This window comes from Elephas maximus, chromosome 20, assembly GCF_024166365.1.
Source record: "Elephas maximus indicus isolate mEleMax1 chromosome 20, mEleMax1 primary haplotype, whole genome shotgun sequence".
Classification (NCBI taxonomy): Eukaryota; Metazoa; Chordata; class Mammalia; order Proboscidea; family Elephantidae; genus Elephas; species Elephas maximus.
Window position 1 is genome coordinate 53,170,007 of NC_064838.1, and position 119,700 is coordinate 53,289,706.

At 51.3% G+C, this 119,700-nt stretch overlaps 5 protein-coding genes across 16 annotated transcripts; all 5 read right to left on the reverse strand.

Moving 5' to 3' along the window:
- Positions 1-9,083: 9,083 nt before the first annotated feature.
- Positions 9,084-10,048, reverse strand: TMEM89 (transmembrane protein 89). The gene is made up of 2 exons (XM_049862050.1): positions 9,752-10,048; positions 9,084-9,269 (listed from the first exon to the last, which is right to left on the reverse strand). Exons 1-2 carry the CDS (start codon positions 10,046-10,048, stop codon positions 9,084-9,086), a joined length of 483 nt encoding a protein of 160 aa, XP_049718007.1.
- Positions 10,049-12,571: 2,523 nt separating this feature from the next.
- On the reverse strand, positions 12,572-23,525 carry SLC26A6 (solute carrier family 26 member 6). 5 transcript variants are annotated; one of them, XM_049862822.1, is made up of 22 exons: positions 23,415-23,497; positions 23,071-23,233; positions 21,309-21,467; positions 21,082-21,221; positions 20,755-20,865; positions 20,004-20,167; positions 19,647-19,811; positions 19,415-19,567; positions 18,964-19,046; positions 18,731-18,878; positions 18,389-18,502; positions 17,389-17,466; positions 16,957-17,052; positions 16,758-16,864; positions 16,507-16,576; positions 15,474-15,566; positions 15,288-15,389; positions 14,717-14,809; positions 13,768-13,947; positions 13,529-13,583; positions 13,114-13,250; positions 12,572-12,856 (listed from the first exon to the last, which is right to left on the reverse strand). In XM_049862822.1, exons 3-22 carry the CDS (start codon positions 21,434-21,436, stop codon positions 12,842-12,844), a joined length of 2,232 nt encoding a protein of 743 aa, XP_049718779.1. In that variant the 5' UTR covers positions 21,437-21,467; positions 23,071-23,233; positions 23,415-23,497; the 3' UTR covers positions 12,572-12,841. The 5 variants fall into 5 exon arrangements, with proteins under 5 accessions (XP_049718779.1, XP_049718778.1, XP_049718777.1 ...); XM_049862821.1 differs by lacking the exon at positions 23,071-23,233 and having other exon boundaries at positions 13,768-13,944; positions 23,415-23,525; XM_049862820.1 differs by lacking the exon at positions 23,071-23,233 and having other exon boundaries at positions 23,415-23,525.
- A 2,449-nt stretch (positions 23,526-25,974) lies between these two features.
- Positions 25,975-51,947, reverse strand: CELSR3 (cadherin EGF LAG seven-pass G-type receptor 3). Of its 2 annotated transcripts, none has more exons than XM_049862819.1 (35): positions 48,203-51,947; positions 46,043-46,693; positions 45,357-45,582; positions 44,963-45,078; positions 44,505-44,593; positions 44,237-44,394; positions 43,501-43,664; positions 43,085-43,210; positions 42,825-42,994; positions 42,219-42,404; positions 41,583-41,699; positions 41,015-41,186; positions 40,703-40,844; positions 40,489-40,609; positions 40,025-40,208; positions 39,578-39,679; positions 38,134-38,228; positions 37,763-37,972; positions 37,317-37,512; positions 36,901-37,056; positions 36,352-36,526; positions 35,562-35,729; positions 35,225-35,351; positions 34,924-35,130; positions 34,534-34,708; positions 34,206-34,318; positions 33,708-33,787; positions 33,073-33,196; positions 31,992-32,108; positions 31,729-31,877; positions 30,956-31,071; positions 30,453-30,605; positions 29,682-29,882; positions 27,520-28,405; positions 25,975-26,139 (listed from the first exon to the last, which is right to left on the reverse strand). In XM_049862819.1, exons 1-35 carry the CDS (start codon positions 51,945-51,947, stop codon positions 26,112-26,114), a joined length of 9,945 nt encoding a protein of 3,314 aa, XP_049718776.1. In that variant the 3' UTR covers positions 25,975-26,111. The 2 variants fall into 2 exon arrangements, with proteins under 2 accessions (XP_049718776.1, XP_049718775.1); XM_049862818.1 differs by having other exon boundaries at positions 33,073-33,199.
- A 6,441-nt stretch (positions 51,948-58,388) lies between these two features.
- Positions 58,389-69,211, reverse strand: NCKIPSD (NCK interacting protein with SH3 domain). Of its 5 annotated transcripts, none has more exons than XM_049863059.1 (13): positions 68,938-69,211; positions 66,278-66,387; positions 65,933-66,137; positions 65,700-65,790; positions 64,951-65,441; positions 63,484-63,654; positions 63,228-63,314; positions 63,015-63,153; positions 62,851-62,931; positions 62,535-62,663; positions 62,352-62,444; positions 62,051-62,223; positions 58,389-59,290 (listed from the first exon to the last, which is right to left on the reverse strand). In XM_049863059.1, the coding sequence occupies exons 1-13, from the start codon at positions 69,106-69,108 to the stop codon at positions 59,087-59,089; spliced, it is 2,145 nt and encodes a 714-aa protein (XP_049719016.1). In that variant the 5' UTR covers positions 69,109-69,211; the 3' UTR covers positions 58,389-59,086. The 5 variants fall into 5 exon arrangements, 4 of the variants coding, with proteins under 4 accessions (XP_049719016.1, XP_049719017.1, XP_049719015.1 ...); XM_049863060.1 differs by having other exon boundaries at positions 59,081-59,290; positions 61,942-62,223; positions 65,727-65,790; XM_049863058.1 differs by having other exon boundaries at positions 59,081-59,290; positions 61,942-62,223.
- A 2,256-nt stretch (positions 69,212-71,467) lies between these two features.
- On the reverse strand, positions 71,468-109,709 carry IP6K2 (inositol hexakisphosphate kinase 2). Of its 3 annotated transcripts, none has more exons than XM_049862497.1 (6): positions 109,633-109,709; positions 78,670-79,002; positions 76,570-76,792; positions 75,502-75,677; positions 72,691-72,866; positions 71,468-72,213 (listed from the first exon to the last, which is right to left on the reverse strand). In XM_049862497.1, exons 2-6 carry the CDS (start codon positions 78,869-78,871, stop codon positions 71,713-71,715), a joined length of 1,278 nt encoding a protein of 425 aa, XP_049718454.1. In that variant the 5' UTR covers positions 78,872-79,002; positions 109,633-109,709; the 3' UTR covers positions 71,468-71,712. The 3 variants fall into 3 exon arrangements, with proteins under 3 accessions (XP_049718454.1, XP_049718452.1, XP_049718455.1); XM_049862495.1 differs by having other exon boundaries at positions 78,670-79,078; positions 109,633-109,691; XM_049862498.1 differs by lacking the exon at positions 109,633-109,709 and adding an exon at positions 82,309-83,263.
- Between the last annotated feature and the right edge of the window lie 9,991 nt (positions 109,710-119,700).

Sequence of the window (119,700 nt, forward strand, 5' to 3'; positions counted from 1 at the left end):
TTTTTAGTGGAGCACCATACTCACAAGTAATGCCCTTTATTTTATGTGCCAATCTGTTATTTCACTAAAAGGTGACCTCAGAGAATAGTTTCAGTTCAAGGTTTAAAGACTGTCTCACGGCAATAGTCTCAGAGAGTCCCCTAGTTTCAACTGGTCCACAAAGTCCAGACTTTTTAAGAGTTTTAGTTATGTTCCGTGTTATTCTCCCATTCCATCAGGGTCCATCTATTGTGGCCCTGATCAGAATGATCAGTAGTGGTAGCTGGGCACCATCTAGTTCTTCTGGTCTCAGGGTAGATGAGACCATGGCTCTTGTAGGCTGTTAGCTCTGTTTTAGACTAGTTTCTTCTCTGAGACTTTGGTTTCCTTCTTTCTCTTTTGTTCCTGATAAGTGGAGACCAATAGTTGTATCTTAAGTGGCTGCTTGTAAGCTTTTAAGACCCCATACACTACTCATTTCACTAGGATGCATAACATGCTCCCTGTGAACTATATGAGACTAAGGTCCTAAACCTTCAAATCCAGAAAACTAATCTCACGAAGTATTTGGTTATGTCTGAGAAGTATCTGAAAATGTGTCTTCTATGAATATATATATGTGCACACACATAGCTGTATATACATGTACCTATAGATACTTTGATCTGCACACATATGTGCATATTCGTACCTACCCAAAAGTGCCCTGGTAGCACAGTGGTTAAGTGCTCAACTGCTAACCAAAAGGTTGGCGGTTCAAACTCACCAGCCACTCCAAGGAAGAAAGATTTACAGACTTGGAAGCCCACTGGGGCATTTCTACTCTGTCCTACAGGGCTGTTAAGAGTCAGAATCAGCTCAACGACAGTGGGTTTGGTTGGTTTGGGTACCTGCTCATACACATATATGCCTATATACATACATATGTGTCCATACACTGATTTTTTGGTTGTTTTTGGTGTCTCTTCATTCATTCTGACAACAATTATTTGCTGAGCACCTGCTATGTTCTGGGCATGTTCTAGGCACCAGGGATGCAGGGCACCCACAGGAGGAACAAGTGAAAGATACGTATATAATAATATTTCAGATAGTGAGAGGGCTCTGAGGAAAAATAGAGCAGTGTAAGCATGAAAGGATCAGGGGGTCTCTCTGAGAAGGCCATGTTTGAGCCAAGGCCTGATTGATGAGGGTCACATGAATATATGGGGAAAAACAATCCAAGCAGAGGGAACAGCAAGTACAAAAGCTCTGAGGTGGGAACAAGCTTGGAGTTTTCAAGACTGAAGAAGGACTTGTGTGGCTGGAGCACAGTGAGCAGCAGGGATGGATGGGCAATGATGGATGTAGCCAGAGGGGCAGTCAGGGGCTGGATCCTCAGGACTTTATAGGCCATGGTCTGTGGCTGGGCTTCATCCTACAGGCAGTGGGGGGACCACTGGAGCTTTTAAGTGGGGGAGTGATGGGCTCTGGTTTATGTTTTAAATCAATCCCTTTTTTCTCTAGTGTAGAAAAGCTAGATAACATCAACCACATGAAAATGAAAAATGTGAGGAAAAACACCAGTTACATACACTGGGAAAAACATTTGTAAGTTATATCACAAAGGACCTCGTTCCCTAATGTATTAAGACCTCTTACAAACCCATAATAATGGCCTTCAATCCAATAAAGAAAAATCCAAACACATGACAAAGAGTTCACCGACAAGGAAATTTGAATAGCTCCTAAACGTTTGAAAATGTGCTCAGTCTCACCCCCAATAAGAGAAATGGAAATTAAAACTCACTGAGGAAAAGAGGATAAGCAAATGACCAATCAACACGTGAAAAGGCACACAACAGCATTAGTCATCAGGGAGATGGAAATCAAACCACGAGGAGATACCATTGCATGCCCACCACAGGGTAAAGAGACCAGCCATACCAAGTTTTAGCCAGGACATGGAGCGACTGGAACTCTCATACACTTCAGGTTGGGAGTAAATGGTATAACCACTTGGGAAAACCTTTTTAGCAGAATCTGCTAAAACTGAACATACAATATGTACAGCCAACGCACAAGTCTACTCATAGGTATGCACCTTAAAGAAATGTGTGAACGCTGGCACCAAGAGTCTTGTGCAGAAATGTTCATAGTAGCTTTATTTGTAACAATCCCAAACTGGACATAACCCAAATGTCCACCAACAGGAGAGTAGAACCATACATTGTGTTATATTCATACAGTGAAAAACATCTGTACTGAGAATGAATGAACTACTGCTGCATGTAGCAACCTGGGTGATGCTCAGAAACATAATGGGGGGCAAAGGGAGCCACAGACAAAATCACTCATACTGTATGATTCCAATTCTATAAAATTCAAAAATAGGCAAAGCTAACTTACGGAAGGACAAGTTGTTGTTGGGTGCCGTCGAGTCGGCTCCGACTCATAGCGACCCTATGCACAACAGAACCAAACACTGCCCGGTCCTGAGCCATCCTTACCATCGTCGTTACGCTTGAGCTCATTGTTGCAGCCGCTGTGTCAATCCACCCCGTTGAGGGTCTTCCTCTTTTCTGCTGACCCTGTACTCTGCCAAGCATGATGTCCTCCAGGGACTGATCCCTCCTGACAACATGTCCAAAGTATGTAAGACAGTCTCGCCATCCTTGCCTCTAAGGAGCATTCTGGTTGTACTTGTAAGACCGATTTGTTTGTTCTCTTGGCAGTCCACGGTATATTCAATATTCTTCGCCAACACCATAATTCAAAGGCGTCAATTCTTCGGTCTTCCCTATTCATTGTCCAGCTTTCACATGCATATGATGTGATTGAAAATACCATGGCTTGGGTCAGGCGCACCTTAGTCTTCAAGGTGACATCTTTGCTCTTCAACACTTTAAAGAGGTCCTTTGCAGCAGATTTACCTAATGTAACGCGTCTTTTGATTTCTTAACTGCTGCTTCCATGGTTGTTGATTGCGGATCCAAGTAAAATGAAATCCTTGACAACTTCAATCTTTTCTCCGTTTATCATGATGTTGCTCATTGGTCCAGTTGTGAGGATTTTTGTTTTCTTTATGTTGAGGTGCAATCCATACTGAAGGCTGTGGTCTCTGATCTTCATTAGTAAGTGCTTCAAGTCCTCTTCACTTTCAGCAACCAAGGTTGTGTCATCTGCATAACACAGGTTGTTAATAAGTCTTCCTGCAATCCTGATGCCCCATTCTTCTTCATATAGTCCAGCTTCTCGTATTATTTGCTCAGCATACAGATTGAATAGGTACGGGGAAAGAATACAACCCTGGCGCACACCTTCCCTGACTTTAGACCAATCAATATCCCCTTGTTCTGTCCACACAGCTGCCTCTTGATCTATGTAAAGGTTCCTCATGAGCACAATTAAGTGTTCCGGAATTCCCATTCTTCACAATGTTATCCATAATTTGTTATGATCCACACAGTCCGATGCCTTTGCATAGTCAATAAAACACAGGTAAACATCCTTCTGGTGTTCTCTGCTTTCAGCCAGGATCCATCTGACATCAGCAATGATATCCCTGGTTCCACCTCCTCTTCTGAAACCAGCCTGAATTTCTAGCAGTTCCCTGTCGATATACTGCTGCAGCTGTTTGTGAATGATCTTCAGCAAAATTTTGCATGCGTGTGATATTAATGATATTGTTCTATAATTTCCACATTTGGTTGGATCACCTTTCTTGGGAATAGGCATAAATATGGATCTCTTCCAGTCAGTTGGCCAGGAAGCTGTCTTCCATATTTCTTGGCATAGATGAGTGAGCACCTCCAGCGCTGCCTCCGTTTGTTGAAACATCTCAATTGATATTCCATCAATTCCTGGAGCCTTGTTTTTTGCCAATGCCTTCAGAGCAGCTTGGACTTCTTCCTTCAGTACCATCGGTTCCTGATCACATGCCACCTCTTGAAATGGTTGAACATCAACTAATTCTTTTTGGTATAATGACTCTGTGTATTCCTTCCATCTTCTTTTGATGCTTCCCGTGTCATTTAACATTTTCCCCATAGAATCCTTCACTATTGCAACTCGAGGCTTGAATTTTTCTTCAGTTCTTTCAGCTTGAGAAACACCGAGCATGTTCTTCCCTTTTGGTTTTCCATCCCCAGCTCTTTGCACACGTTATTATAATACTTTACTTTGTCTTCTCGAGAAGCCCTTTGAAATCTTCTGTTCAGTTCTTTTGCTTCATGAATTCTTCCTTTTGCTTTAGCTGCTTGACTTCGAGAGCAAGTTTCAGAGTCTCCTCTGCCATCCATCTTGGTCTTTTCTTTCTTTCCTGTCTTTTCAATGACCTCTTGCGTTTTTCATGTATGATGTCCTTGATGTCATTCCATAACTCGTCTGGTCTTTGGTCACCAGTGTTCAATGCATCAAATCCATTCTTCAGATGGTCTCTAAATTCAGGTCAGATATACTCAAGGTCATATTTTGGCTCTCGTGGACTTTCTCTGATTTTCTTTAGTTTCAGCTTCAACTTGCATATGAGCAACTGATGGTCTGGTCAGCCCCTGGCCTTGTTCTGACTGATATCGAAGTTTTCCATCGTCTCTTTCCACAGATGTAGTCAATTTGATTTCTGTGTGTTCCATCTGGTGAGGTCCATGTGTATAGTCGCCATATATGTTGGTGAAAGAAGATATTTGCAATGAAGAAGTTGTTGGTCTTGCAAAATTCTATCATTCGATCTCTGGCATTGTTTCTATCACCAAGGCCATATTTTCCAACTACTGATCCTTCTTTGATTCCAACTTTTGCATTCCAATCACCAGTAATTATCAATGCATCTTGATTGCATGTCTGATCAATTTCAGACTGCAGCAGCTGATAAAAATCTTCTATTTCTTCATCTTTGGTCCTAGTGGTTGGTGAGTAAATTTGAGTAATAGTCGTATTAACTGGTCTTCCTTGTAGGCGTATGGATATTATCCTATCACTGACAGTGTTGTACTTCAGGATAGATCTTGAAACTTTCTTTTTGATGATGCATGCAACACCATTCCTCTTCAAGTTGTCATTCCCAGCATAGTAGACTATATGATTGTCTGATTCAAAATGGCCAATACTTCTGAAAAGCATTAGCCAGTGAAAACCTTATGAATAGCAGCGGAACATTGTCTGATATAGTCCTGGAAGATGAGGCCCCCCAGGTTGGAAGGCACTCAAAAGATGACTGGGGAAGAGCTGCCCCCTCAAAGTAGAGTTGACCTTAATGACATGGATAGAGTAAAGCTTTCGGGACCTTCATTTGCTGATGTGGCGCGACTCAAAATGAGAAGAAAGAGCTCCAAACATCCATTAATAATAGGAACCTGGAATGTACGAGGTATGAATCTAGGAAAACTGGAAATCGTCAGAAATGAAATGGAAGGACAAATTACAGAGGAGCAAAGATAAGAATTATAGCAAACTTCTCCTCAGAAACTCAGCAAACCAAGAAATGATGGAGAGGCATCTTCAAAATGCTGAAGGAAAACTTGCCTACAGTATTAGGAGTGAAAGATCGTGGTTGTCTTTGGGGAGAAGAGAGTCATGACTGGGAGGGGCATGAACTCAGTGAGGGTAGGGCTTCTTGACTCAGTTGTCACCCAGGTGAGTTCACTTTGTGGAAACTTGAGCTACAGGTTTATGATATGGGCACTGAGCTTCCTGCTAGCTATAGTACCTTGGCAAAATTACCTGACTTCTCTGTATTTCAGTTTACTCATCTCCAAAATTATACCCCATGGAGTTGTGAGGCATTAGATTATAATAGGTATAAAGAACAGAACCTAGCATAGAGTAACTGTTACATAACTATCAGCAATAAAGCCAAATCCATTGCTGTTGAGTCAATTCTGACTTACAGCAACCCTGTAGGACAGAGTAAAACTGCCCCATATGGTTTCCAAGAAGTGAACAGTGGATCCGAACTGCTGACCTTTTGATTAGCAGCTAAACTCTTAACTGTTGAGCCAACAGGGCTCCATCAGAAATAATAATTATTATTATTGTTAAATGAAAAAAAGAAAGATGTGTAAGTATATGTATATGGTAAGTGCCATGTGTGGGCAAAAGGGGGATGAAAATAAATACACCTGTTTGCTTATATGTGCCAGGCCCTCCTGGGATGCCAGCTACCTTTGGGGTGGCAACCTGGGTCCTGGTGCCCTGCAGCCCACCTTGCTCGATCGTCCAAAGCCTGTGCTCCTGCAGAATTTACAGCAAAAGCTGTGAACCTCCCGTCATTAAAACACTCTCCCTTGGCCCCACGCCTCTCGCATTGACCACCCCATTCTATACCCTCCTTCTAGCCAAGCTCCCCCAAAGAGGTGGCCATGCTCACTGCCTTGAATTCCTCTCCTCCCATCCTCTCTTAAATCCTCTCCACTCCAGCCCCCCTACCCCACTCCACTCCACTGCCTGGCCATTCCCAGCTTCTAGAAAAAAAATTTTTTTTTTTTTTAGAGGCCACCTGAATTTCCTGGCTCATGGCCTCCTTCTATCATCTTCAAAGGCAGCAGCAGAAGGTGGAGTTCATCTCAAACTTTCAATCTGTCCAGCCAACTCTTTTGCCTACCTCTTCTGTTTTTGAGGGCTCATGTGATTACTTTGGGCTCACTCAAATAAGCCGGGATAATCTCCCTATTTTAAGGCCCTTAACCTTAACTCCATCTGCAAAGTTCCTTTTGCCACATAATGTAACATATTCACAGGTTCCAGGGATTAGGACGTAGACATCTTTGGGGGTTTTGCCTGCCACGCCATTGTCAGGAGTCACCCAACTCTTGCCTCTCCCCAGCCTACTTCCTTCTGCCCTCCAGAGCCCCTTTTCTGAAGTCCTGAGCACCTCACAGTTCCTGGAACTGGTCAAGGTCTGCCCTCCCCCCAGGCACTCACACTGACTGGATACTCTTCCCCTCCTCCAGTCACCCACTCATTCTATAGGCCCCAGCAGTCAGCCAGGCCCTGCCCCACCCAGGCTGGGCCAGTGTGCTTCTGCATAATAATTGCCTTTTTGAGTCTGTTTCACCACCTCCATCCCCCTCCCACAGGGCATCTGAGTGGATGAAGAAGCTAAGTCTGTCTGTACATAGGTGGGCCCTGGCATTCACAACAGTGCCAGCAAACGGTAGGCACTCAATAAACCTTGCAGAATAAGAATGCAGAGGCTGAAGCTTGACCTTCAGTGCACTTCTCTCCCAGGCCTTGGGAGGGGCCCCAGCAGTGTGTCCACTGGGTCAGATGTTTTTGAAAAATTTGCAAAATTAAGATATATTTACCCTTTTCCACTCAGACTCTCTCCCACTTCCCCTCACGTGGGGGATGTCAGAGAGGCTGGGGCATTTTCGGAATCCAGCCAAGAGGAAGATGGGTTGGGGACTGTCCCAGGTTGGGCCTCTGGGAATCAGACTGTGAGAGGGTGACCAGAGTGCGGAGTGCTTACCAGGAAGCCTGCTATGGTCCGCCCCTGATGGAGGGAGGGAAGGAAACAGTTGGGCAAAGGGTGAAGATTAGTCTCAAGAGGGTGCTCTGCAGCTGAGGCAGGCCTGTCTGATGGCCATTTGTCCAATGGCTGGCAGCAGCTGGTCTTCCTTGAAGGGGGACCTGACGGCACATCTCCAAGTCTACCGCAAGGATATATTTGGATTAAGTTTAAAACCAAACCAGTTGCCGTTGATTCCGTCGACTCCTGGTGAGCCCACGTGTGTCAGAGTAGAACTGTGCTCCACAGGGTTATCTTGGCTGTGATCTTTCAGAAGCAAATCACCAAGCCTTTCTTCTGAGGTGCCTTTGCATGGGTTCAAATGGCCAATCTTTCAGCTAACAGCTGAGTGCTTAACTGTTTGTGCCACCCAGGGACACCTGGTTTTAGTTTAGAGGGGCATATTTATAATGGTTTGCTCTATTCCTGTGTATGGTTAGATTCCTTTGCTGGTGCTAGAATGGTCTCCAGGAACCTCCTGCTAGGTCAGAGCTTCCTGCTCAGGACAGAAGGGCAAGGTCCTAGGAACCTGCCCACAGCACCCAGCACTGGAAAACTCATGGTCCATGGAGGGAAGACAAATTTGAAACGTGTGAAGCCAAAAGTTCATCTGGGAAAATTCTTCCAAATCTTACAGCTCATATATGAGAAGAAGTTGATGGCAGTTTCCCAAATCTGACAATCCAGAACTTATACATGACACTCTTGATAACAGGTTGGAAAATGAAAAAACTTTTTTAAACTATCAATATTGGAACCTCCATAAAGGTGAAGGCAACTCAGGCTGCCTACCTGGTTCTAGGCTGGGACTAGTGGGCCTTGAAGAAGGAGAGCGGGTAGGAGTCAAGGGGCCAGGAAGTGGCTGCCATTGGAAACTCCAAGCAGTGATTCCCCCAACTCCTTCTTCCCTGTGGGGCTAGGGAAGAAGGAAACCAGAGCCAGCTGCTCTTCACTGGCAGGATGAAAGCCATTAGGACAGCTCCTGCTGCCTCTCTGAGGTGGTGTCAGGTGAGTGAAGCAAGGGAGCAGGTGTGACTCCACAGTGACTGGAGGTCCAGAGCACTCAGCCTCCCATTAGAGCCCCTCAGGGTCTGGTTCCAGCCTCACCATTGCCCCCATCCTCCTCAGCTAACCCGGTCCCTCTTCCTGGACTCCCCCTGCACATGCGAGAAGCACCATCTCTCGCCTGGCACTGGGTGCTGTCCACCTGGCCAGTGTGTGTGGAGTACCAGGACTTAGCCAGGCTGTCACCTCCTCAGGGCAGCCTTCCCTATATTGCCCTGATGCTCATGTCTTCTTCCACCACACTGGGGGGCTAGAGACCAGTCAGGCCAGAGGAGCTGTGGTGAGTGCTTGGAGGTGGAGTCCTTAGGGAGGAGGGGTCAGCTGGTGGGGATGATGAGCCAGCCTGGGCCTCAGCAACCCACCCACCCATCCTGGGTACTGAAGCCCAATCCTTCACCAGTATCTCAATAAGTCAGCTGGCTCTAAAAGTAGACAAGGGAAAGTAGGACCCAGACAGACGCAGGGAGAACTGACACACAGGCCCAAGCCCTGGTCTAGGAACTCAGGCCATACGTACCAGCTGGTCATCAGGCAGAGAGAGGCATGTGTTGGATCACCCACTCTGGGAGGGAGTCCCTTTTATTTGGCTATGCGGTTGGGTGGCTAGACGCTGCAGGTGGCCCTCTATATGAACCAGGAGGGCATCCATCATATGCAGAACCCCCAGGAGTAGGGCACGGTCTGAGATCGGGGCCCGCCGCTTCCACGGTCCACAGGGGTCAGTGGTCATCTGTGTATGCTGAGGCTGGGACCAAGAGGCAGGAGTGAGAGGGAGCACAAGGACAGGTTGGGGGTGCAGTGAGAAGCAGCAGTGGAGCTAGGATGCAGGAGTTGGGTGGGGGACAGTGTCTGAAGGGGATGGAGACTCAAGGCAATGGAAGATCAGTGAGGGCCTGTTATGGGCTAGTGGTGGTCGTGGGGCCCATGTAGGCTGGGTGAGAAGCAGGAGTACCAAATGGAGACAAATGGGTGCAGGCTACTGGCTATGGGGCATGGTCAGGGGCTGATGAGTGGATGGATATGGACTCAGTGGAGATGTGTGGACAGATGTAAGGACCATGGGATGTGATTTGGGGCAGGCAGAAGGCCTACAAGGCATGGATGGGCAGATGGGGAGGGTTGGATGGGTGGGGAGATGGGAAGGGTTGGGTGGAGGCTACAGGCACATTGGATACGAGTGAAGGCAGGAGGCCAGAGAGGACAGAGCAGTGCTGTGCTCACCTCACCCTTGGTGGTCAGTGAACGCCGCCTTTGCAGCATCACTCGGCTAATAACCAGCATCATGGTGGTAGTGACGGTGATGCCAGCCACAGGGTAGATATGATCCGACATGCCTAGGCCCATCCAATGGCCAGGACACCCCAGGCCACCCCCGCATCCTTCCAGGCCGTTCGGCTGGCACCCCCAAGGCTGCAAGTCCAGCCCCACCTGGTACCAGAGGGGACGTGACCAGGCGAGGGCAGAGGTGGGCATCGCCAGCAGGAGCAGTAAGGGCAGTAAGGACAGTGCGTGCAGCATGGCCGAGGCAAGTGTCTGGGGCCGGAACCTGGGTGCCTGGCAACCAGCAAACGCCCCTCCCCCAGGGGTAGCCCTGGCTCCAGCTCTGAGGGAGAGGTTCCAGCTGGGCCCACGGCCAGAAGACAGGGGTGGTGGTTGGGAGTGAAGTGGAGCTAGGTTCCAGGGCTGGAGGAGGGTGGCAGCCTTGGGGCTGTGGGTCTTACCCTCCCAGCTGGTGGGCTGACCCAAGACTGAAGGTGTGTCTCTTTTCCCTCCTTCTCTCCAGACCTCCTTCCTTTCTTCCTCCAGATACCCTCAACCCCTGCATCCCCTAAAGCTGCTGTTCTCCCCTCCTCCCCCACCCCAGCCCTACAGTCTACACTGCAGCCCCCCACCTCAGCCCTACAGTCTACACTACAGCCCCCTACCTCAGCCCCACAGTCTACACTGCAGCAGAGTGAGTGCTTAAAAATGTGGGTCAGACTGAGTCAGGCCCTTAATCAAAACCCACCAGTGGCCCTCCCCTCAGAATAAAGCCTGAAGACCTCATCCTGGCCTGAGAGATATGGTCTTTCCCATCAACAGGCATTCTAGCTGCTTTGGGCACACACATCTCCCTCATGTTCCCGGAACACACCTGCTGCTCCCAATGCCAGGAATGCTGCTCCCCATTCCTGGGAGGACACCTTCATACAGGTGGAGTCTCAGTCCAGGTGTCACCTCCTCCTGGGGCTTCCTCTGGTGACCATCTTGGGCAACACAGGCCTCTCACATGACGCTGTCTTACTCAAGGCATTTCCAACTACCCGAGATTTCTTGTTTGAGGTCTGTCTCCCACCCCAGCATATCAGCTTCTTTCAACCAATATTTACCAAGCACCTGCCATGTGCCAGACAGCATTCCTGGTACCAGGACATGGCCATGACAGGGTGGACAAAAAATCTCACCCTTCCTAGACTAAGAATCTGGGCGAGGGTGGGGGAGGAGGATGGTACATAATATAAGTAGATCTGGGCAAGGGGTACCTGAGTGACTTGGAAGGCAAGGGAACCTCTGTCCACTCTTGGGTCTGTGCACAGCACCCAGCACAGAGCCTGGCACCTGGCTGATACCTGATGAGTGGCAAAACTCATGTGTTTTGAGCAGGTGACTATTTTAAGCATTTTGTGGAGTTGATGCATTTAACCAAAACCCTAACCCTGATTATAACTATAACCCTATCCTAACACTAAACCTTGACCTAGATCTAACCCTAACCCTGAACCTAGTCCTAACCCTGATCCTATTCCGAACACTAGATCCTACACTAACCCTAACCTTAAGCCTAGATATAGACCTACCATTAATGCAAACTCTAACCCTAACCCTAACCTTAAACATAAATCTAACAATAACCCTTATCCTAACCCAACATCTAACCCTAACCTTTTCCCTAACAAACCACTAAACATATCCCCAACACTAATCCTAACCCCACCCCTAGCCCTAACTCTAGATTTAACCCTAAACCTAACCATGACCCTAACTCTAACCCTGAACTTACCTCTTACCCTACATATAACCCTAACCATAACACTAGATCTAAACCAGACCCCAACACTAACCCTAACTATAACCCTCACCCTAAACCTAACTCTAGATCTAACCATAACCCTAAACATAATCCTAACCCTAACATTAGATCTAATCCTAATCCAAAACCTAACCCTAATCCCAGTTTTAACCTATTGCTAACCCTAATCCTAGATTTAACCCTAACTGTACTTGTACCCTAGATCTAACACTAACACTAATCCTAACCATAAACTCTTACCCTATCTTGACACTCACTTAGCAACCCCATGGGGCAGGTACTCTTACCATTCCCATTCTACTGATGAGGAGTACAACAGAGGCCCAGGAAGATTCTAGTGACTTCCCCCTCCCATCACTCAGACCTGTTAGCACTGGGGTCTGACTACTACCCACTGTGCCACATGCCTGAATATTGGCATTTTATGTTAAAAACTAGCACATGCTTCCTGGCTGTCAGTGGTCTGCAAAGTCCAGGCAACCTAATGACACAGACAGGCATTTTTCCCAGAGCAAACGCACCAAGCTTGTTCTTATTTTTAAATATGACCAGTAGTACCTGTGAACATCTGAGCTTCCCAAGCTGGTTCAGTTATTCACCCTGAACCTTCAAGGGACTGCCCAGTGGCACCCACCCTACCCCACACCTTATTCAGTGTCCCTGAGAACGATTATTTCCTGAGAAGCAGCTCTGATTTCAACCACATTACAGCTGAGGACACAGGCTCCGAAGGCTGTGCGTGGTTGGGGGAACTTGAACTTGGGGATGCCTGGCCCCACAGCTCTCCACCTTGCTTTGTACTTTTCCTGCCTGATGCTGCACCCCCTCCACCCCGCCCAGATCTTCCCCCCAACCTCTGACCCCAGTTCCCTCTTTGGGGCATAAGAAGGATCAGGGCCCAGGGCTGAGGACTCTCCCTCCCACTCCCAGCCAAGCCCCAGCTAAGTCACGGCACAGCCTCGAGTTAGTAAACGACTCTTTATTCTTCAGGCAAAAAACAGGCATCGGCCTTTCTCCCTGCCCCAGCCAGTGCCAACCTGCCTCCAGGACCCCATCCCAGGCCTGGAATACTGAACGTGGAATCCCAGGACCTCCATCCCTGAGTGTGTGTGTGTGTGTGTGTGTGTGCACGGAGGGGACTCCTGGGTGGCACCTGGAGGCGGCCTAGGGGTGGGGGCATTTCAAGGGCTCTCTGTCACACCCTCCAGAGGTGGGCAGTCTCAGGCGTGGTAGCAGCATGGTCAGAGCTTGGTGGCCTGAGCAGGCAAAGGAGGGGAGGCTCTGATTGGTTTCCAAAGGATTCTTCCCCCAAGCCATACCAAGCCCCTCTCCCAGGATAGCAAACCCTGCTCCGAGGAGCCGCTTTCTCCAAAGGTGGAAGGGAAGGAAGGGGGTCCACTGGAGGCAGAGCCATGGGCCACAGGATGGGTTCCCAGAGTCAGGGTCAGGGTGGGGACAAACCATAAATAAACAAAAAAGGGCTCAGCGGGCCAGAGATCAGGGGTCAGCTCACCAAAGCAGGGCCGATGGAGCCGGACCTCGGATGTTGGAGGGCAAAGACGACAGCATCATGGACAGTGGCAAAGAGACGCTGCTTAGTGATGGACGCGTCAAAGAAGTGCCCAACCTCAAGCTGGGCGACCACAGGGGCTGTAGGCAAGGAGTGTGTCACCCTCAACTCAGAACCACCAGGACACCCCAACTCCCAGGCACCAAGAGAATGCCCTGACCTGTTACCCCCAACCTCTACCTCTGAGACTACAGCTAATCCCCCTCAGTCACTCTTGACCCTTGACCCCTGCCTCCCAGGACACCTCTGACCTTTGGTTTCAGAGAAAGACTTTTTCCTTGAGCCACCTGGCAGACCCCTTGGCCAGAAGCGCCCCACCGCTTCCCCAGACCACTCCAGCTGTCCCCACCCCACGCACTGTGGCAGGCAGCCATGTACACCTCCACCTCGATCTCCCGGAAGTCACGGAAAATCTGCAGCAGAAAAGGAAAGAATCAGGCTGGCTTGGGGGAAGGGGCTTGAGGGGGGAGCTCAGAGGGTTTGGGGAGAGCAGAAGGCTCAGAGGGCTCTCAGAGCAAGTTATGGGGTCAGGGTGGAGGCTTGAGGAGCCTTGTCCTGTCCCCTGGGTCCTTTATTGGGAGTGCCCCAGCCCCTCACATTCTTCAGGGTCTTGAGGCACACAGTGTCCACAAAGGAAAGGGCACTCAGGTCCAGGATGAGGCTGTGGAAGTCCGGCTGAGGCAGGCCCAAAGCCTTCAGCGTGGACACGTCTGGGGCCTTGGCACCTTCTGGATCGCTGGCCACTGTACCATCCAGTTTATCCTCTGTGCTCGCCTGCTGGGGGATGGGACATGCTGTGAGAGCTGCCCGTGATGAAGCAAGGGCAGGGACACACAGGGTCAGGCATGGAGCATGTGCCCAGTGTAAACACCCACATACACAGGGGACACTGGGGACACATAGAGGTCACGGACAGGGGCAGCTGCACACGCATTCACTGACAGGAGGGACACACAGGATCACAGAGGAGAGACCACGGACTTGAGGAGCACTCAGACATGGTAGAGCACATGCCGCTTTGCTACCCACCAGGCCCAAGCTTAGCAAGGACACTTGTGAAGAGAAGGTGCTGGGAGACCATGCCCAATCCTCAGCCAGCCAGAGTGGATAGGGTGGGGGTCCCAGGGACAGAGCAGAAGTGGCAGGGAGCCGAGCTTGGCACCGAAGCATGTGCATGTGTGCACACACTCACATGCAAACACATCACGCCCCGCTGCACTCTCCAGTTGAGCTTGGTGTCCCCTTTGATGCCTAGATTTGTTCCCATACATCCAATTCCTTCCCTCTACCCAAGAACACAGATTGTGGGGTCTGGTGGCATTTATACATTCCAAGTCTTCATCTAGGCCTCAGATTACAGACAAGAGAGCCACAAGCAGAGTTCTGTGGCTGAGTGAGCCTGTCCACCACCCTATTCCTCTGGCCACTGGCACCACAGCCTTGAACCCACAGCTGGTGGTCCATGGCTTCCCTCCCAGGACACATGTACAGCAGCCACACCTCTGCAGCTCATGGCTGGCTCCTCTTCTCCCACCTCCAGCCTCACCTTGACCTTGGAGTCCTCTACATTGTTGATGTCAGTATCTCCAAGGCCGGTGTTGACACTGATGGAGAATGAGGTGCCCCTGGAGGAGGCAGCCTAGGCCAGAAAGAGGGAGGATGGGAAAGAGCTGTCCCAGCTGCCACATGACAGCCTTGCCAGGCAGGCCTGGTGTCATTCCCTGGCTTTGGGTAGGGAGATAGGCCAGGACCCGAAGCTTGTGGAACTCAGGGCTCTGCTCAGTCAGGAGCCAGCCTGAAGGCTGCAGAGGAAGACTGTGGCAGTTCACACTGTCACTGGGTCAGGAGATGGGAAGAAAAACAAAATACCACCTGGAGACCTGACTTGCCTGGGGAGTGAGGGCAGGGTCCCTGGGGGCATCAGGGAGAAAGGAGGGTCATGGTGGGAGGTCAGGAGGTCAGGAGCCCAGGAGGCCGGGAGAAAGGCCAGAGTGGGGTCAGCAGTAGGGCAGGGGCAGGGTCAATAACAGGGTAGGGTTACGAGTCAGGGGAAAAGTTGGGTGGGGTCAACAGCAGAGGTCAGAGGTCAGGAGTCACTGGGTGAAAGGGGTCCCTGCCTGTTTCTGGGACTGCTGCTTCTGCAGTTGCTTCAGCTTTAGCTCCTGCTTCCTGAGCAACTTTTTCTTCCGGGAGATGAGATGGTCAACGTCCACACCACACTAGGGGCAAATGTCAGAAAAGGAGATGTGGGTGCTCCAGGGAGGGAGGGGCCTCTGACACCCACTAGGGACCCCACACCTTACCCTCTGCTTCAGTGCATCACTGTAGAGCTCAGCATTGGCAAAGTACATGGTGACAGAGGAACGGAAGATCTTCACACCGGGGACCTCCCTAGCCTGGGACAGGTTGGAGTTGGGGGTAGCTAAGTGTGAGCGTGTCCCTCCTTCGGCTGCATCTTGTTTTCCCACTTTTCCTCCCTAGAGTGCCCCAGTGCCTGCTGTCCCCAACCCTCTGCCCCATTGTCTCCCAGGTGCTTAGGCTCCATTGTCTCCTAGATGCTTAGGCTAGAGGCCTGGTGGTCACTACCCAGAGGCCAGGCTTTGGCAGCTCTTATCCCTCCTCTTGGGTCTCTGCCCTGGGCCGGTGGCCTGTTCTCTATATACAGCCTGAGACCCTCCTAAGCTGCCACCTCAACCAGGCCATCCCTAGCTCCCTGCCCTATTCAGGACACAGCCCACATCTCTGCTCAGCATCCTGGCCTGCACAGTGTGCCCCGTCCCAGTTCCCTTTCCATCCAGCTGGGCTGCTCCCTCCTGCCCTCCCCACATCTCAGAACCCTAGGTTTCTCCTCCACTCTGCCTAATTGAGCTTGCCCAGCCTTCAAGGCTCCATGTCAGGGGGAACAGGCTTATCCCAGAGCCCTCCACCTATGTCCCCAGCACCTGGTATGAGGCCTCTCAGGAGATGGACGATTGGGGATTTAGTGACCCCACTGACCAGATCAGGAAGCAGCTCCCTGTACCCTGGTGCCCCAGGATTCTGCCCCTCTGGCACCCCTGTCCCAGGGCTACTCCATAGGATGGGGCTTGTGCTATTGGCATTAAGACCGTCTCCCCCATGGGGCCCCAGACCCACCTCTGTATACTTTTCCTCTGTCCCCTGAGACCCCAGGTGAGTCATAGACCCAGACCTCTCCCTTGAAATTCCAAGAACCAAAGCCAAAATGTCCTCAGCTTCTAAAGTCATTGCCAGGTGTGGAAGGGACTGACAAAGGCCTGTCCTGCCTCTGCCCCGCCCCACCCACAACATCCCCCTTTCTCAGCCCCTGCCACTCACCTCTGAGTACTCGGCTACATCTCTGTAAACATCCGTGTCTGGCACCTGCCCCAGGACAGAGTAGTTGGGCCTGTGAAGGGGAAAGTGAGCTTGAGACGAGATGGTATGAGATGAGGAAGCAAAGAAAGGGGCAACGGGGGGTTTTAGGAGGCTGGGGTCCACCCAGAGATGTGGGGAGGGCTGGGGGGAGCCAGCGTCACCTCACTCCCTCCCTACCTGGAATGGGGGGTGCCCAAAAGGGGTTCACTCACAGCTGTGTGCGGACCACCACGAGCAGCAAGGAGAAGGCCAACGCAACTGCCAGGCCAAGGTCCAGGTTTAGCAGGATAGTGGCCACAAAAGTCACCAGCCAGATGAGCTGAGAATAGAAGAGCAGCAATCAACAGAGTCTACAGGGGCCACAGCGCTGAAGGCCCCCCAGTCCCACCCCTGGGCTCCCAGGCTTCTCACCAGATCCACTCGATTTGCTTTCCAGAGGGAGCATATGTCCTTGAACTGCATCAACATGCCCTTCAAGTTCACAATAATGGTGGCTGCCAGGACTGCCTGGGGGTGGGGGTGGGGGTGGGGATGGGTATTACTGAGAGATAACAGATACTGACAACACCAGACATCACGGCATGACCCAGCCTGACCCCAAGCACCGGGGCATAACCTCGGCTAACACCGACCACCATCCGCCTGTCCCTAGCAACTTGGCTCTGACTCTAAAAGGCTCTAACCCCTGACCCTTGACTCCAAGTTTCACCCCAAAGACCTCAACCTTGGAAAATAGGACATGACCTTGTATCTCAGCCCTCACCTGGGGCCTGACTGGTCTGGACCCCTGGCCAGGCCAAGGCCCCCAAGCCCAGCTGGGTGGGGGTGAAGGTGGGAGCTCACCTTGGGCAGGTCCTGGAAGAGTTCTCCAAGTTTGACAATGATGGCAAGGATGAAGAGGGAGGAGACAGCTCCAGCCACCTACACGGTGAAGGTGAGCATGGAGGGATGGGGTGAGCAAGGAGAGGTAGGGGTGAGCAAGGAGGGGAGGGGGTGAGCAAGGAGAGGTGGGGGGAGCAAGGAGGAGTAGAGGGGAGCAAGGAGGGGTAGGGGTGAGCAAGGAGGGGAGGGGTGAGCAAGGAGAGGTGGGGGGAGCAAGGAGGAGTAGAGGGGAGCAAGGAGGGGTAAGGGTGAGCAAGGAAGGGTGGGGTGAGCAAGGAGGGGTGGGGGGAGCAAGGAGGAGTAGAGGGGAGCAAGGAGGGGTAAGAGTGAGCAAGGAGGGGTGGGGGAACAAGGAGGGGTAGGGGTGAGCAAGGAGGGGTCGGGGGAGCAAGGAGGAGTAGAGGGGAGCAAGGAGGGGTAAGGGTGAGCAAGGAGGGGTGGGGTGAGCAAGGAGGGGTGGGGGGACCAAGGAGGGGTAGGGGAGCAAGGAGGGGTGGGGGAGCAAGGAGGGGTGGGGGGAGCAAGGAGGGGTGGAGGGGACCAAGGAGGGGCGGAGGGGAGCAAGGAGCGGTAAGGGTGAGCAAGGAAGGGTGGTGGGGGTCAAGGAGGGGTGGGGGAAGCAAGGAGGCGTGGGGGTGAGCAAGGAGGGGTGGAGGGAACAAGGAGGGGTGGGGTGAGCAAGGAGGGGTGAGGGTGAGCAAGGAGGGGTGGGGGTGAGCAAGGAGAGGTAGAGGGAACAAGAAGGGGTCGAAGGAATGGGGGTGGGGGTGAGCAGGGAGGGGTGGAGGGGAGCAGAGAGGGGTGGGGGAGCAGGAGTGGCTGTGAGAGGGGCTGAGCAGGGGTGAGCAGGAGGTGGGCAAGGGTGAGTGAGGAGCAGGGGATGAGCGGGTAGACAAAGGGAGGACGACCCTGGCAAAGCACCGTGTGGATGCACAGATGCAGACACACACCCGCACCCCACCTGCGTGTTCCCACCGGTGCTCTCCTGTACCAGGCTCCGAGACATGGAGCAGCTGATGGGGAAACACTGGAAGATGCCTCCGATGAGGTTACTAAGGCCAAGGGCCACCAGCTCCTGAGGGGAGGGGTGCAGGCATGAGCAGACTTTCTTAGCAGTGCCTGGTCATCATCCCACTGTGTCTGGGCCTACACATCCCCACCCCCCATCCCCAGTCAATGGCACCCAAAGACTTGGCTGCTATCCCCATGCGTCCCCCACACAGCCCCGGCACACCTGTGTCCCACCTGATCCTCCATCCCCCCAGTCCCTGGCTGTCCCCTACTTATCTCATGTCCCCCAGACCTGGTTGCTGTCCACCCGGTAACCATGCCTCAGGGCGAAGATCTTCCCCAGTGAGATGGCAATGGCAAACCCAACCACAGCGATGGCGAAGGCATTTCCCACAAGCTTTGCAAACAGCTCGGGGCTGGGAGGCACTGGGGGCACCAGCCTGTGGGAGGCATTTGTGAGGCCAAAGGAAGGTCTTGGCCTTAGCCACCTAACCCTCTTTGACCTGATAGGGAACCAGCACTCACCCTGCAGGGATGCTGCCTACAACGTCCACCCCAAATCTGTGCTTCAGGCCCACACCGTAGGAGATGCCTGTGGCTCCTATGAGCTGAGGGGAGAGGGCAGGGTCAAGGGAGGGACAGGGCAGAGACAGGGGAGGGAGGTGCTGGCATCATCCACCTGCAGGGGGAATGGATAAGCCACTCTGTGGATGAGGAGGGAGACGCTGGAGAACAGCGGATTGGGGAGAAGTGGTTCATAGACTGAGACAGACATGACCATTTTGGGGAGGCAGAAATGCTGTCAGGAGCACAGGCAAATACCAACACGGGGGCATTCTGCTGTGGTGCCCCTCAACCCCCAGAAGCCCTGGCAGGGCCCACCCCAGCTGGCCCTCAAATACCTGAGAGCTGCCCACATGGCAGGGATATACCCTCACGTGCCCTTCTCCCGGCCACCACTCCCTGGCCCCCTAACCGTGAGCAGTTCCCCAGGCAGCGGTAGGGGCAGGTGCCGCTGCAGCTTGTCATTCAACAGCTTCACCACCACAAGCACCACACCCGCCACAGCCGCAGTGACGACAGTGCCCACCACACTCTGGGGCAGCTTCCAGCAGACCTCCAGCACCGTCTGATGGAGAGGCTGGGGTCACAGCCAGCACTCAAGGTCATGGGCACACCCACCCATCCTGTCTCCCACCCTCACTCACATAGATGAGGGACAGTGGCCCAGAGCGGCTGCTCAGTTGAAGGCCAAACACATACTTGAGCTGCGATACAAAGACCTGCACAGATGCAGCCGTGGTATAGCCACGGACCAGAGGCTCTGACAGATAGGTGACCACAAAGCCGAAGTGGACCAGGCCCAGCCCAACCTGTAGGGAGCAAGAGACAGTAAAGTGGATGGGGTGCTCAGGGTGGCTAAAGTAGAGCCCAGGGCAGGTGGGATCAGAGGGGTATGAGGGAACAGCAAGAGTGACAGTCAGACACCAAGGGAACTGGAGGGAGGTAGGGACAGAGGGGGTGGCGGGACGACTAGGGTTGACTCACTCCTGACTGCCCTGTACCTGGAAGAGGCCAACCAGGACACTGAGTGTGGAGGCCAGCTGCACCCGGGCAGCGTCTCTGGCCGCCTCGTTGACTGTGGTGTTTGGGGTCTGAAGGAAGTCCTCATCTGGGGCCAGAGATTCTGTCACACTGCCCACCATCACAGACATGATGGCAAAGGTCCCTGCAGGAACAGGGCAGGGCAGGTCTGAAGGGGAGGGGACACTGCCCTGCCCTTGGTCTTAAGGGAGAGCCCAGGAGACATCCAGCTTTAGGACCAATATCCTCAGACTATGGCTGTGTGCAAATAGGGGGAGTGCTGGTGGTCAGGTACGGCCAGGAACAGGAGTGGACCTTGAACTCAAGGGCTCTTGAGGATGGCCAGGAATGTTGGTCCTAAACACAGGGGGCAGTGCCCCTTGGCCCACTTGTATCCATTGGCCCAGGGACCGCTCCTCTTGTGAAGGGTAGAATAGGGAAGGGGACATGACCTGCCTCATGTTGGTCAGGCCTTTGCCAGGGTCTTGGCCCCTAGAACTGCCCCACCCCCCCACATCTTCCTGGAGCCAGGGCCTCGAGGTACCCTAAATCTGTGGCCCCATGGTCAGTGGACCAGTTCCACCTGGGGATGACCCTTGGGCTAACCTTCTAGCCACCCAGCACCGATGCCACCGTCTTCCCCCAGCTCCCTGCCCTGCTCAGCCCTACTTTACCCTGTCTTCCATGGTAGATGTGGGCATCCCCCTACAGGGCCTGGCCTGCTCCACTCACCCACAGAGATGTGCCGGGAAGTGCCAAACAGGAAGTAGATGAAGACTGGGTAGAAGGAGCTGTAGAGGCCAAACACAGGAGGCAGTCCAGCCAGGAGGGCATAGGCCAGGCCTGGGGTGAAATGGTGGCAATGTAGGCTTGGAGGTCAGGGCCTTGAAAGGTTGGAGGATCCCATCCCTGGGTCAGGGGCCATAGTTCTAGAGGCAGGGGTCTGGACTCCAGAGTTACTGGGTCACAGACCACAGGGCTTGCAGACTTGGGCCTTGAAGGGTTGGGTTCACCACCTAAGGGTCAAGGGTTAGAGCTTCTAGGTCAGGGGTGGCTCACCCTGTGGTAACTGCATGATGGCCACACTCAGGCCAGACAGCAGGTCACCCAGGAGCCAGTCACGCACGGGATATCGGGGTAGCCAGGCCAAAACCGGGAGGTACTGGAACAGTAGGGCACGGGCCCGAGCGTAGGAGCACCTGGGGACATGAACTGTAGGTATCAGGAACTGGAGCTACCTGACAATACCAGAGCCCCTAGCCCTCAGCCCCCATCCTTGGCCTTACTGAAACCAGCTCCGCCACTGGCGGGTTGGGGGTGCTGAGCCCCAGTGCCCCAGCTCCTCCAGCTGCTCCTGGTTCAGCAGTGTCCGCTCCACGTGGTAGTCACGCCTCCGGAGCTCCATTGTCTGCATTGCAGACAGCAGTGCCTGCGTGTCCCTCGGTCTAGGGGGTGGCAAGACAAGAAACACTATGAGGCACTCCTGGCCCAGCCTCCCTGCACACCTCCACCTGGGACCAGGGAAGGGCCCACCTGACTTTTGTACACCCTGAGGTACAAACAGATCCGGGCCTCAGCTACCCTCTGTGGGCCTTGTGCCCACACCCAAGCAGGAGCAGTGCCTGGACTTTGGCTGGTAGAAGTCTCTTTCTGGGCCAAAGTCTCCAAAGAAGAGACGGCAGGATGTGTATGAACCGCACTCCCAGTCCAGGTGTGACTGCCGAGCCCTGAGTGCTCTATCAGTCCAGGGCTGGGGCTGACTGCCTCTCCCAACCCATTCCTTCCCCCAGCCAATCCCTGGCCAGTGTCTGAGTCTTTATCCATCTGCCCCATGAGCCCAGTGCTGGCTGGCTGAGAGTACACTGAGGGAAGGGATCCAAGTCCGGGGTGCAGTTCTTCAGACAACCCCCTCTCCAAGTCTCAACCCTCCATGAGACTCTCTTCTCTAAGGAAAGGAAAATGCTGGAGTCCAGGTTAGTATACAAGCTCAGGCCTAGTGTGGGAAAGCCAGGGGATGGATAGCTCTCACCTTCGGGGAGCTCTGGGAAGGAGGAGGAATCTCACACATAGAAGGGGAAGCTCTCATCTGCACGGAGAGGCTCCTATCTGAAGGGGGAGGGGATCTCACCTGCGGGGAAGCTCTCATCTACTCCAAGGCTCCTGGCTAATCGGGAGGCTGCCACCTGGAGAAGGAGGCTCCCTTGAAGTAGGGGAATGATCTCATTTGGGAATAGGAGACCTGGTGGGGAGGGGAATCTTACCTGGGCGGAAGCTCTCACCTGGAGGAAGAGGCTCCCACCCAGAAAAAAAAATAAGGGAGAAATCTCACGCGGGAATAGGAGATTTCAGTGGGGGGATTTACTTTGGAGAAGCTCTCACCTGATGGGAAATCTTTCACTTGCCAGGAAAGTTCTGATCTGGGGGGAAGCTCTCACCTGGGCTTTGAAAGCTCTCTGGGGAACAGATCTTTCCAGGAATAAAAGATCTCAGAGGGGGGATCTTACCTTGGGGGAAGCTCTCATCTGCTGGGAAATTTTCAACTGCCAGGAAAGTCCTGACTTGGGGGGACTCTCATCTGAGAGGAATCTCTCTCACCTGGGTGATTTTCACCTGGGGGAAGCTCTCACCCTGCTGGGGAAGCTTTCAGTTGCCAGGCAAGTTCTGACCTGGGGGGAAGCTCTTTCTTGGGGGGAGGCTTCCACCTGAGGGGCAGCAACTCACCTGGAAACGGACCCTAACCTGGATGCCCCGTTTGGAAGAGGGAGTGCAGCGGGTGCAAAGAAGATCCTCAGAGACTCCTGGCACCGCCGTCTCCCGGAGATCTTTGAGCCCCCTCGCCCCTCCTCCGTGAGTCACTCAGGTCTCCTAAAAGCGCTCCCTCCCCCCGCCGCAGAACCTGCGCTTGAGGGGAGGAGCCTAGGTCTCTGGCCCCTACTCCTAGGAGGGACCCGAGGGGCTGGCACGCTCAGTCCCGGGTCAGTAGGGCCGCTAGTTGAACTCCGGCCCCCGCCTAGGACTTCTTGCAGGGATCTCCCGCCCCCAACGCACCCCAGCCGGAGCACTTCCTGGGCCAGGGCTCCTCCGTACGCAGCCGCCTCCCTGCGGCCCCCGGCCAGCCCTCTCGCGGCGCTCGAGCGGCTTTCCGCACAGCCCACAGGGGCTGGGGCCGCGCCGGCTCCCGCTCCATCCCTCGCCGCGGAGGGGCAGCCGCCTGGAGAAAATCGGCAAAACGGTAAACCGAGGCCCTGCAGGCGGAAAGCCCTGGTCCGGACTTGGTGACCCCCTTCTGAGCTGACCCGGGTGGGCGCCGGCGCGGGGGCCACAGGGAGGTCAGCGCCTTGTGGACACATGCAAATGCGGACACGCGGGACCGGGGCCGCGCCCGCACTCACCCCGACGTTTCTGACAGCCCCATGGCGAGCTAGCGGCCCGGCGGCGGCCGGTCCTTCGGCTCCGGGAAGAGGCCGCTACAGATCGGAAGGCGGTGGGGCCAGCGGCGCGCTCCCGGCAGCCAATCCCCGTGCAGGACGCGGAAGGCTTGGGCCAATCAGCGTGCTGGAGCCGGACCCACGTGAGGCACGCTGGGCGGGTTAACCCCTTCCTCTCCGTGTCCTGGCTCGTATTCCGCCGGTGACTCGCGGAGCCGGGTGGGACCGCAGAGCTGACTGAGGCCCCTAGCTCAATGTAGTAGCCGCGCCTCACGAAGAAGGGCCCCCGTGGAGTGAGGAGGGGAAACCCGTGTGTGGGCAGGAGGCCTGGGGACGCGGCTGGCTCCTGGAGTTTTAGCTCTCCGGAGGAGACCTGGATACGTGGTGGCCTCTTAACGCCTCTAGCTGAGGGTGCCACCCCCAGGCTTTCCCTCTGAACGAGGCACATCTTTGAGATCGCGTGCCGGCGTTCCCCAAGTCCTCCCTCCAACTCTTGGCCACCCAGGCCAGAAATGACGCTGGGATGTCCCCTCCCTACACCAAACACAGCTGGGGCCTTGTGCCAAAGGAGACATCCTGGGCAGCAGCGAGGAGCCGGCCAGCTCCTAGTCAGAAGGGATGTTGGGGCAGAGGTGTAAGAGGGCTGCAAGAACGGTTCTAGGGTTGGTTTGACCCCTGGCCGGGGCTTCAGGCCCTGGGGTTCAGGAAGTCCTCATGCCACTGCCTTGACCAAGCAGATTTCCCTTGGCACACTACTCTCAGCACCTGTGCTCACACTTCTTAATCACAAGGCGAGGGCCCAGAATTCACAGTCAAAGAGATGGAAACCCAGTTCAAATCTCTGATGAAATGGGCTAAAAATAAGTCGATATTGGGAGTGGGAGGAGCCTCAGAATCCTCCTAAAGGTCAGCCTGGTCTGAATCATTCAGTGCCACTCTCCTTAATCCCCCAAACAGAAAAAGGCAGCAAACATTTTCTATAGAAGTTTATTCCCAAAACAGAGCACGGCTCCACGGAACAATTTACACAGCCAGGGAAGGAGGCCGCTGAGCTGGAGAGGGGGGAGACCCCCAGAGAGGGGCATCTACAGAACCTAGGACATAGCAAAAACACTCTACCCCCCCCAGCAGACCCCTCGGCCCTTCAAGCGCTGGGGTCATTCTGGGTAGAGAGCCGGGGTCATGGCTGGTGGGATTTGGCACCAGTCAGGGAAGTTGAACTTCTAATCTCCTTGGAAACTGCCTCCCAAGAATATGTGTGTGTGTGGGGCAGGGGGGGAAGGGATGTCTGCACAGACCACTCCCCAACCCTGCACCACCATTTCTGTTGGTAAGAGAACACCCACTCTCCAGGCCTTTCTGTCTGCTGTTTTCATAAGGGACTCAGGCTGGCCTGAGGGAGCTGGGGGTTAGAAGCCCCCTTGATATGGCCAGGTCCAGGGTCCTCACAGGTGGCTCCTCCAAGCCCCTCTCCCACTTTCCCTACCTTTCTTTCGTAAACAAAGGAAAAAAAACATTCTCAACTGTAAACTAAGTGTAAAAGTTTCAAGTTGTAAACAAAGTAAAAAAAAAATTAAATCTTGATTTGTAAACAAGTAACAAAATTTAAAAGTCCCCAGTTCTGCATCAGACAAAGTAACAAAAGTGAGAGTTTTGTGAACAGGGTCCTAACAGTCATTTTCCCCTTTTTAAGGGAACTAAGGAGGGGGGGTGGAACTGAGTCACTTCCGCCAGCCCGGGTGCCCAGGGCCAGGGAGGTTCCTGTAAACATGGGAAGTGTAGCACCTACATTCTGAGTCTTAAATTCCCTTGTTTCTGCTCCCTTTACTCTCATTTCTATCCCATCCACCCAGAATAAATTCTAGCAGGGGGCAATGTTAGGGAATGAAATGGCACCACAGACAACTTTTGCTCACAGCAGGGGCAGGGGTAGGTAAGTGGTGCCCTCTGCCCACCCTCTGCAGGAATGTCTGAATAAAGGCCTGAGCCCCTCTCTGAGGGAGGAAGGGAAGCCCTGCTCTGTAAACACGACCACAGCATCCGTCCTAGGTCATAAGGCAGTAAGTGGCAGGGACCCCATGTAATAAACACACACGTCCACAGGGAGGGGCACACAAGAGGTCAGCAGATTCCCATCTCCAAGAGCAACCCTAAGCCCCACAAGTTTGGCCCTTGGGACGTTTAAGAAAAAGCAAAGATCACACGACGGGGCCCTGACAATATTTAGATCAACCTGGGGGAGGGTGGGCACTACCCCTGCTGTTTGACTCCACCCTAGTGAGATGAGAGAAAAGGGTGCATGGTTTGCCCGGGACCCAAATGAGGCCAAGCTCTGCACCTCTCTCCCTCTGTCTCCCCCACACCAGCCCAGCCTCAGACTCCCGGGGGGGGTGGGGGCAGGGGGGACAGAAAAGTTGAAAAATAACATAAGCATATCTCTCTGGTTACAAAGATACAAAAACGTATAAAAGTCCTCCCTTCTGTTCCCCACCCACACCTGTTGCACGCATGCTCACAGCTGCGTGGACCCTCAGTGCTGCCACCATAGGGAGAGCTGGGGCAGGGCACTGCCTGGGGATCAGCCCCTGGCTCCTAGAGTCTCTTCCATCAGCTCAAATCCTCCATTGCCCTTGGCTCTTCATCGTCTGTGCCATCTGCTCTTCAGGAGTGACCCTCACTTCTGGGAACTCTGCAGAGTTGAATGGGGACAGCAAAGGTCATTGCTGAGAGAACTCAGTCAGATGGCTCTGGTTTGTCCCAGCCCAGACCCAGCCTGGTCCTCACCCATTCTGGACCCCCAGACTCATCAGCAAGGGTCTTCAGCCACTTAGGTCTTTTCTCTAAGCACTTAGCAAGCACCTACTATGTATAGATACTCCGTTAAGTACTTGACAGACACTGACTCATAAATCTCCATTTTATAGCTGAGGAAACTGAGGCTCAGAGAAGTCAAGTAACCTGCCCAAGATCACACAGCTAATGAGATGAGAGGCAGAACTCAAACTCAGACTGTGTGACTCCGGAACCTGAACCCCTGCCTAGCCCTCAGTCCACCTCCCACACAGCCAGACCCCAAGGATAGGCTGCAGGGGTCCCAGGTGATAGGCCAGCTTCCTTTCATCCCTACTCTCTGGAATCCCTCCAGAGCCCCAGGCACTAAGCCCCCTGCTCCTCCCTCCTCCTTTTGTCCTCACCCAATCCTGGGTCCTGCTCAGGTTTTGTTGGCTTCCCCTGCCCCACTCCAAGGGGCCCCTTCCCTCCAAAGATTTCTCTCAACTCTAGATCCCCACAGCCTGAACCAGTTTGTTCTTCCGTCTTGAAACTCAACTCTCCTTTTGGCTTCTAAGACCTGGCAACTCCTGATTCCTCCCTGCTCTCCTGTCATTTCTTCCCTGACTCCTTCAGGGGTACCCCCATCTCTTAAACATTGGTGCGCTTGTCCTCCCTGGGGCACTCCTGAAGACAATCTCTCCTGAGCCCAGGCCTATGTATCCACCTGCTTCCCGGGTATGTCTGCCCACAGGCACCTGAGATACACTAGGCCCCAACTCAATTCTGGGTACCCCACCCCACAGCATCCACAGGCAGGAAGAATTTACTGTTGACTAAATAACAATGAATGGATGATTTACCTTCTGACAAAGCTGAACTCTTCAGCCAGGCATATGAGCCATCCATATCTTGGCACCACTTCTGGCCCCTTCTTATCCCATACTACCTTCTAAGCAAAGCCTCCCAAGCCAAGCTTCTTCCTCCCTGCCCCCGGCATGTACCAGGCTACCTCCCACTTCTGGGCCTCGGCTCCTGCCCTCCTCCTCAACTAACTTAAGCCGTTTGGAAGGCACCAATCTCTCTTCCCTTGTCCAAGAAGTCCAGCAAGTCCCTGCTGGTCACAACCCTATTCCCTGCCAGATTTCTGCCCCTAGCCTGTGACTCCCTGACCGTGCTGAGGCTGGGGAGCTCACACTTGCCTGCCAACCCCCGCCTGCTCTGTGTGGAACACAGAGCAGGATATATGGGAGGTTGCCCTAAACATGAGGGTATGAGCAGCTGACAGGACCCTGCTTACTCTGAGTCCGGTGACAGCTCTGAGATGCTGTGGGACGTGGCAGAGCGTGGGGTAGAGGGCCCAAGAGCAGAGGTGGTGGCAGAAGGCGTGGCAGTGGTGTGGGGACCCGAGGGTGTGCTTGAGGACTGCACAGAGGAGAGGGCTGAGGAGTTGAAGGAGGCGAGGATGGAGGAGAGAATGTCCAGCTGTTCTGTGGAGGGGCCATGGCTAGGGCCAGAGGCTGGGTCCTCCCTGGCTCGGAGTAGCTGTGGGGGTGGCCCGAGGCCTTCCCGTGAGGGGTGCCGGCTAGGCACCTGGTCCAGGCTTTCCCGTGAGTTCAATCTCCTGGACAAAGAGTCCAGGGGCCGAGATGGCAAGAGGGGGTCCCTTGAGAGTTGCCGCTGGGGAGACAAGGGCAGAGGTGGGGGCTGTGGGTCAGGGTCCCGGGCACCACGGGGAGGGGGCAGTGTGCTCAACCACTCTCGGGGTGCTCCTAGGTCCAGCGCATCCCGCGAGCCAAACCGGCCGGCCATGGCACCAGGGTAGTCCCGAGGCGGCTGCCTCCTCGGCAGAGTGCTGCCCCGGTCCCTGGGCTCCAGGCGGCCTGGCGCAGAGTCCAGGCGTTCCTGGGAACCTGGCCGGCTCAGGGGACGCAGAATGGGGGCAGGGGCCTCCTCCAGTCGTTCACGGCTCAGTTGCCGCCGAAGGAGCAGGTCCAGTTGTTCTCGGGAGGAGTAGCGGCTGGCTGGCTGTGAAAGGCTGCCTGTGCCTCCACCAGCATAGATGCGGCCATAGGAGGCAGCTGGCACAGCACGGTGGCCCAAGGTGGCTGCACGGCACCAGGACAGCTCAGGAACGCCTCGGGTCTGTGGAACCAGTGGGTATTGCAGCCGGTTCTTCAGGATGCCTGTGGGAGGAACAAGTGGGGACAGTGTGTGTGTGTGGGGGGGGCAGGAATTCCCTGGGCCTTTAACAAGGCAGCAGCCCAAGGGATGGGGGGAGAAACTGCTCAGGGAGGAGCAGAGGCAGCCTCTGGGGGTCCCCGAGAGGTTAGAGATGCAGGAGGCTCCCAGGTCAGGACAAGGGTGGCTCCTGCAGTGCAGGGGTAGGGGCAAGACACCTCTGAGGTCAGAGGTCCCAACAATGCAGGCTGGGAGCAGAGGAGCAAGAATCCCCTAGGCTGAGGCAGGAGCAGTCCCTGGGGTTCCTGTGATACAGCGCTGGGGGCAGAAACCCCTTGAGTTGGAGCAGTGACAATTATTGGGGGTCCCTGTAAACCAGCATAGGTATAGACACCTTCCAGGTCAGAGCAGAGGCTCTGGGGCCTAGGGGGCAACAGCTCCCAGGGTCCCTGCAAAGCAAGCTGGGGTTGGAAGGGAAATCCCCTGGGTTGGGCCTGAAGCAGCCCCTGAGACCCTCGCAGTGCAGGCCAGGTACTGGGGTCGGCGTACGGGAGAGTACAAGAACCTCCCGGGGCAGGAGGCCTGTGAAACAGGGTAGAGGAGCAGAAGCCTTCAGATCAGAGCAGGAGCAACTCTCAGGATCCCTGTGAAGCAGTCTAGGATTAAACCTATTGCCTTCAAGTTGATTCTGATTCATAGCGACCCTGTAGGACAGAGTAGAACTGCCCCATATGGTTTCCAAGGCTGTAAATCTTTACAGAAGCAGGCTGCCACATCTTTCTCCCACAGAGTGGCTGGTGGGTTTGAACCACCAACCTTTTGGTTAGCAGCTGAGTGCTTAACCACTGCACTGCCAGTGCTCCTTGCAGTCTAGGATAAATAAAAAAAAACCAAACCCGTTGCTGTCGAGTAGATTCCGACTCATAAGGGCCCTATAGGACAGAGTAGAACCGCCCCATAGCGCTTCCAAGGAGCACTTGGTGGATCTGCACTGTCAACGTTTTGGTTAGTGGCTCTTAACCACTATGCCACCAGGGTCTAAGATTAAACAAACAAACAAAAAAACCCACTGCCGTTGAGTCAATTCCGACTCATAGCGACCCTATAGGACAGAGTAGAACTGCCCCGTAGAGTTTCCAAAAAGCGCCTGGTGGATTCGAACTGCCGACCTCTTGTTTATCAGCCCTAGCACTTGATCGCTACGCCACCAGGGCTTCCGGTTCCAGGATTAGGAGGGGGAAATCCCCTGAGTCAGGGCATGGTGGCCCACAGGGCCAATACCTTTCCTCTGGTGCTGGGTCCGGCCCAGGGAGGTTTCATCCCCACTGGTCAGGGCCAGGTCAGGCTGGTTGTTGTTGGCTGCATCCTTGCTGGTGTCCAGCCCCAGGCGCCTCTCGGAGCCCCAGGTCTGCAGGGCACAGGGGGCTGCCTCGTACTCCCCCAGTGCTGGCCAGTAGGACAGGAGGTCATTGCCATCCACATCTGTGGAGTCAAGGCAGATTACTGGAGCCTCTGGGTTGACCCCAGTGCCCCATGACCCCTGTGGCCCAGACTCAGTGACCCCTGACCCCAATGACCCTTGAAGCCCTGGCTGTTCTCACTAAGCAGAGGCAGGAATGTGAGGATATCTCCTGAGAGATTAATGGATCCAGCAGGGAGAGGGTTACTGATAAGCCCCCTAGCCTGAGCTGGAGGTGGACAGAGACCAGGGGTGGGAGGACCTGATGACTGAGGGCTCAGGGAGACCCGGCTGAACCCAGTCCCCAGAGAATATGAGCGGATGAAGGGGAGACAGATCACTCCGTAATATCCTTGACTCATTACTGTTGTCCAGGTAGTTCCTGGTCTCTAGCCAGCAATGTACTGTGGGCGGGCTGGATGGGGAAATATGTGTGGGGGTCCCAACAATGACCCCAGGACAGGGGTCCCCAGAGGTTCCCAGTGAGTCAGACTCAGACATCCTCAGGGCGCCAGCAGGGCCCCTCAGTTACATGTAAGTAGACAGTGGGGTGTCTCTTGGCCACCCACGGGGTCAGAGGGTCCCATCATCACCTTTGGGGTGGGTGAGGAGCCTCTCACTCTGGGCTGCCCGGCGGAGTGGACGCTGGAAACGCCCCCGCGTCCGGCCGTTGTCCTCACTCTCCGAAGACGGGATGGACAGACTCCTTTCTTCCTCCAAGGACAGGTCACTGTCTGAGTCAGAATCTACACCTGGGGTTAGGAAAGCCGGAGGGAGGAGCAGTGGCTTGGGGAGGATTTGGGGGCTCAGGAAAGAGCCTGGGTTGAAGGGTCTTGAGAGTAGGTACAGCGAAGGGCTTGGGGCTGGGGAGAGCCTGAAGTGGAGGCAGAAGCGGAAGGGCTGGGACTTATTGGGGCGTGGGCCAGGTCAGGAATGAATCTGGGGAACTGGGCTGAGTGGGTGGTTGGCTCCTGGGACAGAAACCCAGGGGGGAGCTCACCCCATCCCAGTCAGCCACTGCTCCGAGTTTGGGGCAGGAGAAAGAGGGATAAGAGAGAGCTCCCCTGTGTCCCTCCTCCCTGGCCCAGGCCCCCACCTCCGCCAGCATCTCGGTGGAACATGGCCACATCCAGGTCAGTGGGGCCAGTGTGGGCCTGGAGGCTGTGGTCAGTGTGGTCAGCAGCTGAGCCATGTTGAACCAGGACATTTTCCCTGGAAATGCAGGAGCCATTAAATAGAGTTCTTTGCAGGTTGGTGTGTCTGAGTGCAGAGCGAGCTGAACGTGCCCTGTGTGTGGCAGGAGGAGCTGGGGCACAGGCAGCAGCAGGGGCCTGGTTCTGGCATGAGGAGCCAGAAGGCCAAGATGGTGGATCCACCAGTCTGAGGACCTCATGATACTAACTGCTCAAAATGTGGGGACGGCTGGCTGGACAGAGGTTCAGGCCCTGCCTCCCAGGGGAGAAAGTGACCAGGGCCTGGCCCCACGGGGGTGGGGGTGAGAGTGACCGTGAGATAAGAAAGAAGGCCCTGGGGCCAGCTGCTATGACTCCTACCCTAGCACATCTGGAAGATCTCTGACCCCAGCCCAGACTTGAGTATTTTGCTGTTGGGTGTGTTTTCCCCACACCCTGGGAACCCACAGCACAGATACTCCCACAGACAAGCTTGCTCTACCTCCCAGGTTCCCTGCCTCAGCAAATGCCACCTCTACCCCCAACCCACACCCAGACCTGCAATGCCCCCCTCTCAGCCTCACAGTGCTGGTCACCAGTTCCTGTTGGCAGAGAGATAGGTCAGTCAGGCCCTTCTCACTGCCCCCTTCCACCCTGCCCTGCAGTGTCCCCCTCACAAGGAGGTGCCTCCACCCACCTGAGGTAGCTGCAGCCCCGCTGGCTATCCTGGTCCTGGGTCCGGCCTGAGCGGGCACTGCTCACTGAAGAGACAGTGGAGGCACCAAGAGTGATGCGGATGAGGCCGCTCTCCTCGAAGAGGGCCGTGTTGTTGTAGGCCCCAGGCCCCTGGGAGGTGGGGTGTGGATAAAAGTGTGAGCCAGCCCTGGAGCCCTGGCCCCCGAGGCCCCCTCTGGCCCCCCAGGCCCCCCTCTGGCCCCCCCAACTCTGGCAGCCCCTCACCGTCCCAGGCGCTGGCCTCGCCTCCTCGGGTGCTGCCTTCCTGCCCAGGCAGGCTGCTGTCCACGTGGCCCGAGCATCTGCATCCAGGACACAGAAGAGCAGCAGGACTGCCAGGCCCTGTAAGTCAGCAAGGGTCAGTGTGGGGTCAGAACAGGGTAAAAGAAGGTCAGGGGAGAGCCACCAGGGGTCAGTCAGGGGCTGGCATAAGCCCTGCGGGTCAGCAAGGAGCCTAAGGGAGCTCAGTAAAGGAGTCAGGGGAAGTCAGCAGGGACAGTGAGAGAGCAGTGTGGCAAAGCGGCTGGAGTCAGTGAAGGTCTGTGTTATGGACTGAACTGTGTCCCCCAAAAATATGTGTTGGAATCCTGACCCCTGTACCTGTGGATATAATCCCATTTGGGACTAGAGGCCATATCAGTGTAGGGTGTGTCTCAAATTTAATGGCTGTTGAGATATACAAAGAACATATTAGACACAGAGAGAAAAAAACCCCACTTCCATCAAGTAGATTCTGACTCAGTGATCCTGTGAAACAGAGTAGAACTGCCCCATAGGGTTTTCAAGGCTATCAATTTTTATGGAAGTAGACTGCCACATCTTTCTCCCTAGGAGGAGCTGGTGGGTTTGAACTGCCAACCCTTTGGTTAGCAGCTGAGCGCTTAACCACTGTGTCACCAGGCTCCTGACACAGAGAGAAGCAAGCACAAATGAGGGAAGATAGATGCCACATGGAGATAGCCTAGGAAACAAGGAAGTCCAGGGCTGGAGCTGAGACAAGGATTTTCCCCCAGAGAAACAGAAAGAAAGCCTCCCCCTAAGCCCATGCCCTGAATTGGGACTTCCAGGCTCCTAAACTGTGAGAAAATAAATCTCTGTTCATTAAAGTCACCACTAGTGATGTTTCTCTTACAGCAGCATTAGATAACTGAGACAGTGTGGATCAGCAAGGGGCCAGATGCCTCAGTGTTGGTGAGGGTCAGTCCAAGGTCAGCACCCCGCCTGGGGTCACTGCCCTGCCTGGGGTTAGATCCAGCCTGCTGAAGCCCCACCTAGGTCTGGAGTGTGTGAGGACCACCACAGTTACCTGGAGGCCACAGAGTCCAGCATGGAGGTAGTGGAAGGCCAGGATGCTGTGGTTGACCGCCAGGAGGCCAAAGAGCCAGGAGGCACTGACCAGCAGAAGTAGCAGAAAGGAGCTGCGGAAGGTTCTGCTGTGAGATATGGGAGGACACAGAAGGACACACAGGGGTCACATACCAGACATATGGGGGACATGGGAGCACACACACGGGACACAGGACATGCAAGGTCATGCAGGGGACATGGAAGATAGGAACTCACACAGGAAAATGGGAGGTCTCGGGAGGACACTAGGCCACACAAAGAACCACAAGCGGACATGGAAAGAACATACAGGAGTGTAGGGCCACCAGATGAAGCATGGAACACGAGGGTCAGGGGCAAAATGAGCCACCCAGGACACGGGAGACACTGGGGAGACCCAGGGGGAAGAGAGACAACAGGGTGAAAGCAGGTGTGGGGCCAGAGTACGGCGAGGGCACCAGAGAGGGATCAAAGGCCAGGGCTGTGTGACTGCATTCCCTCTGCCCAGAATCCGGAGCCCAGCCTGCACCAGGGATGCTCAGGGGACGCCAGGCCCCACCCAGGAGGGGTTGGCCATCCGGAGAATCCCCCTCCACCACCAACCAGCCAACTCACAGCACAGAGGTCTTCTTGGCCTCCCTCTGCCCAGTGGAGCAAGACGTGCGGGCAGCGAGGAGAAACATGGTCCCATTCATCTGGATAGAGAGAGTGAGAGCCAGAGAGAGCCGGAGATGCGGACAGAGAAATAGGACTCAAGGAGAGAAAGCGAGCTAGTGAGAAAGACACACACACACACACACACACACAGAGATCAGAAACAAAGCTGGAGGGGGCCTTACGATCACAAAAAAGGTCAGAGATAAGTGGACAAGGACTGAGACACTGTGAGATGGAGATGGAGAGAAAGACTCGAGAGACAGAGGTGGGAGAAGGTGTCTGCGTTTCTGTCCCCATGCCCCATCTCCACGCCAGTTGAGTGGGGAGTGGTTGCTCAGTGACCAGAGAAGAGAAATGGAAGCGGAGCCCAGGAAGCCTGTGGACTACCTACTGGCACACCTGCTGCAGGGTCTCCGTGAGGGAAGCACGGGGCAAAGCCAAGTGCAGGGCACTCACCATGATGACTAGGATGACAGGGCCTGCAAAGCTCCAGATGAGGGGTTCATGGACAGAGATCCAGCAGAAATCGGGGTTCCCGTAGCCCTCAGGGTCCAGGCCAACAGCAAGGCCTGGGAAGATGGACAAAGGGAGGTCCGAAGGGGTGTGTTCTAAGCTGCTGACACTCCCATGGGTGGGGATAAGCTTGGGGTGTAGGTGGAGCAGGCTTCTCCCCTGAGTAGATGGCATACGGGGCGGGAGTTGGGGACAGGGTCAAAGGTCAGGCTGTGATAGATGGAGGTTGGGGGGTCACAAGCCTGGGTGGCCCAGGGGGCGGAGCCCTTACCCAGCAGCACGGCAGGCACACCCCAGCCCAGGGCGTGGTAGAAGCGCATGGCGCCGCGGTCAACGTTGCGTGGCTCAGCCTGCATGCGGTAGAGGTGCAGCCCCTGCACGAGGAGCCACGCGAACGTGCTGAGGAAGAAGTAGTGCAGGAGGATGGCGAAGGCGGTGCACACCAGCTGGGGGTGGGGGCGGCGGTCAGGACCCCTCCTGCCCAGCCCACCTCTGACCCCCATCCCAGGCATCTGCTTCTCACCTCTGACCCTTAAACCACAGCATCTTACCCCAGCATCTGCCCCCAACTCTGGTCCCAACCTGAGCATCCCTGACCTCTCTCTGTTTTGACCCCAGGCCCTCTGGGGCCAGGTGGGGCCCCCTGGCCCTGACCCTGCACCTGGTTGTTGGTCCTCCAGATGCCCAGCAGGAAAAGGAGCTCTGCCACACCCAGGGCAGCTGCCACGTTGGCGTGGATCCCACGCATGTTGGACTTGAGGCTCCGCAGGCTCAGGAGGACGGCCGCGGTCAGCAGCAAGGCAGCCACAGACACGGCCATGAGCACGTGGGTGAACACAGCCAGCAGCTCCAGGTCGCCCTCCAGGCGCTGTGGAGGCATGGATGGTCAGTGGGGTTTCGAGTAGAGTCCCTCTGCCCTCCTTGGACTTTCAACTCCCTCAGGACTCTGAACACAGCCCCACCTCACGGGGGGAGGCATCCATGAGGACCCCAAAGGTGCCGGTCCGACTGCAGCGACACCGTGCATGGGACCCATTCCTGTGTACCAGCTCACAGTCCCTCGCTGTCCACATGCCGCGTTGCTCCGCCCTATGGCCACAGAGCAGTTAGACCTACTGTACCCTCCGTGGAGTGCCCACTGCCAGGCTGGGTTTGTAAGAGGTCACGGGAGAGCCTGAGGGTGCCCAAGTAGGGGAGCAACCCTCCTCATAAGTCTGGTCGAACCAGGACATCAGTGGGGGCCCTGGCTTCCCAGGGGCTAGCAACAGGACCAAGGGTTCCTGAAATGGGGATCCTCACGGGCCAGGTGGGTCCCACTGCACGCAGATCGCCTTGCTCCGATTCGCCGTCTGTAGCAGGCGGAACTCGAGGCTGATCGGAGACTCCAGGAGACCCCTCAGGAAACTGCGCCCATGGAACACAGCCACGCTGACCACCGGGGAGTTCATGACGGGGTTCTGGGGCAGCCTGAGGAGACACCCCACTTGGGCTTGAACACTGCTGACCTCCCTGCACTCTGACCACCTACCTTACCCTGTCCTCATGCCGATCCTCAGGGTACTGCCACTTCTGAGAGCCCCTCCAGTCCCTGCTGGGCGAGGCTGACTCAAGACTAGGGGTCCAGAGGTTAGAATCCTACAGAAATGGAGGGCTCCCTGCAGCAAAGGAGCCTCTGGACCTACTGCCCAGACTGGAGTCTGAGGCACAAGCAGCTCCAGATGACTTGCCTCTAACTGTCCTGCGCCCACCCCCATCTGACTCCCATCAGCTGGCCTGTCTTTGTGTTCTGGATCAGCCAGCTTGCCTGTGTGTACCTGGTTCCTGTACCTCTCCTGTATGCAACTGCCCCCGTCTGTGCCCCTGTGTCTGTCAGCCTGCAGTTCTATCACTTTGCACAACTCTAGGGAACACGATTCACATGGAGCCCAGGATGGACAAGGCTCCCTGGAGCTGTGCACAAAACCATCTCTGTCTGGTTGGGTACTAGCTCATCTGTCCATCAGAGAAAAAAAGGGAGTGCTGGGCTGGGCAGAAGCTCATAGGAAAGGCTGAAGGCTGAGGAGCCTTGGAGTAGCCTCATCTGTGGTACCTGGCACCCCGGCGCTCGGCCTGGAACTGAGCAGGGAGCAGGCCCCCCAAGGTGCGGTACACAAGGAGGATGACAATGGAGATTCCAGGCTCAGGCTCGGGCTCCAGAGGGGCTGGTGGGGGGGCCACACTTGAGGCGGTGGCATTTTCTGTGCTGCTGCTGCTGGAAGGCAAAACTGCCAAAGGAGAGGGAGGAGCCACTGTCAGTGACCTCCAACCCCAAGCACCCACCAAGCCAGCTCTGAACAAGCGTGAGGGACTCTTTCTGGTAGGTGCAGAGCTCGGAGATGTGGGAAGCAGGAGCTCCATGAAGGGGACATGGGCTCCCCAGGGTTGGCCCCTGAATGCTCAAGCTCTTGCAGGGTCACCTGTGATGATGAGAAACGACCTGGCGGGGCGAGGCCTGTAGGAAGGGGTGTGTGGTGGAGGCTGGACGTGGGAGGGTCTCACGAGTATGACATGGGGGAGGGGAAGAGTTGTCAAGAGGACAATGTGGTGTCTGGCTTGAAAGGGACAGGACCTGACCCAAGGGTCACTCCAGGGTTCTCACCTTCGGGCGGGAATGGCCGTGGAGACTGGGAAGGCAGCAGCACATGGGTGTGAGGGTCCCAGGCATCCTGGCCCCTGAAGAGGTTGCTGTGGTAGCGGGGGTAGCGACGGGCCCCCCGGGTTGGACTGGGGTGCTCCATGCGGTCAATGCTGAGCACTACCCGGGAGGTAGAAGGGTGAGACCCCTCAAGAGCCTCCTCCCTCTGCCAAGGGTCATGCGCCCTCCTACCCCCTTCCTGTACCCAAGTCCCACAATCCACAGCCTCCTTGCCATCAGCGCAGTCATTTCCTGCAAAGCACTGAAGGTGGCGGCCCAGCCTCCTGCCCACCCTGCATGAATAACCCCCAGTCTCTTGACCTTCCAGGTCCCTGCCCTTTTACAGCCCTGTGCCCGGCCCCATCCCACCCGCCACGCACTGATATTGGGCGTCACCAGCCCCACGGGATTCAGGTACGTGAGTTCCATATTCCTTGCGAGTGTGGCTGCATACTCCTCCAGATGCCGTACCAGCCCTGCGCTGCCTGGGGAGCCCCCAGGGGCCCGCTGCCCCAGCGCTGCCCACAAATCCTCGGTCTCTGGAGCAAGCAGTGCAGAGCCAGCCCATAGCAGATTCTGGAGGAGGGAGATGGAGTTGGACTCAGCCAGGTAGGGAGGGTGTGTGCGGGGACAGGGCAGCCTGAGGGATCTGGCCAGGTATTCAGAGGGACCCCAACAGGCAAGGGGGCAGGGCTAGAAAAGACAAGGGAAGAAGAGCCTGGAGAGGGAGCTGATGTGGGGATCAGCTCTGGGGGGCTAGGGAGCAAGGGGGCATGGAGCTGTTGGGCCAGAGCCAGGGGACCGGAAGCAGAAGGTGCAGCCCCACCTCGTTGAAGTGGGCGTCCTGTGTGGCTGTCAGCCCAAAGCCTTGCTGATGGCTCTCAAAGGCCAGTAGGTGAGCCAGCAGGCGGGCAGTGACTCGGACATCCTGGCTAAAGTAGTGGTCAGTGTGGCTGGTCACTTCCCGTAGCCGCTGAGCCAGCTTCTTGGCCTCCATGGTATCCAGTGCTGTCTTATTCAGCTCTAGACCATCCAGCTGCCGAGACAAGGATGGAGGTGGGCATTCTATAGTTCATCAGGTCTTCACAGGGGGAAACGGGCACAGCTCAGGAGGCCAAGGGCTAGGCCATGCTATCTAGGGCCCACCACAAGCCTGGGGGAGCTGGGGCCCTGGAGAAGATGCGAGTGGAGTCTCACCAGCAGACTGAGTTCTCGGAAGGCAGGGGAGGTGCAGTTGAAGAGGTCAGGTTCCAGCCAGCCCTGGTCCTCATCACACAGCCGCACGGCAGCCCCTGGGGGCAGGCAACACCTGGTAAGGCCTGAGGCCTGGACATCTTCACTGAGTTGACCACAGAACCCTCCCTTGCCCTAGGGGTAGCTCAACCCAGGCGGTTCCCAGCTGTTTGTCACTCAATCCCTGAGAGCCCTGTGGACCATCCTGAACCAATCATATAAAGGAGAGCACAAAGGCAGGTTTGTAGACACACACACACACACACTCACACACACGCACGCACGCAAACACACACACAGACATGTGGCCCAAGACAAGCACACAAACACACAATGTTCTCTCTCTTACACAGAGACATGCTGACACAGATGAGGTCTTCCAGGAGTATTTTGTAACCAAAACGAGTGTGCCTGTGTGGGGTCTCACACAAGTTTTAACCACCCCAGTGGTGACTTTGCCACCATCTCTCCCCCTTGTCTGTGGGGTTGGAATGGGAAGTTGAAGGAGAATTGACCTGGGCCGTAAGGGAGTTCGTGGCCACTAGCAACAGGGACCCTGACCTAAGCACAGACCCTTCCCCATCCCCGCCAGACTCAGACACGTGCACAGGCATAGAAAGACACATGTGAGCATGCGCACATTGCCGATCTCTGTCTGGCCACTGCAGAGACCTCAAGCAGCAGGGAGGGCCCTTGGGAGCTCAGGCAGCGGGTGGGGGCAGTGGGGCCCTCAGACAGCAGGGAGGAGTTTGTTGGGGTCTCATATAGACAGAGAGGAGAGGTCTGTCATGACAGGCTGTAGGGAGAGGCCAGCAGGGACTTCAGGAAGCGGGGAGAGGCCTGGAGGAAGCTTATGAACCGGGGAGAGGTCAGCAAGGATGTCAGGAAGTGTGAAGGGGTCTGCAGGAACCTCAGGCAATAGAAAGGGGCCTCTGAGGACCTCAGGCATCAAAGATGGGCCTCTGGGGACCTCAGATGGCAGGAGGAAACTTCCAGGAATGTCAGGCAGTTGGGTGTAGCATTGAGAGATCTCAGGCAGCAAGGAGGGGTCTGCAGGGACCTCAAGCAGTGAGGAAGGGTCTACTGAGACCTCAGACAGTGGGGAGGGGTCTGCAAAAGCTCTGGCAATGGGAGGGGGCAGCACACCTGAGCAAACACGTACCCCTTACCTGCACCCCGCAATCCTGCCCAGAAACCAAGAGAAACAGACAGAGGCTCAGCGAGGGTGAAGGGAGGGACCCAGAGCCCTGGGGAGGTCAGAAAGGGTGAGGGGCCCACCAGGACCCCACCCAACTCCCACCTCTTTGCAGGAACAAGGGCGCCCAGCTCAGGAAAAGGGGCGGCTGCAGCAGTCAGAGGACAGGCCCACCCTCACCCTGAGCAATGCCCCTGCCCCCCACATACTCACCCAGGGCCCCTCGAGGACAGGGCACTGTGGCCAAGGCACTAAACTTGGTCTGGGGCCACCACACACTGGCTCTCAGGGACTTGGGACATGCATCATAGAGCACTGGGGAAAGAGAAGGCACTGACCCAGGTGGCCAGGGGTAGTCCAGGCGCCAGGGCAAGTGACAACTGCACCCACTGCCCCTCCACCACTCACTCCGGGCCTGCTGCCCACCACTCCCCTGCTGGCCTCACAGGAGCTGGCCTGTTATGAGGTGAGGTCAGCCCAGGTTCCATGACAGGTCAGCAAAGTATTTGGCGTGAATGTGGGGTTCCCTGGGTATAAGTAGTCTCTCTTAGATAAAGCCTCTCATGACCCCTACCCAAAGAGCCAAGCATGAAACTGATACTTGGTAGCAGCATGCTGGAGCCAGCTCTCTATGTGTGGAGCTGGGTGAAGACCGCTCACCCTGGCAGCCGCTGGCTGTCACCTCTGCAAAAGGACTGTCACAGCTGTTGCACTGGCGGCCAAGGGCTCCTGGGCGACAGGGACACTGCCCACTGTGAGGTGCACATGAGCGCGAGGTGGAGCCCACGGGGTAGCAGTCACATGGGAGGCATGAGTCACTGCCCCGAGGTCGGTAGTGGAACTCCTGTTTGAGGATGGGTCAGGGGCCTGAGGTCAGAAGTCAGGGCTTAAGGTAGGGGTCTCAGATCAGGGCTTGGTGAAAGAGTGGAGTCAACAGAACAGGGTTAAGGTAATAGTGGTCACAAGCCAAAAGATAAGGAAGGGGTCAGAGGTCAAGGACGACAGAAATTAGGAGTAAGAAATCAAGGTCAAGACTCAAGTCAGTGGCCGAAGTCAGCGAACTGAACAAGAAATCAATAGATCATGTCCAGGGAAAGGTTACAAAGGCCAGGGGCCAGACACACCTTGCAGTGACACTGCCCATCTGTCTTGTCACAGTTGGGGTCAAAGCCCTTGTGAACGTCACAGTTGCAGGGACCACAAGTTGGGCTCCCCCACCATCCCCGAGGACACTGCTGGTCCATCCTGGGGGTGGACAGACAGGTGAGATGCCTCCATACCTCAGTGACGCCTCCCCCCGGCGAGGTCTCTCCATCATCTCAGCCCCCAGTTCCTTACCTGTGCTCACAGTGGTGTCCGAAATAGCCACCTGCGCACTCGCAGGTATAGCCATGGGGAGCTCCTGGGAGGTGCCGGCACGACCCCTGGTTCTGACATGGGTTCAAGAGACAGGCATCCACACAGCCTGGGCCATAGTAACCTGCAGGTTGGGTCAGGGGCTTAGGCCACTGGCCGCAGAGCATGGAAGGGAGCAGGCACCTGTCCTTCTCAGTTCCCACCTCCTCCAGACCCTCTGGGTCTCTCAGTCCTCACCATGGGTCCCTGGCTTCTGCCCAGATCACCCTTCCCCTGACCCTCTCAAGACCCCACCTGGCCAGCAGGTACAGGAAAAGGTCTGCCAGAGATCTCTGCAGTCAGCGTGTGGTGGGCAGGGCCCAGATGCACAGGCGTTGGTCACAACACAGCCAGGTTCCACATTCACTCGGTGGCTGGGGGGGAGCAGGGCTGGAGACCCTGAGGGCGTGGAGCCGAGCCATACCCCCTATGGACACAGCCAGCAAGGGGTGAGGCCCACATCAAGGCACCTGAGCCCTGTGTCCTGCAGAGCCAGCCTGGCCTGATGACCCCTGACGTGCAGTCTCCCGCAGACCCAAAAAAACCCCAGGCCCTGACCCTAACATCCCCAAGTCAATCCCCCCATGGGATGCCTAATTGTGCTGTCCCCAGTACAGACCCCTAATGACCCTTGATAATCTAACTTAGACTCTGACCTCCAATACCACAGAAAGGCTGGACTTGTCTGGTGGTGTCAGGTTACCCTCACCCATGACAACCTTCACTTGTATGTAGCTTTTTCAGGCCCCAAGGAGCCCCTCACCTCTAACCATGACCCTAATGCCCCCCCCCCCCCATATCATGCTTCTATGCTGACTCCCACCTGGATACAGCCGTCCAGACCCTGAGGGACCTCCTCCTCACTGCCAGGGGGCAGTCCTCCCACATGGAGTCGCTTTACCTTCAGGCCCTGCAGTTCATTCCCCACTGCCATGGTGTCCTGGGGGAGGGGACAGGTCAGCACTAGGGCAGAGGGGTTTGATAGACCCCTGCTTCATTCTAGGGTCAGTCAAGGCCTTGTTTTAGCTCTGCAAGATCATGCTCTGTTCCCTGGTACCAGGGATATGGTCTGGGAATGAATGGAGAACCTGTTGGGGCAGGGAGGGTGAGGTGGCAAGAAGGTTTCATTCCAGAGCTGGACCCAGAATGGACCTTGAAATTCTATGATTCTGACCTGGGGAACAGAGACCAGAGGGGGCTCCCAAGAGTCAGGCAAAGTGATCACTAGAGAGGTACCCGGATACCAGGGCAGAAATCTGGGTGGCCTCCACGGTATGAGGAGTACTTGACAGTGGACCAGTCTGGCTGGTGGGGTGAATTCAGAGCAGGGATACGAGGAGGGGCTTAGGGGAGAACATCAGTGGAGGGAGTTGACAGGAGCAGGGCTAAAGGTTGGGTCAAATGACATGGGTCTGACTGGAAAGCTGAGAACACAATACCCCAGGGTCAGAGATCAGACCTGGAAGAGGCTAAAGTCCAATGAGACCATGAGGACATGGTGGCCCCGCCGGCCACCTGGTTCCTCCTGCAACTCCAGCCGCAGATCATGCCACCGGCCGTCACTGACTGTCACCTTGTCCAGGAGGAGGTGGGCAGCACGGCCCAAGCCTCTGGTCACCGTCACAGACAGCAACCCTCGATCCAGCTGCGGGTAGAGAAGCAGAGCTGTGGCATCAGAGCCCTAGTTGGGCTGGGGCTGGGAGTATCAGGAGGTGAAATCAGGGGGCTCAGAGGTCAGAAATATCAGAAGTCAGAATAGCAGAGTCAAGGCTATACCTAGGACACAGGAGTGTTGTGTCAGGGGTACCATGGTGCTAATAGTGGGGTCAGGGGACAGAGATCAGGACTGGGGGTCATGGAATGGTGCAGCTGGCACAAGAGCTGTCCTGGTGCCCTATGCCTGCTGAAGTTGTCATGATGGGGGACAGGGTCAAGGGACAGGGTCTAGAGCAGGGTCAGTACACCTGGCAGAGAAATATGCTGTGACTGAGCCTGAAACCATAGGACTGTTGCTGGTGGGTTGGAGAGCTGAGGGTCCAGGGAAGGATCAGGTGGGTAGACACACCTGGCAGAGGAGTGTGCTGTGTGGCCCAGCCTGCACCTGCATCAGGATCCCCTGCGTTGCCCGCGTCCGAAATGCCAGCCCCAGGTACCAGGGCACAGATACAGTCATGTCACTTCCAAAGTCCCAGCTCAGTGTGCCGTTGCCACGGAAATGGTAAGGATGAGTCATGGCTGAGGGGATAAGAGGAGCAGGGTCACAGGCCCAACCCCAGGTACAGATCTTACCCGGTAGGCCCCTCCTGCCCTGAGCTGCCCACTCACTGAGCCGACAGTCTTTGCCACCGAAGCCCACAGGGCAGTCGCAGATGTAGCCACCCCAGCGTTCTGAGCAGAGGCCGCTGTTCTTGCAAGGGCTTGAGTCGCAGAAGCGCAGCTTGGCCTGGCAGCCTGGGGAGGAAGGCACATGGGCGATGTGAGAACATAGGAGGGTGGCTTGAGTGTTGCGTAGGCCACAGGGGTGCAGAAAAGGTGACAGAGGCCATGATCTCAGCCCCATGTTTTTTCGGAGGGTAGGGGTTGGTAGGAGTAGAGCCCCAAAGGCAGAGCTGTGGCATGGTGCTTGTCAACAAAGGAGTCCAGAATAAAGTCAGACCTGGGGTCACCCCATGTAGCCCTCCACCCACTCCCTATGAAGGGAACAAGGCTATGGGCGGGGCTGGTGGGAACTACAGGCCTACCTGCTGTGGTGCCATTGTTTGCCGCGAAGGCCGCCATGTCAACTCGGCGGCCATCAATGTTCAGGTCCCGCATACAGCCGATGAAGTCCTTGTGGGACACGGGGAAGTTCTCGGGGAGGTTGGGGACACCCCCCAGGAGGAGGGGGCCCGTCAGGTCCAGAGACCTGGGGGTCAGGGGTCCGGGTCATTGGTGGGACTGGGGCCAGGGTGGGGTTGCTCCTGAGGGCTGTAGGAAGTGAGGGGTACGACTCAGAGGGTATGGTGATTGAGGTGGGGTATGAGGCCAGGCTGCAAAAGAGGGCCTTACTTCAGTTGTGGGGGCACAAAGGGGGACTCATGATAGGCAAGTAGCTTGGGAAAGGTGAGAATTCTGGGGTTGAGGGCTAGGATAAGGAGTGAGGCATTTGGGTGGCTGGGGTAGGAGATAGAAAAGTGGGAAGTCTGGAGGGCTGCGTACGAGATTAAGGTGCTAGGTGGGGATGTAGGGAAGTAGATAGACTGGGGTGGGGGAAGAGACTTGGGGGACTCTGCGGGAGTGGGGAGTCTAGGGTGGAATACAGGGTTGGGGGCTAGGGTGAGGTGGCTCTGAAGGTCTTAGGAAGTTGAAGAAGGAAATCTGGTGATTTGGGGGGGAAGGATGGGCAGTGTGACAGGCTGGGGTGAGAAGTAGGGTATGTGAAGGGTGGGGGTGAGTCTGGCAGGCAGAGGTCACGGGGACCAGGGCTGGGGGCCTCACTTCTTGGAGCTTGTCTGCACGCCAGCAGCTGCACAGGAGTAGTTGCCAATCTCAGCCCCAAACTGCAGGGCCACAGCCACGTCACAGTCATCCACGCTCAGCACAGCCACCTTGTCCTTGGAGGGACCCTGAGCACCCCCCAGAGCATCTGTCCGGGGCTAAGATCCAGGGACACCAGTCAAAAGGGCCTGCAGGGTGACCTCTGAGGGGCAGAACCTGGGGTCCCAGCTCCCTCCCCACACTCTCCCATGCCAATGGTAGTGCCTACCTTGTTGTAGTATTTCAGATGCACTGTATGCCACTGGCCATCACTCAGGCCCCCCGGAACTGTGGGGCTGACCACTGTGCTGGACTCGCCTGTTGGGGGGTGTGTGTGGAGGTTGTCTGGAGCTGCTGACTTGTTCCCACTCTCCCAGATTTGTCCCCACTCTCCCAGTCATTTAGGCACAGCTACTTCCAGGGTCACCCTGGATGCATCAGATCACTCCCCTCACTGGTGACCATCCTGGCTGGATCGGAGTGTCTTTAGACAGATGGGAAAAGCACAGGTTCCTTGGAGAGACGGACCTTTCCATAGGAAGTGGCCATGGGGACAGTCCACACTGTTGTCTGTTAGGTGTGTGATGTGGCAAATCCATGGGGACACAGAGCCCAAAACCCCCAGCCATGCCACACATACATGCATCCACTGGCCCCCACACACATACACCCTACGGGGGCACCCACCCGTGGAATATGTGAGCCGCACTTGCCCGGCCACGAGCTCCAGAGCCAGGAAGTCGTGTTTCTCGTTTAGGCGACCATTGTAGAAGAGCAGGCCGCTTGGCTGCACAGTTGAGAACCTGGGCGGGGATGGCAGGGCACGGCATGAGCCTCACACACCCACCACCCTATGACAAGAAGGGTCGAAGGGCGCTGCCCAGGCTGGGGTGAAAAAAGAAGCGACAAGGAAGAGAGGGACCGACGGGTGAGGCCAGTGCAATAACGCTCGCTCTGGGGGGTCGGGGTGTCAGGGGAGGGGGCAGTGCCCTGTGGGGTGTCAGAATGGGGCATTCAGGAATCTGAGTCAGGGTCTGAGCGTCAGGACGGGGACGCTCAGAGACGCGGGGCGGGCACCTACGAGAGGGACAGCGTGAGGTGGAATCGCTGTCGCAGGCCGCGAAACATGACGAAGGAACTTGGCGGGAAGGAGCGCGCCGCCACCTCACATCGCGGGCCCTCGAAGGCGCCGCCCGCCGGGCACTGGCAGCGGAAACCGCCATGAGGCGCGTCGGCGCAGGTGCCCCCGTTGTGGCAAACGCCCGGCACGCAGCGTCCGGCCTCGGTGTCCAGCTCGCAGTCTTCTCCTGGGGGCCAGGGTGCTTTCAGAGGCGGTCACAACCACGCCCCGCCCCTGCCGCACAGGCCCTGCCCCTCCAAGGCCAAGCCCCCGGCCAGTTCCAAGACCTCGGAAAGGCGGAACTCTCTGTGGGCACGCGCTCAGAGCGCCTGGCCCCGCCTCACCCTCGGTGCCGGGTCTGACCACACGCCCCCAGGTCCCGCTGTGCCACGGCCACGTGCTTTCGTAGCCCTGCCCCTGGCCATGGCCCATGCCTCCGTCATAGCCTCAGCCCTGCCTAAGGCCACTGTTCCTTCCAGGCCCTACGCTTTCCCTGGGACAGGCCCTACGGGCTCAGGTCTACGCCGCCACATCGGCCCCTGTAGGCTCAGCAGCGAGGCCCAGGCTGACTCGCCACGTAGTCCCAGCCCCGGGCTTTGCCTTAGGCTCCCCCATCTCCCGCCCCGCTTCCCGCCCGCCCCGCTCACCCGTGAAGCGCGGGCGGCAGACGCAGGTGTACCCGCCCTCGCGCCTCGCGCAGGCGCCGCCGTTGCGGCAGGGGTTTGAGTAGCAGAGGTCGAGCTCCGTCTCGCAGAAGTCGCCAGTAAAACCGGGCGGGCAGCGGCAGCGCAGGCCCGCGATGGGCTGGATAGGTCGGAAGAGCGTGGAGGCCGAGGCCAGGAAAGGCGCGGACGAGTCAAAGCGAAGCACGGACACGCATTTCATGTAGTTCTCACAGGGCTCGCGCAGGCACACGTTGTCGTCAAAGGGCAGCACATCGAGCAGCGAGCGGGCTGCGAGCGCGGCGCGGCGCACGTACAGCTGCTCCTGCAGCTCCTCGGAGCTGAACCAGGGTCCCGCAGCGCCCGCCCCGGCCCCGCGCGGCGCCAGCGCCGAGAAGCTCACGTTGAGCACGGTGCCTCCCACGTCCGTGTCGTTCTGGATGTTGAAAATGAAGACGTCCTCGGCGGGCGTGGCGAGAACCGCGGCCACACCTTCGAGGAAGTGGCCCAGCAGCGGCGACAGAAAGCGCTCCTGCCACATATTTTCAAGGCGCACGGTCAGGCTGTTCGCCAGCAACTCCTCGGTTATGATGACCACACGCAGCACGCACTGCGCCGTCACACTGTGTAGGCCATCTGTGGGCAGGGTAAGTGCAGGATCAGCCTGGGATCAGTGGCTGCGTCTACTTGGGACACCAGAGGGCTGGGGACGGTGACTATCCAGTCCTCCAGCACCTGCGAGTTAGCAGGCTGACCCCACCAGGACACAAGAGGATCTGGGGCTAGTGACCAGCCTCCCCACCAAGGTATTACCATGCTGCTGCTTCCCACCCCCACACAGGAAGAGTCTGGACCAGGGATCAACCAACCCCCACAACACCCTTGAGTCAAAAAGTCAGTCCCCCAACAGCACACAAGAGAAACCCTAGGTGGTCAGTGATCCACCCTCCCAAAAGTTATCATGGTCAGCAGGCCATTCCCACTCAAGGCACAAAGAGGAGCCAGGAAGGACCATTGGCTACTCATTCTCCCTACCTCCTAGCACAGCCGAACTGCCAAAAAACCCCTCCAAGAAACAAGGAGGGTTCCAGGTCAGGAACCGCCCACCCCATATCTCTCATGGATCAGCAAGCTGCTCTCCTATGACACTAGAGGGGGCCCTGGCCCAGTGACCATTAAATGCCCCTCTCCCCAGAACCCTGGGTCAGCAAGCTCTCTTGCTCCAGGTGAGTCTTGGACCACTGACCTCCTTTTACATGGTTCAGTAAGCTAACCACCACCCCAGACCTGGATCCTGTGATTTCAGTGGCCACTCCCAGAAATGAAGGTGAGACACTTATCTGCCTTGTTCTCCTTATTCCCAGACCCCACCACCTAGTGAGTGGTCAATAAAGATTTGTTGTTGAGTGAGTTGAGGGATAATGAAGGCTATGCCTTCTCTGACAAGGCCAGGAGCCTTTGCTCCAGACTCGGGGAATGAGGGCCAGTGAAGCTTGCCCTCTACCTCTGCAGCCCCCAGTAGGCATTGTGAGAGCCTCTCCAGCCTGCATCTTCCCATGAAGAAGGAGCTTGTAAACATCTGGAGCAGTGGAGGGAGGCAGGAAGTAGATTGACCTCTGGTCATTTTCCCAAAGGGCAGGACCTTGGTCAGCTCCTTACATAGCCACCAGGCCCCACTCTGCATGAAGCTGCCAGAATAAGCTGCTGTGCCTGACGACGGAACTATTGGACTCCCTCTCCTGCCCAGATGTGAAGGTCAGACTGGACCAGAAGTGACCCTTCCCTTCATCACAGCACAGGGATGTATGTGGGCTGACTGGCCCATGCTGGGACCTCCAGAGCATTACTGCAGGGTCTCTAGGACATTCTGGGGTGGAGAACTGTCCCTAGGGTAGTGGATAGTTCTTTACAGTCTTTATAGGGTCTGCTAGATGCCCTGGAATCTTTGGGGTTCTATGTAGACTTCCCAAGAATTTAAGCAGAGTCCCTGTGAGGTCTATGGAAGATCCTGTGGGGGTGCGGGGACCCAGCACTTGAGGGATTCTTGGAAGGTTTGGAAATCCCTTTGGTTTGCAGTGCTCTGTGGAGCCCCTGGGGCTGACAGTTCGGGATCACTGAGTCCCTTTCCTGCTCCCTGCCCCTCACCTGTGACAGTCACCAACATGGAGGCCACCAGTGGGCGGTTGTTGTCCAGCTTTCGGCTGAGTCGCAGCTCCCCACTGGTTTGGTTGACCATCAGCAGCTGCAGCTCATTGCCACGCTCAAAGGAGTAGAAGAGGCGGTCAGAGACATCAGGGTCGTAAGCAGGGATGCGCCCGATGATGCCCGAGGGGAAGGTATCTGAGCGGTTGGATACGTAATTGTTGAAGAGGATCTGGAAGTTATTGAGCACGGGGCTGTTGTCATTCTGGTCAACCAGGCGGACATGCACAGTGGCCCGGCTGACGAGAGGGGCAGATGTGGCCTGCACCACAATCACATATTCCTGGCAAGCCTCATAGTCCAGGTCAATGAGTGCCGTCAGCTCTCCAGAGAAGATGTCCATTTGGAACAGCTCAGGGATATTCCCCTCCACGATCTGGTACATGATGTGGGCATTGGGGCCTTCATCAGGGTCCACGGCAGTGATCTGGGCCACCACCGAGCCCACAACACTGTTCTCTTTCACCTGCACCTCAAACTCTTCAGCTGGGAAGACGGGTGCATTGTCGTTCACATCCTGCACTGTCACCTGGATGCTGACTGGAGTCCGAAGTGGGGGCACTCCGCGGTCCACTGCGTAGGCAGTCAGCTCATACACTGGCACTGCCTCCCGGTCCAGCCGCCTGACTGTGCGGACAATGCCAGAGGTGGGCTCGATGGTAAAATCTCCATCTCCATCTTCCCCGTTCTGGAAAGTGTACTGGACCCGGCCATTGGCGTGAGCATCCCGGTCAGTGGCTGAGATCTGCAGGACACTGGTGAAAGGTGGAGCATCCTCAGAGACCAGCCCTGGGTAGTGGGAGGCCACAAACTGTGGAGCATTGTCATTCACATCATTGACCATCACCTCCACATAAGTGGTGTCTGCCTTCTGTGGGATGCCATTGTCCCGAGCTGTAATGGCCAGTGTGTAGGTCACTTGGTCCTCGTAGTCCAGGGGGGCCTGTAGTGTAATGGCCCCTGAGTTTGCATCAATGCGGAACTGGGGCAGGTTGTCCTCCAGGAAATAGGTGATACGAGCATTCTCACCCACATCATCGTCAGAGGCACTGATGACCACCACGGTGCTTCCCACTGGCCGATCCTCATTCACGCTCACTGAGTAGTGGGTACTTTGAAAGACAGGCCGGTGAGTGTTGGCATCTGTGATATTGATGTGCACATAGCAGTGATCATGAAGGGCACGGTCAGATGCAGTTAGCACCAGCTTGAAGTAACGTTCCTGCTTGTAGTCAAGTGGCAGAGCCAGTGTCACCAGGCCCACGCCCCCCTGGGTGCTGATGGCAAAGCGGTTCCGGGTGTTGCCACCTGTGATCTGGTAGCTAATGGCACTGTTGGCATCACGGTCTACAGCGGTCACGCTGACCACACTGGTGCCCACAGCTGCATCCTCATTCAGCCGTAGGTGGTATTCCTTCATGGTGAACTCAGGCCGGTTATCATTAACATCCAACACAGTCACTGTGACGCTGGCTGAGGCAGAGAGTGAAGGTGAGCCATGGTCTCGTGCCTCTACGCTGAAGAAGTAATGCTCTACAGACTCACGGTCCAGAGGGCCACTCACAGAGACCCAGCCAGTGGCACTGTTTATCACAAAAGGTGTATCAGGTGCCATACCAGTTAGGGAGTATTCCAGTCGGGCGTTCTCCCCATGGTCTGCATCCACTGCCTGAATGTGGATGACAGAGTGGCCCAGAGGTGCGTTCTCCAGGACCGAGACCTGGAAGGGTGTGCTGACAAAGATAGGAGAATGGTCATTGATGTCCACAACCTGAATGCTGGCTAGACCTGTGTTGTTGGACAATGGTGGCCGACCTGCGTCCTGTGCACGGATGCGCAAGGCATACTCTCGCTCTGCCTCAAAGTCCAGAGGCGCCACAACCTGGATCTCGCCAGTGAGGCTGTCGATGGCGAAGTGGCCACGGCTGTTGCCGCTGATGATGTTGTAGTGCACCAGTCCATTAGCGTCCTTATCCCGATCGGTGGCGGTGACGCGCAGCACCACCGTGTGGGGGCGCACATCCTCGCGCACCTGTGCCACGTAGCGCTTCTCGCTGAACTGGGGGACGTTGTCGTTCTCGTCTAGCACGGTTATGTGCACACGCACGGTGGCCGAGCGTGGCCCAGGCTCCTGGCCCTGGTCGCTGGCTTCCACTACCAGTTCGTAGCTCTCCATGTGCTCGCGGTCTACGCCGCCGCTGGTGCTGATGAGGCCCGAGCGTGGGTCGATCTCGAAGGCTGCAGCAGCCGCGGCACGCGCTGCAGGTGGTCCCACAAAGCGGTAGCGCAGGTTCGCGTTGGGAGGCGCGTCGCCGTCAGTGGCACGCAACTGCAGGATGGGGTAGCCCTCCTCCACGTTCTCGCGAAGCGTCTCCCGGTACTGCGCTTGCTCAAACACCGGCTCGTGGTCGTTACGGTCAGCCACTGTTACAGCCACCATGGTGGTGGACGAGAGGCGCGGCGAGCCGTGGTCCTGCGCTGTAACTCGCAGGTAGTGGCGCTCCATGCTCTCGCGGTCCAGGGCGGCCGCGGTACGGATGAGGCCGCTGTGCGGGTCGATGCTGAACAGCTCCAGAGAGCGGCTGTTCATGAGCGCCGCCAGCGAATAAACCAGACGCCCAGCCTCACCCGCGTCCGGGTCCTGCGCCACCACGCGTAGTACCGCGGTACCTGCTGCTTCGTTCTCGGGCACCAGCGCCTGGTAGTTGTACTGCGGAAACTGCGGGTGGCGGTTTGCGGCGCGACGGGAGCGTGCCCGACGTACTGGGGAGATTCTCCAGGCTCCTGGCGGGGCCCCGGCCCCCGGGGGGCGAGGCCCAGGGCGTTGCGGGAGAAAGCGGCGGCGGAGGAGACTGCGAGGACGCATGCGCTCGGACGCCGGCTCGGGAGCTGTCCGAGAATCGCGCAGTGCTGAACGCAGCGCGGGAGCTGTCCTCGCCGTGCGCAGTGCTGAATTCAGTCCCGCACCCGATTTCGCAGCCTGGGGAGGACAGTCCGGCCGGGAGGCTGTCCCCTCCGCTCGGAATGCCGCAGGTCTCTCGCTCTGACGCCGGCGCCCCGGCGCCCACAATTCCCCGCAACAGTACGCGGTTCCCACCCTCTTGCGGACTCCTCTCCCAGCGTTCCGCTGGAATAACATCGGCCTGGTATCTTGGGGCCGAGCCAGAAGGTCCAAAGGGAGGGGCGAGCTGTCCCCCGAGCCCAGCACTCCTGGAGACAGAGCTTTCGGCAACAGCCCGTCTCTCTGTACTGGTCCTGCCCTCCCGCCACAGGAAATCTCCGGGCTCCAGCACAACGGAGACCCTGGGGCCTGTCCTGTCTCTCGCCCGCGGCTATCCAATGCCTGGGCCCCATGCTCAGCCCCTAGTACCGCTTCCAGCTCCTCAGCGGGCCCTCGACCACTCTGGACGTTTTGCCTTCCCCCTCTGAGCGCCACGAAAACGGGCCTCCTGACTCCCAGGCCAGGCTCCCCATCCTCTCGGACCTTGGGCGTCTCGGGACAAAGAGCTAAGGCTCCGCTGCCGCTCCGCGCCCAGGGCCCCGTAGAGGCAGCTGCCCCTGGGCCCCAGCCCTGGCCCCCGCCGACCCCCAGCTCCCCCCGGCTTAGGCGAAACAAAGAGAGGAGGAGAAGCGGGAGGAGCGGGGTCTGCGGCCCCCCGAGACCCCGCCACGGCGGCCGCCTCGCCATCACCCCCTGCTTCCCCACACGGCCTCCGCCGGCCCCCGCCCGGGCCTGGGCCATGGGCCCGCCCCGCCGCTCGGGCCCCCTCCGGGGCCCCTGCCACCGCCCCGGCCCTCCGCCCCTCGGTCTGTCGCTCCGCACAGCTGCCGCCCTCTGGGCACCATCTACTCCGCGGCCAGAGCCCCTTTGGCGTGTGGCACCGGCTCCTGCCGCCCCCACCACAGCATCCCTGCCGCTGCCGCCGCCTCCTGCCTCTCCAACATGGCTCCCGGCCGCCCCGATGGTTTACTCCACCTCCGCCCCGACGCCCCAAACACTGTGGTATAACCCGTCGCGCATGGCAGCTCTGACTACCAAAGCTGTCGCCGCCATCTTTATTAAGGGCATAATTGCTGCCCAGGGTGCTGAAAAGAGGGCGGAGCTTCGCTGCCGTTGGGTCCGCCCCCTTCTATCTCGACCACCGCCCTCACCCGCCTTCCCTCCTTCTTGGGTGGCCTTCCTTCTGCTTGCAGGTCTCTTGTCCTCCTTCCTGTACACTACTCTTCAATCCTATCCCGAATTTTGGTCTGAAAATTTGGTGTCCAACGTTCCCACGGCCCTCGGCAAGAGGACCATATGGAATCCTGGGGGCTTAGGGGACAATGGTCGGACGGGGGCCCAAACAATAGCTTCAACTGTTCGATCAACGAGTTTTATTTAACTCGAAGCATGCCGTGAACATCTGCTTGTTTGGAACACGCTTGCGGAGCATGTACGGGAGTTGACTGGCCCAAGGCTGCAGGATTAGGGGCCAAATTCTCCCTTGACCCCCAGGATCCCAGCGGTATCTCGAGCTGTGAGCTCCTCCACTGGAGGCTACACCCTCTCCCCAGGCCGCGGGTCCTGAACGCTCTGGGAAGCCACGTGGAGCCCGGTGTTGCTGCACGGCTGACGGCCCGATTGCTCCAGATCCCCGCCCCTCACCCGCCACGACCACGTCCTTTAACCCCTTGAAGGGGCTAACAGAGGTTCAGCCCTCCTCTGGTGGTTCAATCCAGCTCTACCCGCGCACTGCAGCTCCTGGCATACACCGATCCCGGCTGGCCAATGAGCGAACTAGGCGGAATAGACGTCACAGAAGAAGAGGCGGGAGGGGGCGGGGAGGAGGCGGAGCGTTCCGATCAGAGTCATTGTTTCTATTGGCACAATGGGAGGCCCCGCCCGCCAAGGCTGACTCATTGTCGGGGAGAAGGAGACTGGGTTTCTGGCTTCTCCGGAGAGATAACCCAGGAGGCGCTCTGTAGACCCGTCTGCAGAGGCAGCCGCGGAAACAGGCTGCAGCACTACATGCAGAGAACGCAGGCGTCTTGGGACCGAGGAGGGCGTCACGGTCGGGGCCCTGAACGCTCCAGCGGGCGCGGCTCCCCATACCGGGCTGATCATGCTTCAAACAAGCAGAGAACTCCAGGCCAAAGGCTTAAGCCCGCCTCGAATGGTACCTATGACATCACCACCGACCAATCACATGGCCCATTCCCAAGCATCTTGACTTCTTCGCTCCCGGTAGGCGGGGCTCCCTCAGGTTCCGCCTCCGGAGCGCCTCACGTGGTGGAGGAGAGCAGGCTAGTGGGTTCTAGTTGGGTTCTCCGCGTCTCTCAATTTGAAAATCCTCTTGGGGTCGCAGGCTCGAGGCCAATACACGGTCTAGGTTCCTGCGGGTCTGCGCTTGTGGATGAGACGCTGAAGGCGAAACACCGTCCAATGGGGGTCCAATCGGTTCAGGGCCGCAGGAGGGAGGCCCTGGACGTTGTTCTGATGGGACCTCCGCCCTTGATCTAGAGAATGAAGGGCACAAAACCTGACAACCGACGACGGAGAGAGACAAGCGCGGCGCTCGGGCAAAGACTGCTGAGGACCCAGAGGAGGGGCCAGACTCAATTTAGCAATCTGGAAAGACTTCCTGGAGGAGAAGATGCCTGAGCAGGACCTTGAATGACAAAGAGGCTCTCAGCATCTGCTGGGGAAGGCCTTGGAGATGTGCGGGCAATGTGCGAAAAAGGTGTAAAGGGACCACAGCTGAGAGAAATGAAGATGTTTTCCTCCCCCACCACTAGGGCTGGCACTTGCCTCAGCTGATACTGCCCTGAGCCTCTGTGTGGACTTCAGATGGCTCTCCCTGACAGTCCACACTGTACCTGCCTCCTTGGTTGTCCCTCCCTTTATGACTGTGCCTTCATGGAGGCCTCCCCCTCCTCGGCTGCACTCACATCTATGCCCACCCCCAGTGGCAGCACCTATTGCCTCCTGTAAATACAAAAACCAAATGTTAGTGATAGTTCTCACTCCACTTGCCTCTACTTCCTAGGAACACAGACCCCCCACATGGCTCACCCTCCTTCTCTCATCAGCTCCAAACTTCACTCAGGGGCCACAGTGCCCAGACATCTGAATTTGAGGCTTCTATGGGACTTTTTTTTTTTTTTTATGGGACAGATGGAGAGCCAGTCAGGAGGCCAGAGGCAAAAGCTTGTCCTCTGGGACATCTCAATCCCCCTTCTCCTGCCTTTTCTCTCCCATCCTGTGTTTGCCTACTGCCTCCTTCTAGCCAGGGATTCCTTGTGGGAAGAGCAGGGCAAAGACCTGGCCAGCCCATTCAGCTCAATTATCCAACAGTTCTTAGACCTCACTGAGGCCTCCTCCAATCTATTGTCCATCACCTCCTCAGCTCCTCACCTTTACCATTAGCCTTATAGAATGCAGTGCTAAACAATTCCCCTGCCCTACTCTTAGTCAAACGGACTGGGCTACAATCTTGTTGTTACGTGCCATTGAGTTGGTTCTGACTCACAGTGAACCTATGTACAACAGAACGAAACACTCCCCAGTCCTGCACTATCCTCACAATCATTGGTATGCTTGAGCCCATTGTTGCAGCCACTGTGTAAATCATCTCCTTTAGGGTCTTCCTCTTTTTCACTGACTCTCTATTTTACCAAGCATGATGTCCTTCTCCAGGGACTGGTCCCTCCTGATAATACATCCAAAGTATGTGAGATGTAGTCCTTGCTTCTAAGGAGAATTCTGGTTGTACTTCTTCCAAGACAGATTTGTTTGTTCTCCTGGCAGTCCATGATATATTCAATATTCTTCGCCAACACTGTAGTTCAAAGGCATCAATTCTTCGGTCTTCCTTATTCGTTGTTCAGCTTTTGCATGCATTATGAACCAATTGGAAACACCATGACTTGGGTCAGGTGCACCTTAGTCTTCAAGGTGACATCTTTGCTTTTTAGCACTTTAAAGAGGTCTTTTGGACTAAAATCTAACCCCATTTAAAACAGACTGTGTATTCCTTATCTCTGGGGCAGTACAGGATTGCTGAGAAAAACACACAAAAGGGTTAACTGGTCTCATTTTACATTCATGACCACAAGCCTCCATATTGTATTGGAGGGGCTAACCAGTACAGTAAGGCAAGAAAAAAAAATAAAAAATAGGAGTATTGGAAAGGAAAAAAATAAAACTCATTTATAAGCAACAGGATTGTGTATGTAAAAAATCCAAAAGAACCTACAGATAGATTATTAGAATGAATGAGTTTAGCGAAGTTGTTGGAAACAAGGTAAATATATAAAAATCAGTTGTAATAACTATATATCAGAAAATAAAAATGTTAAACAATGATACCATCAAGTAGCATCAAATGATGAGAAATAAATCTAATGAAAGATGTGCAAAGACTCTGCAAAAAACATTATTGAAAGAAAGACATAAATGGACTGAAAAACTATGTTCAAAGATAGGAAGATTCAATATTGTAAACATGCCAATTCTTCCCAAATTGGTACATAGATTCAATGCAACTCCAATCAAAATCCCAGTAGATTGTTGTGTGTGTGTGTGTGAATTGACAAACTAGATTTTAAATGTATGAGGGCCAAGAATACCTAAGATAGTCTTGAAGAAAACCAAAGTAGAACAATTTCCCTGACTGGTTATTAAAATTTAACAAGCTACAGAAACCATGATCATGTGGTGCTGATGTGGGGATAGGCAGACCAAGGGAACAAAGTCCAGAGATAGATAGGTTGATGTACGGATACTTGAATTTTGACAAGCAACTCAAAAGGATGGATTTTTCAATAAGTGCTACTGGATCAGTTGGATATTCATATAGAAAAAAAAATGAAATGAGACCTCTACTGTATAATTCCATATGGATTTGACATCCGAATGTGAAAGGAAAGACAATACAGCTTCTAGAGGAGAACATAGAAGATCTTCATGACTTTAGAGTAGGCAAGGATTTTTTTAACAGGGCACAAAATGCACTAGCCATAAAGAAAAATATTGATAAATTGGTTTACCTTACAAACAAGAACTTCTTTTCATCAAAAGACAACAATAAGAGAGTAGGAGAAGAAATTATAAGACTATAACCCAAGGACTCATATCCTGAATACATTCTACAAATCCATAAAAGATAGAAAACCCAATAGATGAATGGGCAAGAGATTTGAAAAGGCACTTCACAAAAAATGATATCCAAATAGCCAGGAAACTAATGGAAAGGAGTTCAACATCTTTAATCATCAGGGAAAGGCACATTTAAAAATAAATTACATGCCACTATACTCCCATCAGAATGGATAAAATGAAAATGACAGATTGACAATACCAAATTTCAGGAAAGATGTGGAGCAATCGAAACTGCTGGAGGAGTGTACATTGGTGCAACCACTTTGGAAAACTGTAGTGGCCTTGTGCATGCACAGCTGGGGTCCAGGGTGCATGTCCCACAGACACGGTGCCAGCACATTTAGGTGCCCATTTCTAGCCCAGAGGTCAGTCCAAGCCCCTACCCCTCATTTCTCCCCACTAAGATTTCTTGAGTTTTTCTTCTCAGCCCCACTCAAGCACCCCCTTTCTTCCATTGTGTGGCTCAGTGCTCTCTCATTGCTCTTTCTCCTGCCAAGCCACCTACATCCCAAGTCTATCATCCTTCTAAGCAGCCATAGAGATGTTCCCTCAAACAAAGACAGTTCCCTCCCTGAGAGGAATTCTCCAATCATGAAGATAATCTCCCTTTGTGGTTGGAAGTTTGCACTGTAAAACCATTGCTGAAGGGATAGGGTCCAGGGCTCCCACAGAGCATGTTTGTTTGGGCTCCTGATCCTCCTGTCATGGAGGCTATAGGTACCAGCACTGGGACAGATGGCACAGCACAGTTCTGCTCTTCCTGCAAGCTTCGTGTGTGCCTTCTACCAGAGAACAAAGCACTGGAGGCTGTCAGATGTTTCTGCCTCAGCTTCCTGAGGACCTGTACTTTTCACCAAATTACACTATCTTTGTGAATAATTTTCTGTCTTCAGCATACCAATGAGAAAGGAGTAGTGACTAGAAGCCACAGTGTCATAGGGGAGTCAGATGCCTCCAGAACAAAGACGGAGGACCACATTGTGCCCCACAGAGCTTTGTTGTTGTTGTGTACCCTGAAGTCAATTCTAAGTCATAGTGACCCTATTGGACAGAGTAGAATTGCCCCATAGGATTTCCTAGGCTGTAATCTTTATGGGAGCAGATCACCAGATCTTTTCTTCTTCAGAGCAGCTGGGGGGTTCAAACTGCCAACCTTCTGGTTAGCAACTGAGTGGTTAAGTGTTGTGCCACCAGGGTTCCTTATCCATAGAGGTTTACTGGGGCCAAATTTTGTCAACCCTTCCTCAGGTCCAGGTGAGCCTGTGTACTTAGCCTTCTGAAGCAGTCAATGGTTAAGGAGGGGTTAAGGCTTACTTCCTGTAAGCCTCCTGAGCCTTTCCCATGGGTTCCCTGTTGAATGTCCCTACCCCAGCTTCCTGAGGACCTGTTTCTTGGGGCCCCACCTCCAGCCCTGGCAGCCCTATGCCTCTTGCTGTAGATTTCCTCCAGAAGTCTTGGCTGGAATTACCAGTGTCAGTACAGTAATTCTGAATGTGTGGCATCTTGTGCCATTCATCATCTTGGGTAAAAAAACGAAGGGAACTGCTGAAAATTACTTCTGATTGGTGTCTGCCTGTGAGTTCCTGACTGCCCCCATCTGCTGAGAGCCTCTGTTAAGTTGGGAGGCCAGGGCTGGGGGTGGGATCTGCTTTACTGAGTAGCTAGAAAGGATGATAGAGTTTCAACATTTCAACAGGGAAGGTAGGTAAGGCATTTAAGGCAAAGAGAAAGATGTAAGCAAAGCCTAGTGGAGGGGCAGACAGGTAAATGGACCAAGGGGCACTGGTTGCAGTGCAGGGGCCTAAGAAAAGTGGGAACTCAGAGGAGAGGCTGGAATGAACTCAAGCAGCCTTGAAAACCAGGCCTGTCTGAGTGTCATCACCGCCTCTGGCTGGAGAGGTCAGTGCAGGTAGAGTGATGGGGTTCTGAGTCCCCAGTGCCCCACCCACCCTCCCACCCCTGACCAGTATCACACAGGGAAGTCTGTTTTCAGATGCCTGTGGTTTATTTCCAAAGGTAAGATGCAGCACATAGGAAAATACACATGGCTTTTCAGTCTACATTTTTACAGAGAAAATAGATTCTGTCATTGGCTTTCTCAGGGCCATAACCCCACCCTGTGAGGCTCCAGGATGGATGGCCTGTCCCTAAGATCCCGCTTTCAAAGCAGCAACTTGGCCAAGGATCCCAGGGGTGGGATAAAGGGGCAGCAACGCCAAGGGGATGGGGGCACACATGAGCAGGACTCAACTGCAAAGCTAAGGCAAAGAACAGAGCTGGTGGGAGGTGCCTCCCCTCAGCTCAAGGACATGGCTTGCTGAGGTCCAGGACACAGACCAGGCGGGTGGGGATGGGGGCACTGACCCAGCCTGGGGGAGCAGCAGGACTCTGAGTATGCGTGTGTATTGGGTGGGGGATGCTGAAGAGGCAGCCTACCAGGGGATGGAGGGGCTTTAGCTGGCACATCTCTCCCCCTACCCCGCCTGGCACAACTCCCAGACTATGGTCCCCAATCCCACATTTGACCCCTCCAAGCATTAGCTCTACTTTGGGTGGGGGGTCCCTGCTCAGGGCCCTTCCACCACCTTCTCCCTTCACACTGCCAGTGCAAAACATTCTTGGGGCCAAGCCCTCCGGGTCCTTTACACTCTGCCCGGGGCTGCAGGGAAGGGAGGCAGGAGGGGGCGCTAGCTGGGGGCCTCGCCCAGCACTGGGAATTCCTTGCACATCTCTTGGACAATCATGCGGTCCATTTGGCACTGGGGCGAGTCCTCCTCCTCAGCCAGGATGCGGCGCAGTGTGGCCTGCAGGTCGGGCAGCCGGTGGCGGTGCTGCAGGTAGGGCGTGGAACGGACCACAGCATGCATCAGGGAGAGGTACTCCATGCGCAGCTGTGGGAAGAGCAGGCCGACTCAGGGAGGTCCTGCCATCGCCACTAGACAGAGACAGGCCACTAATGTCCTATGGCAGCCATGTGGACCACAGGGCTGTAGACTGGCTCACACCACTGAACACCAAGGATGCATCCCCAGAGCTCAGAGTGTCCCTGGCACGGAACTGGACTTTGATGGTTGTTGAATGAGTAAGTGAATGACTGAGTCATCCCACCACAGATGGTCCCAGAATGTGGCTGGGCCTGGCTCAGAGAGGTGCAAGGGGAGGCAGCAGGCCCCTGGCTGTCCTTTAATGTTGGGTCCTCAAGGTGCTGCTGCCTGTCAGTCAAAAGCCTGCTGCTTCTCACTTTATCCTCCCGCATGCTGGAAGGATTCGTTCACACCCACGGTTTCAAATACTGACCCACATTCAAACCTCCCGCTTGGACCTCTGCTGTGAGCTCCCTTTGAGAACATCCATCTGCCCACTTGTCATGTCCTATGAATCTCAGAGAGGCCTTAAACCCATATACCCACAATCCAACTCATGATCCCCCCCACTCTCCCCCAGCTGAAGGCTTTCTCGTGTTATCTTGTTTAATAAAGGGTACTTCTCTCATCCAAATGGCCAGCCAGAAACCCAGGAACCCGTTGCCATTGAGTGGATTACCACTCATAGCAACCCTGTATGACAGAGTAGAACTACTTCATTGGATTCAAACTGCCGACCTTTTGGTTAGCAGCTGAACACTTCACCACTGCGCCACCAGGGCTCCAGAAGCCCAGGAGTCCTCTTTAATTCCTCTCTCCTGTCACACCCTAGTTCCAACCATCTGTAAGGCCTGGCCATCTTACTGTCTTCATATACCCTGAATCCATCTCTAACACTTCTCCCTGCAACCCATACTCCCAGCACCTCTGGTTTAAGCAACTCCAACAGCCCTTATAACTCAAATCCCAAACTCTTCCTTGTCCTCACTGGGACCCCCAGTCCATTGACTCAACCCCCTCATTTTTTCTCTGTCCACCACCATCACCATCTCTCGTTTCTCTCTTCCCCTTTGATTAGAGGAATCAATAGCAAAGCCTACTTTGGGCAGCATCACCCTGCTAACTCCCAGTCCTGGTCAGACCACGGCGCCTGCGCATCCACTGCCATGTCCAAGCAGCAGACAGCTACGGCGCCGTGCCACAGGCCTGAGCTTCTCATGACCACAAACCCCAGATGGACACTCAGCACTGCCCAGGATGGCCACAGCACTTCTCTGCGGCGTCTACTCTCCCTAAAGGAACACCACACACCTTGCTCCCCATTTTCCAAACCTGAACTTCCTGGTCGGCTGGACTTATGCTTCATGGAGAAAATGAAGCAATCTTTCAGAGATCTTCCCTCACCTTTCCTTCTCACACTCACATCTCACCTGCCCACACCGGAACCCACTGCCCTGGCTCCCGTCAGGGTCATCCCAACCTCCAGGCCTGGGCCCTGCCTGCTGCCTCAGCTACTCGCCTCCTGCAGTAGCCCACTTCCCACCATGTGGCCCATTTCTCCGTGATACTGGCTCATTCCCACTGGCCCAGGACAGGCACCAGGATCACCCCCTTTAAAGCACTCTTCTTGACCCCACATCCTCCTCCAGTGACTCTCCATTTTTCCGTTCCCCTTCACAGCAAAACTCAAAAGTTGTCCCCATTGAAGCTACCTCCCCTCGCCCCCGCTACAAATCCCATTCAGACTCCCTCCCTCCACTCCACTGACATTTCTCATCAGTCCCCACTGACCTCAATGTGGCAACTCCAACAGCCAGTTCTCAGTCCTCACCTTACTTAGGCTCTGCCCAGTGTGGACAGCCCATCTCCCTCTCACTCCAAGCATGTGGCTTTGGGGTTCCTGCTCTCTTGGTTTCCCTCCTGGGCTTTGCCCTGCTCATGGCCGCACGCTTCCTGCTGATCCTGTTTCATTCCACAGGCGATCGCACACCACAGACTTCCCATCACATCTATGCACCAGCAGCTCGAGTCTCTCTCCAGTCGCACTGCACCCCACTGTCTCCCTGACGCCCCTGTGCCTGGCAGGGATCTTCTCAATCTTGACATATTTAAAGCAAAACTCTCATTTTCCCAGAAAAAAAGTTTCTTTTCCCTCTTCCCCACCTCGATAATCAGCACTTCACCCACCCAGTTGCTCAAGACAGATTTTTCCATGTCCTCCTTGCTTCTCCTGTCCCTTGCCTCCCACGCCCACATCTGGTCCAGCAGCAGGCCCTGTAGGACTCACCTCCAATACACCCTAAGCTTGACCTCATTGTGCCTCAGCCTGTCCCCTGCCATCCATGCCCCCTGGGCAGCCTTAGGAGCTTCCTCTCTGGACCATGCTTCCTCTCGGAAGCTTCCTCTCCGGCTCTCACTTGCACTTTGCTCTTACTGCCTACGTGCCATGCAGGATGTACACGGGACCACATCATCATGGCTCAGGACCCTCTGGACACTTGTCCTCCTCTGAGAGGAAACAATTCCCTCCATGCTTTGTGCCAACACCACTTCCTCTTCCTTACCTCCCCCTACTCAAGCCACTCTTGCTTCCCCCAAACACCCTGGCCCACCTCATGGCTGGCTCCTTCAGGTCTCGGCACAACTGGTGTGGCTTCTGAGTGGCCTCCTACACCTACCTGGCTTAAGTAGTGCCCCTGGGACCCCTTCTCCACTCAGTGTCACATCCTCCCCATTTAGTTCCATTTCCACATGGTTCCTGTCCTCACTGCAGCCTCGTCCAGGCACCTTCTCTCCGGGTGAAAGGTCCGCGATGTGCCGCACAGTGATGTCGATGAGCACCATCATGTCTGTGTGGTAGAAGATGGCTGCCGTGGTGGGGCTGGCGAACACATCCTGCAGGAACTTGAGGACAGAGTGTGGCGGCTGCGGCTCATGCATGAAGATGCGCACAGGGTCATCTAGGAGACAAAGGTCACAGGGATCAGGGCAGTTCTCGAAGGGATCCCAGAGTCACTCCAATGGGTTATGGGGATCATGGAGTCACAAGGCATCAAAGTGGAATTGCACAGATATCTGGGCTCCTCACCCCCTCTGTTCAGGAGCAACAGCAGCTTCTCGGAGAAGACCTTGACATTGGCATGTTTGCTCAGGGCAGCCATGATGACGTTCTGGTCAGGAGCTAAAGAAGGACATGGGCGTAGACAGAAGCACACGTGGTGAGCCTGGAGTGCCCTGAGTCAGTCACCTCCCGCCCAGGCCTGACCCTTACCTGGAAGGTGCAGGTTGAGAGCCAGAAGCAGGTTCATGCAAAGGTCTGGCAGCTGCTCTGTGGTATCCGAAGGTAGCCCGTCCTCGACGACGCTCAGCAGAAACTGGGCGAAGGGTGTGCCCAAGTGCTCTGGGGGTGGGGCACACAGAGGTCTGCAGCCCTCCCTCCCTTCCCCACACCACCCAGCCTCCCTGTGAACCCTGGGGACATCCTATCCCTGTCAGGCTGTGACCAGTGAGTCCCCAGGCCCTCAGGTCCTGGTTCCAGCTGGCTGTGGTCACCTTGTGGTCAACTGGTTGGCAATCTGCTTTCTTACCATAGTGTGCGTAGGGCACTGCCTCCCCCATGGAGAAGACCATGGCCAGGATGAGGGCAGAGTAGCAGAGCTTCTGGTGGTCTGGGGGGAAAGGCAAGCAGTCAGAACCCCTGCCCATGGTGGGAACTTTCCTCAGACGGCAGGAGCCCCCAAGCCCGCCTCACCCTGTGTGTCTGTCTGCATGTCCCGCGCCAGCTCCACAGGCAGCACAGACGACACGAGCGTGGAGATGATAGCTGCATCCAGGCTGCACATGGCGCCGAAACACTTGAGGAGCAGCAGCCGCAGTGACACCCGGTGCTCCTGGCAGGGGACCCTGTGTGCTCAGTGCCCACTAGCCCACCCTCACCCAGGGCCCTCCCCTCAGCCTCACACACCATTTGGTAATAGGCCACCAAAGCCAAGACGGACTCAAACTCGTTCCTCTTGCACATCTTCTTGCAAACTTCAGGGTCCGCGTCAGTCTGTGGGGAGGAGGAAGTGTGATGGAGTCACCCAGCCGGAGCTGCACAGCCACGTGTGAGCGCCGAGCCCAGACGTGTCGGGAGGCTCAGATATGTCACAGTGTGGGGGGAAGGTTACTGCTCCACATGCTAGGGACACACTTGGGCCGTCCGGTGCCCCATTCCGCACCAGAATGTGCAGCAGTTCCTCCAGATAGCAGCGAATGACGCTCTCATCCTCGTACAGTGCCCAGCTGCGTTGCTGGGCATCGTCCTTCCGCCGGGCCAGGTCTGCAAAGATCACCTCCAGCCGCTGCTGGTCGTGGCAGACCTGCCCTGAGGGCAGGGCTGTGCTCAGATCCTGGCAGGGAGAGGCATGGCTGAACACACTTCCTGCCTGTCACCACCTCCAAGAAGTCCCGAAGGCCTGGCAACTCTACCCATTGGCCTATACTCTGTGAGCTCAAGTCCTTCATGGCTCACAGCTGGGGAGAGAGCTTGACCCAGATCCCAAGGTCATGGGCATGAGTTCCAGGCTGGTGATGGGTAAGGAAGGGGGTTTGGCCTCATCTACCAAAGATGCCCTGGTCAGTGTTGTCTCAGGATTTGTGAGGGGACCAGGCCCAACTTCTCTCTGCCCACTGTTTCTCCCAGTCCTCCCACTCAGTCTCCCACACAAGCCCTGCTCCCACGCCTACCCCTCAATACCAGGCTCCCAAGGGCGCTGGCCCAGTTCTAAAGCCCCTCATTAGGTGACTCCTCAGGCACTGGCCTTGATGACCTGCTGGACAGGGTTCTGCATAAGGTGCACCAGTGAGGTGTTTCCCAACAATGCCTCCCACCCCAGACCTGGGTAAACACTGCCAGCTGGGCCACGGACTGTCACTGCCTGATGTGACTGAGATCCCACTCTCTGAATCCACACACAGTGACCACTGGGCTTGCCACCGACCCACCTCCCATACTTCCCTTGAATGCTGCCCGCCGTGCCCAGCAGAGGCAAACCCACTGACCCACCACCCCCGTCCCCCCCAGACCAGAGAAGGAGGAGTTGGGGAGCCTGCAGGTAGGGACCTCTGGCCCATCCAGCCCCCCAATGTGCAGAGTGGGCTCTATACCTGCCAGTCCTGTTCCCTGACCAGTGTCCCAACCTTGGCAAAGGGTCCCACCCCATGATGCCCATATACTTCACCCCCTCACAGCTGAGTCAGCACCCAGGTCTCCACTACAGCTCCTGAAGCACCAGTTTCTCTCCATGGCCAAGGCCAGCAGGCATGGTCCTCACCTCACCCCTGCCTATGTCTGTTCCTTCCCTACAGCCAGGGAGAACTCCTGGCCACCCACATCTGCCCAGCCACCCACATCTGCCCAGGTCTCGTCTTGTCCCACCCTGCTGCTCCCTCACTCCCTGCGTTCTAGCTGCGCTGGCTCTATTTCCTCCCATAAGCCAAGCTTGGTCCTGCCTCATAGTCCTTGTTCAGGCTGAGCCTCTGTCTGGAATACTCTTCCTTCAGGGCTCAGCTCCAGTGTCCCCAGTGCCCAGCAAACACAAAGCCCAGAGCTGGAGCTGGACAAATACCTGTCAAGTAAAGGCTGCACAAATGCGTGAGAGTGGGAACGGGGTGGGGAGGCTCCTAGCTGTGCCGTCCACCCTCACCTTGCCCTCTACCAGCGAGAGGAGGACCTGCTCCATGACGGGTGAGCTGGCTGGCACGGAGGCCTGGATGTGACCCACCACGACGCCGATGGCCACGCGGCACAGCTCATGGCTCAGGCCAGTGTTTCTCCGCACAAGCTCCATCAGCTCTGCCCCAATGCTCCTTGGCACAGCTGTCTCAGCCACTGCCTTCTCCTCTGTCGTTCCCAGGCTCAGTGCACCCAGGGCCTCCAGCTCATCAGGGGCCGAGGCTGTACCAACTGCCACCTCGTCTGCAGTGGGCTCGGGGGTTGGCACCTTGGATGGAGAGGTCTGGGCCTGGGAAACAGTGGTATGGGTGCCTCGGCGGGGCACAGGTGGGGGTGTGGGTGAGCAGCTGGGGCCTGGCTCAGATGGGCTGGAGCCAGTGTAGAGTGTGTCTAGGGAGGTGCTGCTGACCGAGGAGCCGCTGGACACAGAGCTCCCCGCCGAGGGCGTGGTGGTGCGGCCGCCTGTGGGCAGAGTGGATGCCGTGTTGGGGCAGCCCCGAGGGATCCTTCCCCAACAAGCCCAAAGCCCCTGTCCCCCAACGCAGGGCCCAGTTCCTCTGCTAGGCCCTGTCTCCCCACCAAGCCCAGTGCTCCAAACGATCTAACATGGCCCCTGTCCTGCTCCTAAGCCTGGAGCGCCTGTCTCCCGGACACTGGCATAGCAGTCACTCCAAGCACAGAGCGTCCCCCAGTTCCCCCAGCCCCCTCTAGCCTTCTCACCACTCCCCAAGGCCACCAGAGCCTCACGGTCTCGACGTTTCACGGGTGGGGGTGGTGTGGCAGGTGCTGCTCGGCGAGGCTGAGGTGGGATCTGGGAGGACAGAGAGGGCCTGGATGGCAGCCTCGCTGGGCCCTGAGCTCTGGGCTGCATCTCTGACCTGAGTAGACATCTCAAGCCTCTGGACAAAGCCTTAAGTCCATCCCCCCTTCCCCTGGGTGCCCTCACCATGTACCTGGTAGAGGCCTCCATCTACCCCGACATGCTCAGAACTGGGCAGGCTGTGTTGCCGCTCGAACCCAGCACGACACATCCCATTGGGCTGCCTGGCAGCAGCAGCATCCAGGTGGTGGTCACTGGCGGACGGGGTCATAGCTGCAGGGTTGGGGGCTGAGGGGCCTCTGCGGGACAGGGTCTCTTTCCGGTGGTAGATCAGCTTCCTGATGGGGGGCAGGGAGACTGTTGCGGGGTACTTCACAACTCCCAAAGTCATTACATGCTCCCCCACCTCCCCATGCCCCACCATCTCTTCCACTCCACCATGCTCACAAGGGGGTACTCCTCACCCCTGCACACTCACTGGAGGACCCCGCGCTGCTCCAGGCTGTACTTGCCACCATCCCGCATGGCTGCATTGTGCACAGCCTCAATGGCCCGGTCAATGGCCTGCAGGACATCCTGCTCCAGGCCCTAGGGAGGCAGGGATGGGCAGTTAGACCTGGGGCCAAGTGGGGGAACCCAGCCCAGATCCAGCCCAGATGAGCCCAGGGCAGGCAGGGACCACTATGGCCAGGCCCCGGGATACTGGGCATGAGCACAGGCAGTTGAATGAGTGTATGGAATGGGGTTCTCAAGCTGTCCCTCAGGGAGCAGGGACACAGGGTGCCCCCACATTGCCATTTTACATATTGGGGCCTCACACAGAATTTTTCACCCCACAGTGAGGCTCTCAGCCAAGATGTCTCCATAAACCAGGGGTCCAGGGCAAAAACATAGTCCAGGGCTCCCTCCCGTGAGGCCAAGATGGCACACCCAGATTTGCCCCTGGGCTCAGCTCAGAGCCTGGGTCGAGATGTCAAGCAGGAGGTTTCCTGTCTGAACCCTTACTAAATCACTTTGGAACGTACTGGTCCTTCACAAAATGAAGGTCATGCTCTAGAACAGCCCTTCCCCTGGAGAGCCCTCTGCAGGCCCTGGGAGCCAAGGACTGGCAGAGACCTGACCTCCCTCCTTTCCTGGCTGCTGGCCTCCGCCCCCCTCAAGCTGTCCTAGGAATCCTCAATACCTGCCCTGGGAAGCAGCATTTCTGTTTGTGGCAAAGGATGGACATGAGAGTGGAGCCCCAGGCTCTGCGCTGCTATCCCCAGCAACCCAGGGGTCCAATCTTACCCAGCTTGCCTGGCATGGAGAGGGGGGAAGCCGTGGGACCACTCACCTCCACCCCTCCACTGTCCCTAGCACACCCAGTCCATTAGGCTACAAAGGGGCCTCAGAGATGGGCTCACTCCAGAGCAGGTTTCAGAAGCTTCCCTGATGGGGACAGACAGATGGACACAGAGGTCAGCAAAGCCCTCTAGGTAGTGCGAGATGTGCCAGAGTAGAGGGAGACATAAGACAGAGAGAGGGAGACAGAAAAACAAAGACACACACACGCAGTCAGAAAGACATCAAGAGACTTAGAGGAGAGCTGAGGCACACTGAGGGAGATGGAGGCACAGGGAGACAGAAAACACAGAAAAAAACTGAGTGACTGAGACAGAGAAAGGCAAAGGATATGAGGGAGGAAGACAGACACACACACAAAGATGAAGCATCAGAATGACAGACACAAAGAGTCAGGGTGACTGAGACAGAAGCGGATATGCAAAAAGGAGCCGAAACTGAGAAAGAGAGAGACAGAGAGAGAGAGAGCGGGAGACAGACACAAAACAGAAGATGGTAGCCTCTCTGCCCTTCCCGAATGTCCAGCCCCACTGGCCCTACAGTGGAGGAAGAGGCAGGCATTTCCTCAGAGGCCTCCAACAAGCACCAGGCCCCAGCAAGGCTGGGTCTGACACAACAACTCAGCAACCCAGGTGTCCAGGCCCCTCCCCACTCTCAACCCAGGTACTCCTAGATGGGATCAGACTGAAGGTCTGTGAGGAAGCCCCCATACCCATCCCCTTGTTCTGATAAGACCAGATGACATATGTCCAAATTTATGCCATTATTTCTGTTCTGAACTGGGCTGGGACAGTATGTTTCCTAAAGACTGGGGACTAGGAGGGGGCAGGGGTGTCTGCCACAGGCCAGGCCTGGAAATTCCAGGCCCTTCTTCCTCCCATGGTCAGAATAGACCAGCTGGAGGCACCCCATCCTGGCCCCTGCAGCAGGGCTACTCTTAGGAAACAGAAACTGGGGCTGCAGCCCCCAGTGGAAGGAAATGGGGCTGTGGCCAGACCAGGGGATGCCACTGGGTAGCTCACTTCCTTACAATGGGAGTAGCCCGCTCTGGAGGCTGGGGACAGGGCAGGATGAATCCCCTAATTTCAGAGGAAGAAAGCCTGAGAAACCAGGGCCTGACTTGTGGTGGGGGTAGTGATGTCAGGGAGTGTCAGCAGTGGCTGGGGTCCTTGGTTCAAAGGGGGTTGAGGGTCTTGGGAACAGGAGTGACACTGAGGTCTCAAGGCTCAGGGTCACCTAGGGGATGGGGGTGTCTATGGCTTCAGGGTCCAAGTAGGGGGTTGAAGAACTGGGAGATGGTTGGAAAAACACGTAGTGACCAAGGTGGCCTGGGTCTCAGGGGTGGAGGAGGTGGCTCCAGTTGGGGGTTTGAAGGTGGGAGGCAAGAGTGTGGGATCCTGGGGATCCAGGTTAGGGGCATATTAAGGGCCTGGGATCTTAGGGATCTGGGGAACTGGCCAGAGTTTGGTGGGTCTAGCTCCGGACTCCTATTCAGATAGGGGTTCAGATGCTGGGTCCTAAAGTATCAATGGATATGGGGTCCCCAGAAGTCTGAGAGTCCCAGAGTTAAGCTTTTGGTAGGTCTGGAGTCCTCAGAGTTGGCAGTGAAGGCCCTGGTCTCTTGTGGGCGGTTCCAAGTCTTGGGGTCCCAGTCTCGTGAGTCTGGGTGTGCTGGAGGTCCCGGCCTCGAGTTCCAGAGGGCCTGGGTTCCCTGGGGTCCCGGGGTCGGTTCCGCGGACCTGTGATGGGGCTCAGTCTCTGGGCTGCTGAGGCTGGGCGGAGGAGGGGCACACTCACCTGCAGGCGGCGCAGGTAGGCGGGTGGCACGTAACCCGTCTCGCCGCTGCGCGCTCGCGCCGCCAACCACCAGTGCGCGCTGCTGCGCTCCAGCACCAGGAAGGTCTCGCCCGCGGAGAATGGCAGAGCGTTGGGCTCCGCCGAGCGGAAGGCGTAAAGCGCGCGGTACATGGGGCCGGGCTGGGTCGTGCCGTGCCGGGGTAGGTTAGGTGGCGAAGGTTGCACAGCCAAGACGCCAGGCCCGGAGCGCCGCGCCGCGCCCGCTCCACCCCGCCCCGTGACACCACGCGTGCGCGCGCGCGCCCGCCGCAGCCCCGCCCCAAGAGTGTGTCGACTTACGCGCGGGAGCGCGGCGCCCCCTGGCGGCCCCAAGCGGCGTGGCGCGGCCGGGCTCCAGACTCTGCCGCCCCCTCAGCACCGGACCTCCCGGACCCCCAGCATCCTCCCCTCGAAACCCTGGCCTCCCAGACCCTCTACTCTCTTCTCCCGTTCAAGTTCGGGCGCTTGGCCTTGATAAAGCAGCTTTCCCCGCGCAGTCCCAACGGCACGCATACTCGAGCGCGCCTCTGTCGCCCCAGACCCACTAACAGAACAGCGACCTCGACAGGACGGTCCCATTGTTGGATTCAGATGATCCGACATTTGTAGGCCCCGGAGGGGGCCCGGTCTCCTTGGCACCTCTAGGTCTCTGCACCCTTCTTCAACACGTTCTTACTCGGGCCTGCCTCCCGTGGTGGGCAGTAGGGAGAAAGAGCCCGGGAAAGGAGGCTAAAAACAGAAACCAGGTCGGGCCATTCCCAGACTCAAACTTCTTCCATCCTTTTAGGGCCCCTCATCCTCCCTTCAGAGGAGCTCTGGTGGCCCAGTGGTTCAGCGCTTGGCTGCTAACCTAAAGGTTGATGATTAGAACCCACCAGCGACTCTGTGGGAGAAGGATGTGGCAGTCTGCTTCTCTAAAGATTACAGCCTTGAAAACCCTGGGGCAGTTCTACTCTGTCCTGTAGGGTCGCTATGAGTCAGAATCCACTCGATGGCAACGGGTTTGATTTTTTTGGTATCCTCCCTTCAATCGCTGGCTTCTCACTCTCCCTCTCTATCCTGGAGCCTTTGTGTATTTTTCCCAAGGCCTGGGACACTTCCTCTCCCTCCCTCGTAGCATTCAGTCACTCACCCTTCCTTAACATAGTCATTCTCACATTGCTACTTTATTGCCTTTGTTTTTTCTTCTGAGGGCAGACAGGAGGGCTTATGAAGGGTGGGGAGTGGGGTGCCACATGGCAGGTAGACCATGGTTGGCCAGTCCATATTTCCAGTTGTGTCTTGACCTCCAGGTCTTTGACAGCCCTGGATCTAGAGGGTGTCTGGGGGCCTTCCCTTTGTGTGTGTTCAGCCACACTCCCACTGGAAGACTGGGCCCAGGGAGCAGGGGGTGTGAGAATGGCCAGGCTCGTGTATGCAGTTGGCCTGTTTTGGGACACAGTGGCCACAGGCATAGTGGGCCTTAGGGAGGAGGCTCTGGGAAGGTCTGAGACAGAAGCGGCTGGGGAGTAGGGCTGCTAGAACTGGACCACTTAGACCTTGCCCTCTCTGCACAGGGTCTGCGGTCCTCCTCGGGTTACTTACTGGCTCTGTTCAAGACTTACTTACTGGCGGTTCGAGACCTCTCACCACCCTCTCTCCTCCTGGACCTGAGGTAGTTTCTTGAGGGCTTGTGAAGGATGAGATCAGTGTAGCTGCAGCCATGCCCAGAATGGTGTGGTAGCAGGGACAGGTGGTATAGCCAACAGGTGGTATAACCAAGACCACCACCCTGCCCAAACATCCCCTCTCCTTGAGATCCACCCTTCTGGGTCCTTTCACCACAGCCTGGAAGCTACAAGGCCCGAGCATTGGCTCCTGGATATCTCACATCACAATGTCCAGCCAATTAGCAGCTGCTAGAACAGGGGAGCCCTGGTGGCGCAGTGGTTAGGCGCTCCGGCTGCTAAACAGACGACCAGCAGTTTGAATCCACCAGCCGCTCCTTGGAAATCCCATGGGCAGCTCTACTCTGTCCTCTAGGGTCACTATGACTTGGAACCAACTTGATGGCAACAAGTTATTTTTGTTTGGTACAGCAGGAGCCATTAAAAGCTGAACTTGGGATTTGGAACACCCACTGCCCAACTCTGGCTTAAGGTGCATGGGGCCAGGGGGAGACCTGTATCACGTGGGGTTCTTTGGGTAGAGGGCCCTGGATGCTAAGTCCGAACAGACCTCAGAAGGGTCTAGCTGTTGTGTGTGTAGAGGTGCTTTTTAGGTGACCTCAGGGTACTAGGTTGGGGTACCTCAGGGTGTTGGGTTGAGAGATTAAGGATCAAGCCAAGAGGCTATGAAGTTTTGGGGTCTGGGCGGGGAAGTGGTGGCCAGGAGAACCTTGTGTTCAGCTAGGCATGGGTGGAGATCCCAGCAGGTGGTGAGGCTTCTGAGGGTTGGGGGTAGGAGAGGCTGCCTGCCCCGGCAAGAATGACAGCAATACTATATACAATTAACAAAAAGATTTGTATTGGAACATTTACACTCAGGGAAGAAAGAGGTATCTGTATCATCAAATGTGGAATGTTGAAGAAATAGTTAAAATAAATAAAGATTCCGAGGGTGGGTGGGGCCTCTGCGGGTCAGCTCCAGGCTGCAGAGGCAACCGCCTGGCCATACTGGCCTCCTCCGCTTCTCCCTGACACAGCACAGCTGTGCCTGGGACATAAAGTCTCTCAGGTGCCGGTGCAGACAGCAGACTCACTCTCCACTTTCCTCGCTTATTTCTGTGACAATGTCTATCAGGCTCTGGAGCCCAAAGATATAGCCAGCGTCCTGTCCCTCATGTACCACGCTGTCCTCGCCATATAGCCTGCAGGTGGTGTGTGCAAAGTCAATCATGCGCACATCCACTGAGCTAGTGCCGATGGGCTTGTAGGCATAGGCACCAGCAGACTCGTCGGCTGACTCCTCTGACAGGTCCTCCAAGTCCTCAGCATCTGAGTCCAGAGCCACCTCCGGCCGCTCCTTACCATCATAGATGACCAGCAGGGAGCTTGAGTAGAAGCGGTAGGATTCCTGTCGCTCTAACACTGCCTTGAGCTCAGCCAGCTTCTTGAGCACAGGGCCCAGGAGCTCTCGGCGCAGGTATCGCCCATTGTGGAAGAACTGGAAAAGTGCCTCCTTGAAGCCCTGCACTGACAGCTTCCGCCCATGATACTTGTTCATAAACATGAGCTGCCCGCTGCCTGCCTGGTACACCTGTGGGAAGAAGACCAGCAGGTCAGGTGCTGAGGGTGGTTTCAGAGCCTGGACACTGGAGATGGCAGAGAGGAAAGGGAGGCAATGTGGCAGCCCTGGATCAGATTCTTTAACTTGTCAAATACAAAAGCTACACATGAGCCACTGTCCTCCCCGATCACCACCCTCCTGGGATGCAGCCCTCTGATCTGGGCTCCATCACTGTGCACCAGCCCTCTGGCTGGCATGTGGGTCAGTGGTGAGGGCCTAACCCTTTCCTTCCTCCCCACTCATGTCCACAGACCCTCTGGACTTAGCTTAGCAGCAACAGCAGCCCCACAGGGGATTGTGCAGGTGTGCGTATCTTTTCTAACGAAAAAGTGAGACTAAAGAGTGTGAAACCTAGAATCTTTTGAGAAAACAAGCCTGTCAGGGCAGGGGAGTGGCAGCCACTGGATGCCCTGGTCAGCCCATGCCATGCGCCAGCACACCCCTCACCTGCATGCCACACACGCGCACCCCGATGACTGCAGATGTGCTCTGCTGGCATTTGCGGATCTGGTTGGCTGCCTTCTCCTCTGAAGCATCATCACCATGCTGGCGTGTACCCATCTTGAGGTCCAGGACACAAGGTACCTCATAGCGAGAGGTCAGGTTCTCCAGTAAAATAAATTCTGAGTGGTTAAGGACAATCCCCGCCAAGAGGAAGTGCTGCTATACGGGGACTTGGCACTCCTGCGGCACAATGCCTGCACATAGTGTCCCAAAGAAGCTGGGCCCACAGGGCTTCATGATGGCCAGCTTAAGAGGGCCGCATCAGTCCTACTGTCTCCCAGGGAGGAAACCCAAGGCTGGCTAGAGAACTAAGAGTACCTTCACCTCTCTTCCTGTCCCCTTCCCCCAGGAGACACATAATTCCCTGAACTCAGCCAGGGGTAGGACTAGGTCCAGCAGCATATTGTCCTCAATTACAAATAGAATATCAAATAAGTTCAGTGAATCCCGAAGTACTATATGTGAACTGAAGTATCGGTATGAATTCAGGAAAATACTTTTCTTTAGAATAAATGTGTATTTCCCAGCTGTGTCCACTGAAAAGGCCTAGAAACAATGACGAGGAGGAACACCCCTAACACCCAGACTGTGCCCTTCCCATTTCCCATTAAAAGAAACCAGGGATCCTTACAGAAGGGATTGGCGAGCTACAGTCTATTGCCTGTTGGATACTCTGTAAGCTAGGCATGGTTTTTACATTTTTAAATGGGGGAAAAAAATAAGAAAAATAAAATTTCATGGTACATGAAAATTATATCAAAAATTTCAATGACCATAAATAAAGTATTACTGGAACACAACTATGCTTATTTGCTTATATTACTGTCTATGGCTGCTTTCATGCTACCACAGCAGAGCTGTGGCAGAGACAGTATGGCCTGGAAAGCCTAAAATATTTACTATTTGGCCCTTTACCCAAAAGTCTCCCAAGAGTCTTAGCTCAGATCTGAGGCAGGAAATATACATGACCTTGGGAGCATGTTTTCATACCAGAAAGCAAGATAGCTATCACAGACTACCATGGTTATATCAAAATGACTTAGGAGCCTATCTGAAGAGGCTCTTGCTAGCCTTAGATGGCATGATGTGAGCATCATTAAGGACAACTGCAGTGGACACATTGAATGTATTTAAATCCATGCACTTATAATGATGCTAAAACACTCACTGGTCATCTTTGGATGATGTTGGGAACACTCAGGAAACGCTGGTGGTGTAGTGGTTAAGAGCTACAGCTGCTAACCAAAAGGTCGGCAGTTTGAATCCACCAGGCTCTCCTTGGAAACTCTGTGGGGCAGTTCTATTTTGTCCTATAGGGTCGCTATGAGTCGGAATTGACTTGACGGCAGTGGTGGGTGATGGGTGGTGGGTGGGAACACTCATACTCCAAGTATCTAGTAAATGAAGGAAAGTGAACATTTAACCTACTCTTTCCTATATGGACTATACCTCAGGATAACCACATAGTTGAGGAGGGAAAGCTTCTCTTTACAGGATTCTATAAGGAATGATGGATTCTAATGACTGAAGAATATGACAGAATTAGAAAATCGCCTAATGAAAAATGGAGCTAAGACAATGATGATGCAAAGAGAAAGACAACTAAACACTGTGCTTCTCGCTAGACATGCACAATACCATTTATGAGAGACTGTTGCCCCCACCCCAAAATTAAACTGAATCTGATCAAGCCTTCAGATCCAATTATCAGCTTACTAGAAACACAGGGGACAGAGAAACCACAGGGGTTCAGTCAGCAAAACCCAGACTGTGGGGAACTCTACAACACCTGGTTTTTCTGACATCTCCAAGGAGAAAAAACGAGGCATCTAAAAAGACTTGAATCCTTTGAACTCATGCAACGAGATGAGTGTGAACTTCATTGGGATTCCCATTGAAACAAGCCATCAATAAAAGCATTTATGAGACAATCAGGAAAATGTGGGCACAAACTCAGATACCTGACATTAAAGAATTACTGTCCACTTTCTAAGGAATGATAATATTTGTTTTAAAAATCCTTATTTTTCAATACATGCTGAGGTACACACAGACTTAATAATATACCTGAGCTCTGCTTTAAAAATAATCCAGCTGGGGGTTGCTGGGTGTATACAGATGGCAATGACATGAGACTCATCACATGGGTCATGGGTACTTATGAGTTCAACATTCTAGTCTATTTTTAATGTGTTTATTAAATTTTCCCCTAGTTAAAAAAAAAAAAAAGTCCTCAATTTTATCTGAGACACATTCCCCTCCGTGTTAGACAATTAAAAAAAAAAAAAAAAATCTAAACAAAAGAAGCATAGCTTAATGGGTGAGAGGGAAAAAAGAAGAAGGGCCCTGGTGCTTTCCTCATGCACTGCCCATCTCCTGGTCTGGTGAACCAGGACCTAAAGGATAGTCACGCCCCTGGCCTTGGCAGGTGAGCACTGAGCAGGGACCCCTTCAAGAGTCTGACAACAGGGACCAGTCCCTTGCCCTCTTCCTCTAGGCTACCCAGGCTTACCCAATGCAGACTGGCCCCTTCATGAGGTACCCCTCACCTTCCTTACCACCTATACTCCTATGCCAGCCCCCAGCCCTGAAGGAGGGGAGATTTGCCCATGGTTATCACACAGGGTGTCCTGGCACAATCCTAATAGAGAAGGAAAATTGTTACTAAAAAATCTACCTCTCCGGGTTCCAAGAGCCTTCCTCACTATTCCCCCCACACCCCCAAGACAGGGATGCTCTGTGAACAAAGGATACTGTACTGGTTCCGATGTTTCACGTTCTCCTTCATTCGCTGTAACTGTTGCTGGTGACACTTCATGCTCCAAGGGTTAGAGTGTTTAAGCTGTGAACTCACGTTTCCCTTTTTTTCTACACTGTAGTATAAGACTTCAGATTTCTTTAACCATTCAAATTCTTCTTCCAACTTATGGCTATAAAGAGATAAGGATAATAAATCACTATGTTTTATCAACATTAATAATGGCCAAAGAGGTACAAAGGAACTTTCTGGAGTGATGAGAAGTTTGGTATCTTGCTGTGGTGGTATTTATAGTGTATATATCTGCAAAACTCATTAAACTGAATAGCTCAACTGGGTGCATTCTATTGAATGTATATTATACCTCAATAAAGTTCATTTCAAAAAAATAATTAAGGAGGCAGCCCATTGTTTTCTACAGCAAGGAGAGCCTAAGATGCAAGAACAGCCTCTGGCCTCATCTCCCCCACTTTCCCTATGGGCAGACAGGCAGCCTCCACTGCCCTATTTTAGCCAGCACCACCCCAGCTTGTGGTATATCCAGGGTCCTCTGCCTCTGAACGCTGGAGGCTGGGAAAATCTAAATTGAAATTCCACGGGAATAAGTCAACTTGCTTAGCTACATTATAGATACTTCACTGTATATATACTACCTATATTTCACAAGTTCTGCCAAGGTGCAACACTTTGAAGGACCTGTTTTGGCAGACCCCCAAATTTCAGCAAGACTGTTCCATCCTCCGCTATCTCTGAGCAACCTAAGGTACAGGGATGGCTCCTGTCTTGGTCAGTGCTACACTCCAGGACATAGCAGAGGGCCTGGCACAGGGCAGTAACTGAAGGAATGAGCAGCTGAATCTTGTTTACAGCTGTTGCAGCAGCCATTTCCCCAGAATGGAATGATCTAATCAGGGAGGAGCTGGGCAGACATGCCATGTGAGAACAGCCACTGAGTGATGAGGCACCTACTAAGACCATCCTGTGAGTCCTTGGCTTCGGGGGGCCAGGCCCTGACCAAGACCCCTCCCACAGACCCCATGATCCCCCTCTCAGTCTACACCCACCTCTTCATCTTCTCCTCCTTCCGGTGCTGGCGCACCCAGTCCTTGGGAGTCTTTTCGGTTTCTAGAACATGATGTTTTTTGTTTGTCCATCTTAGGAGCTTACTTTTTGGTTCACAGTCTGAATTGTCTATACTGTCCACAGTTCCATGGTCCCCTTTTAACGGATACGCTATTAAACACAAATTCCTGTCTTCATCTTCTTCAAAGCACACAGACACCACACCTGGAAGGGGGTGAGGAGCAAGCAGACTTTTAATTCTACAGGAAGATGCGTTCTAAATAACATGATTGTAACATTTTTTTTTTTTTCTTACCCTGTTCCTTAGTCTCTCTGTTGCCAGAGGCCCCAAACTCATCTGCAAACCTAACAAATATCAAAACAGCTAGAAAAGATGACACCATACAAGACAAGCGATTAGGGAGCAAACATGGTTGAGAGTCTTCCTCTCTGATGCACTCAGCAAGGCAAAAGCCAAAGAATTACAAGACACATTTTTCCATCATTGAAAATGTTTATTAATTTTTGTGGAACCCTTCTAATCCTGAGAGAGACGGAAAACATTTGCTCTTTATATCCCTAAAAAGCAATACCAATGGCCTCATGGCTTGCTTTGAAGAAGAGCTGGAAATTCGTGGGGGACACGGATTTGCCTCGGGGGTTAAGAAGCATCCAAGGGGTAAGGGAAGACTGTGCAAACAAAGCAAAATAAATGGGCAAACAAAACAAACCACACAGCACAAGAGACATCCTAGAAAGGCTTCCCACAGCACCCCCACCTGGGTGGGGGGGTGGGTGTCCCATGCCTTCTGTCCTTCTCCAACATGTCACTTTATTGGTCTTTGCGGTCTCATGTCACAAAAGAAAATGAACACAAGAAGATGGGGTTGGGCAGGGAGCACAGACGCATGGTGGCCTCGAAAGCAGCTCTCCCTCTGGAGTCTCTAGAACCTGCCAGGTGTAATTAAACAGTCTTTGAGGGGGGCTGTCAGGTGGGAGCATTTCAGCAGGTGCCGACGAGTGTGCCCTTACAACCGATTAGCTGAACGCCTTTCCTCCCAGGCCTCTCTGCCCGGGATCACTCAATCTGCTCAGTCCTTGCTGCCTGCCCGCTCCTGCAGGGGAATGCGTTCTCAGAGAGAGACGACACTTCTGAAGTGGCCCCCAGTTCTGGGTGCAGAAGAGCCAGGGTGGGAAATTCAGGGGACCACACTTCCCTGTGGCCATGGGGTAAAGAACCAGGGGAAAAAAGGGGGCAGGGGCTAACAAGGGGCCTTTGGCTTTGTCCTGGAAAAAACAAAGAAGGACCAAGTGAGGGTCCCCAACTCCCCCAGCCCCACCACAAACACACATACACATTCAGACTACAGAGAGAGGTGCCCAGTACATGCCGGCTTTAAAAACCGTTCAACAGTCCCAGAAGAACCTAGTTGTTTCAGAGTCTTTTGTACAACCAGGCAATGCAAATTTAAATTTCCTTAATAGGCTCTTCCTTGATTTACGAAGGATCTGACCCCCACCCCCAGGGAAGGCCACACCATGCCTGTGGCTGCTGATGTTCCCAAAAAACTTATCGTAAAAAGAAAAAGCCACCTTATGTGAATCAAAGGGGTTCTTCAGATAACAATTGCAGGGACATTCTGTGATAGCAAAGGGCTTCAGCTAATCAGCACAGCCTCCCACTCCTGCATTCCATCTGACTCAGTCAACCCTGCTCCCAGCCTACCTAATCACCCGGGCTTCTGATTTTCTGTAGGACAAAGCAAAGGCGGCAAGTATTCTGGGTAAAACCCTCCCAAAGTCTTCTCCTGCTGTTCCCCCCACGGGAAACTATGGGTTACTGCCATCAAGAGACACCTGAACATAAAACACATCTACACTTCCACCAAAAACAAACTAAAAACAAATCCACAAAACAGAAGAGAATTGAGTAATCTTACCAGGGCTTGAAAACTGAGGGTGTAAGGTGCTGGGCAGAGGGCCAAGGGTAGGAGGAGGGAAAACACCGTGAGTGGGAGGGGGCGAGGGTTCCCGGAAAGGCTGCGCAGGCCTTCGCAACCCCTTGTGTCTCCTCCGCCTGGCCCGGCACGCTGGGGGCTCACCTTTGTACTGGGGAGTGAATTTGCGCATCTCAGCCGGGAGGGTCTCGTAGAACTGATGCTCTCTCGGGACCAGAGGCTTGCACAGGGTCGTCTCGTTGAAGCGGAGCACGCACGAGTGCCCCCCGACCTGGTGGACAAAGGGCTCCAGCAGGACGCCCTTGGTGCGGGGCTCCACGTCCATGGCCCTGAAGGCTGGGCTCATCCTCCGGGCGCAGGCGGTGGGGAGAACCGGGAGGCAGCGGAGTCCAGCGGCCAGCGCGTCCTCCGTCTGTCTTCTCTCTGTGTGTCCCTTTGTCTGGCCTCAGCTCCTCAGCTTGCACGGGCCAGGACGCTCTGCCAGAAGCAAACACAGCGACACGGGGGTTGGAAGCGGCCTGGGAACCGCCTTAGAGCTGCTCGCCTCCTCCAGCTGCAGAAAGACAAACAGCCGGTGCACTGGAAGGACCAGGCTTCGCCCCGCCTCACCTCCAGCAGAAACACAAACACTCGGGGCGGGGCCGGGTGTGGAGAGGCAGGGCCAGTGCTCCAGGGGCACCCAAACAGCCAGCACCTCCCACTATGGCATGAAAAAACTGCCACAGCAAGGAAAACGCGAAAAAAAAAAAAAAAGCCACCCATTATTTCGATTAAATCTTGCCACTTTCTATTAAGATTGTCAAGCTTAAGGTGATGATGCCCAAGTCTCTGTTGCTTTTATAAAATACATTTAAATACTGGAAAAACCTGCATAGGCACCATTTACCAAGATTAGCTCACCAAGGCGTCCACACACACCGTCTCAGCCCAAGGCCAAAGACAAGCTCCATTAACCCTATTAGCAGTGGAGCTTGGGCCCAGCTTTAATGATTAACATCTCTAACAATTGATCAGGCTGGCTAATTCGGTTAAAAAGACACACGCTGTTCTACATCAGTATTTTTATCCGTTCTATACTGAGCACCAAAAGCTGGGGCACATTTTCAAAAACAAAGTTGGGCTCCTGGAGCTACACACTGGAACTTAGCAAAGCACACCTCTGCTTGTACCTCTTTTAACCGTTTCAGGGCATGTCAAGCTGTGTTCTGTCACAGGAAAACAGGAAAGACCAGGCTACAAGTTTCTATTAGCACTCCTACAGGGCTTACCACCACCTGGCAGTTTGTGTGTTGCTACAATGCTGAAGCTAGGCCACAAGTATTTCAAATACCAGGAGGGTCACCCATGGTGGACAGGTTCCACTGGAGCTTCCAGACTGACAGGCTAGGAAGAAAGGCCTGGTGATCTACTTCTGAAAATTAGCCAATGAAAACCCTATGGATCACAACAGAATATTGTCCCATGTAAGTGCTGGAAGATGACCCCCTAGGTTGGAAGGTATTCAGAATACACAGTGGATGCAACAATGGACTTGAGCATACCAACAATTGTGAAGATGGTGCAGGACTGGGGAATGTTTTGTTCTGCTGTACACGGGGTCACCAAAAGTCGAAGCCAACTGGACAGCAGCTAACAACAGGGCTTAAACTACATTTTAACTCCTAGGGTTCCCAGAACACTTATGTGAGATGGTGTGGTGAGGATGAGTCTGCTGGAGATGAGCCCTCTGCCCTCTAACATGGGTAAAGATCCTATTATGTGCCATACTCATAGGAATTGATCTCATTTGATCCTAACAGTACTTTCTATGAGGTAGACACTACTCTCCCTGTTGCAAATGATGATGCCAAGATTCTGGGAAGTGAGGAAACTTGTCCAGGGCCATAGACACTAAGCCACAGCTCTCAAGTGAACCCCAGTGTGCTGGGTGCCAAGCCTCCCTCCACAGAGCCCCACAGTCTCTGTCACCCCTGCCTTGGTACAGCACTCCTACTATGCACACGAGACATTTAGCTTATCTCATGGTAAAAGTGCTTTCACCATGTATTTATATTTTTCTATTATAAAGTAGCCTCTTTAAAGAGTTTAAACTAGTGTTACTCTTCTTTTCAGAGAGAATCTGATTCTAGGCCTCCATATGACTCAAAGATTAGGAATCAGTAAGTTTTCCTACATACAAAGAGCAGCGAACAAAAGGTCCTGATTTCTCACCTGGCATTGCCTTCTCATCACTACAGACAGAAGCATGTGCTAAGAGTCCCAAGACACAACACAGGCAACTGGCTCCTTAGCACATTCCAGACATTCTGTACCCTATCCAGAAGGTGGAGCTCTGAAATGCCTGGCCACACATGCCCCTTTTGTAGGGCTACAAAGACCAGTTCATGCTAGTCAACTGAAAAAACCTCTTGAGTAAGAGCAATACCAGAAGAAAGCTACTGCTTCATGGTCTGCCTGCCAGTATACCAAAGCACTAGTCAGGTAAAACTATTAAATTGTGAAAGCATGAGATGCTCCTCCCGGTCCAGGTTTTAGAAACACACATTCCAAAGCTTTCACAAAGGTGCAAAGCTGCTTTTGCTATCAGAGCAATGCTAGCAATGATGTGAATCTCCTGTGATCCTCACAGTACTTTCTATGTGGTAGACACTGCTTTCCCTGTTGGAACTTGTTCAAGATTACTTAAATGTACTCAGTTAAGAAGTTAGAAAAACACTTCTTTCCAGGTATCTCTTTTACCCACCCCTACCTCCAATCAAAAATCTAAAACAAGACAAAAACTGGTCCTTCATGCCTAAATGGCAGCCCTCTCAGGTCTCCGGGGTGTTCATTAGCTGCTGGGCATGTGGTGGCACCTTGCCACACTCCTCCCCAGCACCCAACTTTAGCAGTCCAACGGATGTCACTCCCTGGGGAAGAATCATCCTCAGTTATAAAGGTAGCACAAATAAGGCTTACTCTTGACCAAACCAAGTCTAATGACAGAGAAACTCCCAAATGTGAGGAAGAATTAGGGAGACAACTGATGAGCCTACAGTTAGGTGGAGCGGGCAAGACGAGTCAGATTCTAGTCCCATTTCTGCCACTCAGTTGCTTGGAGAAAGACTCCAAGTCCCTGGCTCCCTTTGGGTTTCAGTTTTCTGGATTATAAAATAGGGGAAACACGCTTGGAGTAGCTCCCTCCTCTGTGGGTTGTTGGGTAACCAAATCATTGGGTGGTAACCAGTAGATTTTTTTAATCAAATGAGAAAACAGAAAATATCTATGCATTGCACATAGTAAAAAAAAAAAAAAACCATTGCTGACAAGTCAATTCCGACTCATAGTGACAGTATAGGACAGAGTAGATCTGCCTCCTAGGGTTTCCAAGGAGAGGCTGGTGGATTTGAACTGCCTACCTTTTGGTCAGCAGCTGGAGCTCTTAACCACTGTGCCACCAGGGCTCCACATATAGTACATAAGTACTATTTTGTGACCATTTCAATTATGTTCATTCTCTCCAATATGAACTCTCAATATGGCTTCACCGTACTATGACATACTTTTCACTTTCGGGGTTGCAGACAAAGAAGTGTAAAAGTTTCTGTTCTAGGGTCCTTTACAGGCCCCATCCCTACAGGAAAATGAAGGACCAATTTCCCAAAGACTATGCAGATTAGCTTCCTCCCCAGGGGCCTAAACCAAGACCAGCAGAAAGAAAAGTCTGGCCCCAAGGCAACTGCTATCCCTGTTCCACCTGCTACTCTCTGTTCCACATGTGGCTTTAACAATGGGATTTCTTACTGGTTTTTAAACATCAGCAGATCCCGGTTTCCCAGGGATCCTGTAGTATTAACAAATGTTGTATAGCCAATGCAATGTGCTGACCCTGTACCTAGGGAGACAGGAAATAACCACAAAATAATGACTTCAGATTTTTTAGCTTTCCGCTTTGCCTAACATTTGTCCACGAAACTAAGAACAGGTAAGGAACACAGAACTTATGCAGATGATCTATCCCATGACATAGCTTTCCCATACAGTCTCCCCCAAAATTCATCTAATTGGTTTAATGATCCCTTGGAAACAATGTCTTTATGTTCTTAAGTATTGCAAATAAAACACTTATGACTCATGATAGCTCCTGGGCCCTTAGCTCAGTCAGGTCACTGAGAATTTAGATAGTTAATGAAGTACAAATCGGATCCCCTGGGGCCACTTACTCTGCCTCAAGAAAGCCCCTGGGTCAGGCAGCCACAGGGGATGGCTTGAGGCATACTAGCCTGACAGTGAAAAAACAACCCTCACCATCTGTACCTTATCCCCATGAAGCCAAGAGCCACCCCCTAGTCTGTGCCTCGCATCTGCACACATCTGTACATACCACCCACAATCACAGCACCAGGGTCAGTCACCAAGCTGCCAGACACCAGCTTGCCAGGGCTCTCGTGGCTTCTAAAACTCTGATGCAGACCTTCCTCTGTGGTGGCAGGTCCACACACTTTTCTGTTCAGAACGCTTTCCTGCCAGCACTGCCAGAAAGTGGCTACCAGACACTATAGCTCAGGGAGGGACATGAGGCCTGTTCTAATTCTGGGCACCACAATGGCTCTCATCAACGACCAAAGATTAAAAATGATGTGTACAGAAAGTCCTACTTTTGAAACAAACTAAATGTCCAAATATGGGTTAAAGGGTAAATAAAATATGGTACCTCTAGCTGGTAAAGGTTAAAACATCTAAAATAGCATCAACGATATTAAATACTTGGGGAGAAATTTGGAAAACTGTGTACAAACCTGAAAGTGAAAACCACAAAAAACTGTAGAGAAAAAGACCTAAGTGAATGTAGCCACATACTGTGTTCAAGAATCAGAAGACTCAATTTTGTTAACATGTTAATTCTCCCCAGATTGACCTACAGATTCAATGCAATCCCAATGAAAATCCCAGCAGACTTTTTTTGGTAGAAATCGACAAGGTAATTACAAAACTTACCTAGAAATACAAAGAGCCTATTAGAATAGCCAACATGATTTTTAAAAAGGAGAACAAATTTGGAGGAGGTACCCTACTGATTTCCAGGCTTATTATAATGCTACATAATTAGGACAGTACAGTATTGGCATGAGAATAAGCATATAGATCAATGAAGCAGAACAGAGTCCAGAAATAGATCCACACTGATCTGACCAATTAATTTTCAACCAAGGCCTGTAGTGGATTGAATTAACCAAATCCACTGCCATGGAGTCAATTCCAACTCACAGTGACCCTATAGGACAGATAAGAACTACTGCACTACAGGGTTTCCAAAGGTGTACTCTTTACGGAAGCAGAGGCACATCTCTCCTGAGGGGTGGCCACTGACCTTTTGGTTGGCAGCCAAGCGCTCCACCGCTGTGCCACCAAGGCTCCTTTGTGGGTTGAATAAACCAAAAAACTAAACCCACTGCCGTCGAGTCGATTCCGACTCATAGCAACCCTATAGGACACAGTCGAACTGCCCCATAGAGTTTCCAAGGAGCGCCTAGCGGATTTGAACTGCTGACCTCTTGGTTAGCAGCCATAGCACTTAACCACTGCACCACCAGGGTTTCCGGATAGAGTCCCCAAAATTCATGCCCACCTAGAACCTCAGAATGTGACTTTATTTGGAATAAGGGTCTTTACAGAAGTAATTAGTTAAGGAACTTGAGATGAAAGCATCCTGGATTTAGGGTAGGCCCTAAATCCAATGGCTTGTGTCCCTTTAAGAGAAGACACAGAGAAAGACACACAGAGAAGGCCATATATGAAGATGGAGGCAGAGCTTAGAGTTCTGCTGTCACAAACCAAGGAACGCCAGGGGCCACGAGAAGCTGGAAGAGGCAAGGAAGGGTTCTTCCCTAGAGTCTTCAGAGGAAGCATAGCCTTGCTGACACTTTGACTTCAGACTTCTAGCCTCCAAAACTGTGAGAGAATAAATGCCTGAGGTCTTAAATCATCCAGTTTGTGAAAATTTGTTATGGTAGCCCTAGGAAACTACTAGAGCCACCAAGGCAATTCAGCAGAGAAATAATTGTTTTAAGCAAATATGTTAGAATAACTGGATATTCATATGCAAAAAAGTGAATACTGACTCACCTCACACCCGATACAAAAAGTAACTGGAAATGTAAGACCTAAATATAAGAGCTCAAACTGTAAAACTTCTAGAACAGGAGAAAAATTTTTTAACCACGGTTTTGGCAAAAATTTCTTAGGACACAAAAAATTACAAACTGAAATAAATTGAAACAATGAACTTCATCAAAATTCATTAAAAGAAAAAAAAAAAGACTGCTCTTCAAAGGAAAATGAAAAGGTAAGCCACAGACTGGAAGAAAAATATTTGCAAAACATGTATTTGACAAAGGACTTGTATCTGTGGAAAAAAAAAAAAATTAAAAAAAAAAAAAATCCAACTCAATAATAAGACAAACAACCCAATAAGAAAATGGGCAAAAATCTGAACTGACACTCTACCGAAACCAAACCAAAAACCAAACCCATTGCCATCAAGTCAATTCCGACTCATAGCGACCCTATAGGACAGAGTAGAGCTGTCCCATAAGGTTTCCAAGGAGCGCCTGGTAGATCTGAACTGCTGACCTTCTGGTTAGCAGCCATAGCTCTTAACCAGCACGCCACCAGGGTTTCCACCCTACCAAAGGAGATATCTAAATGGCCATGGGAAGCACATAAAAAGACGCTCAACATCATTAATCAGTCTCCTGTTGCAGTCGAGTTGATTCTGACTCATAGTGACCCTATAGGATAGAGCAGAACTGCTCCACAGGGCTTCCAAGACTGTAATCTTTAAGAAAGCAGGCTGCCACATCTTTCTTCAGCAGAGCAGCTAGTGGGTTCGAACCACTGACCTTTTGGTTAGGAGCTGAGCACTTAACCTCTGTGCCACCAAGGCTCCTTTCATTAATTACTATAGAAATACAAATTAAAACCACTGAAGATACCTAGACACCCATCAAACCCACTGCCATGGAGTCAATTCTGACTCATGGCGATCCCATGTGTTACAGAGTAATAAGGTTTTCTTGGCTATAATCTTTATGGAAGCAGTTGCTAGGCCTTTCTTCTGCAGAGTGAGTTTGAACCACCAACCTTTAGGTAAGCAGTAGAGTGAAGACAGTTTACTCAACCCAGGAACCCTAGACACCCACCAGTATGATGCAACTGAACTCTCAAACACTGCTGGTAGGAATGAAAAAAAGAAAAGTACAGCCACTTTGAAACAGTTTGGCAGTTTCTTAAAAAGTTAAACATACACTTACTTAACTATATGACCCAGCAATCCCACTCTTATGAATTTACCTAAGTACATCCTAGGCAACCCTGGTGGCATAGTGGTTAAGAGCTAAGGCTGCTAACCGAAAGGTCAGCAGTTTGAATCTACCAGGCGCTCCCTAGAAACCGTATGGGGCAGTTCTACCCTGTCCTATAGGGTCAATAGGAGTTGGAATCGACTCCACGGCAGGTTGTTTTTTTTTTTTAAAGTACATCCTATATATGTCCAAAGATGTGCACATGAATATTCACAGCAGCATTATTCACAAGAGCCAAAAAAGGGAAACAATCCAAATGTCCATCAACTGGGTGAACGGATAAACAAATTTTGGTATATCCATACAATGGAATATTATTCAGCAATAAAAAGGAATGTACTGATACATGTGACAACAGAGATGAATCACAAAAGGATTATGCTAAGTAAAATAAGTCAGTAATAAATTACTACATACTGTATGATTCCACTTACATAAAATTCTAGAAAAGGAAAAACTATAGTGGCAGAAAGCAGATAAGCAGTTGTCAGGGGGCACAAGTGGGGGGACATGACTGACTGCCAAGCAGCATAAAAGAACTTTATTTGGTGATAGAAATGCCCTATATTGTGACTGGGATGTGACAGCTGACTGTGTACATTTGTCAAAGGTCTTCAAATATAAACTTAAAATTGATGAACCATTGTATTTATAAATTATATTTCAATAAAAGGATTTTTTCTTTACCCTTTTTAATTTACAAATTTCATGAGTATATATTATTATTATAATCAGAGAAGTTTATACTTTAAATGATCATACTGGTCCCAACCCACCTGGAGCAAAGGAGAATGAAGAACATCAAAGACACAAGGAAAATATGAGCCAAAGTGACAGAAGGGGCCATATAAGCCAGAGACTCCATCAGCCTGAGACTGGAACAACTAGATGGTGCCTGGCTACCACCAATGACTGTCCTGACAGGGAACACAACAGAGAGTCCCTGGTGGAGTAGGAGAAAAGTGGGGTACAGAACTCAAATTCTAGTAAAAAGACCAGACTTAATGGTCTGACTGAGACTAGAAGGACCCCAGAAGACATGGCCCCCAGACTCTCTGTTAGCTCAAAACTAAAACCATTCCCCAAGCCAACTCTTCAGACAAACATTAGACTGGACTATAAGAATACTCGTGAGGAGTATGCTTCTTAGCTCAAGTAGATACATGAGACTAAATGGGCAGCTCCTTTCTGGAGGCAAGATGAGAAGCCAGAAAGGGACAGAAGCTGATTAAATGGACACAGGAATCTGGAGTGGAAAGGAAGAATGTCCTGTCACATTATAGGGAGAGCAACTAGGGTCACATAACAATGTACATATAAATTTTTGTATGAGAAACTAACTTGAACTGTAAACTTTCACTTAAAGCACACACACACAAAAAGATCATATTAGCTGATAAATAGCTTCTAAATGCAAATGCACTGGCTGATATTTACCTTCCCATCCATTCTAAATTGGCTTATTTGCCTCACACAGAGCATCCTGAGTCACTCATGCCAAGGTCAGCCTAGATGGTCACCTTGGTCAAAGTAAGGCTTCTTCCTGACTACAGTGAAGGTATCCCCTGATGGCACAGACTTTCAGGGGTCAGCTGTGTTCCTAGATAAATCCATGACACCCACGGCTAATACCAACACATTCTAAAACCATCTGCTCACTCTGAAAGCCTAATTTTTATCAGCTGTCAACACAAGCAGACTTCTATCAGTTGCATGGCTATCTTCTTCTCAATTCTTGTAAAGCCAAAGGAGAAGCATCCTTCACACCAAAATGTGCAGAACAGAACATAAAAGTCCAATAAGCCTTTCCCTAAAACTGCCATCCATTAGGAAAGAAAAATCGACATCAAATCTGCTTGCTATCTCTCAAGCATGCCTGGCACATACTACCTCAAGGCCTTTACAGTTACCCTTCCCTCTGCTTGATATACTCTTTTCCCCAGGTATAACCTTGGCTCATTCGCTTTCAGCCCTTTATACAAATATTACCTCTTTAATGGGGTCTCGCTTGGCCACCCTATCTAAAAATGTCACACCTCCCTCTCCACACTCTTCACACCCCTGCTTTTTCTCCTTAGCACTTACCACCATCTAACATACTGTGTTTTCTTGTTTATTGTGTCTTCCCTACCCTACTCCCCACCAGGAAGCAAGCTCCACGAAGTCAGAGGTTTCTGACTACTCTGTTCACTGCTTAGTCTCAGGAGTCCAAAAGAACATCAGCACAGAGTGGGTGTTCTATAGAATGTGCCTCAAATTGCTACTGTACTGTGAGCACCTGCTGCACACAGATCAGCAGAGAACTCAAAAGGCACCACTGCAGGTACCATCCAAACCCAAACCAATTACAGAGTGAGTAGAGTTAACCAAAATGACGCATGCCACACACTTTACAAAACACACAAAGGGGCACTGACGGTGTTTGTTTTGCATTTATTATCATCTGCCTTATCAAGTCTGCATTAAATGGGAAGTATAACTGAAGGATTCTGCACAACACTCACTGGGAACTTGCTGCTGCAGAACATTTTACGTAAACAAAGCCCAAGATCTTAATGTGATGACAACCAACCTCCTGGAAATTCTCTTATAGAAAATCAGGCGAGAAAAGACTGGTCACTGAAGAGTGGACTTTAAAAATGTGGCTATGAGAAGATTAAAATCCTATTATATTTTAAAACAAATATACTAACTGTTGATGTTGGGTGCTGTCAAGTAGGTTCCAACTCATAGCAACCCTATGTACAACAGAACAAAACACTGCCTGGTCCTGTGCCATTCTCATGATCGTTGTTATGCTTGAGCCCTTGTTGCAGCCACTGTCTCAATCTATCTGGTTCAGGATCTTCCTCTTCTCTGCTGACCCTCTACCAAGCATATCCTTCCCAAGGGACTGGTCCCTCCTGACAACATGTCCAAGTACATGGGACAAAGTCTCGCCATCCTCGGTTCTAAAGAACATTCTGATTGCACTTCATCCGAGACAGATTTGCTTGTTCTTCTGGCAGTCCGTGGTTGTAATGGATTAAATTGTGTCCCCCAAAAACATGTGTCAACTTGGTTAGGCCATGATTCCCAGTATTATGCGGCTGTCCTCCATTTTATGATTTTCCTGTGTGTTATAAATCATCATCTCTGCCTGTGGTTAAAGAGGATCAGGGTGGGAGGAAACTCCCTTGCTCAGGTCACATCCCTGATCCAATGTAAAGGGAGTTTCCGCGGGGTGTGGTTTGCACCACCTTTTATCTTACAAGAGATAAAAGGGAAGCAAGCAGAGAGCTGGGGACCTCATAACAAGGAAGCAGTGCTGGGAGCTATGATCAACTCGATGGCACTGGGTTAGTGCTGGGAGCAGAGTGCATCCTTTGGACCCAGGATTCCTGAGTGGAGAAGCTCCTGGTTCAGGGGAAGACTGACATGAAAGACCTTCCTCCAGAGCCGATACAGACAGAGAAAGCCTTCCCCTGGAGGCGACACCCTGAATCTGGACTTCCAGCCTACTAGACTGTAAGAAAACAAATTTCTCTTTTTAAAGCCACCCACTTGTGGTATTTCTGTTACAGCAGCACTAGATGACTAAGACAATGGTATATTCAATATTCTTCGCCAAAACTATAATTCAAATGCATCAATTATTCTTTGGTCTTCCTTATTCATTGTCCAGCTTTCGCATTCATATGCGGCCATTGAGAACACCATGGCTTCGGTCAGGTACACCTCAGTCCTCAAAGTGACATCTCTGCTTCAGTATTAACTATGACACCAGGGATCCAATATACTAACTAGCATTCAGAAATTCTATGTTGGTGTTGAGTGCAAATCTCAAAGACCCAAGGCTTTCAAGCTGCTGAATGACCACCAAAAGATGAATTATCTCCATGTTTTGCAGGCAAAGCAAAAAAAAAAAAAAGCCACGAGGTGGCCCCTGAGTAGAGGTCGGAGGCCTCTTCAACAATGCTGATGGCCTGTCGTCCAGCCTTAACCAAGGTGTCTCAGCAAAATAATAAGATGATGCCAAAGGAAAACAATTTCCTCTCATGGCCTGGACTCCCAGTGAAGCTGGGCAACAAATGAGGCAAAACCCCTAGTAACAAATATACAGGAAGGAGTTTTTTTTTTTTAATAATTTTTATTGTGCTTTAAGTGTAAGTTTACAAATCAAGTCAGTCTCTCACATAAAAACTTACACACACCTTCCTACATACTCCCAATTACTCTCCCCTTAATGAGACAGCCTTCTCTCTCCCTCCACTCTCTCTCATTTCGTGTCCATTTCACTAGCTTCTAACCCCCTCTACCCTCTCATCTACCCTCCAGGCAGGAGATGCCAACATAGTCTCAAGCGTCCACCTGATCCAAGAAACTCACTCCTCACCAACATCCCTCTCCAACCCACTGTCCAATTCATGCCTGAAGAGTTGGCTTCGGGGATGGTTCCTCTCTTGGGCCAAAAGAAGGTCTGGGGGCCATGACCACCAGGGTCCTTCCAGTCTCAGTCAAACCATTAATCTGGTCTTTTGATGAGAATTTGAGGTCTGCATCCCACTGCTCTCCTGCTCCCTCAGGGGTTCTCTGCTGTGTTCCCCGTCAGGGGAGTCATCGGTTGTAGCCAGGCACCATCTAGTCCTTCTGGTCTCAGGATGATGTAGTCTCTGGTTCATGTGGCCCCTTCTGTCTCTTGGGCTCGTAATTACCTTGTGTCCTTCATTCTCCTTTGATTACAGGAAGGAGTTTTAACAAAATAAAGCCAGGAAGGAAAGAGAAATGTTGTCAATCTTTGACTCAGGGAGGCTGCCTTGTGGGAGCACCAAGAACAGCAGCTGACCAGACTGACCCATGTAGGCATATATGGCATGAAACTAGCACTAACCTCAGGAAAACTCCCTCCACTGCTGAATATATCAAGTCCTGGCAGGACACCTCTTAATCCCTCATCAGGAACACACTCACTTCCACAGCCAGCCAAAGGAGAGGAGTGAAACAAAAATTTGCTTGTTTGTTCAATTGTATGATGGACAATTAGGATATCATAAAAAGCGTGCTTATCAATTTTACAGTTTTTAACAATTTGAGAAAACGCTTATGATATACTCTTTAAGTGAAAGACTCAAGATATATGTCATAGATTGAATTATGTTCCCCCTAAAAATGTGTGTATTAACTCGGTTGGGCCATGATTCCCAGTATTCTGTGGTTGTCCTCCATTTTGTGATTGTAATTTTAAGTTAAAAAGAATCCAGGTGGGATTGTAACACCCTTTCGAGGTCATATCCCTGATCCAATATAAAGTGAGTTTCTCTGGGGTGTGGCCTGTACCACCTTTTATCTCAAGAGATAAAAGGAAAAGGAAATAGGTAGAGTTGGGAACCTCATACCACCAAGAAAGCAGCGCTGGGAGTGGAGCAAGTACTTTAGACCTGAGGTTCCTGCACTGAGATGCTCCCACACCAAGCGAAGACTGAAAATGAGGACCTTCCTCCAGAACTGAGAGACAGCAAGACTTCCCCCGGAGCTCATGCCCTAAATACAGAGGTTTACCCTACTGGACTGTGAGAGAATAAACTTCTCTTTGTTAAAGCCATCTACTTGTGGTATTTCTGTTATAGCACCACTAGATAACTAAGACAATACACAATTGTATAATCAATACTGTTGCAACTATGTATGCATATCCAAAGGCCTACAAAGAAAAACACTAGCAAAAAGTACCTGCTACTACTCACAGTGGTCATGGCTGCCCGCTCCCTTCCAAGGCCCTGCAGTTTCTGCTTAAGAAACTCTGAATGCCACATGTGAAACAAACTTGATAGAAGTGTCCCAAAATTTTTAATTTTCATTGTGCTCTAAATGAAAGTTCATCATCCTTGATGACCTTTCACTTAGAGCACAATAAAAATTAAAAGAAAAAAAATGTTTTTTTAATTTTTATTGTGCTCTTAGTGAAAGTTCATTAAGGACGGCACTGGGTAAGTCAAAGTTTACAAACCAAGTCAGTCTCTCACACAAAAACTTATATACACCTTGCTATACACTCCTTTTTTTTTTTTTATACACTCCTAGTTGCTTTCCCTCTGAGACAGCACACTCCTTCCCTCCACTCTATTTTTGTGTCCATTCGGCCAGCTTCTACCCCCCTCTGCCCTCTCATCTCTTCTCTAGACAGGATCTGCCCACATAGCCTCATGTGTCTACTTAATCCAAGAAGCTAACTCTTCACCAGTATCATTTTCTATCCCATAGTCCAGTCCAATCCCTATCTGAAGAGCTGGCTTTGGGAATGGTTCCTGTCTCAGGCTAACAGAAGGTCTGGGGACCATGACCTCCAGGGTCCTTCTAGTCTCAGTCAGACCATTAAGTCTGGTCTTTTTATGAGAATTTGAGGTCTGTATCCCACTGCTCTCCTGCTCCCTCAGGGGTTCTCTGTTGTGTTCCCTGCCAGGGCAGTCATCGGTTGTAGCTGGGCACCATCTAGTTATTCTGGTCTCAGGCTGACGTAGTCTCTGGTTTATGTGGCCTTTTCTGTTTCTTGGGCTCATAATTACCTTGTGTCTTAGGTATTCTTCATTCTCCTTTGCTCCAGGTGGGCTGAGACCAATTGATACATCTTAGATGACCACCTGCTAGCGTTTAAGACCCCAGACGCCACCCTCCAAAGTGGGATGCAGAATGTTTTCTTAATAGATTTTATTATGTCAACTGACTTAGATGTCCCCTGAAACCATGGTCCCTAAGCCCCCACCCCTGCTACACTGGCCTTTGGAAGCATTCAGTTTACTCAGGAAACTTCTTTGCTTTTGGTTTAGTCCAGTTGTGCTGACCTCTCCTGTATCGTGTCTCTCCCTTCACCTAAAATTGTTCTTATCTACTATCTAATTAGTGAAAACCCCTCTCCCTCCCTCCCTGCTCTCATAACCATCAAAGAATATTTTCTTCTCTGTTTAAACTATTTTTCAGTTCTTATAATAGTGGTCTCAAACAATATTTGTCCTTTTGCAGCTGCCTGATTTCACTCAGCATGATGCCTTCCAGATTCCTCCACGTTATGAAATGTTTGACGGATTCATCACTGTTCTTTATCGATGTGTAGTATTCCATTGTGTGAATATACCATTCATCCGTTGATATACACCTTGGTTGCTTGAATCTTTTTGCTATTGTAAACAATGCTGCAATGAACATGGGTATGCATACATCTGTTCGTGTAAAGGCTCTTATTTCTCTAGGATATATTCCAAGGAGTGGGATTGCTGGACCATATGGTAGCTCTATTTCTAGCTTTTTAAGGAAGCGCCAAATTGACTTCTATCTAAAGTGTTTGTACCATTTTACATTCCCACCAGCAGAGTATAAGTGTTCCAGTCTCTCTACAACTTCTCCAACATTTATTATTTTGTGTTTTTTGGATTAATGCCAGCCTTGTTGGGGTGAGATGGAATTTCATTGTAGTTTTGATTTGCATTTCTCTAATGGCTAATGATGGTGAGCATTTCCTCATGTATCTATTAGCTACCTGAATGTAGAAGTGTTCCAAATTTGACAATAATCCTAAAAATTCCCATGACATGATGAGTTGTAAAGCTGAAAGAAACTTTTCTAAATTGTCTACAGAAAAAAGCAGATGAGGATCAACCATCCTAGAGAAGTGACTGTGTGATCTTTCCATTCTCTCTATAGAAAAATTATGAAATTGCTGTCATATAAAAAGGCGGTCAAAATGCTACCCAAAAATGTAGGGAAAAAAGTATTACAGTTGTGCTATTTGTCTTTTTAAAATGTGTGACTTTTTGTGATTTCTTTTTTCAGTACAAACAAACCTTCACTCTTACCTAATTATATTTTAATAATCGTGCATCCTTTTACTTAAATATGATCTTCACATTATATAAACCTGATATACCATGAAAGAAGCTCTGGTGATGCAATGGTTAAGCGCTCAGCTGCTAACCAAAAGGTCAGCCGTCTGAACCCACCAGTGGCTCCGGGGAAGAAAAGACCTGGCAATTGGCTTTCATAAAGATTTAGCCTAGGAAACCCTATGGAGCGATTCTACTCCGTCTTACAGGGTCGCTGTGAGTCGAATTCCACTGGACCACACACAAGAACAGGTGGTTAAGATCATTATTCCCTTCTTTTCAGTTTTCTGAATGTTCCCAACCTAAACTCTGAGCATATGTTACCTTTATAATTGGAAGGGAAAATATCAGGGTGAAAAATAAGAACTCACTGACACAAATAGGAAAAGCAGCTCTTGAAAGTTTGAAATCCATCCACAAACAAATGCTTATTGAACCTATGCTGCGTACTGAGAGCTCCTTCCACAGTGGTGACCCTGGGAAATGGACCACAGGTAAACAAGGAAGGATAACAACCCAACACATCCTGCCCCTAGGCTACATACAAGGCACTGGAAGGTCAGAAGAGGTGACTCTTCAACCTTCAATGACAATGGGATATGACAGAGCCAAAAACAAGAGCTCTTATTTTATTAGGCACTTACTCTTTGCTCTCCCATCAGCCCTCTGGAGTAGATACTGATTATCTCCCTTACTAATGAGCACACTGAAGCACCACAAGGTTACCAAGTTGCCTAGGCCTCATTACAGAAAACAAAAGGTACCTGAGATGAAAGAGTCATTGTTAAGGATGATGGAATCACAGCCCTCGCCTCAACAGAGCTGCAGCTTGGCCAGCTGAGGTGACCACAATGCCACAGCAGGTGCTGGACTGCCAAAGCAGGAGAAGTTACCAGAGGGACAAGACAAAAAAAAAAACCCTGCATTGATCTGATACAGATGCCTGGGCTCCAACACCAGGTGTTCATTTTCGCCATCAACAGCATTTTACTCTAGTTTTAATAAAGACGAAAGAAGAAAAGAAAAAAAACACAAGTTATAACTGGAACAATGTCATGAAAGTCATGCAATAATGCAGATCCTTCTCCTAACTCTGAGGGATGAATAAAACTGCAGATTCTGTTCCAAAAATCTAGACATGCTGTTCTCGAAGGGAAATGGCAGCCTCTCAGCTGCTTCTCCTCTCTAGAAACACCAGAATGGCATGAGGATCCCGCATCCTGGGCTTACAGTCCTCCCTGGCCTCCCAATCTAGGCATATCATCTTGACCAACCCGTAACGTCCTCCAGCATGAGCCCTTGGGAGGAGGTTGTAGAGTTCCATGAAGCCCAGCACAGGCTCTACACAGGGCAGGGGCAGCCCAAAGGACCTGAAAACAGACACTTGTGTTCTCATACTCAGAAATGCACACTGAGCAAGAAAAACCCAAACTCTCAGCGATGAGGCTGCAACCAGCCCTACTGTTCTTCCTCCAGATGCACTTGGCTTGAACAGACACTGTGGAAGGACACCTTTCACTGCCTTCCATGTAAAGCCTCTATTTATAATAGAAGAAAAACTGAAAATGTTAAAAAGAATCAACTAATTTAGGAAGAAAGGATCTATCTCAGTAACATGCAAATAGGTGGTTTAACAGTTACTGTTGTACGTTTTTCCTGTCAGGTTGCAAAAACCCATAAAAACGTACATCCTTCGGTCAATCATCTACCCACCTCCCTTCCTCCTCTTTCTTCATTGGTTACTCTGGGCAGTTTCTCAGGGAGACAGCCCGATTTTGTTCAGGACCAGAGCCAATCAGAACTAGGTCTGCACACCAGCACAGGGCACCCCATAAAAAAAAGCTGAGCTCTGAACTCCGCAAAAGAACTGTGAACTTCCTCATGAGACACATGAGGGAGTCATGGCACTTTATATGGCTTTTCTCGCCACGGTCTTGTAACTCCCACCAAATGAGTGGATGGGACTATGCAGATAAGATGCTTGTGGCCCACCAAGGGGACTGGGCAGCTTGCTAATAATGCAAATAAGGTGCATGGCACCCTTGTGGGGAGTGGGACCATGCAAATAAAGTGTATGGAACCCTAACGAAGGGCTTGGTTAGTTTTACCATCCCACTAGGCTTAAAATGAGCCATCCCAGAGGTAGAAGGGGGGGGCTTGACTAGCACCAAGAAGGAAGAGCAGAGAGCAGACTGCATCCTTTGGACCTGGGATGCCTGTGCTGAGAACCTCCTAGACCCAGGAGACAACAAGAGATAGCAAGAGGCAGAGAAACGGCAGAAAGAGAGGCAGCAAAACCAGGAGCCCGGTATGAGAACGCTGTGGTGGGGCTCGCTAACCCATGGAGCTAGAGAGCTGAGCACCTTAGGGCCGAGCCTTACTGATGGAGCAGGGTGACTCTGGGCAATTATCGGTGGAGCTAAAGAGTTCTGTAATACTTGCCCGAGCAAGGCAGGCTGGGCCAGGCCAGAAAAGGCCAAGACGCTGAGGGCCAGGGAAAGGCCGGCCTGCAGACATGGCCAAGCTGCTGTCCTGACTGAAGAACTGTATCCTGAGTTGTTTCTCATCCTGAATGAAACCTGCTACTTCCCTAATAAATCCCATAATCACAAGCGTTGTCAGTGAGTTCTGTGCGGCCATTGCAACGGATTATCGAACCCAGCAGAGACGTAGAGAGGGCCATAGGAGGGACAGTTTGGTGTCAGAATTGGTAAAAAGTTTGGTGAAAGGCATATCCAACCCCCACTTCACAGGAATCAGCTTTGGGCTGATGTTGATCTTGATTCTCTCTCCTTCCCCTCCTGAAGTTAGTGGAGGTCAGATACCCACGTGCCGCCTTTGTTTTTTTTTTTGTGTGTGTGTGTGTGCTTTAAATGAAAGTTTGCAATTCAAGGCAGTTTTCATACAAAATCTTACACACATTGTTACGTGCCCCTAGTTGCTCTCCCTACAATGTGAAAACATATTCCTTCTCTCTACCCTGTATTTCCAGCGTCCATTCAGCCAACTCCTGTTCCCCTCTGCCTTCTCATCTCGCCTCCAGACAGGAGCTGCCCACATAGTCTCAAGTGTCTACTTGAGCTAAGAACCACACTCCTCACCAGTATCATTTTATGACTTATAGTCCAGTCTAATCTTTGTCTAAGAGTTGGCTTCAGGAATGGTTTTAGTTTTGGGCTAGCAGAGAGTCTGGGGACTATGACCTTTGGGGTCCCTCTAGTCTCAGTCAGACCATTAAGTCTGGTCTTTTTACTAGAATTTGAGATCTGCAACCCACTCTTCTCCTGCTCCATCAGGGATTCTCTGTTGTGTTCGTTGTCAGACGTGCCACCATTTTTTAAAGCACCCCATAAAGAAGCTGAACGTGAACTCCACAGAAGTTTAACATTACTCCCTGCATGTGAGACATGAGCAAAGAGCCATGGACCAGTCCACAGACATCAAGTTTAAAGCACACCTGAACAAATGGACATCAGAATGAAAGCTGGCAGGTTTAGAGCTAGGTTCGTTCTAAAACAAATGCTGCTGCAGCCTCAACACTGAATTTGAGCGACCCGGGATATCAAGCACAGATTGGGGCAGATGAGAATCTGGACAGAAAGGAGAGTTACAGTGAAACTGTATCTCCAATGTTTGTAAGACAAAATAATCTGTTTCTCTTTATAAAACAAGCATTGAAAAGATACAGTATTCCCCCAAAACGCTGAGAAGAGCTCCTAAGCCTATGGGGTGCCTCATTTCTGAGTGTGCAGCTACGGTTGGGGAAAGCTATTGGCCCTGGAGCAGCCCAAACTAAAAGAGGAACACAAGAGTCAAGTAAAGGAACTGGGGTGGGTGGAGCCCTCTAAGAGGCGGGGTTAAGGTACAGCAATGTGGCCTGGGGGACTAAGGGCACACGGCACCCTGGGGCTAGCCTTAGCAAGGCAGCAACCATCCACAAACCCAACCTGGTGGGATGCAGCCCAGGTACCACGTGGGCACATTCTCACAAACTACGTGCAGAAACACCAACACTAGAGACAGGTGTTTTGCTGCCTGGTCTCTATCACATCTTAGCCCATTAAAAGAAAAGTTACTCTTCCTTAGGCTTAGGCTGAACACCCAATTTCTAAAACACATATGAGTGTCCCAAGCAAGGGAAACAGACGCATAAACAACACTAAATGATCTCCCATTTTGGTCAACTATGAGTGTCAGCTAAGTATATTCACAAAAAGAGTTACGGAAAACCCACAATGTGAAGAAAATTTTGTGAGTTCTCCAAGACAGAAAGCAGGTAGAAGAGGCCTGGGCTGACTGCAGCTGCCTCGAGGGGCTTGAGGTAGCAGTTACCGGGGCTCTATCCCCAAGTCACAAGGGTTTCAAGAAAATCCAGTCTTTCGTCCCCAATCCAGAGTGGGATGGACACTTCTGATCGCTGCAGAGTTGCCAGAAGTGAGAAGGAGAACACTAGGGGAAGGGTCCAGCACAGTGAGGGTTCTGTGAACTGCAGGTGTTTGTATTTTATTGGGAGGGGGGTAGGGTGCTGTAGGTCCTGACCACATCACTCCAGCAATAGCTACATCTCACTAATATTTAAAATCAAAGCATAACTTTTCTGTTGTGGCCAAGTACTTGTTTCTCCTACTTGTTCTGACCTGGAAACCACATTTAGAAGCAACCATCCTCCCTACCATTTCAGCCTGAACTAAGCGGCAAAAAATTCTTTCTCGTTACTAAAATGTTAACTTTTGGCTACCATGTACTCGTAATGTTGGTGAAGTCAATGGGAGAGGTGACACCCACCTGCCTTCTGTAGTGTACTTCTTACCTGTAAGACTGAATTAGCATAACTTCAATTGGAAAAGAACCCTATTAATGAAATTTTACATTAAAAAATACATATACAACCTTGAAAAGGACTGGAGAAAATATCAAAACAGAAATCTGAATCCAAGGTGCATCTGAGCAGGATATGGGCCATGGCTGGGGCCAATAAACTCATGCTAAATAAGCTGAACCAATTCTTCACCCTCACAAACCACCCATGTGGAAATCCACAATCTGCTGCAGCCTCACTGGCCACAGTGCTACTGCCTGCGGGGCACACCCCCACACTGACAGCAGGGTGAGCTGGTAGCATAGGCGGCTTCCCCCTCCATTCTTGGGGCTGGGCGATGGTGGGACTGAATCCATGTGTTTTGGTCCCTGGGTTCTCATTTAATGCCTCTAAAACCAAGTACTGGTGTCCTTTTAAAACATGTCAGCATGAAAGGAGTTTCAGGAAGACTGATGGACCAGTGTGTGTATGTTTGGGCTAATACAGGAGTAGGAGCACCCCATGGCAGAGTGAGCAGTCAGAAGGGTGCCGCTGCCGAGTCTGGGCACAAGGCAACGGCAAGACAGTGATGATGCAACACATACATTTAGAAAAGAGTCGGCCTCACTGATAATGCTGAACATATTTTGCTAACCCTTAAAACTTTTAGCATTTGTGGATATACGGCTGTTTGCTGTATTAGTCTTCACACTTAAAAAAATTCTATTGTGGTAAAATATATATAACAAAAAATTTGCCATTTTAACCATTTTTAAAAGTACAATTCAATGACATTAATTATATTCACCATGCTGTGCAGCCATCGCTGCTATCTATGTCTAAAAGTTTTTCACAGCCCCACAGAGAAACTCACTACCCCTGAGGCAGCCCATTCCCCACTCCCCCTTCTCCCAGCCCCTGGTAACCACTAATCTACTTTTACCTCTATGCATCTGCCTATTCTAGATATTTCATGTAAGTGGAATCATACAATATTTGTCCTTTTGTGTCTGACTTATTTCACTCAGCATAATGTTTTCAAGGTCCATCCATGTCCTAGTGTACTTTTTTTAATAATAATAAAAAAGAAAAAACCCATTGCTGTCGAGTCGACTCCAACTCACAGTGACCCTATAGGTCAGAGAACTGCCCCATAGGGTTGCAAGGAGCACCTGGTGGATTTAAACTGCTGACCTTTTGGTTAGCAGCTGTAGCACTGAACCACTACACCACAACTTACGAATGTTATAATTCATATGAAATAGCAAAAATTACAAGGCTACAAAAACTGTAACAAACAGTACTGAAAAACACCGCCTGGCCCCAGAGGCTGCATGGCCCCAGGAGACAGAAAGTGGCCAATGACTTTGCAATCAGACCAGACCTAAGGCACAGAGGTGGCCTTCCCTTGGCCACTGTCTTCTCCTTCAAAACAATGTGAAATTACGAACATGAATTCCAACAGAACAGAAATAATGAGTCCTGTCAAAGGTCAACAGGACCACAAGGACTTTCCGCAAGCCACAGGGCTTTTTGCTCAATTCACCCCTCAGAACAGATGGAGCAGCTCAATATGGGTCCTTAAAAAATCTTTCATGTTATGGGGCACTCTTTTTAAAAAAAAAAAATTTTATTGTGTTTTTGGTGAACATTTATACAGGAAATTAGGTTCTCATTTAACAATTCTATACTATTATTCAGGGACATTGGTTATGTTCTTCACGATATGTCAGCATTCTTGTTATTTCCATTTTGGTTGCTCTGTTTCCATTAATCTAGCTTCCCTATCCCCCCAGCCTTCTTGTCTTTGGTCTAGGGTAAATGTTAACCATTTGGTTTCATCTAGATGATTATTTTGAGGAGCACAGTACTCATGGGTGACATTATTTATTTTATGGGACAATCTGTCATTTGGCTGAAAGGTGGCCTCTGTGAGTGGTTTCACTTCCAAGTTTAAAGACTATCTCAGGGCGATAGTGTTGGGGTTCATCTAGTCTCTACTGCTCCAGTAAGTCTGACCTTTTTTTGTTTTAAATGAATCTGAGTTTTGGCCTACATTTTTCTCCCATTCTATCTGGGACCATCCGTTGAGTCCCTGGTCAGAATACGGGGCACTCTTAACAACTTCATTCTAAATAGCACAGCAGCCTTTGGGCCTGAGACTATTTCACTCAGGGCTGGTTTAGAGTGCCCACAATTATCACCTGATGGATTCAGCAAAGACAAAAAAATCTAACACGGATCCTGGAATTATTCCTGGGAATATAACTCAGGAATATATCCGGCACAGGGGTAAATTCTGGATTTTGATATAAACAAGTCCCTTAAACATGACTTTAAAAAGCAACACTGGCAGAACAGAAATTAATAGAGAATTGAAAAAAAAAAAATTCAACAAAAAAGTCGGTCCTTTGAAGAAAAAAATCAACAAAATTGACAAATCTTTAGATAGATGACCAAGAAGACAGAAGACTCAAATTATTGAAATTAGGACTCAAAGAGTAGATATTTCTACCAATCTTACAGAAATAAAAGGAATTTTAGGAGAATACTATGAACAATTATACACCAACAAATTAGATGATTTAGATGAAATGGAAAAATTCTTAGGAAGACACAAAGTACCAAAAATGACTCAAGAAGAAACAAAATCTGAAAAAACTTATATAACGTGTAAAGAGATTCATTTCATAGGACTGCCATAACATGTACCATAAACTGGGTGGTTTACAACGACAGAAATTTATTGTCTCCAGAAGTTAGAAGTCCAAAACCAAGGTGTCAACAGGACCACGCTTCCTCTGGAATCTGTAGGGGAGAATCCTTCCTTGACTCTTCTACCTTTTGCTGATTGTTGGCAATCTTTGGAGTTCCTTAACTTGTAGATGCATCACTCCAACCTCTACCTCTGTCTTCACATGGCTTTATTCTCTGTGTGTCTATGTTCAAATATTTCTCTTCTTATAAGGACACCAGTCGTATTGCCTTTAGCGCCCACCCTAAATCTTAACTAATTACATCTGCAAAGACCCTATTCCAAATAAGGTCACAGTCACATGTGTGAGGGGTTAGGACTTCAACGTATCTTCTGGAAGGACACAATTTAACTCACAACAATTATTAATCAAAAACTACAAAGAAAACCCCACACCCAGATGGCTTCAGAGATACAGTCTACCAAACATTTAAAGAAATAAAATCAATTCTTCGTAAATTCTTCCCAAAAAGAGAGCAGGTGGGAACACTTCCCAACTTATTTTAGGAGACAATATTAATCTGATACGAAAACCAGACAACGACATCACAAAGAGACAAAACTACAGACCACTATCTCCCATGAACACAGACACAAAAATCCTCAGCAAAATACTTGCAAACCAAATCCAGCAACATATAAAAATCCACCATGACCATGTGACATTTATCCCAGAAATGTAAGGTTGGTTTAACATCTGAAAATCAATTAATGTAGTACCCCATATTAATAAAGAAAAACCACATGATCATATCAATAGACACGGAAAAAGCAACACCTCTTCATAATTAAAAACACTTAAACTAAAAATAGGAGAGAGCTTCCTTAACCTGATAAAAGGCATCTACAAAAAAAATCCACAGCTAACATCACACTTACTGGTAAAAGACTGAAATTTTTCCTCCTAAGATTAGGGGAACAAGGATGTCTCCTCTCACCACTTTTAGTTAACACTGTACTAGAGATTCTTGCCAGGGAAATTAGGCAAGGAAAGAAAATAAGAGCCATCCAGATGGGGGGAGGGGGCAGATGTAAAATTATCTCTATTTGCAAATGACATAACCTTGTATGTAGGAAATCCTAAGGAATCCACTAAGCAAACTATTAGAACTAATATCTAGGTTGCAGGATACAAGATCAACATGCAAAAATCAATTGTACGATCTGAATATGTAATGAAGAAAACAATTTCATTCATCATAGCATCAAAAATAAAATTCTTAGGAATGCTTTTTAGAGTTGGCTTGTCAGTACCAGGTTTGTCACGGATTCAACTGTGTCCCCCCTAAATATCTGTCAAATTGGCTATGCCATGATTCCCAGTATTGTGTGACTGTCCACCATTTTGTCATCTCATGTGATTTTGCTATGTATTGTAAATCCTATCTCTATGATGTTAATGAGATAGGATTAGAGGCAGTTATGTTAAAAAGGCAGGATTCAATTTACAAGATTAGTTTGTGTCTTCGATTTCAAGGGCAAGCAGAGACATGGAGTGCTAAGGGACATGCTGCTTAGCCCTTAAAAAAAAAAAAACTGTGATTTTTCTTTTACTGATTATAAATGTGATAAAATGACCATCATTATTAGTTGAGATCTCTTCAATCCTCCAGATTTTCTTTCATGCATTTTTTTCTATTTTTTTACATAAATAGGATCATGCCTATACATGCTGCTCTGCCATTTTTCCCCCACGAAATTATACGCCTTAGACATCATGCCACCTCTCCACATGTATTATTCCTTTTAAACGCTGCATAATATTCATAGAGGAGTCCCTAGGTGGTGCAAATGATTAAGCACTTCAGCTACTAGCTAAAAGGTTAGAGGTTCAAACCCACCCAGAGGTGCCTCCGAAAGGTCACAGCCTTGAAAACCCTATGGAACAGTTATATTCTGCACACGTGGGGTCATTATCAAAATCGACTGGGCAGCAACTAACAACAATATTCACATATAATCATAATGTATTTACTTCTTTACTGACAGTTTTCTGTGCTGTTTCCAGTTCTCTTTTTGTTACAAACAATAATGCAATGAGCACCCTTCTATCTGTGTTTTCGCGTACTTGTGGAAGTATGCTGGGACAGAGCATATATTAAAAAGGTTGCACCCATTTTCACTCTGACCTATAATGTATGTGAGATACTGCAGATTCTGGAGCAGGGTGGTGACATTTTATCTTAGGAAAATTAACCAGGTGGAGAGAAAAAGGGAAACCCAGCTTCATGGGGGTCCTGAAGGTCACTGCTGCGATGGATGACACGGTCAGAGAGACAGGGGCAGCAGGCACTGTCAGGTGCCATCAAGTCGGTTCTGACTCACAGCGACCCCCTGCACAACAGAATGAAACACTGCCCGGTCCTGCGCCATCCTTACAATCGTTGTTATGCTTGAGCTCATTGTTGCAGCCACTGTGTAAATCCACCCCGTTGAGGGTCTTCCTCTTTTCTGCTGACCCTGTACTTTGCCAAGCATGATGTCCTTCTCCAGGGACTGATCCCTCCTGACAACATGTCCAAAGTGTGTAAGACGCAGTCTCGGTATCCTTGCTTCTAAGGAGCACTCTGGTAGTAATTCTTCCAAGGCAGATTTGTTCGTTCTTTTGGCAGTCCATGGTATATTCAATTTTTCGCCAGCACCACAATTCAAAGACGTCCGTTCTTCGGTCTTCCTTATTCGCTGTCCAGCTTTCACATGCATATAATATGACTGAAAATACCATGGCTTGGGTCAGGCACACGCACCTTAGTCTTCAAGGCGACACCTTTGCTCTTCAACACTTTAAAGAGGTCCTTTCAGCAGATTTACCCAATGCAATGTGTCGTTTGATTTCTTGACTGCTGCTCCCATGGCTGTCGACTGTGGATCCAAGTAAAATGAGATGGCAGCAGAAGCCAGCATTTATTGGGAGCATTCTCTGTGCTACCAGCCTTCTTTGCCTGTACTAGCTTATTTAAGGAGCAAACAGAGATATAATTCCTGCACATAGAGAAACACGTAAAATGGGGGATTTTGAGAGAAGAAAATCTAAAAATCAAGCTTGTTAGTTTCATACCATAAAAATGCTTTCAGTAGCCTAGCTGCCTCATGAATTTATACTATTTGGATACTTGAAGATGTCAAAAACAAAGGTGGAACGGAAGGAGGCAATACTGCCCTCATTGTCCTGAGCCTGGGAGTTTTCTGGAGGAAGTGGATGATAGCAGGAGCAACCCTGCCAGAGCCACAACCCCTGAAGGCCATCAGGACCAGAACCAAACTGACCTCTCTCTCCATCTGCCCCCAGCCTGGACTTCCTTCTCTCCCTCTTCAGACCCCTACATACCCCTCTCACTAAACTCTTCATACAATCTGAGGGGTAGAGGGTGGCAGCCGTGGACCATATCTTCAGAACCCCTGACTCAGGGAATCAAACTAGAGAGATGAGTCAGATAGCGGGCCTTCATTTATCAGAACAAAGATGTTTTATTCACGAAGTAAGGAAGAGTTAAGAAGAAAAGATACTGAGTTGAGCTGCAGATACTTAAATATAAAGGGATGGTCAAACACTCAAGAAGAAATTTCAGCAGCCAGTTGGGAACAGTGGAATTGAGATTTGAGTAAATCTAATTTGAAAACAGCTTTAGGAATTACCTACAAATGAAAGACAGAAAACACCCCAAGAATAACGTGCAAAGAACGAAGAGTGTGGGGTCAATGCCTCCATACTGTGAACAGCCTGTGGGCATCTGGCACTACTGTCAGTTTAAGAGGAAGCCTGGAAATTGACACACAGGCAGAACATCCACACATCCCCCACCCCACCCATGGAGGCCAAGGGTAAGGATCCCCTCCCAGTCCCACAGGGAATAACCAGGGCTCAGGCATCTTAGACAACATGGCACAGAGGGAGAAGGGTCCCACATTGTGTACCCCTTTAGGGCCCTGAAAGCCTTTAGGGGCTTGGGGCTCATTTTTTACTCAATCTTGGCAGTTCCTCCTGAACAGCATCACTAAAAAGAAACCCGAAACCACCACCTAGGAGTGACCCTTTCACACTCAGCCACCAGAGTAAAAAGGTATCATGTGCAGGAAGTGATTGGCAAAAGCTAGTATATGGGAAACTACAGGACAAATGACAGCTGGCTCAACAAATTAATTACAAGAAAATAGGGTGAGGAAATAGATATAAATTGAGACAAAAAAACCCACCTCAATGAAATGCAAGGAAGACCTTATTTGGATCCAGATTCGAAAAAATCAACTATTACTTAAAAAAAAAAAAAAAGAAAAAGATGAGACAATAGGAAACATTTGAGCAACTAATATTTAATTAAATTAAAGTATTATCATTGTGACAAGCAACCCAATCACAAAATGGGCAAAGGACATGAACAGTCACTTCACCAAAGAGGAATTCAGGCAGCCAACAAATACATGAAAAGATGCTCTGGGGATTTATTAGCCATTAGAGAGATGCAAATCAAAACCACAATGTGATACCATCTCACCACTGCAAGAATGGCACTAATCAAAAATTCAGAAAACAATAAACGCTGGTGAGGTTGTGGGGAGACTGGAAATCTCATACACTGCTGGTGGGAATATAAAATGGTACAACCACTATGGAAAACAATATGGCACTTCCTTAAAAAGCTAGAAATACAAATACCACACGATCCAGGAATCCCACTCCTGGGAATATATCCTAAAGAAACAAGAGCCATCACACAAATAGACATATGCATGCTCATGTTCACTGCAACATTATTCACAATAGGGAAAAGATAAAAACAACCCAACCGCTCATCAAAAGATGAATAGATAAATTATGGTACATACACACAATGGACTACTACGAAATGATAACGATGAATGCGGAAACATCTTACAACATGGATGAATCTGGAGGGCATTATGCTAAGTGAAATAAATCAATCAAAAAGGACAAACATTATATACAACCACTACTATAAAAACTCAAGAAAAGAAAAGGTTTACACACAGAAAAAAACAATCTTTGATGGTTATGAGGGGGGTGAAGTGTGGAGGGGAAAACACTAACTAAATAGTAGGTAAGTGTTAACTTTGGTGAAGGGAAAGATAATACACAATATAGGGGAAGTCTGCACAACTTGACCAAGGCAAAGGAAGACACTTAGAGGAACACGAGGAAAACAAACTAAAAAGGCAACTATAGTAAGTATTACAACACATACAACCCTACAACAACAGTAAAAACAAATAACTTGCAAGCAGATACACAGGCAGATACGGATGCTGAACAGGGAGAGACGATAGTACACCCACGTACATATATAGCTTAGGCTGTGGATATTTTTACATATGTATTTGTACGTACAGTGTATATATATATTCACATTTATAACAGAACACAACGGAGGTAGTTATAGAAGCTTCCTAGACACAACCAAGCAACTTGAGAGACCAAGTAACTGGGGCTGAGGGCTAGCGACCACGGTCTCAGGTAACATCTAGGTCAACTGGCATAACAGTCATAAAGAAAATGTTCTACATCCTACTTTGGTGAGTAGCGTTTGGGCTTTTAAAAGCTTGAGAGTGGCCGTCTAAGATACATCTACTAGTTCCACTCTGTTCAGAGCAAAGGAGGATGAAGATAACCAAAGACACAAAGGAAAATATTAGTCCAAAGGACTAATGGACCACATGAACCACAGCCTCCACCAGCCTGAGCCCAGAAGAACTAGATGGCATCTGCCTACCACCTACCACCACCACCGACCGACTGCTCTGACAGGGATCACAATAGAGGGTCCTGGACAGAGTTGAAGAAAAATGTAAAACAAAACTCAAATTCACAAAAAAGACCAGACTTACTGGTCTGACATAGACTGGAGGAATCCAGAGACTATGGCCCCAGGAAACTCTTCTAACTCAGAAGTGAAGCCACTCCCAAAGTCTACCTTTCAGCCAAAAATTAGACAGGCCTATAAAACAAACAGTAACACACAGGAATATGCTTCTTAGATCAATCAAGTATACAAGACTAAATGGGCAACACCTGCCCAAAAACAAAGACAAGAAGTCAGAAAGGGACAGGAAAACTGGATGAATGGACATTGGGACCCTGGAATGGAAAGGGCAGAATGATGACACACTGCGGGGATTGCAACCAATGTTACAAAAGAATCTATGTATAAATTTTTGAATGAAAAACTAATTTGCTCCGTAAACTTTCACCTAAAGCACATTAAAAAAGAAGTATTATCGCTGTTTTTCGGCAGGATAACTGTAGGTATTGTGGCTACCTCCTTCTCTCTTAGAGATGAAAAAAACACTGAAAAAAATGACACTTGAAGGATATGCTTCAAAAAATAATCCAGCTTTTTTTTTTTTTTTTTTAATAGTATAGATGAGGCAAGTTGGTAACTGCTGAAGCTGCTGATGGGTGACAAACTAAAACCAACTGTATGTCATCTTTGGAGACTGTCTTCCTTCCAACTCTGAGGAGGATGCTGAATTTCCATTTTCTGGGAAAAGTATCTCCCTTGGCCACCAGAATATACTGCAAAACAGTACTACTACTTGTTACTTTTATCACACAGTATGAAAACAGGCAAGATTATAATTTACAAAAAGCATGTACATAAAGCATTTACTTACATGCTGTAAAATGTAATCACATAAGAGTCATCACCTGCTCACTTTTTACTATACAAATACGTGTTCAAATTGCTTCTTAAGGTAAGATAACGTCAAGGGAAAAATTCTTCCCTAGCGCATCCTCTTCATGAGCCAAACAATGGAAAATTTTCACCTTTGAAAGCTGGCCTCAGGGAAGCTCAGGCTCATTCGGTTGCCTGGATACCAGTGACATCTCCAGTGCTTACAGAAGGCTCCAGCACCCTTCTGCAAGGAGACTGGCTGAGGTTTATCATGCAGCGGTTGCTCCTTCCTCACACACTCCACTGCTCAGACACAGGGCTGGTATACAGTGTACCTGTCTGTCACCTACTAAGTCCTGAAGCACAAAAGAAGTTTATTACATCTGCTAAGTTGGTTTCTACAACTATATCAATTCTCATCCACTTGATTTCTAATAATTTCTACAAATTCTACTCTAAAATCACAAAGCAGGTAAAGCAACTGGAACGACACTTCAACTGACTTTCTCTCCAAAGAAAAAAGTTACTAAGTGATCAACTGGCCTACTATGTCAAATATGATAAAGTACTCATTTTGCCAGGTTTCTAAATCAGACTGTGGCTAAAGTTAAAAAACAACACCCAAAACTTCTCTTTAAATACTTAACGCCAGGTTATAGGATACAATTATACAAATCCCACAGCAACAACCTTATGTAAATAAGCATCTGGTTCACTTAAAACGTTATGCTGTCACATGCTAAAAATGCAAATGCAGCAAATACTTTAAATACAAGAAATCATCAAAATTACTGTAATAATGGTCCTTTATAAAAAACATAAAGCTGGTGATCAGCAATATTTTTGTAACCACTTTCCAAAAGTTTCAGTATTTTCTTAAAACTTTATTCTTCCAAATAATTTTTTTTTATTCTTGTTTTATGTTCAGTTTGCTACCAAAATGTTTGATTCAAGACAGTGACCAGTTCTATTTCCCCTGGTATTTTAGAGCACTAGATTTTACTGGTTTCTGCATTTTGACAACATTACGACTCATTTTTCGGCTGGCGCAGCTTTCTTACTATATGAAAAATGAGACGTGATAAAATCCTAAAATAAAATAAATCATTCTATGTGAAAGACAAAAACAGTCTGTAATCAAATGTGAAAGAAGTGAAAGCTCTATCCATGGTGAAAAAGCCACTATAAAAAAGGCGTTCTCTGATCGATCCATTTTAAAACGTTCTTTCTGTAAGGTTAGTAGTTCCCCACCAAACGCCAGATGACGGGTCCAACTGGCATTCAATACCCAAAATGGCTGCACACCTGCGGACCCCAGGTAACAGTACCTAAGGTGATGGGCTGAACCCTCCACCCAAAGACCCTGAGAGAAGCCCCTCTCAATGATCCTGTTCCCCCAAAACTCGGGGGACCTTCTCAATGACTGGAGGGATCCTGTCCCTTCAAAACCCAGCAGCTAACCCCAATGACCCCAGAATATTCTGTCCCTCAGAATATTCTGTCCCTCAAAACTAGGACAGATCTCCTCTTCCCAATAGCCTGGATAAATGCTTCCTCTCCCAAACGACCCAGTGAAATCCGGCCCCACAAAGACCCGGGGATACATCCCTCCCAATAATTCGGGGAGGCCCCCAATGCCCAGAGACCTCACCCCCAAACGGCCCGGAAAAATTCTCCCTAAAAGCCCCCGGGACAGCAGGGCCACTCGGCCCAACTAGGCTGGCGTTACCTGCGGCCCCGGCCCGCTCCAGCAGCGCTTCCGTCCTATTGTTTCTCTTCCATCAAGATGGCGGCGGTCGTGCCGAGACCCGCCCCCCGCGCCTCGCTCCCGGTGCCCCTCGCTATTGGCTCGCCTGGAGAGCCTCGCTGGCGGACTGGACAGCCCGAAAGGCGCTGTTGCTGGGGCGCAGAGATTCGCTGGAGCAGCTTCCGGAAGGGGCGCGGCCGTATGGGGCGTGGTCAGATGGCAGGGCGGAGCCTCCTCCACACCCTATAGTGTCCGAGGTACTGGGGGCTGGTGGCCGAGATGTCAGGTGAGTAAAAGGGTGGACAGACGGGCTGCGAACCGATGAGTGGACCGCGGGATGCCTCGGGGACAGATGAACCAACCGGCCGTCCGGGTTTGCGTGAGACTGAGAGGTTTCTCCGGGATGCGGAACTTCCAGTGCTAATATTGAGACAAAAACCAAGCCCAGTGCCATCGAGTGGATAACGACTCATAGCGACCCTATAGGACAGAGTAGAACTGCCCCATAGAGTTTCCAAGGAGCGCCTAACGGATTCGAACTGCCGACCCATTGGTTAGCATCTGTAGCACTTAACCACTACGCCACCAGGATTTCCAATAATGAGACAGAGTATTGGATATAGATGGGAAGAAAGATGGACAGAAGAGTGGCTGTAGTCGGTGGACAGAGGAGTGGATGTAGATGGATGGACAGGAGAAGCTGTAGACTGTGGACAGAAGAGTGATGGTACATGAGTAGATAAAGGAATAGTTATATAGACGGGTGGACAGATGACCTGGATGTAGAAGGGTGTACAGCGGAGTGGCTGTAGACTCCTCTGCAGATGGGTGGATAACCCAGTGCTTGACTACGGTCTCACCAAGCTCCATACCACGTGGCTTGTATAAGGCTTATTTGACCTAGGTCCTCTGCTGGCCAAAGGGGCTCCCACCTGAGCAACTGTCAGTGTGGCTGGGAGAAGGAAGAGAGGAGGCAAGTGCTGCTGAGAGTAGACAGAACCTTCTACCTGATCTCCACTCTCTGCACAGGAGGGCAATGTCGAAGCCCTGTGTGCTGGCTGTTTTGCAAAGGTGTGAATTCATGCATGTACTCATTTACTGAACAAATATTTATTGGGCACCTACATTGTGCTGTTAAGGAGCCCTGGTGGTGCAATGGTTAAGCACTCGGCTGCTAACTGAAGGGTTGGCCGTTCTAATCCACCCACCCACCCATTGCATGAGAGCTTTGTGAGGTGTGGATCTGTATTTTATTCATGGGTGTATCCTCAGCACCTAAAACACCAATTAAGCTCCAGAAATACCTATTCACTGACTAGATAAACAGAATGCCAGATAGTAAAATTTTGCCAAAGATAATTCAAATGTAGTTGCAACAATACATCAACTGGGAACTGTCAGAAATTCAAGCCGGATTCAGAAGAGGATGTAGAATGAAAGATATCATTGCTGATGTCAGATGGAATTTGGGTGAAAGCAGAGAATACCAGAAAGATGTTTATCTGTATTTTATTGACTATGAAAAGACATTCAACTGTGCGGATCATAACAAATTATGGATAACATTGCAAAGAATGGGAATTCCAGAACACTTAATTGTGCTCACGAGGAACCTATACATAGACCAAGAGGCAGTTGTTCCAACAGAGCAAGGGGATACTGCATGTTTTAAAATCAGGAAAGGTGTGTGTCAGGGTTGTATCCTTTCACTATACCTATTCAATCTGTATAAAAGAAAATTTTTTTTTTTCAATCTGTATACTGAGCATATAATCTGAGAAGCTGGACTATATGAAGAACAGGGCATCAGGATTGGAGAAAGACTCATTAACAAACTGAGTTACGCAGATGACACAACCTTGCCTGCTGAAAGCGAAGAGAACTCGAAGCACTTACTGATGAAGATCAAAGACTACAGCCTTCAGTATGGATTACACCTCAACATAAAGAGGACAAAAATCCTCACGACTGGACCACTAAGCAACATCATGATAAACGGAGAAAAGATTGAAGTTGTCAAGGATTTCATTTTACTTGGATCCACAATCAACAACCATGAAAGCAGCAGTCAAGAAATCAAAAGACGCATTGCATTGTGCCACCAGGGCTCACTAACAATGAAAAAAAAAAAAAAAACAATGAAAAGACCTACTAAATTCATGGTGTAGTATATAGTCCAGCTTTCAGCTTTCAGTTGAGTCTCTCTCTGGGAATGGTCCTTGGCAGAAAGGCAACCATCTTACCCAAGGTTGACCACCCCACTCACCCTGAAGGCAACTTCATAACCTCCTAGTTACTACCACCCCTACAGAGGTAACCACTATTTTGACTTCTGTTACCAGAGATAAATTTCACCCATTAAAAAATTTCTGGACAGCCTAGTGGAGAAGTTGAGTAGCAGTGGGATATGCAGCTCAGGAGATTGTCCCAGCTGGAGGTATCAATCTGGAGTGAGCAGCAGCATAGAGATGACACCCATGGCCACACTGTTCCAGACCAAATCCCCCAGGAAGGGGGAAAAGAGAGCCCAGTGTAGAATCCTGAGTCACTCCAGCATTTAACCGGAGCCTCAATTAAAGCTGGTAAGAGATGAGAATGACCATGTGAGGATCCAGGCAGAAGAAAACCAGGAAGGCTGGATGTCTCCTGAGAAGAAAGTCTCTGAAGCAGGAAGGAGGAGGAGTCAATGGTGGTGAATCCTGCTGAGATTGGAATGAGCCAGCACATGCATCAGCTTTGTCTGTGGAAATCACTGAGGACTGCAGGTGTGAGCTGTGACTAGAATGGGAGGTGAGAAGGGGCATGACAACCACAGGCAAGTCTCAAAGCTTTTGCCATGAAGGGAGCAGTACAACGGGGCAGGAGCTGGAGGAGGGTGTGAGGGCAGAGAAAGAGCCCAGGATTATTAGTATTTTTTTTTAATTTATTTATTGTGCTTTAGGTGAAAGTTTACAAATCAAGTCAGTCTCATACAAAAAGCCATACACATCCCGCTGTGCACTCCCAGCTGCTCTCCCCTTAATGAGACAACACATTCGTCCTCTGTACCCTGTATTCCCCATGCCCGTTCAACAAGCTCCTGTCTCCCTCTTCCTTCTCATCTCACCACCCGCAGGAGTCGCTCACATAGTCTCATGTGTCTACTTGAGCAACGAAGTTTACTCTTCACCAGCATCATCGTCTATCTTGTAGTCCAGGCCAATCCCTGTTTGTAGAGTTGGTTTCAGGAATGGTTCCAATCTTGAGAGCTCAGGATTTCTGACCTGTCCCTTCTGTTTTCCCCCCAACCACAAAGCGAGGTTACTGTTGAGGGGACAGGGCACAAGAGATCAGAGGACATAGCCAAGTCGAGGGCCAGGCAGGAAGCACCGTGAAAGGGCCTGGTTGGAGGATGGTAAGGAGATCCTAAGTAGAGATCTCACCTCAGGGATGCTAGTCCACAAGAGATCATCCAAAGGTGGAGGTGGGGAGAGTGGTGAGAGAAGGTCCAGGGGGAGCCTCAGCATAAGAGATAATAAATGGGGAGTCCGGGCGCCCGTGTTGGGGGGGGTTGGCTGCAGCTTCTCCGTCCTTTATTCTGTCTTCCCACACAGGGCCCTGGCGGAAGATTGAGAACAGTGGCAGTCTTCCTCTCCTGTGGGCCAGGAGGGAGGGGGAGAGTAGTTCTGTGATCAGACATCAGTCTGAATCCCCCCTTCCACTCCTGTTCCTTAAACCCAGATGGCGGCCCACCTGGGCGATTTCGCTCAACCCCCCCACCGCCACCCTACTCTGGCCTGGAGTCCGTCCAGAGCCACCGGTGTTCCAGGGTTGGATGTGCGACCCCGGGTATGCGCTGTTGTCACTCAGAGGGGTGAAGCTTGCTCCGTGTCCCCGCCCCTGAATCCCAGACGACGCCCTCCAGCACCCACAGCCCTGAGACGTGGACCATGCAGGGAGGTGCTTGCTGCGAATTATTCCTAGGATTTTCTTCTAGCACAAAAGGCAGGGAAATTACCAAGAAGAGGGTCCAGCAGAGACAGGGCGGATCCCAGCAGGTCCAGGACGCTCACATCCTGTCCCCAGCACGGCTAGGCCTCATAGAGCCGGAGGGGCCGACCGAGAAATTCCTGCTGTGCTGGAAGCCCGCCCGGTCTCATTGGGCCCCACCTTGCCACTCTTAGTATGCCCTTGCCTGCACGCTGTCAACCTGGCCCTCAAACCAGTTCTGGGTTGCTGGGTTAGCCCTCCCTGGTTATGGAGTGTGAGGCTAACCCTCCTGGGTTATAAAGGCTAGCTTTATCCAACTATCAGATATGAGGTGTGCCCTCCCGGGTTTTCCAGTGTCAGGCCAGCTGTCAGGGAGTGGGGTTCTGCTTTTGCTGCAAACCAGAGATCCGTGACTTGAAGTGAGCCCAAGGGCAAAGACTACACCATCGGCTGAACCCTATGTTGTCCTCTAACCAGCCGCCTGCTGTAGTTGGGCCTGTGCCCAGCCCAGGCAAGTAAGGGACCAGGGCTGGAATCCCTCTGGGCTACCGCCGAACCCGTGGGCAAAGCGAAGAGCAGCGGTGTTGGGCGCTCTTCCACAAGTCAGCCAGGATCCTCCCTTACGGAGGGATAAGCCAGTGCCCAGGAAGAGGGCTCCAACCCATCCTCCACTGGCTGGCTTCAGCGAGGTGCTGCAAACCCGGTGGACCCACCTCGAATTCCGAGAGGTGGGGCTGTAGGAGCGGCGCGGGGGTGCCCTGAGCTCGGAGTGTGGGAACCACTTGCCCTCTGTTCCACCGAGCCAGGCCCTAGTGGAGAGAGAGCTCTGGCTCCCAGCTGCAAGGGCCTCGGATCCCTGGAGAACAGCCCCTCCTCATCGGGGAACAGCCTGCCCCCTGCCACCTGAAGTGGCAAACTGCAGCACCGCTCACGCGCGGTCCCCACGAACTCCTGGGCTTGACACGCTCCCAGGCCATGGAGAGAAGCCTCTTCCCGGGCCGCCCAGCAGGCTCAGCATCAGGGCCCCAACTGCTCCAGCTACCCGGGCTTTGCGCATACCAGGCACGGGAGTGTGGAGGTGTAATGCAGGTGTCACCTCATGCCCAAGCCAGCAGTTTTAGAATGAAAATGTCCAGTTTTAAACATGCTTGGGCGTTAAGCTGGAAAATGCTTGTGGTGGTTCTGGACTTCAGCTCTTCCTCCTTTTTACATTTGCTACCCAAGAAACAACTGCATACCCTTGCCAGCTGGTTCTGGGGGTTCGAAGACCTGGCCAGCAAGGAGATTGCTGGATTCTTGCTTCCAGCAGAGGAAAGTACACAGCAGAGTCTGGCTGGTCCATAGGAGCAGTTTTACCCCTTGGCTCAGTTCACTTCTGCAGAGGGCTGAAAGGGTGGGCCCAGGGCCAAGAAGGACACGGGATATTTGGCTGGTACCATTTGTTTCCACTGCCTTCCCCAAAAGTTGAATGGAGAATGCTTTTTCTTTTACCTGTCAGGATGGCAAAGAGTTAGGTTGTGCTGGTTTTCCTAGTGTCTGGGGTAGTTCCCAGTCACACTCCAGTCTGGCCAGCCTCCAGACCTGGGGTCTCCATGTGGGCTTCACACTGACTTTATATACTCAAAGACAAGCCAGATAACTAGTTTTATAGAATAAAAAGAAGTGCCCATGGGATCAAGGATCCTCGTTGGGAAGAAGTGAAAGGCGGAGGGGTAGAAACGTTACACAAAACACACACCTTCAGAAAAAATTGGTTCTTAGCACCGTCATCACAGGAAACAACCTCGGTCAGAAAAGGCATCTCTGGCCAACCTTCATTGTGATGTTTAGAATGATTATCATGAAGACAATTTTTGAGGAGTCCCTACCTGGGGGGAGTCCTCCTTCAAATCATAAATCTAGGCCTTCTCTTTCCACAGCTCCTCCAGGATGTTTTGTAACCAGAATCTCATGATGGGAGTTAGAGTAGTGAGGGGCATCACATCATTGTGTGTCCAGACCACTCACTTTACAAAAAGGCAATGGCATCCCAGAGAAAAACAGAGAAGAGCAGCATGACCAAGGACAATGACAGCACTGAGAGCATAATTATCCCTGAAAGGGGAGTCTGGGGCTGCTGTCTACTGAGTCCAGAAATGTGAACTCCATCAGCACTAGAGGAAAGGCCCAGGAATCCCCTGGCAGACTTCAGCACCATTACTGTTGCTAGATTCTGGGGTTTAAACAACATTGTCAGGAATGTCTACAACTGGTCATTAGGGTTTGTTCAATGAATAAACAAACTGAGTCAGACCAAATTTCTGATATTCTAATTTGGAACCTGGATAATGCTTCTGTTCATTTCCTAGTGCCGATGTAGCAAGGTACCACAAACTGGGTGGCTTAAAACAACATAAATTTATTTTCTCATGCTTCTGGAGGCCACAAGTCCGTATTCAGGACACTGGCAGGGCCAGGCTCTTTCAGAAGGCTCTAGAGGAAGATCTTTCCTTGTTTATTCCAGCTACTGGTAGCTCCAATCTCTACCTCCTTCTTCACATGACTGTCTTCCCTCTGTTTCTCTATTTCTGTATCTCTTCTTATGAGGACACTAGATTAGATCAAAGTTCACCCTATGCCAGTATCATCTCATGTTAACTAATTACACCTGCAAAGATGCTCTTTCCAAATAAGGTCATTCACAGGTACTGGGAGTTAGGACTTGAATTTATCTTCTTTGGGGACACAAATCAACCCACAAAAATAGTCATGTAACATTTATAACTGATTAGTCAGTATGTTCCTGGACAACATTCTGAATTTTATCTGGATATCCAAACGTAATCAGTTAATAGTACGTATCGTTGGCCATTAATCTGTGAGAGGGCATTTGTAGAGGATGGGTAAAAGAAGGCAAAATTCGAACTTAGCACGATGCCCTGTGAAATGATCCCAATTTCCTTAGCCACATTACAAATAATACCGTTTTAATTCTGTTAGAAAATAAAGTGATTCACCAAGATCAATGAGGATATATTCAAGTAACGTTAATAGGACTAATTTTTGGCTTCCTGTTAGAACATACAGAAAGCAAAGTCTTCACGCATTCCCTCTTAAAGGCTGAGACGAGATGATATGATCTTGACATTGTCCTGGAACTTTTTTGGGGGGAAAACATACACAACAAAATCTACTCCCATTTGACAGTTTCTAGACATAATAATCAGTGACATTGATTACATTCTTCACATTGTGTCAACATTCTAGTTATTTCTGTTCTAGTTGTTTCACCTCCATTTACTTAATCTCCCTGACTCCCAACTTTCTCTTCTATGCTTTAAAATAGCTGCTGACCCTTTGGTCTTATTTAGGTAATTTTTTTTTTTTTCTTAAATGCAATACTCAAGGGTGGCAATCTTATTCTTTGGGCTAAACTGTTACTTTATTTATTTTTAAAATATTGTGTTTTCCGTGAGAGTTTACACAGCAAATTAGATCCCCATTTAACAATTTTTACACAAATCATTCAGTGACGTCAGTTACATATTTCACAATGTAATCATTCTCATTAATTCCATTCTGGTTGTTTCCAGTAATCTGGTTTCCCTGTACTCTTACCTTCTCATACCTGCTTTAGGGTAATTGTTGCCATTTGGTCTCATATAGATGATTTTTTAAAGGAGTGCAGTACTCACTGGTTATATTCTTTATTTTATGAGCCACTCTGTTATTTAGCTAAAAGGTACCCTCAGGATAGTTTCAGTTCAAGGTTTAAAGAATATCTCAGGGCAATAATCCCAGGAGTCCTCCAGTCTCAACTGGTCCAGTAAGTTTGGACTTTTTAAGAATTTGAGTTCTGTTCTACTTTTTCTCCCATTTTATCAGGATGGATCTACTGTGGCCGTGATTAGAATGGTGGGTAGTAGTAGCCAGACACCGTCTAGTTCTTCTGGTCTTAGGGTAGATGAGGCTGTGGTTCATGTAGATTATTAGTCCTGTAGACGAGTTTCTTCTCTGAGTCTTTGGCTTCCTTCTTTTTCTTTTGCTGCGGAGGAGTAGAGACCAACAATTATATCTAAGATGGCTGCTCACAAGCTTTTAAGACCCCAGACACTACTCATCAAACTAGGATATAGAACATAAACTTTTGAACTATATTATGCCATTTGACCAAATTGTCCCAGGAGACTATGGTCCTAAGCCTTCAAACCCAGAAAACCAAACTCATGAAGTATTTGGTTATGTCTAAGAAATATCGGTAACCGTTCCCCCATGTGCTTTATTATATATATGAATATATGTGCATGCACACACATGCCTTTTTAAACATATACATACAGATATGTCTATGTGTGTATATATATATATATATATACACACACACCCATATACACATATTTTACCTGCATATATAACCACACACATTTTCTTTTGGTTGTTGTTGGTGTTGTTGCAAAATTATACGTCTTATTTTTTACCAAAAATGACCTTTTCTCTTGTGTATTTCTTCTTGTTTAAATTGTGCATTAGATGAAAGTTTACAGAGCAAATTAGATTCCCATTCGATACATAAAGGGTTTCATGGCCTTGGTTTCATTCCCCACAATGTGTCAGCACTCTCCCCATTTCCACCCTGGGCTCCCCATTTTCTTTTGTCCTGATTTTCTACCCTCTCCTGCCTTCTCATCTTTGCTTTTGGGCAAATATCGCCCTTTTGATCTGGTATAATTCATTATTCTAAGGAGCACGTTTCTCTCAGGTGTTATTGTTTATTTTATGGGCTTGTCTATTGTTTGGCTGGAAGGAAGGTGGTCTCCGGGAATGGCTTCAGTTTCAGGTCAGAAGGGTGTCTTAGGGCCATAGTCTTGGGCATTCCTCCAGTCTCTGTCAGACCAGTAAATCTGATCTTTTTTGTGAATTTGATTTTTTGTTCTACGTTTTTTCCTGCTCTATTCGGGACCCTCTGTTGTGATCCTAGTCAGAGCAGTCGGCAGTGGTAGCTGGGCACCATCTAGTTCTTCCGATCTTAGGGTCATGTAGGCTGTGGTTCATGTAGTCCATTAGTCCTTTGGACTAATTGCTTCCTTGAGTCTTTGGTTTTCTTCACTCTTCTTTGCTCTGGATGGGAAAAGGCCAATAGTTGTATCTTAGTTGGCTGCTTACAAGTTTTTAAGACCCCAGACACTACTCACCAAAGCAGGATGCAGAACACATTTTTTATGAACTATGCTGTGACAATTGACACAGATGTTCCCCAAGTCTATGGTCCTTTGCCTTTGAGCCTAGGAGGTATTTGGTTATGTCTAAGAGGTTTCCCTGACCCTGTCTCTTGTGTGCTTTATTGTCTATATAAATATATGAGGAGCACCTACAGGCACGTATACAGAAACATCCACCACCAAACCTGTATCTGCTGGGGGGTGTGCTCCCTTACACCCTTCCACACCTCTTGGTAAATCTATCTACCTATGTATCCATCTGTAAATTATTACTTGTTAATACTATTGTTGCAGGATTGTCTATGCTATAGTAGTGTCATGGATTGAATTGTATCCCCCAAAAATGTGTATCAACTTGGCTAGGCCATGATTCCCAGTATTATAATTGTCCACCATTTTGTCATCTGATGTGATTTTCCCGTGTTGTAAATTCTATCTCTGTGATGTTGATCAGAAACCCGGTTGAATTAGTGGTTAAGTGCTATGGCTGCTAACTAAAAGATCAGCAGTTTGAATCCACCAAGCACTCCTTGGAGACTCTATGGGGCAGCTCTACTCTGTCCTATAGGGTCGCTATGAGTCAGAATCGACTGGAAGGCAATAGTTTTGGTTTTTATGATGTTGATGAGGTGGAATTAGCAGCAGTTATGTTAATGAGGCAGGACTCAATCTATAAGATTAGGTTATGTCTTAAGTCAATCTCTTTTGGAATATAAAAAGACAGAAGCGAGCAGAGAGACAGGGGAACCTCATACGACCAAGAAACAAGAGCCAGGAGAATAGCCTGTCCTTTGGACCCAGGGTCCCTGTGCTGAGAAGCTCCTTGACCAGGGAAGATTGATGACAAGGACCTTCCTCCAGGGCCAACAGAGAAAGCCTCCCC

What these genes read in the sequence shown, in the direction of transcription:
- TMEM89 (XM_049862050.1), bottom strand. Translation starts at nt 10,048, where the DNA reads ATGCTGCACGCACTGTCCTTACTGCCCTTACTGCTCCTGCTGGCGATG. An exon ending in CACTGACCACCAAGGGTGAG is followed by an intron (nt 9,270 to 9,751) that starts GTGAGCACAGCA and finishes TCCCAGCCTCAG; the next exon opens with CATACACAGATGACCACTGA.
- SLC26A6 (XM_049862820.1), bottom strand. Translation starts at nt 23,437, where the DNA reads ATGGGGCTGTCAGAAACGTCGGG. An exon ending in TGCCTGGGGAACTGCTCACG is followed by an intron (nt 19,047 to 19,414) that starts GTTAGGGGGCCA and finishes CTCTCCCCTCAG; the next exon opens with CTCATAGGAGCCACAGGCAT. An exon ending in GCACCGGTGGGAACACGCAG is followed by an intron (nt 17,467 to 18,388) that starts GTGGGGTGCGGG and finishes TTCACCGTGTAG; the next exon opens with GTGGCTGGAGCTGTCTCCTC.
- CELSR3 (XM_049862818.1), bottom strand. Translation starts at nt 51,947, where the DNA reads ATGGCGAGGCGGCCGCCGTGGCGGGGTCTCGGGGGGCCGCAGACCCCG. An exon ending in CACCTCACGCTGTCCCTCTC is followed by an intron (nt 45,079 to 45,356) that starts GTAGGTGCCCGC and finishes ATCCCCGCCCAG; the next exon opens with GTTCTCAACTGTGCAGCCAA. An exon ending in GTGCAGACAAGCTCCAAGAA is followed by an intron (nt 43,665 to 44,236) that starts GTGAGGCCCCCA and finishes CCTGACCCCCAG; the next exon opens with GTCTCTGGACCTGACGGGCC.
- NCKIPSD (XM_049863058.1), bottom strand. Translation starts at nt 69,108, where the DNA reads ATGTACCGCGCGCTTTACGCCTTCCGCTCGGCGGAGCCCAACGCTCTG. An exon ending in TCTCGCTGGTAGAGGGCAAG is followed by an intron (nt 63,655 to 64,950) that starts GTGAGGGTGGAC and finishes TCTCCCTGCCAG; the next exon opens with GATCTGAGCACAGCCCTGCC. An exon ending in TGGTGGCCTATTACCAAATG is followed by an intron (nt 63,154 to 63,227) that starts GTGTGTGAGGCT and finishes GTCCCCTGCCAG; the next exon opens with GAGCACCGGGTGTCACTGCG.
- IP6K2 (XM_049862497.1), bottom strand. Translation starts at nt 78,871, where the DNA reads ATGAGCCCAGCCTTCAGGGCCATGGACGTGGAGCCCCGCACCAAGGGC. An exon ending in AAGGAGGAGAAGATGAAGAG is followed by an intron (nt 75,678 to 76,569) that starts GTGGGTGTAGAC and finishes ATCTCTTTATAG; the next exon opens with CCATAAGTTGGAAGAAGAAT. An exon ending in TGCGCGTGTGTGGCATGCAG is followed by an intron (nt 72,214 to 72,690) that starts GTGAGGGGTGTG and finishes TTCTTCCCACAG; the next exon opens with GTGTACCAGGCAGGCAGCGG.